This window comes from Onychomys torridus, chromosome X, assembly GCF_903995425.1.
Source record: "Onychomys torridus chromosome X, mOncTor1.1, whole genome shotgun sequence".
Lineage (NCBI taxonomy): Eukaryota > Metazoa > Chordata > Mammalia > Rodentia > Cricetidae > Onychomys > Onychomys torridus.
This window is the reverse complement of record NC_050466.1, coordinates 87,786,150-87,930,328: the sequence shown is the minus strand read 5'-3', so window position 1 is coordinate 87,930,328 and position 144,179 is coordinate 87,786,150. Positions and strand designations below refer to the sequence as shown.

Below are 144,179 nucleotides of genomic sequence, written 5' to 3'. Positions count from 1 at the left end.
CTCAAATATATAAAAAAATTAATTCTAATATAATCCAAAATCCCTCTCATAGAAATTTTTAAGAGTAATCATTTGGGCTTGACCGTATTGTTATTTCCTTTTCTCTTTGGTCAGTGAACTTCAGGACTTTATTATAACACTGAGGGAGGGGCTCATGCCACCTACTCCTAAAATGTTAAGTCATTACTACTCTGAGATTCCCAGCAACCCCTCATGATTTCCACGTGGACTTTTGACAGTATAATCAGGAGAACTCTTAAGTTTTCTTTCCTTGGGTGCACAAACCATTATTCACAGAACTTACTTAAATGTTGTAAGTTGCACTAGAATTTATCACTGACTCAACTTCATTTTTGTCCGTCTTAAACCTCCTCCCTAAATGTCCCCACTGTCTAGTTGATCTCTTGCTCATCATTTCTTGATGAATACAATATCTACGTCTTTCTTTGGATTCTCTGTACCATTCTTGTCAAGGAACACCATGAAGACCAACCTTTCAGGAGATGCAGCTGAGAATGACAAGCTCCAGATGATGGAGACAATCTCCAGATGATGGAGACAAGCTCCAGATGATGGAGACAAGAAGACTACTTCTAGGGGCGAAGTCAGTGGGAAAATAACATGCTTGAGTTCTGGAGGACTGAGTGAGATCTCCTAGCTCATGTGGCAGAGGAGAAAACAAGAGAGAAAGGTATGGAGACATTCCAACAAAGGGTCAGGAAAAGAAAGCATTCCCTGAGAACTCAGATGTTAGGTGTTTGAGATCTAGAAATACTGGAGCACAGCCTAGGGGAAGTACTGTGGCTTTTTAAGACAAGGTATTTCTATGGAGCCAGGTTGTCCTTTAGCTCTTGAACCTCCAGCTCAGTCTCTTGAGTGCTTGGATTATGGATACCATACCCATTTCCCAGAATAATGTTGGATCAAGCATCTGCATACTACAGGGCCTATTTGAGTTAGTATGTAAAATTAACCACTAAAAGACCATCTCTTATTAACTTGGCACCAATACGCATCTCCTTAAACCAGGTTTAACCTTCAAAGACAGTTTAAAGAGTCATAATGCCACCCAGAATGACACAACTATCCTATGTATAACCAAAAAGGCACTAACCACTTCCCCAGAAAAGAAGGTAAGACCTTGGAATGATACTATGTTCTCCAGATATCTTGTAACTTAAATGTATTATAAAGGTAACAACACTCAGATACTGTGATGATAAAATCAAATAGCTTCCCACCTCTCTCTCATAGGGACACTTGTCATTGGATTATTTACTAAGATAACCCAGACAGATCTCTTCATCCCAAGATCCTTAACTTAATCACATCTACCAAAAATGCTTTTTCAAATGAGATAAAAACACAGGTCCAGGATTTAGGGCATATCTTTTGGTATCCATCACTTACTCTCTGGGGTAGATAATGAGATAAAGAGGATGAGGTGAAGAGACAGGGACAATGACAGTGCTGTCATGATGTGTTTGTCTCGGGTACTGCCACCAGCTCATAGACACTCACTGAGTGCTTACTATGTGCCAAGCTCCCTGCTAATCTCTTTATGTACATTACACCATGGAAGTGTCTGGATGCTCTGAATTCTCACTTTTATTACTGCCATTTGTCACCAAAAAAGCAATACTATGGAAAGGTTAAGTAACTTGTCCACATTCCCATAGTTAGGAAGTGGTGATGTCTGGTTACTAGCTGTCTGACTTCCAATGCAAACTCCTGACTACAGTCCTCAACTTCTCCTGAAGTCAAGCAGAGGGACTGGGCATCGGGGAGGGGCAGGGATCTCATTGGCCTCTTAATGTAGCTGTTGAGAGCTTGAACTCTGAGGTCAAATTGATTTGTGTTTCAATTCCACTTCTGACCCTAATGAACTGCTATGTGATCACCTTGAGTGCAGACTAAAGCTAATGTACACAGCTCTCTAGCATGTACTACAGTCTCTAAAAAAAAGACACACAGGAGGTGTGTGTGTGTGTGTGTGTGTGTGTGTGTGTGTGTGTGTGTGTGTGTAATATGTGTGATATGTTAGAAAGTTGGAGAAGACAGCCTGAGTCAAGTATGGGAAAGCACAGCCAGGGATACCTTGGGTCATTCAAGACTCTAGTACTGCTGGGTGGTGGTAGTGCATGCCTTTAATCCCAGCACTCAGAAGGCAGAGCCAGGCAGATCTCTGTGAGTTTGAGGCCAGCGTGGTCTATAGAGTGAGATCCAGGACAGGTACCAAAACTACACAGAGAAACCCTGTCTCAAAAAACAAACAAAACAAAAACAAAAAAACAAAAACAAAAACAAAAAAGACCCTAGTACTTAAGTTAAGGTCATGAAAAGTAAAGACACAAAACCTCATGTGTCTCTAGAGTCATTGTACAAATGACTCTGTCGTGAGCTTTCAGCCAACTGGAGAGGTGATGTGGGCAGTTGAGGGTACTTGTGTCAAAGTCAGAGGCTCAGTTTCAGTCTAACTTGTGTGACTTCTAGGACTTCCCAGGTCTTGAGCAAGGCTGTCATTTGAGGAAGGGTAGTGACTGAGGGGAGGAGGGGAGTGAGGCCAGCACCATTGTCATGCTGTCAAGCTTGTTTCTCAGCCCCTCAGCACAGCAGTGAACACACCAGAGATGCCCTAGTGATTAGATACTCTAGATGGTCCTTACAGTCCAGGGAGAGGAGAAAAAAGAAATGAGGTGGGGACCAAGACACTTACAGCGAGTCATTAACAGTCTAATGAGGGTGAGACAGGGGTGTGGAACAGAGAAGGCTGGAACTGGTGGGTGGGCTCCCTTCAGAGGCAAGCATAGAGGTATCCTTGGGGAGTTCTTGTGTGAGGTGAGAACAGAGCAATCAAAGGAGTCCTGCACCATCAATACTGTTTGCCGACACCTCAGGGATACCTATGAACTCTCACTGTAGCCCAGGATGGCCTTAAACTCACAGCAATCCTTCTGTCAGTCTCCCTAGTGCTGGAATTACAGGCATGTACCACCATTCTTGACCTTGACTGGTGACCTTACTGAGTGCTCCCTCTCTCTGTCCCACCTGGTCTTTTTTGCCCTTCTGCCATGTTATGATGAGGGAAGAAGGCCCTTAGATATAGGATTTCAAATATTTTTTCATTTCTTTTGTCTGTTTGCATGTTTAGTTTCTTTTCAACACAACACAACTAGGTCATCTGGAGAGAATCTAAATTGAGGAAACAATGTCATCACATTGGTATTTTCCTTGATTAATGATAGATAAAGGACATCCAAACCCACTCCATAGGTGGGTTTTTCCTGAGTTATATAAAAAGCAGACTGTGGAGAGCAAGCCAGGAAGCAGCATTCCTTCATAGTCTCTGCTTCAGTTCCTGCTTCCAAGCTCCTGCCTTGAGTTCTTGCCCTGAATTCCTCCAGTATTAGTTACTTTTCTGTTGCTATGATGAAACACTCTGGCCACAGCAACCTATTGAAGGAAGCATTTCCTTGGACTTACAATTACAGTGGGCTGGAATCCAGAATGGCAGCAGTAGGCATAGCAGCTGAAGCAGCAAGCTGACAGCTCGCATACTGAACTGCAAGAATGAGGCAGAGAGAGAAAGGGAGCCCTGGAAATGATGGGAGGTTTTGAAACCTGAAGGTCCAATGCCAGTGATATACTTCCTCCAGCAAGGCCACACCTCCTAGACTCCCCCAAACAGTGCCACCAACTGAGGGCCATGTTAAAATGCACAGGCCTATGGGGGACATTCTCACTGAAACCATCACAGTGATGGACTGTGATGTGGAAGTATAAAGCAAATAACTCTTTAAACTCTTTTCTCCCCAAATTGCTTTTGATTATTGTGCTGATTAGACTTTTTGTTTTGTCAACTTGATACAAGCTAGGGGTATTTTGGGAGAGGAAACCTCAATTGAGAAAAATACCACATCTGATTGGCCAATAGACAGACCTGTGGTACATTTTCTTGATTAATGATTGATGCAGGAACACTGAGCCTCCTAGGGCCTGGGCTGCCCCTGAGCAAGTGCTCCCAGTTTATATAAGAAGGCAGGCTGAGAAAGCCATGGTTAGCAAGCCAGTAAGCATCACGCCTCCATGGTTTCTGCATCAGCTCCTGCCCTCAGGTTCCTGCCCTGCTTGAGTGCCTGACCTGACTCCTTTCAACAAAGGATGTGACTCAAGAGCTATAAGCTAGATAAACCCTTTTACCACCAAGTTGACTTTGGTCATGATCTTTATCACAGCAACCAAACCAGGATAGTTGTGTTGCTCAGAGCAATAGAGAAACCTGACTACGACAGGTTTTTTTTTGTTGTTGTTGTTTTGTTTTGTCTCCAATTCACTGTATAGCAGAGGTTGACCAACTCCTGATCCTTCTACCTCCATCTCCAAAGTCTAGAATGACAGGCATATAAGCCTTCAACCCTGACCTTGTCAGCCTCCATAATTGTGAGAAAAATAAGCTTTGATTGTTAATGATTTGTTCTAGGATGGGGTATCCTGTCACCGCAGCAGAGAGCAAATCAAGAGAACCTCCTAGTGTGTGGTGGGTACCAAGAATATGCAATTGCCTTCTTCCCTGTCCTTAATGATTTAAAAAATACTAACAATCCATTTGTTTGTTTGGGATGCTATACATCCATCATAGAGTATATGGGATACTTTGTGAAGTTGAATAACAGTCACTCTCATTAACTCCTGCAGGGACAAATAGACCATGTCTCCACCCTTTTGTGTATTTCCTGCCAGGCTTTCTGTTTTTCTTTTTCATTTTTTCCCTGAAAAAAAAACTTATTTAGTCAAACTTTAAATATCATAAAGTTCATCTTTTAAAGTGTGTGATGTGGTGTTTGATTACTACATTCACAAAGATGTATGATCATCATTACTATCTAGTTTTACAATGTTTTATTATCCCAAAAGGAAATCTTCTATCCATTAGCAGCCACATCTACTTGCCTCTGTTCTAGCCTCAGCCCTACATAACAATGCATCATTTGCTTTCTGCCTCTATCAATCTGTCTGTTCTATATATCGGATATAAATGGAGTCATACGGTTTGGGGTCTTTTGTGCCTGGCTTCACTTAGAATGAATTCAAGGTAATCTGTGTTGTGGCATATAGCAGCACTTCATTTTTCCTCATGGTGAAATATAACATCCTGTTGTATGGATATACTATATCCCACTAACTAATTTTTCAGTAGACAGTCATTTGGATTGTTTTCTTCTGGTTGTTATGAATACTCCTGTTGTGAACATTTGTGTTTAAGGACCATATTTTCAATGTCATAAGGTAAATGTGTTTAATATTTTGAACGACAGGCAGACAGCCTATTTCTTTTTCTTTCTTTCTTTCTTTCTTCCTTCCTTCCTTCCTTCCTTCCTTCCTTCCTTCCTTCCTTCCTTTCTTTTTTTGAGACAGGGTTTCTCTGTATATCCCTGGCTGTCCTGGAACACACTCTGTAGACCAGACTGGCCTTGAACTCAGAGATCCACCTGCCTCTGCCTCCCAAGTGCTGGGATTAAAGGTGTACACCATCACCGCCCAGCTAAACATCTATTTCTTTCTTCATGGTTCTAGTGATGCTGTAATACAGTGCACTGCACTAGCTTCCTGAAACTTTCTTGTTTTCCCCTCGTTTCTTGGTGAGAACTGTTTTTTAAATATCCTCTCAAAAATCATATTCAGCTCAATATTGCATGTTCTAAGCCTTGGGCGTAGAAACCAGAATAAAAATGTGTCATATAATACAGAGGGAAACTAGACACAGATGGTTAAATTCCGTGTGACCTGAGCTCTCACAGAGAGGGAGGCCAAATGCTGAGAAAGTGCAAAGGAAAGGAAGAGCCAAATTTCCTGTGGCATACACAGGAGAGCTTCTGAAGGAAGGTTAACACAAGCCGAGCCTGGCAAGATGACTGTGGGCCTGTGGAAGAGATGGAGGATGAGAGATGTGCATCAGGTAGAGGCCAGAAGATGTGCAAGCTGCATGTGGCAGCATATGCCTTTAATCCAGCATTTGGGAGGCAGAGGCAGGTGGATCTCTGTGAGTTCCAGGGCAGTCTGGTTTACATATTGACTTCCGGGTCAGCCAAGGCTACACAAAGAGCCCATATCAAAACAGTAACGACAGTAATAAAGACTTGCAAAAGCCTGGAGGACTGAAGAGAATGATTTCCAAGATGCTGCATGGCTAGAGTCCTAAGTCCTTTCAGAAAGGGCTGGTTGTGACACCGGCAATGTAAGTTGCAATGAAGTTATCAAGGGATCCAAGGGATCCATGAAGAATTCACAATGTAACTTACTTAGCTATAGAAAGAATGTATATGGTCAGGAGTGATATGGTTGGCTTTGCAGAATTTATGACAGCTTTTTTTTTTTTTTTTTAAAGAAAAGTAATGTGTGTATGGTTAAAAATCAAAGAGCACATTGTGTGTTTATGATGACAGTCAATAGTCTCATTTACCCTATCATCTCTCATGACAAACCTTCCCTTCTCTCAGCTGCTTCTCTTGGTAACAAGTTCCCTTGTTTATTCCTATGAATATGCTTAAGCTGTCACCTCTTAATATGCCAGCTGAAGATAGAATCTCCGCTGCTGCCATCTTCTCCATGCACACCGTATCCTTCGCTCCTTCATTGCTTCTCTGTGTCCCTTGAGATAGTATACTTAGGCTATATTTCTTGTTCTGTCAACCCTAGACAGTATCTCTTGACTGCCCCATCCGATGAGATAAGGATGCTCGGCAGCCTGGCTGCCTCATCAGCTCTGCTCATCTTTTCTGTATCTTATCTTCAGTTACGCGCACTTCTAATTTCACATTGTTGACACTGTATTTCTGCAAGCACGGTTAAATCACCCATGGCTTCTCTGTAGGCTGAGTCTAGAGGCTGGAAAGAAGGAGATCCATATATGGCTCAGAGGTTAAGTTCACTTGCTGCTCTTGCAGGGGACCAGAGGACCGGAGTTCGCTTCCCAACACCCACATTGTGGCTCCTGCAACTCCAGTTCCAGGGGATTTGACATTGTCTTCTGACTTCTGTGGGCACCAGGCTCACACATGGTGCACATACATACATTCAGGCAAAACACTGGTACACATAAAGTAAAATAAATAAATCTTTAAAACTTGAAAAGAAACAGTAGCTGCATGTTTGAGGCTATATATTGTGGTCCTTTCATAGCCCAGCTATATATTATGTATGCAACATTTCCATTTCTTACAGTGTTATATTTTCCTAGAATTTTCTTTCTTTTCATTTAAAAATGTACCATGTTAACAGCTTTTTTTGTTGTTTGTTTATTTTGTTTTGCTTTGAGATGACCCCTAGAATTTTTCAGTGTGGCTCAGGTGGGCCTCTAGTTAAGACCTTCCTACCTCAGCTTTTAAATGCTGCTTTAAAGAGTGCATGCACCACCACTGGTCATGGCTGGAGAGTATTATTTTATATGGAGATGAAATATTTTGTTTATCCACTCATCCATAATGGACATATCGACCATTTCTATTCTTCTGCTGGTATGAATAATGATGTTATAAACATTTGTATACAAATGTTTGAACAAGGGCCTTGTTTCCTTGGGGTACATAAGAAGTAGGATTTCTAGGTCAAATAGTAATTCTAGGTTTAACTTAGTATGTAGCTGCCAGTTACTTCCACACTGGCTGCCTCTTTACAATGCAGCGACTACATAGCTCCCAATATTTCCACATCTTCATCAACCTGTGTAAATGGAACATGACAACTTCTAGGGTCATTCCTCTATAAAGCCATCCACTTTGTTTATTTAGTTTTGGAGACAGTCTTTCACTGGCCTGGAATTCAGGTAGGTTTGGCTAGGTAGCCAATAAGCTCCAAGAATCTGCTTATCCTCACCTCCCTTGCACTGGGATTACAAGGGCACACCATCACACTTGGCATTATTCACATGTGTTCTAGGGACCAAACTCGAGGCAATTACTTTTGCTGACTGAGCATCTTCCCAGTCCACCTTTTGTTGCTTTTGATTTTTAAAATTATGACCAATCTAGAGGAGGTGAAATGATAGCTCATTATCTGTTGTTTGAATCCTCCCAAGGACTAATGATATTGAACATCTTTTCATGGACTTGTTGGCAATTTTTTTATTGTTTGTCTTCTCTGGAAAAACACAAACAAGTGTGTGCTCTCTTTATGCTTGTCCATTTCATTGGACTGTGTGCTCACTGAGAAAAAGGCTTTGAAATCTATCTCTGTAACCTCCGCTCTTCACACAAGGCAAGCACGGAGCAGGCATTTGGAACACATTTGGAGGTAGCAAGGAAATGAATAGGTTTTTTAAGAAGGTGGAGGGAGCTGGGCTGCCTAATCCCTTGGAGATCCAGGAAAGGCACCAAAGCTACACAGAGGAACCCTGTCTCGAAAAACAAAACAAAACAAAATATCCCCGCTGCTGTGCGGTGGTAGCTCATGCCTTTAATTCCTGGAGGCAGAGGCAGGCGGATCTCTGTGAGTTCGAGGCCAGCCTGGTCTACAGAGCGAGATCCAGGACAGGCACCAAAACTACAACGGAGAAACCCTGTCTCGAAAAATAAAACAAAACATAACAAACAAAAAGGAATCCCCACTGCATTCCCACATCATGGTGAGCTGTTCAATGACTGGGAAAGTTGGGGTGCAGCATGGAGAAACTTTAAACTTTGTGCTTTCCTCAGCAGAACCTCACACTGAACTGCTTCAAGTGGAGCATCAAGCAGCTGAGCATTGGTGTCCTAGAAGGAGATTAAGAAGGAGCAGGTCCTGTAGAGTACCTAAGTCTGGGGACTTTTGGCCACACTCCTTTCATTTCTTTAGACACTCAAATATCTTCCCACCCTGAGGCTCTAGTAGGAAACATCCTTTCATCTTTAATTTGGGTGAGTCCCTCTGTATGCTGGAAGTTTTATTTCAGGGCCATTTCTTCATAGAAATTGTCCTCAGCACGCCCAAGTCCCAAGTCTCACAGTCTGACTGTGATTCCTCCATCAAAACCTGTCCCTGCTCTCGAGTGTGTGTGTGCGTGCGTGCGTGTGTGTGTGCGTGTGTGTGCGTGTGTGTGTGCGTGTGTGTGTGTGTGTGCGTGTGTGTGTGTGCGTGTGTGTGTGTGCGTGCGTGCGTGTGTGTGTGTGTGTGTGCGCGTGCGTGCGTGTGTGCGTGCGTGTGTGTGTGTGCGTGCGTGTGTGTGTGCGCGTGCGCGTGTGCGTGCGTGTGTGTGTGCGCGCGCGCGCGCGCGCGTGTGCGTGCGTGTGTGTGTGTGCGCGCGCGCGTGCGCGTGTGCGTGCGTGTGTGTGCGCGCGCGCGCGTGTGTGTGTGCGTGTGTGAGTGTGTGTGTGCGTGTGTGCGTGTGTATGTGTGCGTGTGTGCGTGCGTGCGTGCGTGCGTGTGTGTGTGCGTGCGTGCGTGCGTGTGTGTGTGTGTGTGTGTGTGTGTGTTTTCAGAGCATTCATCACAGTTTGTCTTTAGGGATCATTCTGAAGGCTTAATTGTCTAATGTCTGTCTCTCCTAGCAGGCCAAAGCTCCATAAGGCAGAATACTAAATGCCCAGTCTTTAACACGGTGCTTGGCACATAGCAGGCTTGATAAATGTTCATTAAATACAAGGAAAAAATAATGATTAAGAGAACAAAGGCCTGACTCTTTGTCTTTTCACTAGCCCATTCTGCCTTCATGCTGATTATTGTATCTGGCAACCAGGTAGTACTCAGTAAAAGTTAGTTCTTTCTCTCCCTCTCACTTGAATGCCCTTCATCCTTTCCCCCCTCCATTATCACTTCTTCCTTCCTTCCTTCCTTCCTTCCTTCCTTCCTTCCTTCCTTCCTTCCTTCCTTCCTTCCCTATTTCTGTTGCTAACCAATTTTCCTGAAAGCTTCTGCCTGAAAGTATTGGCAGCTTCTGAACCACACTAGGTCTGTCTTAAGTATCCAAGACCCTTGCAATCAGGGCCAGGGTAGAGACCTCAAGTTCATGAGGCAAATATGGAAAACAGCAGGGATATCAAGAATTTTCTTTGATATTACTCATTAGCCACAAATGAAACCTAGATATAGTTGCTGGAGAACTGAGCCCCACCATGCATCCCTAGGAAAACCACACAAAGGCGTCTCTGGAAAACAACTAGATAGAATCTCCAAGTTCCAGTTCTAAATCAGGAAAGAGCACCAAAATGTGTCTACTCTTCTGTGTCACCAGCTTCTGATGCTCAACTCACTCTATAACATCCCTGGCAACACTTCTCAGCTTCTGCTTCCATAGCCCCAAACACAGGGGACTCACTACTCCTAAAGAAGGTTATAGGTAAGTCCTCTCTTATGTCTGTCTATATCTAATACATAAATGAAATACACTAAAATGCTAACAATGTTTACACTGGGTATAGTAGGGTTATTTGTGATTTTTTTCTTCTCTGTAATGATCAACATTTGCTAACTTTTGTACATTAAATCCATGAGATGAGAAAGCAGTGGCCTGGGCTATACTATGACTGAACCTTAGTAGCACTATACTTAATGGAGGAAACCTAGTCACAGAAAGCCATCTATTATAAGACATCATTTATAGGAAGTTTCCAGAGTGGGCTCTATAGTTGAAAAATAGATCAGAATTTTCTAAAGCTAGAAGGAGGCTGAAGGAACTGCCTAAAGCTGTGACATTTCCCTGAGAGGAAATGAAAACATTCTTAACTATTGCACTGGTTGGTTTTTGTCAACTTAACACAAACCTAGACATATCTAGGAAGAGGGAACCTTAACTAAGAAAATGCCTGTGGGGGTTTGAATGAGAATGGACCCCATATGCTCATATGTTTGAACACTTGGTCCTCAGTGAGTGGAACTGTTTTGGGGGGATTAGGTGCTATGGCATTCTTGGAAGAGGTGTATAACTAGGAGTGCATTTTGAGGTTTCAAAAACCCACACCATTCCCAGTTAGCTCTCTCTTTCTCTCTGCCTTATGATTGTGAATCAGATGTAAGCTCTCAGCTACTATACCAGTGCCATCCCTGCCCACCTGCTGCCATGCTCCCTACTGTAGTAAGTAGGAAAAACCCATAGGGTCAAGGAAATTGACTCAAACCAGTTGCCAAGGCATGCACATAATGTACTTCCTTATGAGCCAACCTGGAGTCTGCCTGAGGGTGTAGCAACAGGCGCTGTCAGAGTTCCTAATCATGCCCAGCCAATGAGGGACAAACCATGCAATGTCACTAGATTGGGACACAGCCTGGGTGCTGGGAAGAGGGTATATAAGGCCTTCCCCATTGTTGAATGAACAAGTTTGTTGTTTGCCTTCAACTGACTCCCAGTGTCTGTGTCACTGATGCAGCACCTTCTCATGCCCTCCCCTGCATTAGGGTCCAGCAACACCCTATCATGATGCTCATGATTCTAACCCTCTACAACCATGAGCCCCAAATAAAACCTTTTCATTCATATAAGCTGCCTTGGTTGTGATGTTTTGTCAAGATAATAGAAAAGTAAGTAACTAAAACAATGTCCCCATAAGATTGGCCTGTTCTCAAGTTTCTGGGCCACTTTTTTATTCATGATTGATGTGGGAGGCATCATCCGTGGAGGCAGTGATATCCCTGTACTGTTTGTCCTGGGTACTATAAGAAAGCAGGCTGAGCAAGCCAGTCAACACCACCTCTCCATGGTTTCTGCCTTTGGATTCCTGGCCTGCTTTTGTTCCTGCCCTGACTTCCCTCAATGGATTATAACTCAGGATGTGTAAGCCAAATAAACCCTTTCCTCTCCATGTTGCTTTTGATTATCTTTATCACAGCAATGGAAACTGAACTCTAATAATTGTGATGTGTACTGAACTCTGCAAATATAATTTTAAAAAACCCATTAAACTGTCCACTTTCAGTTTACAAAGTATATACTGTACAGTATGTGAATTATATCTCAATAAACTTGCTATTTTAAAGAGGATGACTAACTTTAAAATATGTGTTGCTTTTTGAATATAAGAGAATGTACTGAAAATTTTGTCATTTTCACTGTATATAATTTGTTTTTCAAGAAGGAAAGGTAAGCATGGGGAAGAAAGGCAAGAAAGAACCAAACAGGTGTGGGAGGAGCAAGGGCAGAAAGAGGTCCCACCATCCAAGCAACAGCAGGTGCACTTCCTATAGCCAGATTCCACGGGTCAGAAAAGGGGGTCTGCACCCCTCCGCACGACTCTGCAGCTGGACTGCCCTGTTGCTTGCAGGCCCTGAGACAGCTCTACTCTGCCTCACCAGGCCTCACTCCCAAGATGTCTGCATGCCTGTCCAGTGTGTGTTCTACTTCTAGTCCTGTCTTGTGTGACTTCTGAACACGAGTCCATCTCGCTCTGTCTGGCAAGTAAGCATGTTCAGAACAGTTTAGTAGGACTCTGGAGAAGGGAATCGGGTACAAAAACACTCCCAACTGTTTGATTCTCTAGAGGGGGTAGAGATGGAGATTATATACATATATACACAAATACATATATAATCTTTATATACATACTCTAGTGGTTATTATTTAAAGAAACATGATTTATCACTGTGCTTGATTTCAAAGTGCCCAGGCTATATGACACTTTTCAGAAGATAACAGAAACACACTGAAGACTCCACTGTTCTGGAAGAAGAGCTGGTGGGCAGAGAAGGCCAGTGAGAAAATATTCCAGATGTGTAAACAAGCACAAGGCCACACATTGAGCATCTGAAAGAAATCAGATAACAGGGAGGAATCCCCTTTCTTTATTTGCTTCTTTCTTCCCTTTCTGCCTCAGAGTTTCATAGCTGTCGCTGCCGCGGGTTGGGACAAGGCTGCAGTTCTGGGAAAATAGAAATTATATGTAAATTATCATTGAACTATGTAAGTAGAGCCAGAGAGATGAATGTATAGTCAACAAAGTGTCACTAGACCCAGCTAGCTTCCATGCCGTGTGTGTGTGTGTGTGTGTGTGTGTGTGTGTGTGTGAGTGTGTGTGTGTGTACATTATATGTTCATGTTTTTATGTGTGCAGAAACACATATGCATGTGTGTATGGATACCAGAAGACAATGTCTAGTGTCATTTATCCATAAGGTCACTTGCCTATATTCAGAGTCAACCTCAATTATCCAGAGCAGGATGTTCTGTTCCAGGATAAATCACTTTGCAACATCTTTATAGTTTTGTGTATTTTCCTGCATGAGAAACTTCAGTGACATCGTGGGTGGTCTTGCCCAGCAGTGTGAAGTGGTCCAACTCTAGAGGATGCTCCAAAGGCACACAGAGGCTTTGGATAGGACCACCATCACAGTGCCACTAGAGGAAAGATTGTGTCATCTAGCCCCAAACTGGGACAGCTAAGAGGTATCAGGTTCTTTTGTGGAAACAGTGATTTCTACCAAGATGCCTCAAGGCCTTTGTCTAGAATGCAAGGGGCATGCGGTGCTGAGTCTCAGATTGGTCCCATTTTCTACCCTCACTTCTATTGTGAAGATTTAGAATTCTCGGCTACAGTATGGAGATAATGACATTGCCCCACAGGGTAGCTGTCAAGTCAGGACGAACAAGCTATTCTGGCAGACATGGTAAAAAACTGTCTAGTCAAGCATGATAGCTCATGCCTGTGAGCGCAGCACTTGTAGACTCAGGTAGGAGGATTGCCACAACTTGGAGGGGAGTCTGGACTATTGAATGAGTTTCAGCCCAGCTTGGACTACAGTGTGAGACCCCGTCACAAGAACTATAAGGAAGAAGAGGAGAGAGGAGGAAAGAAAAAGAGAATGGGGAAAAAGAAGAAGGAGGAGTGAAGGGAAGAGGGAGGGGAGGAGGAAGGAAGAGGAACAAGAGGAAGCGAGAGAGGAAAGAGAGAAGAAAATCCAGGGCTGCATGTACAGAAGCCCCCAGTACATGGCCGCTTCCCTTCCCTACTTTAGAGGCAGAGCATCCAAGGGCCTTGGCCTTGCCAGGTCACAGCCTAACTGAAGAGGGCAGAGCGGTGGTTGTAAAGGCACACCAGCAAATCCAAGTTAGCTCTTAGTGAGGCTCTTCTGCTCCCAGTGCTGAAGGCTTCCATTTGATTCACTGCCTCACTAAACGTTCCCATGTGCCTTGGAGGAAGATGCTATCTTGAGTCTAATGTCAGCGACAAGAAATTATCAGTAAGGTGAGGTGACTGGCCCCAAGGTTACATGGCCGGCAAGTGGTGGAGACAGACAGCTTGTGCAAGGCTTGGGTCTTGATGTCACATGACTGACGCAGCACTAGAGTTGGGACTCACAGAGTATGGAATACGAATTGGGGCTCAAAGCAGTATGAAAAGAGCTGATCGGGACAGTCTTCAGCAGTAAGCAGGGCTGATTGCTTTTAAAGATGAGGGGATACATTTTCAATTAGGCACGACAATGGAAAGCAAAAACCAAACCAAAACAAAACACAAACAAAAACATGTGTAATGGTCAGCAGTCCCCAAGGGAAGGACTAGTCAGGAATCAATGCTACAGCTCTAAGCCTTACTGCTGATATATCACTGTGGACAGTTTCTCTTACTTCCTTGGGTCTCAGTTTTCCCATTTGCAAAATGGAGGGGGTCACAGAAAGTCCCTTGCACATCTCCTAGGTGAATTTGAGGAGAAAATATAGGTACAGCTCCTGAACTACTATCGATCAGTTCATATTCCTTCACAGAGGTCAGGCAGCCAAGTCAAGGATGGAGGCCACAATCATGGGAGCACTTGGAATGTTTTCCTGAAGAGAATGGAGAGCTTGAGCATTTGCAAACCTGGGAGTGTTTCTAGCCACAGCTGTGTTCTACAAAGATCAGATTAGTGTAGTCATAATAGAGACTGTCCCATGGAGGTCAAAGAATTCTGACATGTCTTTGATGTCTGGATACAGTGGAAACATTTTGTAGTTGTGAACTGGATAGAGGAAAAACAATGGCAACTTAGGACCCCAAACATCTGCTCTGGAATGTGGTGTCATGGGAACCAGACAGCCAGGGGTGGAGTCTTCTGTGTTTCCTGTGACCTAACCCTGGGCACTCATCTTTCAGTGATGAGGTCTCGTTTTATTTTCCTCTGGGTCTGCCTCAATGAGAGAGATGTGCTGAGGATACTAGAGGTTGAGAAATCCAAGAGAGTGAGGCTGAGTGGGAATAACCAATCCCAAAGTGGGAGGAGAGAGGCTGAAGCGGAGCCAGTGAGAGAGAATGGAAAAAGAGTAGGCTAATTTTGAATGCTGCTACTCACTATCACACTACTCCTGAAATTGTGATGCCATTCCATTGATGACGTCTTCGTGCTCATAAGCCGTTCACCCCCCCTCCCCCGGGCCTTCACCTGCCAACCCTGTTGTGCTGGAATCTAGCCTCTGACACCCTACCACAGGGCAGATTCCCTACTATAGTGGTTGAAAATGTCATAGTGGAACTCTAAGCCCCAGTCTCTTGGAGAGTTCAACAGAGAATTGTGGGCCATAGTTCCTCACACACCTGCCTTCCTAAGGGTTCAGGAAGGACTACTTCAGCCTGTACCAACACCAAGCACAGTTAAAACAGATGGAATGCTCATCAAGTCTCCCTTCTGTCATCTCCTTCCACTGTTCTTCTGCTTCTTCTTGTCTCTGACTGCCTTTGGCCTTTCCTGGCCAATACTGTAAGGAACCTTAAAAGGAAGTCAGGCAAGCAAAAAAAAAAATCCAATTAGCCTCTGGCTTTTTGGGGCACAACAGGGTAGCTTTCAACTGGAAGATGGCATAAGCAGAAGTGGGCTTCAAGGACCGGTGCATGGTTGTAGACACGGGCATGATGGGCCTTCTGGACAGGAGTTTCCCTACTTGCCCTGGGGTAGAGCAACTATGGTGATAGGCCAGAGGAAAAAAGTGAGCATCAGCTACCAATGGGTTAATGAGAGAGATGAGGAGGAGAGGGCAGGCTCCTAGAAGGACCAAACAATCTGCCAGCATTCTCTATGTGGCCTCTGATGCCCTGAGCTGGATACCAGGGTAAAGAGAGGCAGGTCCTGATGCACCAGGAGAGCATGGGGTGCTCATAGAGGCTGGGAGCTCAGGCCGCAGTTCCACATCCACACCACACCCTCTGAGGTTTGAGAACTTCTTTGCAGGGAGTCAAGGGCCAAGTAACCCAACAACGTGTGGTATAGCTGTGTAGCCAGCCTGCCTCAAACACGACTGTGTGTTTGTAATCCATCCAGAGACTCTCACATTTCCTAAACACCCACAGCTCCATAGGGCTTGAGACCACATGGAGCACTGAGCCTGAGAACTTGCATTTCTGGCAAATTGTTGATGGTGCCAGGCTGCTGGTTCTCACTTTTGCCTTTGGTGCCCTCTGATCTGAGTCCTGGAGGTTAATGCTAACAACACAAGTCCCCATTCAAGTGAATCCAGAGTAGGTAGCTGAGCTCCGTCTCAGGCTCATGAACAGCCTCTGAGGGCCAAAGATGGGAACTGGGGACCTCAAAATTGTTACTCAGTTGTAGCCATGTGGCTTGCTTACCTAGCTCCCAGAGCCTCAATGCTCTCATCTGTAGATGGAGAAGACACAACAATATTCACAGGTCATAGTAGTCAGCTGCTTGCCCATCACCCACCAGTGTTCTGTCCCTTGCTGCTGATTTGTCTTGCTGATGCTAACTCACACCTTCATTACCCAGCTTAGGTTGTGAACTGCACTGTAGAGAGAAGGACTTTAGAAGAGGAAGAGCAAGTGCCTGCCCTGGGTGCCCTACTGTCACCCCAAACTGTATCATCCCTTCATTCCCCCACCCTTCAGGGACCCTTCTTCAGTGACCTTCCTTGATAGCCACTTTACCAAAGCCATCCATTCCTTGTAGGAAAACTGCACAAGTCTTCAAGTTAAATCGCTATAGGGCTCTGGCAGGTAGCCGGGGAGAGCAAGTGCTGGCAAAGGACCAGGCTGCTGGAGAGTGCATTCCCACCAAGGGGTGCAGAGCTTATGCCCTTCCCAGCTCTCATGCCCACCCAGGTGGGAACATGGGTGCAGAGCCAGACCGCCAGAGCTTTGAGGGTTCTCGGGGAATCTAGACATCCAGTTGTTGACATGAAATCTACCTATTAGTAAATGGTTCAATTCATTAGCTAGGAAATTTCAGTTCAGGATAACAGGCTAGTCAGTCATGCAAGCATGATTTCACAGAGGCATGCAAGCCCACCAGGTTGCATTCTCAGCCACTGGACCACTGTTGCAAAACGGTGTGGTCATCCTCCAGAGCAGTGCTTCTCAACCTTCCCAATGCTGCTACACTTTCATACAGTCTCTTATGTTGTGGTGACCCCCAACCACAAAATTATTTTCATTGCTGCTTCAAAACTGTAATTTTGCTACTGTTATGAATTGTAATGCAAATATCTGATATGTGGCCCCTGTGAAAGGGTCCTTCGACCCCCCAAAGGGGTTGCGAACCACAGGTTGAGGAACACTGCTCTCCAGTCAGGGCTAGGCACCCCACCCCTCTGGGGCCCAGGCCCTACCTGGTGTCAACAGCCACTCAGCATTGCACTACACGTGCTGGCAATGACCCCTGAGCTTGGATGACCACAAAGCAGCTGGGCACACGTACTGTGGGAGTGGCCTAGTGGGAGGCACAGGCACTCCACAGACACTGATGGGAACCCACAGACTCAAAACGGGAGGACATGCTTCCTGGGCTAGCTTGCAGCCGCCCCTCAAGATAGAAGCAGCCTGTGAGAACTGGTCTGCTGGGTGGAGGGGAAGCCACAGCCTGGAGCCAGCTATGCCTTGGTATAGTCCACAAGAGGGCAGTGGTACTCCATGGGGAGTGTGGGCCACAGCAGCCAGGAAGCTGCTGGAAAGAAAGCTCACCCTTAGCTGCTGCCTCCCAGGCTTTTCAGGCTCCTCTGGTTTCTAGGCCTTTCCCTTCCCAAACTGATCCCAACCTTGTTCCTTCCCCTGCCCACTCAGTTCTCCCCAAGCGCTTGAATGAGGAGGCCCCTTTGCATGGGGGCCAGTGACTGGTCCAACAAATATTTACTGAGTGTTTAATATGTGCCAGCCCCTGCTGTTCCCACCAGGCATAGACCTGGGACTGACGTCAGAAAGAAGCCCTGCACTTGCTGAGCAAGCATTCTTCATGAGGAACAAATATAGTAAGTCACCAAAGCAGGGAGTGTGTTTGAAAGTGACCAGTTCTTTGGCAAACAGTAAAGCATGAAAGAGGCAGGCAGCAGAGACTGTATTGTGCTTCCACTGAATGATCCATCCATCCATCCATCCATTGATCCATCCATCCATCCACACACCCATCCACCCACCCATGCACTCAGTCTTCCACCCACCCACCCCTCCATGCATCCAACTATTCAATCATCTGTGTATCTATCCATCCATCCATTCACCTGCGCTGGCTCATTTTATGTCAACTTGACACAGCTAGACTTATCTGAAATGAGGGAACTTCAATTGAGCAAGTTCCTTCATAATATTCTGCTGTAAGGCGTTTTCTTAATTAGATAGTTAATGGGGAGGACCCAGCACATTCTGGGTTGTGGCTCCCTGGGTTGTAGACCTGAGGTGTATAAGAAAGCAGGCCGAGGAAGCCATGATGAAGAAGCCAGGAAGCAGTACCCTTCTATGGCCTCTGCATCAGCTTCTGCCTCTTGGTTCCTGACCAGTTTGAGTTCCTGTCCTGACTTCCTTCTATGATGAGCAGTGATAGAGAAGTGTAAGCCAAATAAATCCTTTCATCCCTGAGTTGCTTTCTGGTCATGGTGTTTTATCAGAGCAATAGAAACCTAACTAAGACACCATTCAAATTCAATCATCATCATCCATCCATCCATCCATCCATCCATCCATCCATCCATCCATCCATCTATCCATCCATCCATCCATTCATCCATCCATCCACACACCCATCCACCCACCCACCCATTAAGTTGTTCATTTACCCACCCATGCATCTACCCAACCACTCAATCATCCACCTACCCATTCACTTGTCTGTCCATCTATTTAATCCACACATCCACACATCCATCTACCCATCTATCCATGCAGCCTTCTATCTACCAATCCATCCACCAATCCATTCATTCACGTATCCATCCTTTCACTGACACTCCCACTCCAAGGGCTATGGAGGTGATTACCCAGGGTGAGGTCGTCATGGATGGATGTCAACTCTAGTAGGGTGGTCAGCAAGAAAGTCTCTGAGAAGGTTAAGTACTACAGTAGGACCTGCAGGAAGGAAGAAGTCATCTATGCAGAGATGCAGGTGGAAGAGCTCTGGGCAGAGGAAATGGTGAACAATTGTAATGGTCCTGATGGGAACGGCTGAGCATTTTCAAGGACCAGCAGTCAGCAAGGCTGCTGTCCAGAGATCAAGGGGAGAGAGAAGAGCAGGTTGGAGAGGTCAGTAGGACCCTGATGAGATGGGCCCTCATGAGGTACTGGCCCAGTCCTGCTTGCTCTTCTTCCATAGCTTCTCTGGTCCCCAGCCTCTGTTCTTGGTGTCTGAGACTCCTTTGCTTGTCCTGTTTTCTTTCCTTCTCGATTTGGGAGCCATTCTGTCTTCTGCTTTCTCTTCTGCTCATTTCCACCTGTACTGCTCCCACTTCGGTTTGTGAGATGTTTAGAGTTGTCTCAGGCATTTCTGCCCCGCTCCACTTTCTGCCAACTTACCGCTAAACTGCCATTTGGGACCCCACAATGTAGCCCTCCCTGCCTGCCACATCCCTCCCTTTCCGTTTCTTCTCTCACTTGCCATGTATTAGGCAGTGTCAGCCACAGTTGGAGGTAGGACCTGTCTTAAAGTCAGAGGATCCAGTGCTCAAGGCCCAGTGTTGTCATTTTTTTGCCTATGGGAGTCTGGGAAAATTATTTAACTTTCAGAGACTCAGTTTCCCTACATACTAAGGAAGGCTTACAAGTAAGCTAAACTATGTGTCATGTTTTTGCATAATGCTTTCGGCCTATCCACAGCTAACTATACCTTTAAATACATTTTGTATAGTAATTTGTACCTTTTTAGTTTATTTTTTGAAACAAGATTCCTACATACATTAGGCCTGCCCTCTACTGTGTATAAGATGACCTTTAGTATCTGCTTCTTTTGCTTTCATCTTCCTGATACTATGATTGATTACAAACATATAGAATTATATGCCTGACTTTATGGTGCCAGGAGTCAAACCCAGACTCTAGTGCACACTAGGCAATCACCCCACTAACTAAACCATTAATGGAAATCCAGAGGTTTCTGGATCTTAAGACCCTCTCAAACCTCACCCATCTGGTGACGCTCAGCTCAAACATGTCAACACCTTGAAGTCATCCTTTAAGCTTCAGGAAATGAGATTCCTCATTTCTCTGAATAACCATAGTAATCTTCATCTTTATCCAGGTCTCCAGCTTCCTTGTGTCCTTACTCCCTCTTTGGATTATTGAGGTATCAGTTACTTGATCACATGTACCTAATCATCTTAACATGTAACAATCACTGGTATTCAACACATTCACATTGCAACTAATGTTTTAAAACCTTTTCTTTCCTTTTTGTGTGAAAAGACAAAAAAAAATGAACAAACAAGTCCATTAAGCAATCACCATACAGAACCTTTTCCATGGCAATCATTTAAGCACTCTATCTCTAGGATTTGCCTGTTCTAGATATTGCATAAAAATGAATTAAGCAATATGTGTAGTTGGTTATTTTTACTCTTTGCTCTTTGGGGGCCTGCCACCCAGCTTCCAAATAAATATTCTGAGACTTATTCTTACTTATGATTGCCTGGCCTTAGCTTTGCTTGTTTCTAGCCAGCTTTTCTCAAATTATCCAGTCTACCTTTTGCCTCTAAGCTTTTACCTTCCTCTATTCTATATGTCTTTCTTCTCTTCGTATTCCATGACTGGCTGTGTGGCTATGTGGCTATGTAGCTGTGTGGCTGTGTTGCTGTGTGGCTGGCCCCTGGCAAACTCTTCTCCTCCTTTTTTCATGCCTTCCTCTTCTCCTTTTCTCCTTCTATTTATTCTCTCTGCCTGCCAGCCCTGCCTATTCTCCTGTCTTGCTATTGGCCATTCAGTTCTTTATTAGGCCAATCAAGGTGTTTTAGACAGGCAAAGTAACACAGGTTCACAGAGTTAAATAAATGCAACCTAAAAGAATGCAACACATCTTCATGTCATTAAACAAATGTTACACAGCATAAACAAATGTAATATGTCTTTAACTAGTATTCCACAACAAATATGAGATTATGTTAGGCCTCTTTCACTGAGCTTAATGTTTTTGTGTTCCACCTAAGTGATAGCATGTATTTATTTACATATTGATTTATTCCTACCTTTTGTCTCTTTTTTGTGTGAATAATGCCACTACAAACATTTGTGACTTGCTAGTTGAATGTGTACTTTAAGTTTTTAACCTAGAAGTAAAATTCTGGGTTAAAACACAAATAATCTGCATTTAACAGTTTAAGGAACCACCAAGCGTTTGCTGCAGTGGCTGCACCATTTGGCATCCTCATCATGAGCACGTAAAATCTATTTCTCCACATCCTCCATTTTTATAGTCATCAGAGCGGCTATGAAGTCGTACCTCCTTATGCCCTTGAGTGTCTGCTTATGAATCATTATATTGCATCTGTTTTCGTGTATTTGTTAGCTTCTTGTGTATTTTCTTTTAAGAAATGTCTATTCACATCATTTGTCCAGTTTTGAATTGGGTTGTTTGTTGAATTGTAAAATTTCTTCCTTTGTTCTGACCACTGTCTTTATTAGATATATAAAGCATAAATATGTTTCAAATTTGTAGGTTGTTAACTTATGTGATACTGTCCTTTAAAGCACAAAAATTTAAAATTATAATGAACTCCAATTTATATTTTCCCTTTGGTTGTTCATTCTTTCTAGTTTGAAATGTAGTAGTTTTTCAAATCAGGGCAGGTGTGGTGGTACATACCTATAATCCCAGCAGTCAGGAGATAGATTTCTTTAAGACAACCTGGGCTATGAAAAAGTCATCTTTTAAGCTAGTCATTCTTCTTTTCTTCCATCTCGGAAGAAAAGATAAAATTATTTATCAAATATGAAATCATGAAGATTTACAGTTGTTTGCTAGTAATGGTTTTAGCTCTGATGTTCAGATTATCAAGTTCATTTTTGTCAGGTCCAAAGGCAACTCCAATTCCCTAACTTCAAAAGGCAATCCAAATATCCAGAAATGGGTTCAACCTGGACTATAGAGGATTTCTAGTGGAACTTGTGAAGTCAATTCTCCTGTACCAAGAGAAGTCATTTCCCTCATCACAATGACAAAAGGCTTCCCTTGGTGCCTATTAGCATACTAAAAAAAAAAAAAAAAGCCGAGGCTGGCCTCCAGGCTCCAGCTGTAGCTCAAGTACCTGTTACACATTTCAAAGTTCATCTTAGCCCTTCTCACCTCCTTTCCTGCCCTAAACTTCCTCCAGCTCACAAGCTTCCCTCCCCTCAACTACTCATTCTTCTTATAACCCTGCTATTCTCTCTCTCCCCTCCCCTTCTTCCTATGTCCTTGCTTCTCTTCCTATGCTTTCTCTGTTCTCTATCCCCTACAGTTCTCTCCTCTCTCACAGATAACTCTGTCCACGTCCAATCTGCTGGCTATGTTCAGTCTACTGCTTTCTCTCTCTGCTCTGGCTGTTCTCTCTCTCATAGCTACAGTAAAAATCTTCCCACAGGGTGGTCTATACAACAGAGTGGTCATGCCATCTGTTTACATAATTTTAAGTTCATTTTAAAAAAATCTGGAGTGAAGTAGTGATTTTCTTTCTCTGCTTGTGGTCATTGTTTTCCGAAACATTTGTTGAAAACATACCTGTGATTTATTAACTCATCGGGCCTGGTTGGGTTTTACAAGTGCTGTTCCTGTCCTAGCTGTGTGGCCTCAGATAAAGCTTGCCACCTGTTCGGGCCTCAGTTGCCTCATCTTGAGAGTGGAGTTGCCAACAGTGTATCTGCCAGGGTTGATGTGAGGATTCTGCGGGGTTAGAAAAGCCCAGAAAGAGCTCCTCCATCTTTTTCTTTAACTGTAAGCATATCATTTCATTTCTTGTTTCTTGCAAAACTCAGAAACAAACTCAAGGGATCGCTAGCATGATTATTTCCTGTATGCATTCTGACTCCCTCCCTCCCAGAGTTAAGGGACCAGATTAGATGTACAGGCTACATGCTGTCCCCTCTCTAAGGGTTAGAGGGATTGTTAGCAGTGAAAAATATTTGTATCCTCACAGAAACAAGCCTTTCAGGTTGATCTGATGCTTTGTTTAGACTTTCATGGGGGATTGTGCCAAACTGTAGCCTAGGTTCTTTTCGGAGGAAATGCTGGAACTCTGCAGGGCTAAGAGTGCAATTATCATCTTCCCAGTTCATGCACCAATGAACCTTTTACAACTTGCAGGTTTTACAGTGAGATGCTCAGCAGATAAAGACACTTTCCACACAAACCTGCAAACTTGAGTTGGATCCCCTGGATTCAGGAAAAGTGGAAGGAGAGAGTTGACTCCACAAAGTTGGCCTCTGGTCTCTATATGCGAACACACAAACACACAAAATAAGAATTAAAATGTAGTTTTGAAAAATTAGATTTGCTGGCTCAGATTGTTGGATATATACATATATGTATATATGAGGTATGAATGAATAAATCAAAGAAGGAATGAATCTAAGCCACCTGCCAGAGTTAGTTACCCCAATATATAATTGGTTATCTGTGTTTATTGTGAGTTATTCACAGTATCCAAGATATTGAACTAGCCAAGATATATTTGTCAGGGGGGAGGAGAGAGAGTTTTAGTCAGCTCTAAAGAACAGAATTATGTCACTTTACAGGTAAAATGGATGGGATTAGAGATCATAATATAAACAAAATACTCCAGACTTGAAAAAACAAATATCTCATGTTTTCTTTATATGCAGAATCTAGGTCATAAAAAGAGAAGTGAAAATACAAGCCCTCTTTTTGAGAGGGGGAAGGGAGGAAGAAGGTCAGTGGGAAGGGGGTGGGGACACTATTGAGGGGGTGATGTGATCAGAGTGCCTGTATGAAAATGTCACAGTGAATCCCACAAGTTTGTACAATTAATATAGACTTAAAAAAAGACCTGGTGGTTCTAGAAAAGGGAGGTGATGTAGGCAAGCTCATGGTACTAACAAGTGGGAAATAAGACTGGAGATCAGTTGACTCTAAGACTCATACAGCCTTCCCTTCAACACTGCCTTCTACAAGAGGGCTTTCCATTTCAGCTGCTGGTGCTCTCCTCCTCATCATCAGCATCAGCATCAGCAGCAATATCTATGTCTTGGAATTTAGAGAAGTGACTCTTATCCCTGCCTGAATGTTGGAATCACTTGGAACTTTTCTTCTCTCCCTCCATCCTTCCCTCTCTCCCTTCCTTCTTTTCTTCCCTCCCTCCCTCCCTCCATCCCTTCCTTTCTTCCTTCCTCTCTTCATTATGTTTCTAAGACAAGTCTTCAATATGCAGCTCAAACTGGTCTTGAATGCAAGATCCTCCTGTTTCAACTTCTCCAATGATGGATGAATCCCTTTTAATATAGATGTCTGGGTGTCACCTCCAAAAACTAAGGTCATTGGACACATGGAGGTTTAACAGCTCCCAGGGTGATTCTGATATGGTGCCAGGCTTGAGGACCACTGATCCAGGGTTTCCTCGACATTACTGATGGTTGCAATTACCTGTGCTCTGCCTCATGCTCACCAGCTCACTAGCTTGGACAGCTGCATTGCTAAGCATCCGGAGGGATGTTGAGATCAAAGGCTTTTCTCATATGCATCTTCTGTCAGCTTCACCATAACCTGGGAGGAAACAGGTCAGAGCTTAGCAGTTCCATTTGTCAACTGAAGCTCTGGAAGTATAGCAATTTATCCACAGATGTCCAGTGAGTGGAAGAGCTGGGGCCAGAATCCGAAGCTTGACTCTGACACACCACACGTGTCCCGAACTAGTCTTCACGGTGCCAGTCTTGGAATTGAAGGACAGAGTTTGATTATTTTTAATCCCTCAGTCTTGCAAGCTGCATCTCAGAGAAATGTCCTTAAAGGACATCCTGGTTCTTTCATACTCCCTGATCCTCAGAGCCTCAAATTCCTCACCTTTTAGGTCACACAGATGACCTGTTGGCAGATGGGCATGGAGTTCTTCCTTTCTTTCCCCTTTATTCTTCCTTCTCCTTTCCTTCTTCCTCCTCCTCTTCCTTTTTCTTCATTTTTTCCCCTTTTCATCCCCACACCACTTAAGTAGACTTAACACAGGAAAGCCGAGGTTTGAAATGAGAAAGGCCTGATCTGGTGAAGATGCTTTTCAGACAGCTTTGGGGAGCTTGAATGATAACATATTCAACTTCATTTAAAAGTAGACACTATAAGGCTGTTTCTACTGCTTCAAATATCAACATAATCAAGATATTACCTTCTACCCCTATATACAACAAAGCACATGAATATGAAAAACACAGTGAAAATAAAAGGTCATAATATCACTGTCAGCATATATTCTGCTTGGCAAAGCATTTCTAACAACTTAATATACTGTTTGTTTGTTTATTGTCTATCTCCCTGCACAAGACCACAAGACATTGAGGCAGGGACTTTATCTTACACTTGGTAGGAATTCACTCCTTTGTTGGAGTGCCCTTAGCAGGCTGTATCAGGTGCCAGGTGTTTGATTTGGGAAAGTACTGAAGCAATCACACTCTGGAACCACAGCATCTGCTTGTATTGCTCTGTAGCTGAAGGGTCTTATTCAGCGCTCTGTGTCCTAATCTCTCCATCTCTAAAATGGACATAACCCTAGATCCTAACATGCTGCAATCCAGAGCAAGGAACTGACCATTACTACCTCTCTTAGATAGGACCTGGGATTTATATAGCCTGGGACTTGTATCTACAGGTTATCTGCCACTCCCTCCTACCTGCCACAGAGAAAGACACTAAAGGCTATGAAAGGGACATGGAACAGGCTCTCCTCAGGACCTCAGGAGGGCTTGGGTCCCTATCAACACTTTATTATTATTTTTTTTCCTTTATGACCGCCAGGAAATCTCTGTTGAGTTCAGTGACCCAAATGGAAGTTACTTGTTGCAGCAGCCTTGAGAAACAAGTATAATAGCTCTCCTACCTTCTCACAATCTTTGCTTCCCTTGAACACATCTTAGAACCAGTCAGGGGCTCCCAACATCCCTGTTCCATGGACCAGTTCCCCTCACCAAACTGCAAAGTTCAGACGGACCATGCCATCTGGAACTGATGAGAACTGTGGTGAATCTTACCTACCTATTCCTTATCATTGACTAATGCAGCCACTCTAGAAGCTTCGGGTGGCCACTCTGCTCCATGCATACCAGCATCTTGAGCTCCTGGCTTTAAAACCACAGCCCCTCATTTGCTTCCGAGAAACTTGGCCCTCGGACTGAAAAAAATCTATTCCTATTCTCTCTCCCAAGGTAGGCTCCCCCATTCTCACTCCAGAAGCTCTCTGCAGTGACACATCTGAGCTGTGATGTGTCAAGTGTTATTCTAGTGTATGTGGTTTGGGATGAGATTAATACGCTTTAGTAAGCTGAGTAACAGAGACTACCCTCATCCAATCAGGAGCAAGCCTGAACAACCACCAGGCTCCTGGGACAAAGAGAATGCTTCCAGCTGGATTGTGGAGCTGGCCCGTTAGTCTTCTCCAGCCTTTGAACGTGAACAGAAATACAAGTTTTTCTTAGGTCTGGAGTTTGCTGGCTTTTAGCCTGGAGCTCACACTGCTGGCTCCCCTAGGTCTCAGTCCTTCGTACTAGGATCAGAACCTACCTAGCCTATACAGAACTTGAGTCATCTCAGCCTCTGTAATCACACAAACCAACTCCTTCTAACAAATCCCTGTCTTCCTATCTGTTTGTCTGATTTGTTCTGTTATTCTGAAGCTCCTGGTGCTTACACCATGCCACCCATTTCCTCCCAGACCTAAGACCTTTGCTGCTTTGACAGTTTCAGGATTTAGAATCAGGGGATCAGATTCTGGTTCTGTCACTACCTTGCTCTGCTACCTCTGCCTTCAGGAGACAAGTCTATAAAGATAAGATCAACGACACCCGACCTCTTATCTTGCTGGACTTCTGCAGCCAGCCATGTGACAAGGGTGCACTCGTAGAAAATAGAAATTTCCACCTCTCTACCTCCACCTTTTCATCAAGAGGCAAAAATCCCCCAATTTCTCCTTTTTTTCTTTTTATTTCCTGGCAGAGCAAAAAAGCCTTGAAGCTAGAGGTCTGGAATGCTGACATCCGGGCTCTCCTCCTGTCTTAGTAAGTGGCTCTGGGCTGGGCCTTTTTGTCCTCAGGGTCTCAGTTTCCTGTGATTACAGTAAGGAGAGGAGGCCCAGCAGAACTGGAACACAGGATCACAAGATAATCATCTCCCAGGCACTTGGGCCCAGATGTGTTCAAGCTCCAGCTCCCAGGAGTGGTTCAACATTGACTTTGGCAGGTGGTTCTGACCCTATCATTCAAGTCAAATCTCCCTAACCCCCTTCCCCCTTCCGAGAACAGTTTCCTCAGCTCTGAATGTACGTGGCAGTTCAGCTGTTTGACCCACAACCCTGTGCATGGAAAATATTTCTAGATAGCTTACTTACCTTTTGAAGGATTGCCATTATTTTCTAATTGCCAAGATTTCTTTCATGGGTGTTTCTTACTAATGAGAGAGAATTTGTTTAACACACAGCAAGGTTTGTGGGTCTCCCTCATCTTTTTTCCCTTTTGGCCTGAGTTGTTTCTTCTGCTCTTTATAAGATTCCAGAGTATGATGTCTTCAACAGTAGGATCCTATCAGCTGGTTCTATTGGGCAACTAAGAGGAATGACACTAGTTTGTATTGTTTTATTTATTAAAAAATTTTTTTTTTTTCAAGACAGGATTTCTCTGTGTAGCTTTGCACCTTTCTTGGAACTCACTCTGTAGACCAGGCTGGCCTCGAACTCACAGACATCCATCCACCTGCCTCTGCCTCCCGAGTGCTGGGATTACAGGTGTGCGCCACCACCACCTGGCACTAGTTTCTATTGTTTGGGAGGCGCCTCTGGAACCTCCATGACCAACAAGGCTAGAGGATGTATCATAGTCTAAGTCATGTAAGATCCCCCTTACCTAAAAGCTACGCTCGTCATCTAGGGGTCTCCACAGAGATCTCATTTTCCATTCTGGGTTTGCTTTAACCCTACCATCTCTCCTCAAGGCCCCACAAGAGGAGCCTGACTTAATTTGTATTGGCGATGAGGATGGCAGTGAGGAATACTTCCCAGATGTGTAATTGATCACATGGACACTCTGGTTAAGACATCAGGATGAATTTCCTGACAGCGAGAGTTGTAAAAGGCAAATAGAGAGGGCCAATCTGCCTGAGGATGGGGTGTCTTCAGATATGGCCTACTAGAGATTACAGTCGGGGCAGGGAGGAGGCCTGGGAACCACCCTTTGACTTCTGCGTCTGTACTGTCCTGTAGCCTCACAGAACTATGCTTCTCCCACTCGGGATGCAGCACTGGGGACATACCCATGACCTTTCCATCTAGTGCCTCACAACTGTCCCTCAGCTTTCTGACAATAAGGCAGTTGTGTGAGTATCTGGGCCCTGCATGGTTCAAGGGCAGTGGCAGTCGTCTGGAGAGAAGGAGCTAGCAGCACCTCTGAAGAGTGAAACTAAGAAGACCAATGTTCAACCACAAGTTGAAAAGTGCCATCAGCAAGCAGTTGGGGGCAGTGTTACACGCCTCCGAGAATGAGAGAAGGTTCCAGCGGGGCCAGTACAATGCCTCTGTGTGTATCAAGATGCAGAGAAGAAGGGAGAGACAGTATACCGTACTAGACTCATTTCCCCAGCTGCAGGGGGCTTGGTCTGTGGGTGCTGGGTACCTGTGAAGGAGAGGGGCTGTGGGAGGGCCGTGAGCTCAGGCAGGAACAAGTACCCTCCCCACATATCTCGTCAGCCTATTCTTAATGAGAAGAGAATGCCCACCCAAGCCTCAGGCAGGCCCTGTACTCCTATTTAGAAGGCAGGTTTGGATCATTACCTCATTGCTGTCTGGGGACTGTTGTCCTGTCTCCTGCTCTTGCTCCAGCAGCCAACATGCTACAGAGTTGCACTCAGAATCAAGCTTCCCACCTCAACAGGCTATGTCTTTCCCTTATAGGACAAGTATCCAAGGAAAGATAGTCGCAGGGCCCTGCAATGGGTATGCTGAGCAGGGCCACGGGGCCTATTACCTTGCCACACATATGCCCTTTTGCTCCTGTTCGTGACGCTGACGACACTTATGATTCAGCTGTGGGCTAAATTCAGTAGCTGTGCTCCCAAGTTGCAGCACTAGCTCTCCTGGCTGCCACAGTTGGGTTCCGAGCCCAACCAGCCTCAGCACCATTGGGGCATCAGTTCTTCCTGCCACATGCGATAGTGCAGGAGCTGTGCCTCTGTCCTTCCCCTCCTGACTCCTCTTAGCTGGACTCCAGCAGAGGCTTGAGTCTTCACAGTTCCCACAAGCCAAGGGCACTCCACCAGTCAACCAGATGCTGAAGGGCTGGGGGCCTGTGTGTCTGTGTGGGCACATGCTTGTCTCAAGGCCTGGGATTTCTCTGTGCTGCTGTGTGGACACATGGTGTGGTCTGTATATCCATCTGTAGTACACTGTCACACCAAGAACACTCTGGGGACCATTCTGCCAACAACATTGAGCACTCACCAGATGGTCTGATTTTTATTGTCAGGTGATGTTCTCTTCCGGCAGCCCCAAACAGGCCTACTGATTCTTAAATTCCTCTATCAAGCCCTATCAGGACTAAGGTCATCCACAGAGTGAGGTTAAGTGGCAAGATGGAAATGTCCTTTTCCAATAGTGCTGGATAATAATGCTCATTTTGAAGCTGAAACTTTAATGGTTTAATTTTAGGCCTTATTTAAAAAAAATCTCTTTTTATGAAAGCCAGCTCATCAAAGCCGTCAGAACAAAATGTTCCTTGTGTCTAAATGGATGCATCAAAGCAGTCAGGTCAAAATGGCCATGCTCACTTGCTCTCTCTCTCTCTCTCTCTCTCTCTCTCTCTCTCTCTCTCTCTCTCTCTCTGTGTGTGTGTGTGTGTGTGTGTGTATGTGTGTGTGTGTGTGTGTTTTACTGCATATTCCTGCTTCCAAGCATGTGAGGGAACCATGGACTCCCTTTTATGAACATTTGGAACAGCCCAGATCTCTGCTGTATGCTTGCTGGATTTTGTTCAGTTTACACCATGTATGTGTGTGGAGAGAGGTATCTGCCAATAGAAATAGTCTGGCAGAGGGGTGCTGCCCTATATCTTGACTCTACACTTCATTGTGGCAAGGAAATGAGGCTAATGCACTGGAACTGGAGTCCCTATCTGCCCTTCATTCTAGTTAGACACCTTTTCCCACCTCATCATTTCAGCCCTGTCATGCATCCAGGCAGTCTTTCCAGCAAATTCCCTCTAATGGGAAGTCATCAAATGCTTCATAAAAGAGAAGGCTTGAAGCCCCCATTAGGAAGAAATTAATTGTCGACTGTGGGTTTCATGGGACTCCATCCTTTTAAGGTTTCAGGTTGGAAAAAGGCCAGAAACGCAGCCCCCTCCCCCAGTGCCATCACACAGTTGTCTTAAGCAGCATGGAAAGGATCGAGTGGGAAGACTGGAATGGGACTGGCTGGTGCAGAGACCAAGTCCAGGATGGGACTTGGTGGAATTAGGAGACTCAGTACTAGGGTGTTGGCATGATGGATGGTATATTGACTGGACTGTTTCACTCCACTGCCATCTCTCATGCACTGTTGCTGTGGGTGAGGCTTTTGTTTCTCTTGCCTGTACACTTGACAGTCATCTCTCCTGATTCTCCTGTGGCTCTTCTTTCTCTTCTTTGTCTCTATCCCATATTGGCCCAGAGAGAGCCTTCTGAAACACTAGCCCACGGTTATCACCCCCTATCTAAAATCCTTTGCTCGGTGTCTGGGGCAAAATTTCCTATGGGATCTAAGATGTTCACTATGATCTAAAGACAATGTGACAAATATATTAGGAAGATTCTTGACCTCCTCTGGCCCCCCATAAAGTAAATAAAACATTTTGATTGTGTAACACATCAACATAGCTATGTTAAGGTGTCCTGAGGCTCACCAAGAAGAGGGGTCTAAGGCAAGCCTGTTGTCCCACTTTTTGACACTAGTCTCCTTTGCAATGCATCTTTCCGTTAGAACACGGCATCCAGGGAATTCAGTGTGAGAGCTAGCATCTGCAAGACTCTCCAGGCCATCATGTTCATTCATACTGCCCACAACCAGAATCCCTTCCTAGCCTCTTCCTACTGCCTCAGTAAAGATTGGCAGGACTCTAATGCTGGACTTCTTCCAAGAAACCCACACACTGTCCATCCTTTACTTTCCACGTAGGACTTCAGTATGCTATGCCTTATGCCCTGCACTTACCTTTGACTTGTAAGTCACTTCTGTGATATAAACTCTTTCCATATTTGCCTGATGGACTTGACATAAAGTGATTGCCTATTTCGTGATACTCAAGGTCCCCATACCACATCAAGGAAGCACAACAGGCCAGAACAGTAATTTAGGAGTGCTCATTAAACAACTCAGGAGGCTCCACTCCCAGGAAGGGAACCTGGATTTGGGCCTTAAGTAGCGTGTGGAGTAATCAGGCCCTATCTCTGAGTTATTGTCAGTGCCTCTTTGGGGACAAACTGGAAAAGAAAGGTCTTGGGCCTCACTCATTTCCACATGAGTCAGGGGTATGTCCTGGCCCTTGGGGATGAACCTCTCATCTCTGGGTATGTTTCTTTCTCTGTAGCAATGTTTTCTTGCCAGACTATCTTTGGATTGCCAGCCCCCAAATAGAGACACAGAGACTTCTTATTAATTATGAAAGTGTGGCCTTAGCTTAGGCTTGTCCCACTAGCTCTTATAACTCAAATTAATTTGCTTTTATTAATCTACATCCTGCCACGTGGTTAGGTTACCTATACTTTGGACCATATGTCCCACCTCTTTAGTGTCTCCCTGGCATCTCACTGGCATAATCCACATGTCTAGATTCCTCTTCCTGTAGAATATTATTTTAAGGTATATTAGATTTGTTTATGCTGTGAAGCATTTCTTTAATGATGCAAAGATGTGTTACATTCTTTTATGTTGCATTTATTTAACTCTGTGAAGCTGTTACTTTGCCTGTCTAAAACACCTGATTGGTCTAAGAAAGAGCTGAACAGCCAATAGTGAGGCAGGAGAAAGGATAGGTGGGGCTGGCAGGCAGAGGGAATAAAAAGGAGGAGAAATTTGGGAAGAAAAGATCTAGGAGCAAGATCAAGGAGGACTCTAGGGGCCAGCCACCCAGCCACCCAGCCAATCATGGAGTAAGAAATAAAGAGAGGTATAAAGAAATAGAGAAAGGTAAAAGCCCAGAGGTAAAATGTAGACAGGATAATTTAAGAAAAGCTGGCTAGAAATTATCTGGGCATTTACAAGTAAGGAAAAGCCTCTGTGTATTTCTTTGACAGCTAGGTGATGGGCTCCCTAAAAGATCCAAAGAGTAAAAACAACAACTACATCCTCCTCTCTTCCCCTCTCCCCAGAAATCCTGCCTATCACTTATCCTTTCTTGCCTAGCTACTGGCTATTCAGCTCTTTATTACATCTCCACAATATATACAAATATCCCACAACATTTCCCCCTTTTTTGTCTAAATAAAAAGGAAAGGTTTTAACACTAATACAGTAAAACTATATACAATACAAAAAAATTATCAAGTAAGGATTACATTCACAATGTCCACTCTATTTGTATTTAGCAAATTTGGAGAAATTACTCCATTATCTGTCCTATCTTGGCCAAGTCTAAAGTTTTATATTTAAACCACTTTCTATCATAACTTGTATTACCATCCTAAAAATATCTTTTTAGACCTTAAAACATTTTCTTAGATAAACTTAACTTTATAAAGTTTACATCTCTTTTGTAAGTATTTTTTTAATTTGGTAACAAAGAAAATAACATAACTATCTAGTCTTCAACCCCCATCAGAGTATTGAAAAGGATATTACCTGAGTAAACAGGAAGTGCAAACAACTACAGAAATAACAGAAATAGTTGGCTGCCTGGAAAGTCACACAACGTTCCTCTTCAACTTTGAGATCCATCTTTGGCCTATAGGCTTAGAATATCTGACAGATGTTTCTGTGAAGAAGGAATTTTGAAGGACTCTCCTATCTTGACTTGGCAAAATTTTGCAGTTGCTTTCTTTTGTGTCCTTTTTATCCAGTTTGGACAGCACACTGTCAGTAGTTAAAGCAAGGGCAGTTTCTTTCCCGGTAGCTAACTTTGCCACAAATAAAAGCAAACTCCATATGGAGATTCTTCAATGCTCATGATCTTTTTTGGAAGTAAATTGGTGCTGCCAGAAGCAGATGTGTCTCACTGTCAAAAAAACCCTAGGTTATTAAAACATCTTAAATGCCATATTCTGTAGGTCTCTGAAGTATTTGAAGACTACCTGTATATCTAAAACATATATCTCTGTTTGACTTTGAAAACACACCTAACATGATTACAAGTGTGATTGTAATAGGTGACTAACTACTGACCTGTATTTCTTCATTATCCCAAACAGTTTTTGATAATAACTTTCAAGGACTAGAAACTTACATCACATTGTTAGATGAGCTGTATAAGTACAATACCTTGAACAAGAGTAGAAATGTATGTACAGTATGTTCTAACAAAAATAACCTGAAATTTATATCATATACAAAAATCTAAACCAATGTAAACTAATACTAGTAGTCACTTTTTAGTTTAAAAGTAGATTCAATAATCTACTCTTTTCCCTATCATTTCTATTTATTCTATATCCCCCCTTTTTCCCTTCAGAAAGAAATCCCTGAATTTAATCTCTTTTGCTCAACTTTCTCCATGACCATGATCAACAACTTATAACCAACCCCTGAAATGATGATAAACATTTAAAACGCACCAAATGACCAAAATCCACCAACCCCACCTCTTGGGAATGTGGGCATTGTGTTCTCTAGACTGCTTTCTTTTGTTTGAGGGTGACAGTATCTTTAGGGGACCCTGAGAAAATGTGAATAATGGTCAAATCCTGGGAGAGCTAGTTGTATTATTTGCTGTTCAGTCTTTGTGTGATGGGAAAGTGTAGAACTTATCTGAAGTCCTGTGAGGCTAGACCATTTCAGCTAGCAGCTTTGAAGTTGTTCTGGATGCAGAATTTTGAGTAAACTGCAACAGAGACATTCTGTGAGACTGGATCACCTGGGCTACTTGTCTTCATTGGTGTCTGGTTCCCTTTTTTCCTGAAAACACACAAATTTTTAAAGGTAACACACATATTTGCATCAACACAAGTATGGACTGTACAGTACGCACAAATCAGCTGAAGATGATTCTCTGTCCTATGTTTGAGCAGGTAAAAGACATTTATCAACTTTAAAAATCAGTTTGGTTTAAAAACCAAACTGTCATGAGGACTCTGTAGCCAACAAGATTTTTCATGTCTCATCCAGTCTCAGAGCTGTTCCCATGTTGAGGGATCAGCTTATACATCACCTGTCCTGCAGTCTTTCTTGGCTTTTCCCCTCATGACTGTAGCCAAGATCCTCAGGAGGTCTTCTCTGACCAAATCTGATCTCAATTAACTTTGAAGAAACCCACAGCTTTTCATTTCCTGTTGAAACAAAAGCACAACCTCTCCCCTAACAGAACACATTGTCTGACTTTCATTCTGAAGCCAAAACATCCCTAAAGTATATAGGGAAGTTTAATTCAGCAGTCCCTTCCACAAATCCAGTGTCTTTCACCAGTTGCCATTTGCTCATCAGCATTTAAAAAATTCCAAGTTAATAAAGCACCAGACAGAATCCCGACACCGTGTATTTCCCATCTTTATGTGGCTTATTCCCTTTACACTGCTTTACTTTTTCCTGAAAGACTATTTTGTTATTTTTAAACTACTTATTTATTATTATGACTATACTCATTTTCTTTTCTTTAGCATCTAAGCACATTTTTAAGCATACTGTATCTGTTCGGAGGATTTTCTCAGTCTGGACCTGACTTTCTGTGCATCTGTCACCACATCTTAAACTGCTAGACTATGGCTGCATGGCTCGGATTAGCACATGGTGCTGGTGGCTGGCTCCTTCCCCCGCAGTTCCGTTAGAGCCTAGCCTCATGCTGGCAGATACCATCCCCGGAGCAGCATTTACCCACCCCAGTTCTGGGAATTTCTTGTTTCCTCTTGTGACAGGCATTTGTACTCAGTACTGGCTACTCAAGTGCTCAGCTACACAGCAGAGCCTCTTAAAAGAGCCATGCTTCTGTAGCCAAGCCTACCCAAGAGACTGGTGTCACCAGGGAGCTGCTTGTTCAGAACTTTTTTTAAAGCTTTTTTAGGCTGAATGTGAATACATGGCCAGACCTTTAGTGGGATGTGAAGTAGTACTTTCTCATGAGGACCACCAGCCTGAAAATAATTAATTATGAAAGCTTGGCTTTAGATTAGGCTTGTTCTTAACTAGTCTTTTGTTTTGGTTTTGTTTGGTTTGGTTTTGGTTTTCCAAGACAAGGTTTCTCTATATAACTGTCTTGGAACTTGCTCTGTAGACCAGGCCAGCCTCAAACTCACAGAGATCCACCTGCCTCTGCCTCCCAAGTGCTGGGATTAAAGGTGTGCACCACCACTGCCCAGCCCTAACTAGTTCTTAGAACTTAAATTAACCCATATTTTTTATCTACAGTCTTCCACGTGGCTTGTTACCTCATCTCTGTTCTACTCATCCTGCTCCCTATGTGTCTGGCTCTTCTTCCTAGAGTTCTCTCTCTGCCCAGAAGCCCTGCCTATCCTCTCCTGTGTAGCCATTGGCCAATCACAGCCATACCATCACATAGTGTCCAAATATCCCACAACACTTCTCTTTGGCTCTGATACTCCAAGTTCTAGAGTAGAGAAAGAACAGAAGCTACTCAAATTAATATGAGGATTTGCTTGGGTTTTCTGGGGGGAAGAAGCCAGGCATTCTGCACAGAACCTAGCGTGCAGCGAGTACTCAATAAGGAAGCATTGAGCAAATGAACTTGAACTAAAGGGTATGAGCATGGAGGCTTGAGCATGACTCCAAAGACTTCGGTTGTTCTAAAGCAATGGCCCCTTGAGCCTGCCACAGGCTCTGGATTTCCACTAGCGCAGGCTCACTTTTGAAGTACAAACATTTACAAGTGGGAAAACAGCATGGTCCCCTCATGTGTTCTGACCAACTTGCTACCATGTTTGGTCATTGAACAAACACTGATACTCCCGATGTCCCAGGCACTGTGTCCACAGGGCACAGTCCTTTTCTGTTAGACTTCCAGTCCCTTGTTGCAGATCTGCCCAGGTGGTGGAGTTTCTTGGCGAGATAGACAGAAGAATTCATTCAGTATTTAATCATTAAGTATGTGTCAGCCACTGTGCTTTAGATGCTGAAGAAACAGCAAAGACCAAAGCTGTCAGAACCCCCTGTCCTCCTGGGACTTTGTAGTTGGGGAGAGAGATAATAAACATAAATATGTAAATTAAGCAGTATGTCAGAGGGTGGTAAAGTCTGGAAATAACACAGTGACACAATTGTTTGGTCAGGAAAGGGGATGCACACTGCATTTGCTCAAGGCAGCCTACACTTGAGTATAAGTAAGAATCTCTAATTGGGGGAGGATGCAAGGCTTGCAGATAATGGGAGCTGAGGAGGGTAACAACACCAATGCGGGAATGCTGTTGGCATGCTCAAGAAACAGAGAAGAGGCAAGTGTTGCCAAGTCAAACTGCATGAGAGGAAGGGAGTGATGGTAGCTGTCATCAGAGACAGGGCAAACGGTGAAGCAGGCAGTTCCTTGTAAACAGTGATGGATACTTCAGTGAAACCAGAAGCCAATGGAGTTTTTTTTTTGTTTGTTTGATTTTGTTTTTCGAGACAGGGTTTCTCTGTGTAGCTTTGCACCTTTCCTGGAACTCGCTTTTGGAGACCAGGCTGGCCTTGAACTCACAGAGATCCACCTGCGTCTGCCTCCCGAGTGCTGGGATTAAAGTCGTGCGTCACCACCTCCCGGCACCAAAGGAGTTTTGAGCAGAGATCCAATCGAGATGTTTCTAGAGTCTATGTTCAGGATGGAATAGAGTGGAAGAGCAAAGCCAGCCAATAGACTTCTGGAGTCATCCAGGTGAGGAATATTAGGATGAGGAAGGGTGAGGCTCTCAGTGTGCTTTGAGTATAGACGGCTTGAACTGGATGACTCTAGGGTTTTCCCTGAGCAACTGGAAGAGAGGAGTTTTCATTCACTGCTAGTCACAATAGGCAATCACACCCAAGCTTCAGGACAGAGTGAAGGGTGATCAAGTTCCTGAACAGCTCATTAACTCCCTCCCTGCTCAGTGCAGGCCTGTTGCCAGGGCAGGTCCTAGCTGACTTAGAGAAGTATACATGTGAGCCACATTCTAGACAGGCCCTGGTAGAAACCAGAGAAAGCTGATGGTGCCAGGTAGCACTTTGGGGACCTTGGTTTTCTATGGATACCTTTGTCTGACTGCTCACAGCTTCCTTTAGACAGCACAGTCTTCCCACAGCTTCCAGAAGCCTGTCAGACCTGAGAGAGCTCCCAGATGCAGTCCAGGGCTGGTGGTTTGGAGAGAGGGATGGGGAATGCTGGGATTCCCCAGCATTTTAGATAGTAAGGAATTCATATGAGGACTGTTTATCAGAGAACCAACAGCCATTGAAAGAAGAAACACTGATCTCAGAGAGTCAGCTTACATTTGAAGGGGCCATGATGCTTCCTCAGGATAATCCCCAACCCTGCTGGTTACTGGCTATCACGGCTTTATAGAGGATATAAGCTCCCACTTAAAATGATACAGGGTGCAAGAAGCTATGATACTCAGGGATCACTGGTCAGATGCAGAGGGACATCTATCGAATCCCTTGTCCTGGATCTTACCAACACCTTCGTTAACAAAGATGACTAAGGCTTCAGTCCCAACTCTTGGTTTAAAGAACAGAACTGAGCTATGTTTCTAGCAAACAAATGTGCTACACAGAATACTCTCATACCTGCTGTACTGGCAACTCTGGCCACTGGTGAGCTGGCTGCTTCCTTTCAGAGGTGTTATTGTAAGGAAGCAATGGGAATGTTTACAGTAATTGGAACCTTTAAGAAATACTCACATTCTGTGGTTCAACTCACCAGAGGAACAGGTCTGTGCCTTTGATCACAACTAAGAATTTTCTTAGTATTTCTCCTCTTTTAATTAAATGTAAATGTGCATTTGTGTGCAGTGTATGTGTGTTTGTGCCTTTGTGAACATGGGTGTATACATATGCATATGTGTGCATGTGGAGGGAGGCCAGAGGTTGGCATCTGGTGTCTTCCTTCACAGCTCCCCACCTTAGTTTTTGAGACAGAGTCTTTCACTGAATCTGGAAATCACATATTGGCTACACTGGTTGGCCAGTGAGTTCTGGGGATCTGCCTGTATTCATACCCAAGCACTGGGTGTCACAGACACTCTCCAACACACCTGGCTTTTCCATGGGTGCTGACTGAGCCATCCTCCAAGTCTTTTTCCAACCATTCTTAAGTCAAGCTAAGTCTTCAGTGGTTGCTTTTCTACTCTATCCAGTCCCCCTGAGCTCTTCAAAGTGTTCATGACCCAGGAAGTTGATTCTGCTTGGATCTTCTTGCCCCACAGTTCTCTCAGGATTGTTCACATATGGACTGGCTTCACCTGGCTTCCTTCCTTCAAAGACTGAGGGAAATGAAGCAACGCTAAGAAAAGGGACTCAGTATTCTAGCACCTTTGGTACAGGATGCAACTCTGAATGCTACCAAAAGAGAAAGGTAAACACCAACCCAACCACAAACCCTCTGATCTACAATCCTGCCTGAAAGATATGCTAGGGCAATGGTGGTACAAAGCTTGTGGGAGTAACCAACCAATATCTGATTTGACTTAAGGCCCATTCCATGAGATGGAACCCATACCTGACACTGCTTGGGTGACCAGGAATCTGAGATTAGATAGCCCAGGGACCTAGGAGAAAACCAAATACTGCTGTTCTTAAAAAGCAAAGCAAAACAAAAACAAAAACAAAACCAAAACCAAAACCCTCATAACAATAAAATGACTCCTAATGACATTCTGTTATACTCATAGATCAGGGCCTTGCTCAGCCATCATCAGAAAAGCTTTCTCCTGCAGCAGATGGGCACAAATACAGAGATCCATAGCCAGACATTGTGCAGAAAGTGAGAGACCTTGGAACACTTAGCCTTAAATGGGATGATGTCTCATTCAAATCCCTCCCCTCAGAGCTCAGGGAACTCCACAGAAGAAGAAACAAAAAGAATCTAAGAGCCACAGGGGATGGATGGCACCAAAAACAAAAACACAAAACGGGCCCCCTAAACCAAATGATCAAAGCTCATATGCACTCACTGGGGCAGCACACACAGGACCTGTACAGATCTGCACCAGGTCCTTTGCATATACAATGCTTCCAGTTTAGTGTTTATGGGATTCCTGAGTGTATGAATGAGTGGGTCTCTACTTCTTGTGCCGTCTCTTGGGCTCTTTTCCTTCTGTTTGTTTTTTCCAATTCTGATGTGTTGATTTTGTTTTGTCTTATTTAATTTTTATTATTATCCCTCAGGAGCCTGTTTATTTTCTAATGAGAAGCAGAAAGGGAGTGCATCCAGATGGGAGGAGAGGTGGAGAGGAACTGGGAGGCACATACGGAGGGGAAAACATAACCAGGATATATTATGTGAGGAAAAAAATCTATTTTCAATAAAAGGAAAAAATAAAAAACTCCCAACGTATTATTCAAATCATAGATTATAAAGTTTCTCATTAAATCAAATAACAATAATATAAATAATAAAATTATTTTTTCAAAAAGGAAGTGACTTATTAAGTATCTGTGCTAATGTAACAAAATACCACAGAGTGAATAATTCACAAATGATAGAAATTTATTTCTCACAGTTCTGAAGGTTTGGAAGATCAAGGGCAAGATGTCACCAAGGTCAGTGGCTGGTGAGAATTGATCTCTGTTTCCTAGAAAGCACCTGGTTGCTTCATCCTCCAGACCTGTATCTTCAAGTAACGGAAAGGATGGAGAAGCAAACAAGCAAGCCTTCTACATTTGGACCTCACCCTTTTTATAAAGATGCCAGTTCTGTTCATGAGGATATAGTCCTTAAACTCAAGGCATTTTTGCACTGAGGATGAAGTTTCAGCCTGAATTCTGGAAGGAACACTGCCTGTTCATTGTACAGCAGAGAGTGATGGGATTATAGGTATTTGTGCTGGATGCTGGATTGTTACTTGGGTGTTGGGATCTGGACTCTGGCCCTCATGATTGCACAGCAAGTGCTTTTAACTGCCCAGCCATCTCTCCAGGTCCTGAAGATTGCTTTGGTTAGTATGAATAATTTAACAACATTAAGTCTTTCAATCCTTGGGTAAGGAGTATCTTTCCATTTGTGTCTTCTCTAATTTCCTGCACCAGTTTAGTGCAGCTTTCAGTTTGGGGGAAGTATTTTGGCTCCTTGTTTATTTCCAAATGCTTTGTTATATTTGACGGTACTTTAAATGAGATTTTTCTTATTTACCTTTTGATAGTTCATTGTTAGTCTACAGAAATAGAACTGACTCCTGTTTGTTGACATTTTCTTCTGGAAATTAATTTGTTTATAGTATTAGTATTTTTGGTTTGAACGAGTTTTTGAGGTGTTCTATATATAAGATCGTGTCATGCGTGAGCAGAGGTAATTTTATTTCTTTCTTTCCAATTTGAATGTCATTTCTTTTGTTTGCTTATCTAATTGTTCTGGCTATACCTGCCAGTAGTATGTTGACTAGAAGTCATGAGTGTACATACCTTTGCCCTGTTCCATAAATTAGAGTAACTTTTCAGTTTTCACTGAATGTGATGACAGCTGTGGGCTTGTTGTATGTGACCTTTACTTTAATGAAGTACATTTTATTCCTAACCTTTTGAAAATTTTTAACAGTTAAAGAAATTGAATTTTGTCACTAAAATTTGTTTCTTTATTTTTTGAAATTAAAATATGATTGCATCATTTCTTACCCTCCCTTTCCTCTCTCTAATACCTTCCAAGTCCCCTCACTCCCTCTCCAATTCATGGTCTCTTTTTCTGTGTGATATATGTGTGTATGTCCATACACATATAAGCACAACTTCCTCAATCTGTATAATGTTTTTTCAGGACTGACCAATTTCTATTGAGTAACCAACTGAGAAAGGCTTATCCCTGAGATAACTATTTCTTCAACTCTCAGCAGACCTTAGAAACCTGTAGTTCTTTGTGTAGAATTGAGGAGACCCCCTTGGAAGCCCCCCTTCCATGTCAGTGTGTCTACTGATGTTATACTTTTTCAGTTTCATTGATCTTTTCTACTATTGGTTTCCTAACAATCTTGAGTGTGTGCACGTGTGCATGCGTGCAAGCAGAGGTGTGTGTGTGTGTGTGTGTGTGTGTGTGTGTGTGTGTGTGTGTGTTGCTGGGGATGAAACTGGGGTTTAACGCACAATACACAAACAATCTACCACAGTGTCTACCACAGGGTTATATCCCTAGATCAATACTGAGTCAGTTATTGAGGCACAAGCATGTAACCCCAGCTACTTGGGAGGTTACTACAGAGGGACCACAAGGTCAGAATCCTGCTTCCGCCTACAGGGTGACTTCAACGTAGTGAAACCATGTCTCAATTTTTGTTGTTGTTAAATTCATTTTTGTTGTTGTTAATTCATTTGTAGCTTGCTTACCTAGTGTATGAGAAGTCCTGAGTTCAACCCCAAGCATCACCTAAACAGAGATGGGGGGTGGGAGGAAGGCAGAGACAGAGGGAGAGATTATTATTTTACTACTGCAGTATTGCTTTTATTGTGTCCTGTAGGTTTGGCACATTTTGGTTTCATATTTTCCTAATTTCTCCTTTATTTTTTTTTCATTGGCCTGTTGGTTATTGAAGAGTATGAGGTTAGGGCAGCCAGATGGCTCAGCAGTAGAGGCACTTGCTGCCTGATCATGCAAGCCTTAGTGATTTGAGCTTGAACTCCCTAACACACATAAAGGTAGGAGAGAACTCATTCCAGAAAGTTGTCCTCTGACCTCCACATGCACACTGTCAGCACGTGTGCCACAGTCTCCCATGGTGATGGCACATGCACACAAATAATAATTAACGTTACAAAGATTAGTGGGTTAATTAGCACAGAATTGGATTTTCTGGCTTTCCTTCTGCTGTTGATATGTAGTTTCAGTCTATTGTGGAAGAGGAGGAGGAGGAGGAGGAGGAGGAGGAGGAAGAAGAAGAAGAAGAAGGGAAGGAAGGAAGAAAGAGAGAGAGAGAAAGAAAGAAAGAAAGAAAGAAAGAAAGAAAGAAAGAAAGAGAGAGAGAGAGAGAGAAGAGGAAGAAGCAGAAGTATTTAGTATCACTAGTCTTCTTGAACTTGTGAACAGTTACCTTGTGACCTAACATGTAATCTATCATCTAGTGAATGGTCCATGTTTACTGAGGGGAATGTGTATTCTGTTGCTGAGTGATGTGCTCTGAGTGTGTCTGTTAAGTCCTTTTATTTTCTAGTATTGTAAAACAGAGTTCTCTTACTGGTCTTTTGTTGTTGCCGAAAGTGGCTGTTGAAATGTACTTTTATGTGCTGCTATTTCTTCCCTAAGTCTCTCAAGGTTTGCTTCCTATATTCCAGTACTTGGAGAACTAACTCCTTTATCATCATATCACGCTCTTTGTCTCTTGTGGCCATTTGTTACTTAAAGCTTAGTTTATCCAATATAAGCATACCCACCCCTGCTTTATTGCTTACTGTGTTCATGAAATAGCTTATTCCATAATTTACTGTCAGACTATATGCATCCTTAAACATAAAATGAGTTCCTTATAAGTAGCATATAGCCAGGTATTATTTTATTTAATCCAGTAACTTAGTCCAAGTGTGTTGATTAGGGAGTTTGATGCATTTACATTTAAGATAGTGACTGACAGTAAAAGACTTAGTATTGCCTGTTATTGTTTGCTGTCATATAGTTCTTCTTCCCTACTCTTTTCCTCTTCTACTGTATTCTTACATTATTGATGTCAGAATTTATATCCTTTGCATTGAGTACTCATTAATACAAGATTATAGTTACGTTTGTTAAAAAAACTCTATCTACACAAAAAAGATAACTTGATATTAATGTATCTAAATGTAGTTTTTCTAATATTTCACGAATCTGGTTGCCTACTTTCCTATCTAAATTTGGCAAGTTTTGAGTATTATTTCTTTGTATAATCTTTCTGCCCATTTTTTCCTCTTCCTTTTATTTCCTGAATTTCTATGATGTGTACATTGGTTCACTTTATGGTATCCCATAAAGTCCTATAGAATCCCCTCCATTCTGTATAATTTCAAATGAGCTGTTTCCACAGTCTCTATTTTCTCTCCTGATTGATCAAGTTTGATATGTAAGCTCTGTATAATATCTTTTAGATCAGTTATTCTTTAGCTCAAGAATTTTTTTCATAATTTCAATCTCATTGTTAATATTCCATTCAAGTATCATTTCCTGTTTTAATTTAGTTGGCTATCTGTGGAGCCTTGTAACCCATGACACTTCTTTCATATGATAATTTTGAATTTATTTTCGTGAGACAATTCATAGATTTCCATTAATTTCTTTTTTCTAACGTGGCATCTCTCTCATCTCCACAAGACTGACTCCGTCCTTTTCATTTTCACTCACTCTTCTAGCTCTCTGTTCCTGTTCCCTTGAAGTAATGCCTCTTCTATACCAGTTCTTTCTGGTGAATTCCTGTTTTCCTCTAAACACACCTGCTCTCCGGTGTATCTACATGCTTGGGTTATTATGATAATTTTATGACTGTGTTCTATTTTCTGCTGGATTTTCCTACTGTTTCAAATGCTCACCATCCTGCACAGTCCTAACCTTCCTTTGGGCTTTGGACTTCACCAGGCCAGTCATCAAATCTAGGCTTCCTCATTTGCTACCAGTTACTGACCTAAGGAGGGCTTCTTCACCTCTCCGGGTTTCAGTTTTTCTCACCTACAAAATAGGGTCACTAGTAACAGAATTGCTATAAAAAGTAGATGAGCCAATGCAGATTAGGGTCTCAGCACAGTGCCTAGCATCACAAGAGAAAGTCTGTAAATGTGTAGCCAATGCTTGGCATATTACAGGCATTAAATGTTAGTTGCTCTGATGATAACCACCTTTCGGAAACAAGTCGGGTGTATTTTTACAGGTGGTACAGAGATGGATCTGACTCCCAAGATGGACAAAGAAGACAAGAGAAAAGGCATTTCTGGCTCACTCGCCCTCAGTCCTGTTGCTGCATCGTTGACTAATTTCCCGCCTACCCAGTACGTCGAAGTCACCCAGACATTATTTGTCAAATACAGCTTCACTACTAAGAAAATACAACTCAGTATAAATGGCAAGCTTTGCTTTCCCACTATCTCTTGAGCCCGATTCTAAGGTGAGGGTTAAAAGGGATTGCAGTAGTCTAATGAGAAAAATAGGTGGGTAAGTTGTCTTAACCACACTGGAGAGTGTTGTTTGATTTTCCTTTTCAATTTCTGAGATGCCGCCATCTTTTCCTGAGCCCTGCAACTTGTGTCCTTTTTCAGCACCTCACTCCGCTGACTTCTCTCACACTCTTTGCCGTCACACTGCTTTCCCTTCTCATAAAGCTGTCACAGGCCAGGACACAGCCGTTTCCTGTACTTGTTTATGTTTCTGTTTTTCAACAACCTAGACAATGTGTCCCAGTCCGTGGACAGCCTAAAACCACCACTGATTCAGACGTCCCCTGGCCCTGAAGGTGACTGGAAGGAGGCCAGCCTCAAGTTGGGTGCAGCTCTTTCCCTACCCCTCAGAAGGGAGAAAGCTGGGAGCCATAGAGTTCTCCCTCAAGCTTCCTCATGCTTTGCTTCATCCCTTCCCATCCAGGTGCCATAAATTGCTCTCAGCTGACAGCGAGAAGCTTGCCCAAGATCACTGGAGACCTCGGAAGGCCCTGACAGGAATCTGCTTGCACAGACTCAGGACTACAGCTGAGAAGTGAGAAGACTGCTCTGAGCATGGCTGCTCTTGCCTGATCTTGGAACCCAAACAGAGGGGGTCTGGTTAAGTCTTAAAGGGGAGAAATAAGAGGCGTGTCTATACTCTAGTAAGGGACGCAAGGGATGCTGAAAGAGCCGGTGTGCTTCCTGTCCCCAGAGTGTGGAGACAGACATGTAGCTGTCTCGGTCCCTGTCTTCGAAGCAGCAATGTCTTCCTCATTCACAGCCTCTGGGTTGACTTTGCCAGGCGAAGTTACCACTGAACACAGTCCAGCACAAAAACGTTTTAGTGTTAATTTATATGAACATCAGAAAAAATAATGTAGTAATAATCAATATAGCATGACTAACACCTTTGTATCAATGCAGTTATAAAGTGCAATGTTAATATTATTGATGAATGAAGTGGGGCATGAAAGTAAAATAACCTAAGGCCTATGAAAGTTCATCTGTGACCACTGGACTGTGTGGCAATTGCAGGTCCATTACTCTCTTCTGGTTTTTTGAGGTGTTGCAGCAGCCCCAGGCCACCTTAGGGCCCTTCTTGGGGATAACTAGACTCCAAGGGACATACAGGTAGAGAAGACTGTCTTCAAAAAACATTTGGGGTGGTCTGAGAAGGACAGCAGCAGCCTTTACGGAGCAGAGCAATGTGCATGCAGCAGCCCTGTCCCAATTCTATGCCGTCTCTATTTCCTCCAGCCAGCCAGCTTCTGGCCCCCTTGTTGAAATACAGATCCTCACTGTTCAACAGCTCTCATGGACCCCTTTTCATTCACTTGCCCCTGCACCCCAGTTCTAGAATCTTCAGCAGGAGGTCAGAGGCTTCTCCTCACCTTTTGCACTAGGCTGCCTTGGAAAGAACATAGGCATGAGGGGTGGGCCCCAGCTTTCTGCTGCCCGTGCTCTTAGCTCTCCATCTGCAAGAGAATGCTAACACATCACAAGGGAATTTAGGGGAAAGAGCAGGGCATGGTGCCGGGTGTGAAGCCGTGCTTGGTGTCCATGTATTCTCTCACATGCAACGGAAGTGTGGATGCCATCCTTACCCACCACTGCCCGGGCCGGTTGCAGCCTTACTTTCTGCTCCCAGGTGACAGCCCCTAGCTCCTGCTCTGCCACCACTCCCTGCCTCGCCTAAGTCAAAGTGCATGCAACCTGCCACAAGCTCCCTGAGCTGACAGCACAGGTGTCTCTATACCAGACCTGGTGCTGGTCACTCCCATATGAGACAGGACTCCCCTGTGCCAGTCCTTGATGCTCATAGCCCCAACCAGGACATGACATAGAGTGATAAGAGATCAGGGATGAGTTGACCGAGGAAGGTTGTCTAAGGCTTGAAGTGTGTGGACCCTGCAGAGGGTGAAGGAGGCTGTGTCAGTTATGGCTGAGACTTTGTTGAGCAAGAACTTAGAGTGTATGAGGCAGCACAGTCAACAGGGATTAAATGCATGCTCTCCACCGGGATCATATTGGGCAACCTGTTAGATGCCAGTGAGTTGTATGGAGCCTTGCCAACACCCTAAGATTCATGTACTCCTCTGCCCATTTATAGATGAGAGAGACTGGGATGCTGAGAACAATGTGGTCTGGACAAGTTCTGACTGGTAACAAGTGGCAGAAACAGAATGCAAAAACATCTCAAAGCGGCTCCACATGCAATTGGATGGACTCCCTGCCTCACTGCACTAGACGGGGTAGAAGACTCAGGGCGAATACTAAAGGCGCCAGATTCCAGATGTTCCCAGGCTATAAGAAGGGTGGTCATGTGTTGTGTGGGGTTTACCCCAGCACTGAGAATTCATACCCAGAGGGAGAATTTTCTTCCTCCTTAAGTCTCATGAAGTAAATGAAACTTACAAGGCTCAGGAAGTAAACAAACTTCACAAGTCTCAGGAAGTTCTAGAAGGTTTCAGAATTCACCAGGCCCCTCCAAAGTTTATCTGAGCAAAAATAATTGCTGGAGTAGAGGAGATGCTCTGACTAGCAAAGCTGCCTGTTAAGTAATGGAATAAGCCCCAGGGACGCAGATTTTGGAGAACTGTTGATTTCTTGGATGAGATTTCTGGCAATGCCTTTGAGTCATCCATGCTCCTTTGAGTTAAGTACAAGTCACCCTTATTCCTGTAAGTAACCGCAATAAACTAACCACTAACTAGGCTACACAAGGAATTGTTGGTTTGGTCTGTTGTTGGTGCTCTATGTGTGCTGAGTAGAATTTTGTTCTTGTCTTCCCTGGAAAAGCACACATTATAAGATAGCTATCTCTAGAACCTTAATTTGAGTATGTGTCAGGGGTTGGGGGATTGGGCATAAGCAAGATGGAGCCCTGATGAAGTATGAAATAATTATAGCCATTCAGACAAACCAGGGTTCATACCTTTCTGGAAGCCTCAATGATGACTTCAAGGTGGAGAAATGTGTAAGCTCAGTATCATCAGATAGGTGCAGCTTCAGGAGGCCTTAAAATATAGTAACCTCTGGACAGATTGATAGCATTGTGCAATAAACAGGACACATTGCTAAGTACTAGGTGCACACTACAAGCCTTTATAATTCCTGGTGAAATTGAGTTTCTGAACAGTTAGTTTGTTCAGAGAACCAGAGATGAAAAAAAATGACAAACACAGGGCCTTCCGACTTCAAGACAAATCCTACCTCTACCTGGACCACACTGCCTAATACATGGCAAGTGAGAGAAGAAACGGAAAGGGAGGGATGTGGCAGGCAGGGAGGGCTACATTGTGGGGTCCCAAATGGCAGTTTAGCGGTAAGTTGGCAGAAAGTGGAGCGGGGCAGAAATGCCTGAGACAACTCTAAACATCTCACAAACCGAAGTGGGAGCAGTACAGGTGGAAATGAGCAGAAGAGAAAGCAGAAGACAGAATGGCTCCCAAATCGAGAAGGAAAGAAAACAGGACAAGCAAAGGAGTCTCAGACACCAAGAACAGAGGCTGGGGACCAGAGAAGCTATGGAAGAAGAGCAAGCAGGACTGGGCCAGTACCTCATGAGGGCCCATCTCATCAGGGTCCTACTGACCTCTCCAACCTGCTCTTCTCTCTCCCCTTGATCTCTGGACAGCAGCCTTGCTGACTGCTGGTCCTTGAAAATGCTCAGCCGTTCCCATCAGGACCATTACAATTGTTCACCATTTCCTCTGCCCAGAGCTCTTCCACCTGCATCTCTGCATAGATGACTTCTTCCTTCCTGCAGGTCCTACTGTAGTACTTAACCTCCTCAGAGACTTTCTTGCTGACCACCCTACTAGAGTTGACATCCATCCATGACGACCTCACCCTGGGTAATCACCTCCATAGCCCTTGGCATAGCTGAATACAGCTTGTGCATCTACTGGTTTATTATCTACCTTCCTCCACTCAACCTCCCTTGAGAAGGTTTATGAAAAGAAAGTAAGAAATTCAGATGGGAGTGTCGGGGAAAGGACAGATACGTGAATGAATAGATTGGTGGATGGATTGGTAGATAGAAGGCTGCATGGATAGATGGGTAGATGGATGTGTGGATGGGTGGATTAAGTAGATGGACAGACAAGTGAATGGGTAGATGGATGATTGAGGGCATGGGTGGATGTGTAGGTGGGTAAATGAACAACTTAATGGATGGGTGGGTGGATGGGTATGTGGATGGATGGATAAATGGATGGATGATGATTGAATTTGAATGAGTGGTGTTAGGTTTCTATTGCTCTGATAAAACACCATGACCAGAAAGCAAGTCAGGGATGAAAGGATTTATTTGGCTTACACTTCTCTATCACTGCTCATCATAGAAGGAAGTCAGGACAGGAACTCAAACTGGTCAGGAACCAAGAGGCAGAAGCTGATGCAGAGGCCATAGAAGGGTACTGCTTCCTGGCTTCTTCATCATGGCTTCCTCGGCCTGCTTTCTTATACACCTCAGGTCTACAACCCAGGGAGCCACAACCCAGAATGTGCTGGGTCCTCCCCATTAACTATCTAATTAAGAAAACGCCTTACAGCTGGATATTATGAAGGAACTTGCTCAATTGAAGTTCTCTCATTTCAGATAAGTCTAGCTGTGTCAAGTTGACATAAAATGAGCCAGCGCAGGTGAATGGATGGATGGATAGATACACAGATGATTGAATAGTTGGATGCATGGAGGGGTGGGTGGGTGGAAGACTGAGTGCATGGGTGGGTGGATGGGTGTGTGGATGGATGGATGGATCAATGGATGGATGGATGGATGGATCATTCAGTGGAAGCACAATACAGTCTCTGCTGCCTGCCTCTTTCATGCTTTACTGTTTGCCAAAGAACTGGTCACTTTCAAACACACTCCCTGCTTTGGTGACTTACTATATTTGTTCCTCATGAAGAATGCTTGCTCAGCAAGTGCAGGGCTTCTTTCTGACGTCAGTCCCAGGTCTATGCCTGGTGGGAACAGCAGGGGCTGGCACATATTAAACACTCAGTAAATATTTGTTGGACCAGTCACTGGCCCCCATGCAAAGGGGACTCCTCATTCAAGCGCTTGGGGAGAACTGAGTGGGCAGGGGAAGGAACAAGGTTGGGATCAGTTTGGGAAGGGAAAGGCCTAGAAACCAGAGGAGCCTGAAAAGCCTGGGAGGCAGCAGCTAAGGGTGAGCTTTCTTTCCAGCAGCTTCCTGGCTGCTGTGGCCCACACTCCCCATGGAGTACCACTGCCCTCTTGTGGACTATACCAAGGCATAGCTGGCTCTAGGCTGTAGCTTCCCCTCCACCCAGCAGACCAATTCTCACAGGCTGCTTCTATCTTGAGGAAGCATGTCCTCCCGTTTTGAGTCTGTGGGTTCCCATCAGTGTCTGTGGAGTGCCTGTGCCTCCCACTAGGCCACTCCCACAGTACGTGTGCCCAGCTGCTTTGTGGTCATCCAAGCTCAGGGGTCATTGCCAGCATGTGTAGTGCAATGCTGAGTGGCTGTTGACACCAGGTAGGGCCTGGGCCCCAGAGGGGTGGGGTGCCTAGCCCTGACTGGAGAGCAGTGTTCCTCAACCTGTGGTTCGCAACCCCTTTGGGGGGTCGAATGACCCTTTCACAGGGACCACATATCAGATATTAGCATTACAATTCATAACAGTAGCAAAATTACAGTTTTGAAGCAGCAATGAAAATAATTTTGTGGTTGGGGGTCACCACAACATGAGAGACTGTATGAAAGTGTAGTAGCATTGGGAAGGTTGAGAAGCACTGCTCTGGAGGATGACCACACCGTTTTGCAACAGTGGTCCAGTGGCTGAGAATGCAACCTTGTGGGCTTGCATGCCTCTGTGAAATCATGCTTGCATGACTGACTAGCCTGTTATCCTGAACTGAAATTTCCTAGCTAATGAATTGAACCATTTACTAATAGGTAGATTTCATGTCAACAACTGGATGTCTAGATTCCCCGAGAACCCTCAAAGCTCTGGCGGTCTGGCTCTGCACCCATGTTCCCACCTGGGTGGGCATGAGAGCTGGGAAGGGCATAAGCTCTGCACCCCTTGGTGGGAATGCACTCTCCAGCAGCCTGGTCCTTTGCCAGCACTTGCTCTCCCCAGCTACCTGCCAGAGCCCTATAGCGATTTAACTTGAAGACTTGTGCAGTTTAAGGTCACTGAAGAAGGGTCCCTGAAGGGTGGGGGAATGAAGGGATGATACAGTTTGGGGTGACAGTAGGGCACCCAGGGCAGGCACTTGCTCTTCCTCTTCTAAAGTCCTTCTCTCTACAGTGCAGTTCACAACCTAAGCTGGGTAATGAAGGTGTGAGTTAGCATCAGCAAGACAAATCAGCAGCAAGGGACAGAACACTGGTGGGTGATGGGCAAGCAGCTGACTACTATGACCTGTGAATATTGTTGTGTCTTCTCCATCTACAGATGAGAGCATTGAGGCTCTGGGAGCTAGCTAGGTAAGCAAGCCACATGGCTACAACTTGGTATGAGGCAGGCTGGCTACACAGCTGTACCACACCTTGCTGGGTTACTTGGCCCATGACTCCCTGTAAAGAAGGTCTCAAGCCTCAGACAGATTGGTGTGGATGTGGAACTGCAGGCCGAGCTCCCAGCCTCTCTCACCACTCTATGCTCTCCTGGTGCATCAGGGCCTGCCCGGGGCTCTCTCTACCCTGGCAGCCAGCTCGGGGCATCAGAGGCCACATAGAGGATGCTGGCAAATTGTTTGGACCTTCTAGGAGTCTCCCTTATCCTCCTCATCTGTCTCATTGACAGATAAGACACAGTGTTCTGGAAGCCCATTCCTGCTTATGCTACTAACTTCCAGCCCAAAGCTACCTTCTTGGGACCCCAAAAGCCAGGCACTGATTTTCTCCCTCCCTGCCTCCCTTCCAAGGTCCCATGCAGCACTGATGAGGAAAAGTCAAAAGACATGCATTGACAAATAGAGGTAGAAGGACAATGAAGGAGGTGATAGAGGTGACTTGATGGGGACCCCAGTCTGTTTTGGCTGTTGTTGGTTGTGATGCAGGTCCAAGGACTCCCACCTGAACAGTCTGGAAGCCAGTGTTAGCCAGGACAAAACATGATTCAGAGGTCCCTATTGGAGCTCCGATGAACACAAGCTCCTACAGGCAGCTGGACTTTTGTATTCCAGCTAATAGTAGTCCTGGGTGAATGTGTATGCTACAGGATTCCAAAGCCTCCACACTGGTGTGCCATTTAACAAGCGTCTATCTCAGGAATAGGCTACATACTAATTGACCATCTCATCAGATTCTGTCCTTGAATGATTTCGTGGCTCTCATTGACTTCCCTAAGCACATTATGATGCTTGCACAATTCCCATACCTACATTGCTCAGAAATCTAAGTTGTGTGACTACTTTCTTTAGAGCTGAACTTGGAACTTAGAAGACCTATTTTATTTGTTTTCTAGATTGACATTTCTTTTAATATACACAATATATAGTAGTACTTCATATAATTTATAAATGTCATTTTCAGTGACATCAGTATTGACCTTTGTCTAAAGGATTAAAAACTGGGTTTTCTCATGTACCAAATATAAAACGTGTTAAGAAGTTAACATAGACAATAGCTGTATAAGATCAACTCCAGGGATGACTCAGTTTACCATAGTTGCTTCACACCACTTTTCATCAAACCTTGGATGCCACAGGGTGTTGTCTTGCTTCTGCGATGGCAACTGTGACCCTGACTTTCTCCTTTCTGCTCCCCCACTTTAGTTTGTTTTATTGCTGCTGCTGCTGCTGCTGCTGCTGCTGCTGCTGCTGCTAGATTTGCCAGTTTTTTGAAAGTCTTGTCTTGAGCTCAGAATCAGGCAATTCATGTTGGCATTGAACATATACATTCAATACTCTATCTCCTGGCTCATGTCAGGATCACTTGTGTTGACCACTTTAGGCAGAAGCACAAATATCAATAATGGAAGAACCATCATCATAACTATTGGGTTCATCAGAGAGTCTGTCCAGCCCTATGATCCAGCCCTAATAAAGGAAGAAGGTGGACTGGGTGTGTTGAGGCACACCTTTAATCCCAGCACTCAGGAGGCTGAGGCAGGCAGATCTCTGCGAGTTCAAGGCCAGCCTGGTCTACAGAGTGAGTTCCAGGACAGCCAGGGTTGTTACACAGAGAAACCTTGTCTCAAAACAAAAAAATGAAAATAAAATCAAATGAAGAAGGTGGACCTGAAGATTTCATTTGGAGAGGATAGGGTAATCTGACCACTTCTGATGTTTTGAGTGTAATTCACATATCTTGCTCTCATTTTTCCTTTTGAAGTGATATCGACTCGGACAGGATCAAACTTGTAAGCTGGAGAAATAACTTCTACCACATAAGAGCCAGAGGGAATATCATGAACCACAAAACTCCTACCTGTCTTAAGGAAACCAACATGCTCTTCTCTGTCTACCAGCATGCAGGCCACAGAGATCCAGTCCTGAGGCTTCACTCCTGAAACAACTGCATGCCCCTAAATCTTGAAACAATCTCTTAGACCAATCCCATTGTCTCCTGGACCCTCAGCAGCAGCCCTGGGCACCTCCGATTTTGGGGCATCCCTTGATAGTAGCAGCAGTAGGAAGGAAAAGAGCCCCCCAGGGTGCCCCAAATGACAGCAGCTCTGAGGAATCAGGCCCACAGCAAAATGGCCAATTAAAGGTCTCTCCTTTGGGGAGGTCAAATAGAACCTGGCTTAGACATCCTGATGCTTTGCTACCTCAAGGCTCCCAGCCCTCTTTTAGGGTGTTGTGTATGTGGCCCAGGAGCCCCCAACCTCTGAGGACTGCATCCCTACTGATTTTGCTTTACCTTGGCTGCAAGGGAGTAGAAAGAAAGAAACCTGAGCCAGGAACACCCCTCCTTAGGGCTGCTATGAATTCCTGAAGTCATAGTGCAGGCTGCTGCTCAAATCCAGGACCCTGGCCTAGGCATAGGATGGAATTTGAAGTTTTTGTCTGGGTCTGGGCTTCTCCAAATTCTCCCTGCCTTCCCAATCACCTCCCCAAGATAAGAGATCTTCCATTTTTCCCATGGTGTTACCCCAAGTCCTCACACCCTTTGTTGGGACTCAGTAGAAGGCAAGAAAAACGCTCACAACCTGTGACCTATGGGTTTGAGTTGCAATCCCAGGCCCCAGCCCATTGTCTCAGCAAAAAGACATCTAGAGAGCCAGTGTGCATCTCCAGTCATGCTTTATTGTTCTGCAGAGGGAACTGCTGTGGCCTGCCCTTCACCTCTCCTCTCTCATTAGAACAGAAGTGTCTTAGCCCAGGTCCTCCAGACACTGCTCCCACCCAGAGATTATAATGTACTCAAGAGGGAGTAGTAGTATGTGCATGCAGATATGTGTGTATATGTATTAGTATATACATATGTATATATATACATATACACATATATATTCTGGCTGTACAGTATTTATAGGTACAGAGAAAACGAGATTAACATTACAATGATAGCTGCACCCACCACAATCCAGTTTACTTTGACAAAGAAAGCACCACTTGGCCTCTGAATGGCTGCTAGATTCCGATCTGAACAAACATAGACACTGGATGGGATAGATTAGGCTGGAATCAGGACCTGGATGGCAAAGGGAAGTCCTTCCCTTTATTTTGTTCAGGGTATCTACTTTGGGAAATACCTTCTTCTGTATCTCTTCTAGACCACCCACCATGGGCAAAAGGCATGAGTATACATCTGTATATCTTGCTGCCACTGTCAGCTTTGGCCTGGCCTGTGTCATGGGAATGACCTAATTTACCTGTAGCTATGGCCATGAGTGGTCAAAGGCTGCCCACAACTCTAGGGAGTAACGGAGAAAGTGTGGACCAAAGCAGGGTAGGATGATTCATTCGTGTCTTGGGGATTGAGAAGGAAAGGTTCTCCACCCTTATATACCAAGCTATCCCAATTCATCATGTTACCTACTAAAGGCCCATAGGGCCATTCTTAATCTGCCTCATAAAAGTCAGCATCATGTTTACAGAAATAAAATGGATTGTGATCGTTGGTACTTTCCTGTGCTGTACCCAATCTGTTGCTCTAGACCTGTATTCAGGGTCAATGTTGGCCTCAAAGGCAGGATCAGAACCTCCTCTCCAAACTCAAAAGAACCCTAGCACCAAGCAAGATGGCCTGGCTTCTTGGTATGGCAGAGAGCCCGGGTTGCACAATGCTCTCCACCTTCCTCCCCTTGTCGGTAGGCAGCTGCTGGAGATCAAGATACAATAGGATCTTCTTGGTTAGGTGGGCAGCAGCAGTCTTCTTGTCACTAAGAAGATGCTCTTCTCTTATGAGAACATAACGTTGAATGGGGGATGAAGGTGGGTGGAGATAGGACACTTACACCCTCTCCTCTTATGTATGTGCAGAGAAGTGTTAGGATGTAAGTGGACAGGCAGCTGGGCCACCTAGGCCTGGCTCGGCCCCTAGGGGTGTCTCAGTTCTTATTCCCACTCATTTCTTTGGTAGTGGAGGCCTGGGCAACATCAGCCTAAGGCTCACAGCTTTGTTTCAGGGCCAGCTGCCTGGAGTGTGGGGAAAGAGTCTCGGATCTTTGCCACTTCCATGGCACACAAGTGTCCAAACACTTTGTTGTACCAGTCAGGAGAACGGCCCCTGGGGAGGAAGAGGTAGACAGACATGAGAAATTGAGTTTCCCCTGGAACCTTTGCCAGGGAGAAGGAAGAAAGGAATTCTATTCCACATTGGGGATCACTGACATAGGGTAGAGGCCAGGGATGAGTTCAGGGCCAAGGGGGTGAGGCAGGCAACCCAAGCGTGGTACCTGAGGTCAGCACGGCAGATATGAGTGAGGCGAGAGCGGCCCAGGCCACAAGGCTCCATGAGGTACTGGGAAGTAAGCATGAGGGCCCTCACTCCAGACTCTGGCACAGGTTGCTCAGGATCCAGGGACTGGGAGACAAGGAGACACCCACCACGAGGCAGGTCTGAGCGCCACATCCTAGAACACAGAGAGCAAGAACCCACGTTTAGATCCTTTCTGCTGGCTCTTGCCCCAAATTTCTGGTCCCTTAAAGCACAGCAGGGTGGTAGCAGGAGCCCCTCACCTGAGTACCACAAAGTCACGGCAAGGATGGGGTGCCATGCTGTCAGTGACATAGTGGTAGAGCTCCACCCCTGGCATCAGGGCTTCCAGAACCTGGGCCCTCAGTAGGTCCTCATCCCACAGGGCCCGCTCCCGTAGGACACGATGCAGCACCACAGCTGGAGGGGCAGCCACTTCTGTGGACGCCTTCCACATCCGCAGGGGGTGCCCATCTGGTGCCTATGAGCCGAAGGGGTGGAGACAGGAACACTATCAAGGTGAGAGCACTCTGAATTCATGCCAGGCCTGGTCTCAGGCTACAGAGTGTAGAGCTCCCTCCTCTAGCTACTGGGCTCCTCTGCTGAGCAGACCCAGACTCAGACAAACCGGCAGACACCCCTGTTTCTCTGTCCTTCTTACATGCCTGCTCTAGAGCAAAAAGTAACGATGGATCCCACACATTCAGACGCTTCCTGGGCCTATGACATGTGATATTTCTGGATGTGGGAAAAGATGGGGGTGATTATCTTTAATGACTTCACCATCAAAGCATTTTGCATGTTGTCAGGCTCCTTGCCAGTTCCCTACCTTAACCCCATAGGGAAGGTTTAGTCATGGCCATTCCATACACAGGAAATGTCTGGTTCACAATAGCACTTAAGAGCGACATCCCAGCAACAGCAAGACTACTAACACAGGCACACTGTTAGGAGCCACCTCCAGCCCTGGCCCTGACTGAAGGAAGGTATTGGATCGAGGAAGCTATAATGTGGCAACTAAACGTGGCCTGGAAGAGATCTGAATTGGGGGCAGGTCAGTCCAGGTAGCAGGACAGCACAAACAGAAACACAGAGCAGGGGTACTGCAAGGGGCTTTGCCTGCCCAGGGCCAAAGGAAACCCAGGCATTTCAAGGAACTCTCATGGTGGCAGTGAGTGTGAAATAGAGCTGGGGAAGAGAACTCCTGAAAGCGGCCCCAGAGAGATGCACTGGCCTCATATCATTCTTGACTCCTTCAGACACTTGTTCAGCTGGCTGCCACCTCCCAAGTACCAGGTCCAAGCCTAGTAAAGGTTGACAGAGCAACTCGATGGGGCAGACCCAGTGCTCTCTCCCAGCCTGCAACAAAATGGAGAGTGGGAGGCTCACCTTCCTACAAGCCAGCTCTGTGTGCTGGGGCCCTGGCACACTGGTCCAGCCCTTGAAGCGTTCTGCAGCATCCCGAAGCAGATCCTGCACACTCTCCTCCATGTAGAGGCTCAGACTCACCCCAGCAGCCTGTGCCTGCCTCAGCTCAGCCAGAGCTGGTCCAGGAGGGCTGAGTTCAGCTGCACTGTACGAACCACACAGTTGCACCACCATATCCTGGGGCACCTGGGAGGGTATACACATCATGTACATACACAGTGAGTGGATGCTATGGAAAGCAGGGTATCCCACAAATATCAATGTTAAGAGTAAAGTAGAGGGGCATGGCTACTGCACTACAGTGAGGTAGAGAAGAAGCTGAGGGAGGGGTATGTGTCAAGTTGGGCTTCTTGCCTGACTTGGGGTCTGTGACGGCTGATCTTGCTTGTCAGCTTGACTAAAACTGGAATCAACTAAAAACCAAGCAGCTGGGCACATTTGTGGAGGATTTTCTTTACTAGATCCTTTGAGGTGGGAAGACCCACCCTAAGTCAGGGTCATTTGAGGCCAGAATACCCACCCTAAATCCGGGCCACACCTACTGGTGGCAGCCCACATGAAAAGACATGCTGGAAAAAAGCTTTTTGCTTTTATCCTGCTTGCCCTCACTCTTGCTGGCAAGTTGATCTCTCTTGCTGCTGAGGCGTTCCTTCACTGGTATTAGAACCTATTTTAAGATTCCAACACAGACCAAAGACCAGCCTCATGGACTGAACAACTACCACTCTTGGCTTTTCTGTTGGGAGACACTCATTGTTGGACTAGTCAGACCACAGCCTGTAAAGACATTCTAATAAGACACACACACACACACACACTCAATTCAATAAATTCTGTTCCTCTAGGGCAGCAGTTCTTACCCTTCCTAATGCCTTGACCCTTTAATATAGTTCTTCATGGTGTAGTGACCCCCAACCACAAAATTATTTTGTTGCTACTTCATAACTGTAAGTTTGCTGCTGTTATGAATCATAATGTACATATTTATAGAAACAGAGGTTTGCCAGAGGGGTTGCAACTCACAGGTTGAGAACCACTGCTCTCAAGAAGCCTGAAACACGGCCCAAAGGTCAGGCCTGATAATTCTCATAATCAAGTACCATGGCCTTGCCAGACTCACCTGGAAAAGTTTCTTGCAGTCACTGATCATGTGTGATAGGCCTTGGGTGGCAGCCATGTTCTCACTCAGGTCCCTCGGGCCTGGCCGACCAACCAGGCTGCGTTTGCTTTTGATCCTGGAGGGAGATGGGGATAGGGCAAGATGGCACCAAGGCACAAGACAAGATGAGTGACAGCTGCCTCTTAGTTCTCAGGAAGCCAGCTTGCCAGTGTTGACCATAAAGTCACCTGATGTCTCTTAGGAAAGGCATGCTCCACAGTAGCTCAAAAACCCTTGGTATGAGGGTAGGGGTAGCACTAGTGGTTCCCCAGGGCTGAAAGTCCCATGGAGCCAAATTCTCCTGGACTGGCCTCGGCATGCGCTACCCGGTTCACCTGGGAGAAGGGCTGTCCTTCTTGGAGACATTGAGGTGGAAGATGGAGGGTGCCAGGCACACTGCCAGGTTGCCAGCTGTCATCTGGTTTTCCTCAGCAGAGGCAATGTCACTTAGGAAGTAGAGCAGGGTCTGTAGCACTTCTCGGTTCTCATCAGGCAGCAGCAAGGTGGCAGCCTGTGCTGCTGCCAACCACTGTTCTTTGGGGAGGACTGTGGGACAGGAAGGGCAGAAGGGCCTCCTTTATTTCTCCAGAAGCACCAGTGTCAAGCTTCTTGTTTTCCAGAATGTCTGGCAGTCTCCAAAGAAAAGGGCCAGGTGGACTCTGGTACTAGTACCAAGTACTGCTCTAATACTCAGGGCAGCCTTTAGGAAAGCCTTTTGCTCAGGGCCTCAGTCTACCCTACCAAAAATGGGTTTGAGGGAGAAGTAGTGTGGCCCCTCTCCAAGAGTCTTTTCAAATCCAGAGAGTAAATGTTCCCATGAGCTCATGTGGCCAGCTGCCAGGTTCATTTCCCACAAGCCCTCAGGATCAGGCCAGCTGAGTATGGGGCAGGTTAATAAGGAGGGGTACAGGTCGGACTTACGCTGGTAGATTTGCAGGAAAGTCGTGGTGAGCTTGCTGGTGAAAATGGGCTCAGGCAGATCCCGGAAATACTGTTTCAGTAGGTCAGCCACGTCATAGGCTGACTGGCCCTCATAGCAGACGTTGTCAGGGGAGGTCTCATTCATTTGGCGCAGGCTCTGGATCCTGGACTTGACCCCAGACTTGCGGAAGATGCCCACCTGACCCATTGAGAGGAAGGAATAACATTGATATGCAGAGGGAAAGGGAGATTGTGAGGGCAGCCCAGGACTGGGATGTCAGGACCATAGGCCATCTTGGAGACTGGGAAGCCTGGCAGGCTTCCTGATGGGCTCAGCAAGTCCAGAGAGAAAGTTGTTTACAGCCTGGTGCCAAAGAGAAAGACAGCTGTCATGGGGATAAGGGTGAACAGGTGGCCTTAGGCTGAGACAGGCTCTGAGACAAGGGGTACTCCAAAGCCTGGGATGGAAAGAAGCTGTCCCCAAAGTGGGCAGAAGGCTCCAGCCATAAAGAAAGGAAGGGAGCTTTGGCATCATCCCTGATGAGCCTTGCAAGGAGAGGAAAGGTTTCTGGTGAGTAGCCCAACCCAAGACAAAGGGCGGAGCAGTCAGCCTTGGGCCCTCCCCACCTCCCAGCACCACTTCTCTGCAGACTGACCCCCCGAGGGGCACTCACCTGGTCTAGACACTGGCTCCGGAGGTAGCGCATGGCTTGCTGAATGCTCTGGGGCAGAGGCTGGCCTGTACGCTGCACATGAATGAGGGGTGGCACTCCAAATACGTGATGCCCCCGGTAGTCTGGGGTTTTATTCCTTCTCATAAACTTGGGCATTGACCTGTTTGGAGGTTAACAAGCCATCAAGAAGCGAGAAGTCGGTTCGAAGGCTATCTATCGTCTAGAAGTGAGAGGAGTAGAGAACACATGTCCTCAGAAACCACATTCAGTGAGCGGCTGCTTGAGCCTCAGCCTACAGGAGCCACAGGGGCCTAGGGGCCCTCTTCGATAAATAATGTGGCCAGCATCAGGTCTTGATCTTAGAGGAAGAGCCGTTGGGAAGGAAGAGTACACCTACTAGGTCGGAGAGGCCTACATAACTCAGCCAACTTCCGCAGGACAGAGTGGTGTTGTACCACAGGAGGAAGGAGGCAAAGGCGCTCCAGGTGGAGAGGACAGCATGAACAAAGGGCAGCTAGTCCCACAGACCATCAGGTGACACTGCTTGAGAATGGCCAGAAGGATGGGGCTAGCCCAGAGCATGAGAGGACCATGACAGAAAGGAATCGACAATGGGAAGCCACGAGGCCGTTTATTTACTCAATACACAACAACCAAAGTGTACTCTAGGACAATCTCACTGATGGCAACATGGAGCCTGGGATAGAGAAAGGACAGCTGGAGGACCTGGGGATTTCCAGACCACGTCTATCCTCACACGACCCCTCGAGCCTCCTGGAACAGTACCACTCTACTGGCCTAGGGGCTCAGCCTGCCTGCCTGTCCTGCCTCTGGGCTGTGCTCCCAGGGCACAGAGCCTGGGAAAGTCCATAGCTTCTGTCTTGCATGGCCCAAGAGACACTCACCATACCCATGCCTGTTTGTGGGGCACGGTGTACTTCTCCATGAAACCAGTGAGTCGCAGCAGGGAGCCCTTGTGAAGGAGATTGATCTGGCCAGCAAACTGCCGGTTGATCTCCAGTGACTCTGAGTTGAGGCTAGGTCTGTGGGAGTTCTGGAAGCTGTGCCAACGGAGTTTCCTGAGGTGAGAGGGGCAGAGAGCACCAGAGACACAGGTTTGCTAACCCTTAGAAAAGGCCATGTCCTTCTGGTCCCTTTTTATCTCCCCCAAAAAAGGAAGTATAGGGAGGTAGGAACACATTGAGTGCTACTATGGGGCCTTGGGATGGCAAAAGCCTGGTTTCAGCTTTTAGGTCACTCAAGGTTCAAGAAGCTCCCATGGAGGGTGGCACCGAGCTCAGGCCCATTTAGTCCCAAAAGGCAGTGCCTATCTCCACCTGTTCTAAGGCTACTGTGGCAAGAAGCACTCATCAAAACTGAAGAGGCCATCCCTAACACCCCTGTGCTAAGACAAGGAAACCAAGGTCAGAAAAGGCAGCATTTCCTCAAAGCCACATCACTGTTAGATCCCATACAGAACATTCAGAACTCGACATTCTTAAGCTTTGTCTCCTTTTCTCTTGGGACTGGATGCCTGGAAGTGATCTCCTGCCCCCCGCCCCCTCCCCAAACTTTCCCCTGGGCCTTATGACTTGGAAAGCAGGGCAGAGAGAAGGCAGAAATTGAGAAGGGGCCCCACCCCCATCCCTACCCCAAACTCCCACCTGCAAGGTCTGGTAAGTGAGGCCCCAACACCTGAATCACGTCGTTCACGGGGCACTGAGGCCTGCAGTCCTGCAGGGGCTTCTGCTGCTTCAGCCTCATTCACGGAGTTACCGCTGCTGTCAAGTTCACTGGAGGAAATGGCAGTGTCAGAAACAGAGTGCCCCTCTTCCACAGACAGGCTGGAGGCAGAAGTAGGTTCTGCAGTGGAGTTTGCTTCTTGCTCGTGCTCCTGGGCCTGAGCTGGAGCCTTAGCCTCAGCCTGTACCGATGGTTCGGCCACAGTTGGGGCCTGAGCCAGGATTATCAGTGGGACTTCCTCCTTGGCTTGGGTTGGCAACTCTCTGTGGGCTTGAGGCTCTGCCTGGGCTAGATCTTCATCCCGGCCTTCCACTTCAGCTGTGGCTATTTCAACTGATGAAGTAGCTTCCTCCTCATCCTCCTCTTCCTCTTCCTTGTCTCCAGGCCTCAGCTCTGGGTACATGGTCTGAGACCAGAGCTCTACCCGTTGCTGCAGCCCCCACACATGCTCCAGGATGTCATCGAGATGGGCATAGCTGCCTTCACCCTCCTCAGCTTCAGCCTCAGCCTCTGCCTGTATTGGCTCAGCTGGGTACAGCTCAGGCAAGTTGTCGTAAGTGCTGGCGTGGCTGCCTGTGGAACCACAGGAGCCCCGGCGCCCTTCATAGCCCCAGCACCTACCCGGCTGCCAATCTGCCAGGTGATGTCCATCATCTGGACAAAGACTTTCAATGGACAGAGAACGAGGGAATGTGCCTGGTTTATGGTCCCTGGGCACATGCACCAGGCAGTCACGCCGACGAACAGGCTGAGGATGCCGGAATGTGGCTCTAGGCCAAACCTCCCAGGCCTTCTGAGACTCGTTATCTCTGCCCCTGGCTGAAGTGGTGGCCCTGTTCTTGGCCCTGTAAAACCCAGCTGAGAGAAAGCCACGGCAACTGCGGAAAGATGAAGCTTTGGTGGCCTTTTCTGAGGTGGCCGGGCGTTGCTCGGGCTCTGTTTGCCGACTGTCTCCCTTCTCCTTCCTCCTCAGAGACTCGAGGTGCTTGAGGAAGCTTCGGGAATAATGCTTCTTTACTTTGTCTTGAGAACCCTCCTGGCCCTGGGTGGGACTAAGGAAGGACCGGTTGCTCGGGCTAGGGACACGCTCTATCAAGGCCAGGTCTGTTGACTCTGGTGAAAGGCTCACAGAGATGGCTGGCAGGGAGACAGCACTGAGCTCAGTGAGGACACTTTCACAGCTTGAGGTCCCCAGGAGGCTAGGGCTTGGTGGGGCCAGCAAGGCAGAAGAGCCCATGGGAGAGCCACACTTGCTTTCCTGCTCAAAGGCCCAGGGGCTGCTGATGGTGCACTGTCCTTCCTCCTCTGAGTCTTCATCCTGGGGAAACATCACAGGGAGGGGTCACAGAAGCCCAACAGACAAGTACCAGCTTGTGCCTTACTCTGCTTCCAAAGGCTTTAGGGTGGGGCAGGTGAAGAACTTTGCTTCCTGGTAGAGGCCATGGCCTAGGCCTGGAGACTGGCTCTGGAAGTGCTGTAGGAAACCAGGAATCACAGACAGAGCCTAGATGTATGGTGACCCACTATCCCCATTCCATAGATAGGAAAAGTAACACAAATCAGAAGCTATTTGCCTGGCGTCATTTACCACCATGGTTATGTCAATGACAGAGCTACTTATGAAAATCATGCTAGCTAAGAACTGCAGGGGATTTTAGATTTTCTAGTTCATTTGCTCCTTGGCCAGATGAGGACCCTAAGACCCAGACAGGGGTTGAAGCTTGCCAAAGGGTACTTAGTAGTCAGTGGCAGAAGCGTGCCTCGGCCAGTGCTCTGTCTGTTTGGCTACCCTAGCTGATTGCAGGCCTCTGGTGGGGAAAACTCCAGGGGAAATCAACAAAACTTCTCCCCAGGAAACAATGAGGCCATAAGACTTACTTCCAAGCCCCTATACAGACAAAAAGGCCTTATGGCTTCTGTAAGGAATGAACAAGTTGGAAAGGCCTTAGACAGCTATCAATCCAGTCTCCTGACTCATTGTAGTGATAGGGAAAACAGGGCTAGGGACCAAGGAAGTAAGGTGTTATGAGGTAAGGCTGTGGTGATCCTGACTTCTTTTTCTCTCCTTTTTGGAAAATTTATTTATTCTTATTTTATGTGCATTGGTGTTTTGCCTGCATGCACGTCTGTATGAGAGTGTCAGATCTTGGAGTTACAGACAGTTGTTAGCTGCCATGTGGGTGCTGGGGATTGAACTGGGAAGAGCAGTCAGTGCTCTTAACCACTGAGCCATCTCTCTAGCCGAGATCCTTACTTCTAAGACCATAGAGGCCATGATCTTTCTGCCACATTGCCCTGTCCTTCTCCTATTCAAGGAATTTTAGCCATGACAATCCAAGTAGTAAGTAGTTTTCTCTTAAGCGGATTTCTCTAAAGAAAGCCATCCCTAGATCAAGTGCTGATAAACACAAAAAGGAGTGGTGGTTGGAAGAGGGTATAGGGCCAGGCATGAGTCAGGCTGCTCCCTCTCATGTGCTCCTATAAGTGAGGCTCATCAAAACCCTAAGTGATCTCACAGGGCCCGCAGCACAGGAGGACCCTGCATGTCCACTCCCATGCTGGAGACCCTGGATTCCTTGGATAAGGGAGCTTGTTCACAAGGGCATGTTCCAGGATTTTCCCAGGTATGGAGAGACCATAGACCTTGCCCCTTGCTGGCATTCACCTGTTTGCATTGAAAATGAACCTCAAGCTTCATCGAAGCACAATTGTTCAAGGTCATCAGCCTCCTGCAATACAAAGTACATGTTCACCCAAGGTCCCCAAATCCCCAGAGCCTGACATAGCCTACCAAGACACTTTCAAGATGCCAACCACCATTTCCCAAGGCCAAGTGGGCAAAACTCTTCCAAGCGTAGTGTGCATGATCTCTTAATGATGATGCTGGGAAGAGTAGAGCCTCTGTCCTCCAGGTACTGATAGACATAGAAATGACCCACTACAAAGGGGACAGGTTCAGGAAAAGAGCATGCAGAAGGCACAGCAGACCCACTGGGGATGAGACCAGGAACTTTCAGGAAGAGTTGGGGTACAGTCAAAGAAGGCTTCCTTGGAAGCAGGGACAGCTATTCCAGACTTCTACAGGAGACTTTGACAAGGTATGGAGGGGAACAGTCAGTCAACAAAGAAACTAGTGGGAGAGGGTGTGATTGAAGCTAGGGGAGGGAAAAAAGCAGGATGGCAAATGTGGCATGTTGAAAAGGTTTTGTATTTTTGCATACAGGCAGTGGTTGATTTTAAACAGAGGAACGTACTTATTTTAAAAAACTGATTCTGCTGGCTGTAGAGAGGATGGCTTTGTAGGGGAGGAGGAGCAGAATACAGAGGCTAACCAGCAAGGTGACTTTAATAGATACATGGAGAAATCACGGTTTAGCCTTAGGAAAACATCAGAGCTGGTTTAAGTGGAAAGAAACTTAGTCCAAGACATGCTTTGAGGAATATGAATCAAGACCAGATCTGGATCTTCTAGCTACAGTGATGGGGGGGGGGGGGGTAGAGGAAGGCGTTATAGACACAGTAACCACAATGAGCAGTGTGATTGCAAAAAAAATGAGCCTCATTCATAAACTATGTTCCTCTCTAATAGAAGGTGCAAGAGGGTTGTCATTTCTAAGAAGAAGCACAAAACTGGGCCTAAGGCTTCCTAGACCTGGCCCTCAGCCCCCTACCTGCACAGGGCCCCCAGAGAGTCCTGGTCCAGAAAACTGTAGTCCTTCTTCACAGAGCCAATATCCAGGGGGAACACACCTTCTGTGTGGTGGAAAGAAGCAAAGATGAGTCTGGCTGCAGGGGATCAGAAATGGCCCTGGCACCCCTTGAACTGTGCGGGGTAGGGGCAAGAAAGAAAGGAAGCAAGAAGGTAAGGGTCACAGCAGAAGGCAAGGCTAGGAATAAAATAGAGGTGGTAGCATCTGGCCCTTAAGGTCTTTAATCCTTAGACCTTAGACCCACAGGGGTCACATATTAGATATTGACATTTCATGACATTAGCAAAATGACGTAGCAACGAAATAATTTTATGGTTGGGGTAATCACAACATGAGGAACTGTATTAAAGGGTCGCAGCATTATAAACATTGAGAACCACATAGAACTTGAGAATCTATGAGTCTAAGGCATGGGTAGAAGGCTTAAGTCTCCAGCTACAGGTGCTCAGAATGTGGTGTAGCCTTTAGGAGGTAGGGCTTGGTAAAAGGAGTTGAGTCATTCATTGAATGGTTATCAGAACTTCACTCATAACCCACACTATCCCTCCTAACCCTTCCTTCTTAGCCCACTATGAGGAGGCAAGCTTTCCTCCACTCTGCCTTTCCACCATGATGTTCTACCTGACTATAGGCCCAAAGCAACAGGACCAAGCAACCATGGATGGAAACCACAAGGCCAAATAAATTGTCCCTCCTTTTAAGTTGTTTATCTCAGTGTCTTAGTTAGGATTTCTATTGCTGTGAAGAGACACTATAACCATGTCAACTCCTGTAAAGGAAAACATTTAATTGGCTGGCTTACAGTTTCAGAGGTTTAGTCCATTATCATCATGATGGGACATAGAGATGTGCAGGCAAACATGGTACTGGAGAAGTAACTGAGAGCTCTACATCTTGCAGGCAACAGGAAGTGAACTGAGATCCTTGGCATGGCTTGAGCATATATGAGATCTCAAAGCCTGCCTCCACAGTGACACACTTCCTCCAACAAGGCCATACCTACTCCAAGAAAGCCATACCTCCTCGTAGTGCCACTCCCTATGAGATTATGGAGCCAATTACATTCAAACTACCACACTCAGGTACTGTGTTACAGGGAAAGAAAGCTAATGAGCCTGAGGGAACCTGGGGAAGTCGGAGTTGGTAACTGAGGGAAAAGCCAGAGAATGTCTAGGAGGTCTGAGCTGAAATAAAGAACCAAGTAAAGAAGGTCCAGGTCCAGACAACAGGCCTGAGACTTTCCATGGCTGCCAAGAGCCAACCTAAGTTCTTCTCTTTCATTTGAATTCTCGGCTTTCTGACAGAAGACCTCCTACAGGCTCACGCAAATTATGGGGTGTAGGGAGGGAGCCAGGGCAGGGAGAAGAGCGTGTAGCCATAGAATGACTACCCAAAGCAGTGGAAGCCAGGACTTAGGGGAAGTAGTGGAAAAGGGAAGATATGGAGAAAGGGGAGAAAGATAAACCCATTCATACATTTACTCATTGAACTGATGCTGATAAGCAATTCATGCCAGGTACTGTGCAGGGTGGTAGTGAACAACACAAAACTGGAGTCCCCACCTTCAGGGAGTTTATACTCACACAGGTAACAGGCCGTAAATGAGACACAACAATGAGATAACATAGATGCCATGAAAAACCCGATCACTGGTGACAGGACAAACAGCCGCTGGTGCACGTGTGGCTGTTTGATGAGATGTAGTCAGCCCAGGCCTTTCTGGGGAGATTTCTGAGAGAGAAGGCCTGAGGCCTGAGAACAAGCTGGATAAGCAGGGAAACTAGAAGGAGTCTGAGCCACAAGTAACACAAATCCCAAGGTTCTGCTGAGGGAGAGACCTGGGTAGGAGCAGGGAGTAGAAAGGATCCAAGGAAGTACTGAATAAAGGAGGAGAGTGGTTAGTCAGGGTGCACACAAGGCATGTGCTCACATGCTGTGGTGGACAGGTCTGGGGTAGTGAAATAGAAGTATGGAGGTCAAGAAGGATCCTGGTGCATTAGTCCCGATGAGCAGTGGTGGATCACAGCAGGCTGGCAATGGAGGTGTTAAGAAATGTGTTCATTCTGGAAGAAGAGATGTTGAGCCATGGGGAACAAGGAAATTCAGGATAACTCCTGACTATACGGAACCCAAGCAATAGAGTGCATGGCTGTGCCTTTAGGAGTTGTTTTAGGCTTGGCAAATCTCAGAGTAAAGACATTGAGTTGGTGGCTGATTGTAACGTGAATTTCTAAAAGGTCTTATTAATAAAAACAAATCCAGAGCCAGGTATTGGAGTGAAAGCTGGAAGATCAGAAAAACAGAACCAGCCACAGCAAACCTCACCTTGCCAGTTCCTCAGCTGATCTTGTTTCCTCGGACTGAAAGCCTCTGAGTCCTCATCTGAATGGATCTCAGCTGTACTGCTGCTGAAAGCCTAAAAGCTTAAAAAGACTCTAGTTCCTGGTCCTCACGCCTTATATACCTTTCTGCTCCCTGCCATCACTTCCTGGGATTAAAGGCATATATCACCATGCCTGGCTGTTTCCAGTGTGGCTTTGAACTCACAGAGATCCAGATGGATCTCTACCCCCAGAATGCTAGGATTTTTTTTTTTTTTTTTTTTTTTTTTTTTTTTTTTTTTTTTTTTTTTTTTTTTTTTTTTTTTTTTTTTTTTCCCGGAGCTGAGGACCAAACCCAGGGCCTTGCACTTGCTAGGCAAACACTCTACCACTGAGCTAAATCCCCCACTCTCTGGAATGCTAGGATTAAAGGTATGTGTGCCACCATTTTCTGGCCTCTATCTCTACCTAGTGACTGTTCTGTTCTTTGACCCCAGATAAGTTTATTAGGCTATTGTCATTGTTTACGATGTTTGGTTACAAATTGCTAATTGTTAATGGTCAAAAACCAAAAGCTAAACAAAGGAGATTAGATTCAGGGTTCTTGTTTAAAAAAAGAGAAAAAGAAAAAGAGAATATAGATAAGAGATAGATTATTGAATCTACTCTGAAAAGAGAGGATATAGATACAATATAGATAAAAAGGTAGATATTTTCTCTGAGTTTGTCAAATGCAAATGGACTAGACATTGTTGATATCTTTATTGCTTGTATATACTGTATATAGTTATTATACTTATTGTATATAGTTTTTCTTATATTAGTTATAACTTTTTATTATTTTTTATTTTTATTAGAAAAAAGAGGAAATGTGGTGATATTTTATTTGTGCTGAAATGTGGTGATATTTTATTTGTATGTTAATAAAGTTTGCCTGGAGATCAGAGGAAATAGCAAGCTATTTTAAGTAAACATAAAAGTCAGGCAGTGGTAGCACATGCCCTTAATCTGATCATGTGGCAGGCAGGGTCTCCGTGTGTTCAAGGCCACACCAGGGAACAGAGCCAAGCGTGGTTGACACACGCCTTTAATCCCAGTACCAACCATAGAGACCTGGAGGTCTGTACAGACAGGCAGTGACAAAGGAGTGAGGTAGCTGGGCTAAGACAGCCAATGAGAGGGTAGAACAGCAAGGTAATAAAGGTGTGGGTAGACAGGAAGTAGCACACTTTGGAAGCTGCAACGTGGTGAGATAAGGTTAGCTGGTGGCTATGCCTATTTCCCTCATCTCTAAGGCATTCGCCCCTATATTTGGCTCCGTGTTTTTTATTTAATAAGACCACTTAGAAATTCATCTACAGTTGATTAGATGAACCAGAAGCTCTGAACTGAGGTCTGAACAGACCCATTCAGGAGCTGTCATAGGAAAGATGAATGAGCATCTCATAGCAAAGAAATATGGAGAGAACAAAGGATCTGGAATGAGCCCTGGGACACCCTAATATTTAGATGCCAGTTAGAGGAAGCAGAGTCAGCAAATAGACAGAGGGCAGCAGCCAGAGATGAAGAGGCAGATGGAGGGATTTCAGAAATCCAAAGGGAGTGGCTACCAGTACTGAGTACTACTGAGAGATAAGAGTAAGATGAGGGCTGGGAAGTGGCAATGGAGGTCATGAGTGAGTCTGACAGGGTTGAAGTGAGGGTGCAGCAGGGGTGTGTGAAAAACAGGGGAAGAGGAAACAATCATCAAGGACTCTAAGAACAAAACCCAGAAAAATGAAGAGAAATGAAGGAAAGCAGAAATGAGGTTATCACATGGGCAAAGTGGGGTCCACACTGAGCCACAAGGATGCACAATTTCCCCTTCACATTATCATCAGGAGGCACACAGTGAACAAGCTGGGAGCCTTTAAATCATGGCTGGCACCAGAGTTGGAAGCTGATGACAGCAGTCTCAGAAGAGTTCTGAGCTCCAGGAGTAAAGTCCACGCACAAAGCTGAGGAGGATCGGGATACAACAGTCAGTTTTTGTGTGCATGTGGCTGCAGTGAGGATGTATTTTACACATTTTGCAGATGAAAAGCTGCAGGAGAAAGCAAGTTCGGGAATAGGATGGGGAGAGCAACTAAGTGGCTTTACCTTCAAAAAGCTGAGCATACTGAGGAAATCCTGTTGCCCGAAGCCATTCACATGCTTTTTTGGCCTCCGCTTCTAAAACAGAACAGAGGAAAAGAACCGGGCAGAGTTAATCCCAGCACTTGAGAGGCAGAGGCAGGCAGTAGTCAGATCTCTGTGAATTCGAGGCCAGCCTTGTCTACAAAGGAAGTTCCAGGACAGCCAGAGCTGTTACACAGAGAAACCCTGTCTGGAAAAGAAGAAAAGAATAGCAGGGTACTGGGTGAATACTGCCTCACATACAGTAGGCAAGCATACCTGGTTCTGATGGTTCAGGAACAGCAAGGAAGGCACAAGGCGGCTAGCCAATGTGGCACCCTTTGCTCTCTTAGCTCTACTTCCTGTGTCTACCATAGCTTTCCTGAACCTCATTTCCCGCCTGCCCCAAATCCCTCCCACTCTCCCACCCCACGACCTAGACCAAAACACACCACCACCATCAGCTTCTAGAACTGTCAGTCTTCCAGGCCCGAGGTGGAGTATCCTAGTTCTGCTAGGAGATATGAGCTGCCCAACAATACTTCCTACTTCCATTGTCACTATCCTGCCCATCATCCTCCAGCCCACTGAAAGGCCAATCTCCTTCAAGACACAATCACTTGAAAAGAAGGTTCTACTCTCATTCTACCAGCCATAGAAACAAACTTTGAAAGGAAATGACTCAAGCCAGGCATAAGACATGCCTACAATCCCAGAATTTAGGAGGTAGAGGTAGGAGGATTGTGAGTTCAAGACCAGCCTTGGCTTGAGAGAAGGGAGGAAGGGAGGAAGGTGGATAGGATGGGAAAGGAGACTTGCCTACAGTCTCATAGCTGACAAAATGGTCGTGCCGAAACTGGAGTCTGAGGTAAGTCTGGCTCTTCTCTGGGCTTCCAGCCCTTGTGACAGCAGCTTTCCTGGTTCTTTCCCTCCCCACCTACTCATTAATGTCCAGTCCTCCTTCCCCAGGACAGTCCTGCCTCTCCTTATGGGCTCAGCCTATTTGTGGAACACTCCAGTGCCCAACATTAGGCCGCCATAATACTGGCCTGTGGGGGTCTTGGAGGGTAATAGCTAGGTTGGCCTTTCTATTCTGCTCTAGGAATACCTGACACAGGGCTGGCTACAATGGAAAGCCAGACAGGAGCCACAGAGGAGGCCCTCCTGGTCACCAGAGAGACTAAACACTAGCAGCAGACTCCTGGGACTATGTAGCAGTAGCTACTTGTTCCCCATGTAGGCACTGCCAAGGTACTGCCTGGGGCGGGGGTATCCTGCAACCATGCACTGTGGCATTGTGGGCTTGGCAGGGGAAAGCTGCTGGTCTCAGAAGAACTGCTCTGACCATGGAGTCTTGCCCGCAACATTCCCTCCATTTATTTAGAGTGTGTGGTGGCCTTGCTGACCCAGGAATGCTAAGGAAAGTGCTGGTTTTTTCCTAAGACAGGTTTTTTCTATCTTCTTAGTGCTCCCTCACAAGGACATCTAGGAGGAAACCCTGGCAGCCAGGATTGATGAGAAAAAGGACTCGTAAAACACTCATTCTGAAATGCAAGTAGACAAGGAAGAGAAGAGTGGGAGAGGGGTGGGTATCAAAAATAGTAATAAACTCCTCTAAGAATCACACACTGAAGAGAATTGGGAGGAAAAGAGAATGTCTGGCAAGCTTTGGTGTACTGGCAGGCTTTGGGGCAAATGGGTAGGGCAGGGGTGTCTGTGAATTTCTCCAAGTACATGCATCAACTCAGCATCCACACTGGCATCTGTCTTTACATACAGCTGCAACCAAATCTTCTCATGGTTACGAGCCATGAGGATCAGTACAGGATAGTGCGCCTATATTATGCATGCAGATTTCTTGGTCCATGTGAGCACCCACAGCTCTGTGTGTGCCCTTGTAGTGCAACTTCCTAAGAGGCATCTCGGGGTCAGAGCCCTGCTAGCAGTACCTCAGCTTGTCTGACAGGGGGCGATGCAGGCCTGGTAAAAGATTCACCTCCGCAGGCCAATGGTTCAGGGCCAAAGGAAGGGGAAAGGGAACTACACACACCAAATAAGAGAGCATCTGAAGCCTAGGGTTTGACTACCACAACCATTTCCTTGTCCTGTTTCCACCATAGTCCCAACAGAAGGCACTTCTAGGATCTGAGCACCCTGCATGGCAACCAGCTTTGCTTTCTTGTCGTTAGGACAAAAAGAAAAGTCTGAAGAAAGGACTGGGGCAGACTTTCCGGAGAGGTGTGAGCAAGAGACGGTGACCTCAAAAGGGTAACAAGTCTGGTATGGTCACTAATCCTCTGCATGACAGGAACACTTCTATCTACTATCTATCTATCTATCTATCTATCTATCTATCTATCTATCTATGTGTGTGTGCACTTCTCGCCAGCCCTGTATTAATATTATTTCAAGCTATAGTGTGCAAACGCACCCAAAATAAAAACGGTAAGTATCCAGTGTAACCCAGAATTAAATATCATAACTGAAGCTACAACCCTGATCATTTAATTTCGTGTTTGGTGTTCTTTCCTATGGCATTACATTACCAGCCCCCAGAGTCCAGGCAAGCAAGGTTCTAAAGTTCTAAAAAACTCTTTTCTGCTCCCTTTTGTTTAGTGAAATCACAGGCCTCAGTTCAAATCCTGATATTGCCAGTCACCATCTCTGACAATGGGCAAGTTATAAATCTCTCTGTTGCCTCCACTAAAAGGGCCATTAAGTGCAACACTAAGGGAGAGAGAACCACTGGCGCACTATGCCAAGCACTCAATAACTGTGTTCCCTCCAAGATCTGGTTTTGAAAGTTCTAAATAAAAGGGAGAACTGGAGAAAGTAGCCTGGACAACACAAGCTTCTGTGTCTGATGAATGTGTCCCATCAATCTCAGAATTGGAGCCAACTGGCCCAGGGAGCTAAGGTTAAGCAGCAAAGACTTCAGAGAAAGGAGTTTGGGGTAGGTCTCAGGACTGAATTCCTCAGCAGCCCTCCATAGCAGGAATCCAGAGAATGTAATGCGTTATTATTGAGCAGGATGTCAGGGACACTGACTTCTGACAATAGACCATCTCAGGAAGGCCTGGAGGCCCTGAGGCTCCCTCTCAGATGGAACAGTCAGCGACATATGTCTTGGTGATTAAGGGGTGAACTAAAGTACTTTGCTTCATCCATCTAACATGTCCCAGCCTGTCAGGCTAGGCCAGAAGTGACCCCCCCCCCCCCCACCTACATTAAAGGCAAATCACCTGAGGCTGGAACCAGCCCAGCCCAGACTGAGAACTGGCTTATGTGCCCAACAGGAAGAGTGACACTGGGCAGGCTGAGGCGAGTGAGGCAAGAATGTCTGTAGCCCCTGGCCCTAACCTCTGTGTCCAGATGTGCAGATTCCAAAGCATGACTGCCAGCAGTTTCAACTGATGGATTCTGCAGCTGGTGCACTGGCCAAAGCCAGGGCAGGTCAGTCAGCATTCAGCTGGCACAGACTGGATTCCATCTATATTAAAGCTCAGACTCTCTCCCTGGGGAGATTCCCAACTAATACACACTTAAGAGTCAGGGCATAGAGTGATAGGAAGCTCCAGACAGGAGTCGGGCCTCACAGCTCTACTCTACCCACAAGGATCCTGTAGGGAGTGTCAGGAAAAGGAGGGCACTAAGAGCAGTATAGCAGAAGACTTAGAAGCCAATGACAATTCATGCATCTACATGTATCCAAGTCACATACCACAGATCTTAGCACACAGCATTTTTTATGCAGAGGAGGGACCAAGGTGCAAAGCAGGGGTCCTGTTGCTGACATCCTATGAACACGGGAAATTTTCACACATTCAGGAAAAATAGCACCAATATCTGTCTACTAGGATAATGCCTAATAGTAACAACTGAATTAAGGGGGAAATTCTAATCAAGCCAGTTTCCCTGCTTACTGCTTAAATCATCTTGGACACCTTGCTTCCTTCTCTAAACTATGGTTGCCACATTCATACAATGGGATTAAAGACTCCTGCTAGAACACCGCCCTTTGAATCAGCTAAGCAAGGCACATGAGCTCACGGAGACTGAATTAGCAAGCACAGGGCCTACACAGGTCTGCTCTAGGTCCTCTGCATATATATTATAGCGGTTAGCTTAGCATTTCATGGGACCCCCAACTGTGAAAATAAGAGGGTCTCTGCCTCTTTTCCTCCAGCCAGGTTGCCGTGTCCAACTTCAATGATAGTCTTTGCTTCATCTTATTATATGTTATTTTGTCATGTTTGCTTGTTATCTCTTAGAAGCCTGTTCTTTTCTAATGACAGAAAGGGAGTGGATCCAGAGGGGAGGGGATGTGGGGAGGAACTGGGAGGAGTAGAGGGAGGGGAAACTATAATCAGGATATAGTGTGTGAGAAAAGATTCTATTTTCAATAAAAGGAAAAAAAAGTCTCCTGCCAACTTCCTTGGTTACCACATGAGTGTGATCAGACCTTTGGTGGTCCTCTTCCTCCTCCTCTCCTTCCTCCCCTCCTCTTCCTGTTTGTTTCTGTGCTGGACATAGAATCCAGGACCTCATTTGTCCAGGCTAGCCCTCTGCAGCTGAGCCATACACCCACAGTCTTCCTTTGCTGGTTTTAAATGTGACAAATAAGTTAGCATTACAGAGGGAGAGTTTGCTTAAGGCTACTTGAACTCTGTAAGCCCTGAAGAGTTTAAGGGCCGTGAGATGCTGTATTAGTTACAGCGAGATGAGAAGAGAGTTAGGAGGACTAGATAAGGCACCAGGAAACTGTTGCAGGAGACAAGTAAGGCCTCACTCTGCCAACGGCATGAACCTTAGTCTAGGGATGGGTACCCCTCTTCACACGTTTATCTGCTTAAATTAAGGTGCTTTTGTCTAGATACTCAGTGGTCTGCAAAAGAGCTGCCCAGGCTCCAGGCTCATCCTTCTCTTTCTCAACCGAAAAAGTCCATCTCAGACCTGGTCACCAGGTAAGGCAATGGGCCTGAGGCAGGGAACGCACACATGTCACAAGGCCTGACATGAAACTGTTTCTTAGGAGGTACTGCCCTTGGGTATGCCATCTCATTTCTCCATCACCTTCTACTCTAGTGCCCACTAGCTCCTGGGCAGAGTTGAAATATGCCAGTGACTTGACTGATTACATTAGAATCTCTTGGGATGAAGTTGGATTTCACTTGTTTCTTTGCTTCTGTGAGTTCTACAGATGCTTCTGAAGTACAGGAGAGATAAAGAACTCCTGCCCTACCAGCCTTGACTAGCCAAATAGCCACACACACATATAGAGCCCTGGAAAGATGCTCTCCAGAGGCCAGAATCAAGCCTCTTTGAGCCACTAGCAGAGGTTAGCTCCAGGCCTTGAGGGAACAGGCAAGGGAGTTTGACTAACACTAATCTGAGCGCCTATGGTGGGGAGAGGAGAAGAAGTCTGTGGGTGTTTGTGAAGGTCATTTAATCAAACCGTTAGCTGACTAAACCTGTCTTTCAGCAGACATGGCAGTCTCCTTTACCTTACTTACTAGCTTCCTGTTTGGAAAGGCATCTCCCCCATGACCCTTGTCATAGGTCGGATGCCTCACAAAGCAGGGTCTGGTATCAATGCTGGTCTCTTCCACTTTTAGTGGGAACAGGAGGAAAAGCTGGTATCCCAAGTGTACTGGGATACCACTATCTATGGGACAATGTAAGTTCCCAGGGTAGGCTCTGTGAAGCCCTGGGTTGAGCCAGGAGAGAGAGGCAGGCAGTGGGGCTACATACCACTACAGAGCCTGTACTGCAGCTAGGAGATGCTAAGCCCTGCCTAAAAATTTCTCAGTTCATTTCTCTTGGCTGATTCAAGGTCCATTTCCTGTTTTCACTCCCCACCCCTGGAGAGGAGACTTTTCAAGACAGAATGGCCTTGATAGGGGACTTTGCAGCTCAGAAGCTACCATCCTTGGCACTGGCCCTAATTGCCCCTTCTGTGTCCTCCTTATGGACACATTTACCCACCTAGCCTTTGAGCCCCGTATGGAAATGTTACTCTTAGAGGTATAGCCAAGAGAGGTGACAGGTGACTAGCTGGCTTTCCTACCTCTTTGGGATAGAGAGAAAGGGGTCTTCACTGAACTGCCAGGTATTCTGGGCCCACTGCCACATCCCTTCTTGCCCAGGAGGTGGAAGAGGGTAAGTAATTTTCTGCCTACTGGAAGACCCACCACTTGCTGCTCCTGCTGTTCTTAGCTGGAATTGCCACTTCAACTCAGGGCTGGCAGGGAAGGAGGAGCAGGGAGGAAGGGAGACAAGACGAAAATAGCTCCCATCCCACATTCCAATCCTCTCTGGAGGGGCACCATGGCAAGGGCCACTGGGTTTCAGCCGCCCTACTTTGGCAGTACTAGACACTGGCTGGCCTTCTGCTCGCTAGGTCGTTGGGCAGAACTGGGGGCCCTGCTGCACCTGTTCAGATAGCAGCCTGAGTCTCTGCCGGAACTGCAGCTGGATGCCAAGCTCCTCGGCCCATGTGAGCAATCCTTTTGGAGTCTTCCCCTCACGAATGAAGGGCCTACAAAGCACAGAGCTTGGGAGGCTTGTATGGGAGAGGGTGGTAGCAAGCTCTCAAGCTACTGAAGTTTTGGGCTAGCTAGGTGCGCATGTGCAGACCCTCTCATGTGCCTCTCCTCTGATACTTCATGTCTGTACCTGCTCACAGGGTAAAACTTGGAGTCCCTACTGGAAGGATTCCCACCCAGGGACAGATTCCCTTCTCGTTGGACAGTGTCTGGAGACATTTTTTGATCATTCCAACTAGAGGAGAGGGAGAGGGATGTCTAAAGTGTCGGTTTCAGTCTTACCCAGATACCCTCGGGCAGCATAGACACCACTGCCAGTGGAGATCCTTTGACTTTAGGGCTCAGCCAGAGAGGGGGCAGCTCTGGTATGGAGTTCTACATATATGAAAAGTACACAAGGCTCCCCAAAGTAGTGGTCTGAGTCCTGTAAGGAGTTGTAAACAAAAAGACTCACAGGAGCGGTGAGGTTAAGTAAATCCTGGCTCACCGGAGCTGTTTGAGTATCTGGGTCCAGAGGCAACCGGGCCTGTGGTCTCCTAGGCTAGCAATTGGCAGAGTGGGGCCAAAGTAGACAGCTGACATTCCAACCCGACCCAGGGTTTCCCTGTGACAGTGAAGGTCAAAGCTACCACCTGCTCTGCTGCATTTGCTCTATTAGCTTTCTTACCCCCAGGGGCTCCTGTCCCCAACTTAGTCCCAGGTGCTCTGACAAGGTCACCACCGACAAGGACAGACATTTGGTTTAATAAGCTATGCGCTATTCCACCCATTCCAGTCTCCAGCCTAGAGGCAAGAGATGCCAACCAAACTAGTCCAAGGCAGAGGCTAGAGCAGCAGTAACTGCTCCCCGCTGCAGGATGGGCCCAACCCTTCGGGCTGAAGGCCAGGCAAACCACCTCAGAGTTTTAACTCCCCCATCCCTGCCAATTTGTGTACAGTCTCAGGGAAGCCACTACCTCTCTCTGAACCCAGTTTCTCATCTTCTGGTTGCTCTTCCCCAACCTCTCGAGTCAGAGCTGTAAATGGCAATGGGCGGTTCAGCAGACGAGCTGTCCTGGATTGTGGAGGAAGATGCATTTGGTGTCAGGTACTCCAAAAGGGAATGGGAGGGAAGAGCTCTGCTGCCGTTCTTGCTCCAAAAGCCATCCAACACCGTGTCCTCCTGTTTCCTCCTACATCTTGATTGAGTCATCAGCGCCTAACAACTTCTCCCACTAAATGGTCAGGTTTCCCATACACAACTATGTTCCGGAATTGCATGCCTAGAGCAATTCAGCCCTCTGTGTTTCTAGTTTCCAGTCATTCCTGTCCACAGGTTAGCCTACTAGCTTCTCCTCCCAAAGACTCCAGCCCTAACCCAGTCACTCTCCTATTCGGCAGCCTAATCGGCTCCTCATTGTCCAAAACCTGGGGCAGAAATTGGCCTACTCTAAACAGACACCCAAGGTTCAGGCTAGAGCGAGCGTTCCAGCCCATGAAGCCTCCCCGACTCTCAACATTCATGAGCATGTGAAGCTGTTTTCCCCATTGGACTGGTAGTTCCATTTCACTGGGTTCTATTTGTCTGGGTGCTCCCAATGCAGTGTGATAAGGGATACTGAATGTTCTGGCAACGCCCAGACAGGAAGCTCTGCTTCCCGACTTACCAGTGTCCTCACTTCGGGCTCTTGCTTCCGTTATCCCCACAGTGTGTGATACAGAACTGAGCATCTACGTACTTTAGGCAGCTCTGCTTGGCAGAACGACATGACCCAGGGCAGAAAGCAAAGAATCAGGAACATCCAGGAAGAACAGAAAATGAACGCTGCCTAAGGGTGGAGGCATTCTCCCCCCCATGGGGGAGCTATTAGCTCTTCCACTCAGCTTGAGTGTGGACCATGACATTCACCTGAGTCGTCTTGAGCGCTCACTACCTCCTACTTCCCTCTCTCAGCGGCAAAGCCTTGGTGTTCGCTTATTTTGAGCCGGTGCCACCACCTCTTCATCCGACTCCCCGTGCCTATTTCCCTTTCCTTTTTCTGAAGCCAAATATAAACTCCTGGGCAGGAAATGCCTTAAAGTAGCCTGGCCCCACCCTGGGATCCAGAAAAAAAAATTGTCTCTGACAGAAAGGAAATGGGCCTGAGAGAAGTGGTCTCTTCAAGAAGCAAGCAGACACAACTCCTCCCTTCAGCCCTGCAGCCAGTCAGAGAGAGGAGGGCTGTGGTGTGCACACGGCTAGAACCACAGGCAAGAGGACTCCAAATGGCGCCCTACCCATTGTGTAAGACCTACAGGACCAGCATCATGGGGGAAGGTGCGAAGAGTGAGGCTAACAACCTGAAGACACAGCTTTCGTCCTGCTTTTGCTCCTTGTTAATAACGGACTGTGCTCATCAATGGCAATCTGTATGATACAAATTTAACTATTAACAACAGTGAATAACAGACAGTAATAGTTACTGTGTTTCCGGTCAAGGACCGTGCAGACGGTATTCCTCAGGTTTCGTGATTTCCCTCTACCTCAGTGTCCTTATCTCTAAAATAGGGATGTAACCACAGAACCCACTTGTTTTGGCAAAGATCAAATGAGATAACAGCCCATTTTTCCTGTGTGTGGTGGAGGTTATGTGCCTGGCTATTTTGGGGTGCTCAAAACAGGGCTAACCACTGGTCTTCCACTGATCTCACCGGCCCCTACTTGTGCACCCCCACCCCACATGTGGCCAGTATGAACACTTAGCCTGAAGTAGTTCCCATCCCTGGGAAAAAGCACTAGATCACCTCACATTCCATTTGGTGGTCCCAGTAACCCTGTCCAAAGCAAGGAATGACTCCTGAAAAGCATAAAGCTAAGACTGTGAAAGGTCGGGGGTCTTCTACTCTACTCCAGCTGCTTCTTCTTCTTCTTCCACTGTTTCTCCAGCTGATGGGTTCCATTTCAGCCCCTCTTGGAATCCCCCTCCAAAGACCATTCCCTATGAAGAGTGGATTATTCAAGTAATGGGCCACAAGCACTTAGTATCAGGCCATATGCCAGGCACCAACGTCTGAAAATGCAACAAAAGATGAGCTCTCCCAGTGTATTTGGCCAGAGATGTTGTCCGGCCCATCCTACTCAGGAAAGCAGAGACTAAGACAAACTGTCCTTTGAGGCACCCCTGAAGCTTGTTTTGGAGACAAGATAACAAGGGACAAACTCCAAAGCAGGGGATCTGGCAGCTAGTACAGCCTAAGGAAGGAAGCTTGCAGCCCCCAAAGAGTCTGAGATGGGTAAACTTGGTGGGGGTGGGGAAGCTAGATGTTCTGGACAACTCCCCCACCTACATAATCCCAGTACAAGCATAGGCTATATGAGCTGGAGGGATCTCACAAGTGTTAATCCACCCAGTCTTCTGCCTGCCCCTACCCACCCACACCTTCTAAATAATGCAACCGGTTGTCAAGACAGCACACTAAAATGTCTCTTCTTCTCCAATGACACCCAGCACCCTGCTCCCCACCCTCAGTGCAAGAAGGTGCTAATAAAGCAGACCTAGTGCTGTTGCCAGAACCACCCCCAAATCCCTCCTGCAGGCCCTTCCCAACTCCAACGAGGCTCTATTTTAGAGTATCCTAAGACTTCGTGTTTTCCCTCCTGCCTTAGAGACAGGGGTGGGGAGCAGGGCCAGTAGGCAAGCGGTCTGGGGACTGACTGCCCAAAAAGATGAGCACTTGGATATGATGGGCACTTGGAGGGAGAAGAGAGGCCCAAACCGATGCCCTTGCCTCCAGGTCAAGCATCTAGAAAGAGTCTGTCATTAAGGTTACAGGAGGTATGGTCAGAATACCTGGGTCCTCATTTTATCACTCCTTGGTTGTCTGACCTTGGACATGTCTTTTCTTTAATTGCTTCTTTTACTCATCTAACTGCCTTACAAAATTATCACGGGAGCTATGTATGGTAAAAATGTGTCAAGGATTTAGAAGAGGTCACTATTGCTGCTATTATCATCATTACCACAATCTGTTTCAGTGTCACAAATGCCACCAAAGATGGTCAGAAGAAGGAGCCCTATAGGAACTACAAGAGAGATTTCCTAGATGTGATAGAATCTGATGTCACAGGAAGTCCAGACCCAATGTACAGAGGTGGTATGCTGGAGCCATGCATAATCCCAGGTCAGTAAAACACAGCACAGTAACAAGGCAGCACCAAGTATTACTTAGAGACAAAGATGTTATTTGGACTAAATACTCAACAACCTTGGGAGGTAGGTACATGTTTCCTCATCATTGGTACATGCAGGCTCAGGGACGTGAAACCACCCAAGGTTTTGAGCAAGACTATCAGAACAACAAGACTATCAAAACAGAGCTCATGTTCTTCCCAACACCCTCTTGCTCTGGACACCTTATATACAGAGCTCTGCTGTACTCTGGGCCTTTTCCCACATCCCACTCTTTTGTTTCCTTTCTTTGTTTCTGACAGGGTCCTATATATCCCAAGCTGACATCAGATTTGCTATATACCATCAACCTCTGATCCTCCTGCCTACATCCCAAGTGCTAGGATCAGGTATGCATCACCACATCCGGTTTATGTAGTGCAGGGAGTTGTACACAGGACCTCGTGCATGCTAGTCAAGTATATTCTCAACTGAGCCACATCCTCAGCCTCTCTGGTTTTTTGTCCATTGAGAAAGTCCTGCTGGGGTACACAGGCTGTATGTGCCAGTTGTTTAGAGCCAAGCCCTTCCTACAACATCCCCGACCCTGCCCAGCCTGATTTGAACTCAGCCTGCAGCAAAATGGTGGTTTGCAAGTACATACTTCAGACAGGCCAGTCTTTGGCCGGTCCAGATAAAGGACAGGAAATCCCAGGCCACCTCCCCTGGAGGTTGCTTCTTCTGCCACAAGAACAGAGTTGCAGCCTAGGCAGAGGTTCCTCTGTGGTGAGGAAGCTGCCGAGTCAGCCTCAGCTGCCTTGAGTGCCGGGTGTGGTTTGAGGAAAACACCAAGAGCTGAGCGTGGAGACCTGGGTTCCAAATCTTGCCTCATTAGAAACTGTTCTTTTCCCCTCCTGAGCCTCAGAAGGGTTCCCAAAGATCACATCGAAGGCATCAGGGCAGTTATTTTGCTGGGCTGTTCTGAGAACACAGAGGGACCATGGAAGTGAGAGGGTCAGGGAAACTGAAGAAATGGGACTGGTTGCTGTCATCATCGCTTGCTACAGGAAGGGATGACTGAGTTGGTATTTCTCTCTGCCTGATTCACTCTTATAGTCCCCACTGTAGGCATGGCTCACACCCATTTATGGCTTCAATACTCCCTAAAATAGCCCCCTTTCCTCCCCCTCCCTGCAGAGGGCAAAAAGCAGAAAAGCACAGTGTTCAAAGCCCCCTACCCAGGCTACATTATAATCAGCACATTTAGCTAAATATCTACTCTCGACAACCTTGTCACCTGTCAAGGAAGAGGGTAGACACCAAGAGAAAGGCCTTGCTTTCCAAGGGGTCCACAGTTTTGCAGACTGGACCTGAATAACAAACCACCTGGAAAGGATTGTACAAGGTGTCTCAGCTCCAGATTCTGGGACCTTAGTAACTGCCTGGTGGGCTCATTGGAGAGGGATTATTAAAATGGTCATTCTGAAAGGTTCAGAGTAAAAATAAACAGGAGAATCGGGTATACCCCACTGCTATAAGGGCCACAAATAGCAGCATACAGAGGGGACAATGAGGAGACTGAGGAGGCGGCTGACCCAGGCCCAAAAAGAATATTTGCAGGAGCTGAGATGTTTAGGCTGGAGAAAACAGAGATCTGTGTTCAGTCTTAAGATTTCGGAAGGCAGCGAGAAAAGGAGGCTCTAGGTAGTTCCAAGGGGCAGAACTGGGCCTCAGAGTTAAAAGCCTCAAAGAGATATCATTTAGTTCAACAGAAGACAAAACTTGCAGTCATCCTACTGATGGGAAGAAACAGCTTGCAACTTACATTGCTCCAGGGTGTTGAAGCCAGGTGAATAGTAACTAGACAAGCACAAGGGGGAGAGAGTAGCTTCAGAAGGTGCGGGCCTTGTGCCCTCTAAATGCCCTTCTTCCTTGGCCTTTGTTTGCATACCTACCTCTAGGGGAGATTGTGAGGAAGAAAAATAAAGGCGAGGAGAACAGGCCAAGCCCTCCCCAATTCCCACAGTCCTGAGATCGCAGGAACACCTTGGGCTCATATTCCCCAGAGGGAAAAGTCACTCATTAACTTGTGACTGAATGGGTCAGAGGGAGACCTCCTAGGACAGATGCAAACATGGGGAGGAGCTAGGGAGCAGACTCCAGCTGTGGCAGTGGTGGAGTCAGACATCCCAGCCTTACCCAGGCCATGGAGATTTAGTGGCTGGGCCTGGGAGAATTTGTAGCCAGACCTATATCACCCTGTGGATAAGCAAAAGGTGTTAAGCGGAAACACAGGCTTGCACAGCTGGAAGGGAGCTGGGAAACCCTGAGGCCATGTACCTGTCCCACCTAATTTACAGATGTAGAAATTGAGGCCCAGGGGTAACTGCATGTGTTTTCCTGAAGTCACTCAAAGACAGAAACAGAAGCCAAGTTCCTGACTCTATTAGACATACAGGGTTCATTAAATGTTGGTTCCTCTGTTCCGTCTGAAACTATAGAAATGTGCTTGTGTCCCAAAACTTTCTAAATTGTGTCTGGGTTCTGGCCTGGCTCTTCCCACCTCCCACTGCCTGTCAAGATACAGACTCTTGGTGAAATATTTTTCACCAGAAGCCCTCAGCCTCTCAGCTGACTGGCCCCAGACCCCTTTCCCCAATCCTCATCTCAGCAGCATTTGGGATTAGACGTTGGGCCTCACACATGCTAGGTAGGTATGAGAGCTGGGGTCCCTCCCTTTCACTCTTATTTTGAAGCAAGGTCTTGCTTGGTTGTCCGGATGGCTTTTGAACTTACTCTGTAGTCCAGATAGGCCTTCAACGTATTATCCTTCTGCCACAACTTCCTGAGTACCTAGGATTACAAGCTTGTGCTACCAGGTTAATTTCTTGTTCTTTTAGGCTCCTGGAAATACTTCAATCCCTTCCCGACTCTAACACCTACACAAAATGCAAGGACATCTAATACAAGTATATGTACTTCAAATAATACGAATAACTACTCTGTTTTTGTCCAAACATAGGACAGAGGGGCAGAATCTTAATTGACTCCACAAGTTTTTATGACTGAATACTTGTCAGTATCCCTCTGGGAGGAGACGGAGTTTAGGATGGGGTCCCTTTAAGGCTTGGAATGGACAAGGAGTTAGTTAATGGCCATCCTGTAGAGGTGACTTTCCAAGGTGGTTATTATGTGGCTCAATCATTAACCAAACAGTGGCAGGACCCTAGGCTTGTTGGAAAGGGGCCACTCCTCTCCCAAGGACAGACCAAGAACAAGAGGCTGTAGCCAGGCAGGACATTCCTGGGGTCTTTCTCACCCTGACAAGACAGTCTGCAGTGGGGTAGATGAGGGCAGAGGCCTCACTCTGCCTACATGGGGCTGGAGGAGGGCTGGCCCGGAAATGGAGGAAGTCAGCACACCCTTAATGGGGAAGGAGGGAAAAGAGAGACAGAGAAGGGTTTTTATCATAAATGAAAGAGGAAGCTCCAAGCTGGGCCTCGGTGATTAGATGACAAGCTGGGAAAGACGCTCATCCTGAATGCATCCTGTTTTGCTTCAAATTGGCCTCAGGGTCCCAGAGCTGGGGAGGAGCCTGGATTGAGGGCAGCCTCCTAGGAATTCTCCCAGGCCTGCTGACCTCAAACTCTTGGGTGGCCCCTGAGCACAGGAGGCAAGTGGGAATGAAATCTCTCTTTTACTATTAGAGGAATAAAGGCACAGAGTTTCTGGAGTTTCTCCAAGAAGCTTCTACAGGTCAGCCTTGGGATCAGGAGCCCCAGAGGCAGTTAGCATCTGCTACTGGCAATGTGGCATCTGTAAAAACGAAGAGCTCCTCTAGCCTCTCTTCTGTAGTTCAGATCAAATGGTACCCACCTGTCAATCACCCTCTCCTCAGTCAAAAGCAGGTCCCCTCTGGCGGGGACTCTAGGACAAAACAATTGGAAATGTGAATGCTAGCCAAACTGTTGGTGACGTTAAAGGTTTGGTGTGATAATGATACTGTAGTTATTTCGTTGCAAGTCCTTATCTTGTAGAAAGATATATTGAAATATTTTAGATGAACTGATAACATGTCTAAGATTTGTTTCAAAGGAACAAGAAATGGAGTGAAGTAACTAGGAGAATGGTCAGTTGAGATCTAATTACACCACTGTTTCTCTTTTTAAAATATGTTTAACAGCCTTCATAATGTCTTTAACCCCCGCCCCCAATGAAAAGCACCTCAGGCCACTAAACCCCTAAACTGGATGGCAGATTTTGCAAAGGTAGGTGCTATAACCATGGGTCGTCCATGAGAACTAGTGCCAAGCCTGAGTTAAATGACTAATTGTCTCTAAAGCAGCTTGTAGTTAGGTTACCCAGCACTGAGCAATGAATCCCCTCTTTTAATCAGGTGAACTGGAAAACAGACAGAAACTGAGGGTTGGTGGCACTGGGAAAGCAAGAGACTAGATTTCAACCTCCGTGTGTCTAGCCCTCCGATCCTTTGTTTTGCATTCTGTGGCACCACGGACTGCTAAGGAACTTAACATTGGGTCCTCAAATCCCTGCATGTGGCTGCAGTAAACAGGAACAGCAACTGCTCAGCATGCAAGTCCTCAACATGGAGGGCCACACCAGAGGAAATTCAACACACAAACTCAGCACTTCAGACTTGGGACTGTGGCCCACACTGGGGCCTCTAATCCACTGACTCACTTCTACAAGGACCCATGGACATAAGCAAGCCAAGCCCCCAAGTCACAAATTAATAAAGCATCAATAAAACCTTGACACCAACAACTGCATGACTAGCACAGTGCTCAAAAATCTCATCTGGGGTCATGGTGTGGGAGGGAAAACCAAAGTCACCAATGAATGGCTAGGACATATCTCAGTACTGAAGTGATTGCCTAGAATGCACCAGACCCATGGTTCCAACCCCACACCCCAGCACCAAAAGAAAACAAACCCCTACCTCTAGATCCTCACAGACTTTAAGACAACGGGGAGCCCATGCCTCCTGTTCCAAACTCTGAAATCATTGACACCCTCACCCTGGGCAGCTAAGTGGCTCAAGGACATAAGACTGATCCTACCCAAATTGGGATCTCAAAGAAAAAGAATTCTCCTTTTTACTTAAAAATAAAGCAACTCCTTCTTTCACCCAAAGACCCCTTTTTCATCCTCCCCCGAGAACTTGCCTTTCGAGGGGCCCACATTATCCATGGCTAGAACAAGGAGCTCCAGAAGTTAGCTAACAAAAGGCAAAAAAGCATCTGGACCTGACATTCCTCCTCCTTCCCTTGTGACTGTCCTGCTGTCATGTCCCCGCTGCTATCCTTATACCTGGCTCCAGAGGTCCCATACTTCCATTCCAATCTACATTCCCCAAATAGATTTTTTAAATTTCAATATAGATGGACGGCCAGAGATGGTAGAGGTGGTGAATATGAACAAAGTACAATAGTGGCATGCAAGTATAGAAATATTATAATGATACTCATTATTTTGTAGATTAAAATTAAAAAAGATAAAAAAGACAGAAGGTCAAAGTTTGGGCTTCTTGGTACCCCCTTTCTTTTTCTCCTGTGCTCCAGCTTTGGAAGTACTGAGGTATCATTTTTCCAAGACTCATTGCCTCCTCCTCTGCATCCCCACAAGGTACATGGCTACTTTGCCATCTTTACATCTGCAGATATCATCTCCGGGCAGTCTCTTGGGAAGGCAGGAGGGACCCGCAAATGCTCCTTGGTATTCTTCAAAGAGCTGTTTGCAATGCAGAATGAGAGCAAGCTGTTTGCAATGCAGAATGAGAGCAAGCGAGCGGAGAGCAGTCTCTTTTCAGTATGGTGTTTCCCAGCCCTAACTAGAGAAGCAGAAATTCCGAGGCCAGAGCCTGGATGAAAGATCAACGCTCTAAAGTACGGACCAACACCAGATACCCAGTGAAATGGTAGCTACAACTTTTAAGGTAAAAATTTTACCCCCACCCCTCCCAGACAAGCATCATTATCCCCGCTCCTCTCTTCCCATTGCACCACTCACCTAGACACCACCTGAACTGAAGTCTTCTCTATGCTTTGGGCTTCCCACCTCCAGTCCCCAGAAAACAAACGTCCCCCTTTCATTCCAGGAAGGAGAAAGCAAGAGAAAAGTCAGACAGCAAGGGTACCGATGGCACAGGCAGGGACTGCACCCCTTACAGTGGGTGTGGGCGCTGGTAGTGCAGCCCGAGTCAGGGTTTGAAAATAGCCCTGGGTGATTCATTACTCTCTCCTCCCAGGATTACTGGGTGCTCTGAGTGAGACCCAAGCAAACTAGGACACCAGTACTTTGGCTGAATGTCATGTCTAAGTACAATTCCTGGGGTCCCCAGAGTGAGAAACAATTTTATAGCTGTCTCCACCACATTAGTTTTTTCTAGCTAGTCTAGCTGCATAATCATCATAAGACTCACCAGCTGCCCAGCTCAGTCTCCCCAAGTGTCTCGGAGACCATCTTTCTTTACTTACCAATTAGGAGACTGGGCCCAGGAATTAAGTTAGTCAATGTCAGAGCAGAAGAGACCAGGCCCTTCTGATACTGAAATCTAGCTGCCAATTGAGGTACCGTTGAAAACACTTGACACTCACGAAAGCATGACTCGCTAAGGTCACATGAACTGGCGGAACCCCGGTTTCCTGAGTGGTAATTCAGTGCTGAACTTGAGCAAATATTGGAAGAGACACGGAGAGAATCCTAGACTACCCAAGTTAGAGCTCCCCCAAACTTCCATGTAATAGCTTTTCTAATCTAAACTTATGTGGGACTTCATAGCAAACTAAGTCCCAGAAAGATGAGCCTTCTCCAGTAATATTTATTAACTTACTCAACGCCGCTACCTCGAACACAGCACACTTCCAGGCGTTGTCCAGGTGGGAAAGGCAATGAGGCAGGGGCCGATGGGAAAGTCCAAGTAGCTGAAGCCTTCCTGGAAATGCCCCCCGAAGTAGGAGGGCAAAGTGGGCGAACCCCCCACTGGGTCCCCAGGAAGGCCTCGGCGCCAGTCAGGCCCAGGGGTCCTCAGGCCGCCAGACAGGCCCATTTGCGGGGTTCCGGTGGGAGAGTGCAGCCGGCGCGCTCAAGAGTCCCCAGTTTCTATAACTCTGAACCCCAGCCCCTGAGCAACCGCAGCGCGCCTACTTTCCTTCCTGCCTCCCGTGTCCTCAGCCCAGCCGAACTGCCAGAAGACCGGCCGAGCCAGAGAGCCAAGGAGGCTAGGCGGGCCACCGGAGCCCATGGCCCCCGTCCGTCTGAGTGTCCCCCTGACTTCGCCCCAACTCTTACTTGGCAGCCGCGTCCACACAGAAGCAAAGGGACGGGAGGCGAGAGCGGGCAGGACTGCTCGTGAGGACACGCGTGAAGCCAGGGGTAACGGTGCCGGCCAGAACAGCAGCTGCGGCAGCTGCTTAGCCGTTGTCAACCGGTCTGGTCTCCGCTCGCTGCGCAGGTGGGGAGGGAGGGAGCGTCTGAGAGTAGACTGCAAAGGGACTCCGCCCACCTACACTCCCTAGACCAATGAGGGCTCAGTCCTCCCCCCCCCCCAGTCTCCCCAGAAAGCAGCCCAAATAGGGTGGGCGGGGCTCTGCCAGCCAGCTCCTCTGACGCCCTGAGCCCCTGCCTCTCCCTCAGGTCACACTGCTGGAGCCTGGAGGCATAAGCCCAGGGTCCAATCCAGAGCTTGAAGGGACAGAGCTTGAAGGAGAGAGTTGGCCAGGCACACAGACTTACATTTATTGAGTTCTGAATGTGTCTGGAACTTGCATAAAGGTTTCAAACATAAATGCCGTGTGCACGAAAGGGTTTAAGTGACTTGGCCAGGATAATTTATAGTAAGTCCAGAAGACTGCTCCAGTGAGATACACAAGTAGAGACAAGGAAGTGAGAAGGGAAGAAACCCCAATATGACCGGGAAGGGGTCATTCCTACCTTATGCAGGCACCAGGATTCTGCAACCTCCCCAATATCATCCTCGACCCCCTGCAAGTCCAAACTTTACTTCCATATAGAAACACATGTGGAACTTAGGGCACCAAAGTTAATTATGGCAGGAGAGAGCTTCCAGGAGTGCCGAAACCAAATACCCCCAGAAAGCTTGTTCAAATTCAGTAAGAAACCGAGTTTAAGAATTGGTTTCTTCCTTGCCTTGCCCGTGACATTTCCGACATAAGTTGACAACCTTAATTCCACAGTGAAATTAAGGATTCCTATTTAGCCAGGGCTAGGAGTACCCAAGCTCTCAGGGAACTGCAACTATGTTTACAATGACAGAAATTAAAGAGAGGTGACTTATTCTGGGCGACTCAGCAAATCCATGGCAAGCCAATACTTGCACACTGGTATTTTCTCCATACCTGATAGATGAGCGGAATGGAGCTAAGGTCATTAGACTACAGGAAATGCATCCATCTCACTGGATTGCTGGCATATCCAACAGAGCAGTTTGCTCAAGGTCATTTTAGGCAATGACTGCAGCAGGCATCCTGCCTTCAGTCTACTAGGCCAAACAAATTTCCCCATCTTCCTTCTGGCTAGCCTTCATGAGAACCTAAGGAGTCACAAGGAAGCAAGGCAACCCCTACTGTGTGCTCTCCACTAGTGTGTGCTCTCCCCTAGTGTGTGCTCTCCCCTAGTGTGTGCTCTCCCCCTAGTGTGTACTTTCTGCTCTTCTCAACAGAAGGGCTGCAACTGGTATCTTGTGACAATTGTTTCCAAGTGAGCCATGTCCCCACAGATCTTAAATGTGGTTGCAGCCTATCCACCTGAACTCACTCCCCAACCAAAATTGCATTAGGAGGCTAGAATCCTTCTGATAGCAGGGCTGTATATAATATTGTAAGCATGCTTTAGGGTCTGAATTGAAGCCAAATGTGTATTGCTTGTACATGATGCTAGAAAGGAGTTAAAAGTGGGAGACCGATCATGGTTCAATCCCTAAGGACAGGAAACCATGTCAGAGCTGAGTTCATCTGCCTCGTGGAGCTGAGTACAATGGTTTCCCAGTAATGTTCACTAGTAGGTAAAAAAAAATGTTAAAAGACACTTAGGGATAACCATAAAGAAATTATAAGCATACAAATAATGAGAGCCCTAATTTAGCACTTAGTAGATACTACATTTTAGACAGTCTCTATCTGTAGCCTGGGTTGCCCTCAAAGTCATATTGTTCTTGCTTCAGCCTTCTAAATACTAGGATTATAGGTTTGTGCCACCACCTGTAATTTAGTAGATTGTTCTAACTGGATTAAGATAGTTTGAGTTCTGAAATAGCAGTGTGTGTGTGTGTGTGTGTGTGTGTGTGTGTGTGTGTGTGTGTATCTGTAGGTGTGTGTGAGTGGGTATATACAAGTGTGCACGTGTGTGGAGATTGAAAACAACCTTCAGTGTCGTTCTGCAGGTGCTGCCTACTGCTTTTATTTTCAGACAAGGTCATTCAGTGGCCTGGGTCTGGCTGGCTAGACTAAACCTGCTACCTAGCAAGCCCCAGGAATCCACCTGTCTCCACTTCCCCGGTGCTGGAATTGTAAACCCACTACCATACACAGCAGTTTTTATATGGGTTCTGAAATAGAACTCTGGTCCTCGTGCTTGTTACCCACTAAGTCATTGCTCCAGCCCCTCTTTTTTTTGTTTGTTTGTTTTTAAGCAATAAAACCAGAAACTGCAAAGGATCAAAGTACAAAATACACCAAAAAAGTAAAACAGCGTGAAAAACCACAAAACTTAGAAAATGCTATAAATAAGAGAATGCCAGTTCCACAGTGCCTGACATGCTTGATGAAAACATTTTTTGGTTGCAACACACTGTGTCTTGAGAAGTCCACACCCACGTCTTCGGCATGTCCTGTCCTTTTTCTTTAAGTGCCTCTCTCTTCCTTAATGCCTGCACGTCAAAACATTTTTCTTAATAAACAGTAACTTTGATTTGAAAACAAACAATTTTGATGAATGAGTGAACACAATAATTTAAGATAACTTTAGTCCTACCATTTATAAATGCATAGTCATGTTACTTTGAAATAGCTCAAGGGTCATTTCTTTGTGTCTTAAAAACCAAAACCAAAACAAAAAACAAAAAACAAAAACCCTCCCTCTTTTATCTTGAGAACTTCAGAAAGACAAGCATGTCCAGCCTCTTCATAGGGGACAAGCTAGTTCAACAGCACCTTCAACAGTACCAGCCTCTTTCTTCTCCCTGCCTCAACCCACCCTGCACTAGATGGATAGTCTGTAATGGTGCCTGGAAATGATGGGGGCAATCGTGCCTTTTCATAGGAATCTTTCTGGAATGCAATAGGATCAGCTCTGGAAACAAGCAGAACGTGCAGGTCCTGGCTCCCCCTTTTTCCACAAAACCCACTCTTACCTGGGTGTTCTGTCGTCGCTCATTACTACTCTGGATGCCAGCTCAGTCGTCAGGCAGGGTGATGAATGAAGCAAGCTGGTGGCTAGCAAAACTCAAAATTCAACACCCCAACCACGTGCATGCATGCATGTCTCTCTCTCTCTCTCTCTCTCTCTCTCTCTCTCTCTCTCTCTCTCTCTCTCTCTCTCTGTGTGTGTGTGTGTGTGTGTGTGTGTGTGTGTGTGTGTGTGTGTGTTTAGGTCTAAAGCCTGAGGCTTTCTTTATTCTGCCACTACCACGATGAGCTTTTTCATAGAAGAGGGAGTGCAATGAACTCTGAAGACAGGTGTTCAGTGTACAAAGCCCAAATCCAACCGTGACTGCCTGCATCGTTTTCCTCACCTATGAAATGCACATGAGACCCACGGTGCTGTGAACTTACATGGCTGCTGAGCAGATGCACTGGAATCATAAACACTTAAATAAATCCTAGGTGTGGACAAAGCCACTGAGCCGTGGTGGAGAGTATCCTGGCTCAGGAAGGAGGAGAGGTGCTACTTGTACCAATTTCTGGCAATACCACCCAGAACAAGTCACCGTGACACTGCAGTTACCAGTATTTTCACCTATAAAACAGAAGCAGGGTGTGCTAGCCAGTGGGCAAAGCAGAGGCAACGGATGTTGAGAGTATCCTGTAAAGGCAGGCCTCAGGCAGCAGAACGGCACTCAAGGAGCCAAATTCTCCTGACCCACAGTGGTAGTGGCTTTTTTTTCTTCTTCTTCTTCTTCTCTAGGCTGTGGAGAGAGTACCTCTAGATCTAATTACCCAGAGTCTTCCTCTAAGACCCCTGGATCGTAATAAGGGCTAAGATGAGAACACCCACCACCCACACGCACACAAAGACACACACACACACACACACACACACACACACACACACACACACACACTGCCTGAAATGGGAGCTCATCTGGCTGTTGCAGGCAGACTCATGGCCCCACTCTCCACCAGATGCAATGAGCTGGACCCGAGGAAGGCACCAGACAGAGCCTTACACTATTCTTTTTCATAGAGGCTCTGAACACTCTCTGGCAAAAGGTTGCAGTGGGAAATGGATCCTTGAGGGGGAAATGGGTTATACGCTAACCTGCTACACCCAGCACATGACTCTCACACAAGGGCTTCTACACATTCCTGCAAGCCCTATTTACACCCACAAGAAAAACCTGGTTCTTGTTGGGCTTGAGGACCCCCACCAAGCCTCAAGAAAGGGGCCTATTGCTCATGCTTGCACAATATGAAACAGTCATGCTTCATATAGAAAAATATCACAGAGGCTTGAGTCATGGGTTGTGAACTAGGTGGAACTGTCCTAGCATGGCAGACTAGAGGTGGCAGGGAAAGAAAGCTATGTGAGAGATGGGAAAGGTGTGTGGCACACCTGTACTTCACTTTTTTGTGCTACCAACTGGGATATAGAACAGAAAACTGAATCCTGGGAGGACAAAGACCCCTGTAGGCTCATGGCCCAAGGCACCAGTATGATGTACCACCCTAGATCACCCTGGCAGTAGGAGCTCCATGCTAACCAAGAACTCATTTACTCAACTGCCAGTGCCAAGCAGCTTGTGGCCACCTCCTGGCTCCTGAGCTAGGCACAGGAGGCAGAGAGCCAGCCTTTCTTCATGTACCCATGAGATCTTATCCCCACAACAAATACCAGGCCTGCCAGACTGCCAGCACCCCTGATGCCACCCAGTGAACCCCCATACCACAGCAGTGGGACAGGCCCCATTCTACACCAAGATTCACCCTGGCCTGGCCTCGCTGGCCCATCTCAAGGGAGCCAGAGGATTGCTGCTGTGGGTAGATTGAGCATACACATACTTCCACTTCCTAAGGGACTGCCACCTTCCCCACACCAACAGGTAGGTTGTCCTGGACAGAGTTCTTGGTGCTTGGTGAACCTGGCACAGGTACACAGAACAGGATGTCCACCCACACACCACACCCACTCCTGCCCTGCCCCTGCTAAGAGGGTTATAATGTGCAGAAGGGAGATAAACCAAGACAGGTCTATGTCTAACACTTCCCCCTCACACACACCGTCAAAGTCCTGATCTGGCCCTCAGACAGGGCTGAGGCTGTCCATAACCTTGCCTCACACAGAGAATGCCTAATCCAAACAGGTGGGTAGCCTGAGGCCAGGTCCCAGAAGACATGGAAGGAGGGATAGTAAGACTCAAAGGTGGCTTTATATCTCCAGATCAACAGATCACCCCCGGAAATTGGTCTCTCTCTCTCTCTCTCTCTCTCTCTCTCTCTCTCTCTCTCTCTCTCACACACACACACACACACACACACACACACACACACACACACACACATCCATCCATCCACTCACCAAGACATCTGGACCAGAGGCCAGGGTACTGTAACTGTGACCTTATCCTGCTTCTTTTGTGAGACCTGACAGACTTCCCTGCTGGCTCTGGACATTAATGTCCTCATATATTCTGTCCAAGTCTGTCTGAGGTCACTTTAAATTCCATGATAAATCTAGAGCAAGAAATCCAACCTGGTTGCCCATTTCCTCCCTATAATTTGGATGGGAACAAGAGGAACATCTAGGGAAAAATAGAAAGCTGTGACTGGAAATTTCAAATGCTCACAGAGAGATTTTTCAACTTCAAAAGCTTTGAAATGCCAGACACCTTAGCATACTCCTTCAGGTTCCAAAGAAAGCTTTGATGGAGTTTTCAGGCAACAAATGCCAGGTAAAAAGGTGCTGTCAGGATGGCGGGAGCCATGGTATGCATCTGAGACACTGGATGAGAAGGTGAGAGACTAACCATTTCAAATTACAGTGGATGCAGGGAACTACTATCTAGATGCTAAGATTCAGAGATAGGGAGTCCAAAAAGAGAAAGGAAGGATAAAAAGACAGACCAACAAGGGTCTGGTAAGGGAAAAACACCATCAAGGGTTAGTCATGAAGAGGGACAGGAAAGCAGGTAAGAGAGTGGACAGCTTGACACCAGAGACAGTCTCGGAGGAAGAGATGGAAAAGGACATACTCTTTACAAATGCCAACCATGTGTCTGTAGCCAGATCGTTGAGTGGAGGCTGTCAGCAGAGTCCTTAGGGACCAAGATTGATGTACAGTCCAGAGGAGAGGATGGGCCCTCTGTGGGACTAAGCAAGAACTGGTTAGGAATTGGAAGAGACAGACATGAAGAGAGGAAGGTCTGAAAAGGGAACTCTCAGCAAGGGCTAGAGCTCTAGATCAAAGGGACCCAAGGCTAGAAAATGAAAGTGCAACCACAACTCAGCCGAATTGCCAGAGCCTGTGGGGAAGAAATCTGGCCCCGACTCTCAATCTAGGTCTGCTGGCCTCTGCCCACTAGGTTTCCAGCACGGTGAGTCCCACCAGGTACCCTCCAGACCCTAGAGCATCCATATTTTAGGCTTCGGGAGCCAAAGACAGGCCCCCAGCTCTGTGCCTTGGTCATGTGTTGGTGGGCACCTCGGCTGCACCTGGTGGCTCCCGAGCCCTGCCAGAGTGCAGGAGGAGCTCTGGAGCCCTGGTGCGTGCCCCAGTGGAAACCTTTGAGGGTGGCAAGTGGAGAGGGAAGGGCTGCCAAGACAACATGGCTGTGGCCCACTGGTGAAGACTGGAAAGATCCATACTCCCACTTTGCTCAGGACTTCCCCCTTCTCTAGCTACTGGGCTTTCTTTGGATGACTCTACCACTCAGACACCCCATCGCCATTGGACCAACTCTTCTGATGGATCTTTTGTATCTGATCTCCTGTTTAAGAAGTGTTTCACTACCACTGCCCGCCCCCCACCCCCACCCCCCCCTCCCCCACCCCGCTCCGCTCCTCCCTGCTGTCTTATGCCTATGTGAGGCAGTGGGGGGGGGTCTCATTAGTCACGAATCAGCCCTTCCACTTCTCAAATGTGTCTCAAATTTCACCAGCCCAGTGACTGGCATGAAGAGACTTGGTGCAGCAGCCAGATGAAGAGAGGAATGGTGGTGATTCCCGCCATCTTGGTTAAACTCTCCGACTCAGCTTCCTCCACCCACTCACACCCCACTTTAACACGGGTTGCTCAGTGTGCTGTGAAGCCATTAATATCAACAAAGACATCTTGGAATCCTATGACCAAGAATCTCCTGGAGTGGAGGCAATCCTTATAGACTCCTTTATGCTACTAATGGGAAACTAAGGACTAATAATACAAAGGATTTGGCCCGTCCTTTAGCAGAGACAGTTATCTCTATGTTGCAGGACTATCTGAGGTCTGAAAAGCTTTGAACATGGCATCTGGGACAGAGTCCAGGCTCCATAATGAAAGATCAGCTTTTCCAGGCCTCACTCTAAGGCAAACGACTGTCATTTGCTGCGCTACAAGCAAACTTTTTTTCTTGTACAGAGATGGTGGCAGGCTCATCTTGGCTGTTTTCAAGTAAAGATGGACGATTGCCAGCACTCAGACTTGGTCACTTCCACTCCAGTTCTCTTGATAGCTAGTCAACAGGCCAAGATTCTCATTCTGGCTCTGTGAGAATCATGACATAACCTGGGCCCTGATACGAGCCTCAACTTCCTTGTTTGTAAAATAAGGATAGTAACCTCATGACACAATGGGGATAATCAACACAGCTTGTAAACAGAGCGTTGTTTGTGCCTCTTATCATTGCCAAAGCATGTTCCAGATTCCCATTGTAGCATAGGTCACACACACACACACATACCCCAGATCCACACCTTGCCCTTTAAGTTAGGGGAGTCAACTCTATTTGTGAGTGTAGGCTAGCCAGAGAGTTTACAGTGGATGTTTGCTGAGATCTGTGCTATCCCTTTAGGCACTGGAAGGGAAGGAGGGGGTGACATTTTGATTTCTTCTCCCTGGGGTAATGGAGGCATGCAATAGTCCTTGACAAAATATTTAAATGATCAAATGAGTGTGTTTTACATGGGTGTGTGTGTGTGTGTGTGTGTGTGTGTGTGTGTGTGAGGATTTGCTCAAAGTCACACAGTGAGTCAGTATACTTCAGAACTAAGAAATTGACTCTGTGCCCCCTTCCACCCAGCCATTCTACATCACAGAATTCCTTCTGTCCCTCTTCCAAATGATCATACGTCACTGAGGAGCCCATTCTCCTCTCTTCCTACTTTCTGGCCTGTCCTCAAACATATTCTGAACTAGGACAGTTGGCCCCAGTCAACTTCCTTCAAGCCCAGGAGTCTCCCTTCTGCTCTCTGCTTGGGCGAGTGTGGAACACAGCAACTGAGGAGGAAGGGCAGCAGCAGCTATTTCCTAGCCTGCGACAGCGCCTCCCTCCCTGTCTGTCCCTCCCCTACTTCCCTTCTGCTGCTGCCACAGGCCAGAACAGTGAAAGGAAAGGACTCCAAAGACTGCTTTGAAACCCAGAACTTGGAGCTAGAAAGACCACAGAGGCCACTTACTCCCACAGCCACTGAAGGACTGCTAGAGAGCTGTCTTACCTAGACCCTCATAGTGTCAAAGGACCATGTCCCTGTACAGAATGGACACCTAGCCAACAATGTTGCTGGGCAAAAAATAAATAAATGAATAAATAAATAAATAAACAAACAAACAAACAGATAAAAAAGATTTGTGTTGTTATTTTAAGACAGGATCTTTATATGAATCCTAGGCTGGTCTTGAACTCACAGCAATTCTCCTGCCTCAGTCTTCTGAGTGCTAGCATTACAGGTGGGTACTACCACTCCTGGCAAGGAAAGAGTTAATAAAAGCCAAAGACTATCCAGCACTAGCTCTGTGCTAGTCGTTGTTTGAGTGCATTTAAAGTACTATTTAACGTTTACAAAGACACTCTAAAGCAGATATTTTTATTATTTATCATCCTCGCCATTGCCCCCTCTTTACCCATGAAGAAACACGCAGAAGGTTGCCACAGATGTGAACGTGCCGAGCACGCACGCATGCAAGACCTGTAAATAGCAGCGCAGAGGTTGAAGTTGGTTTGCTCTTTTCACCTACATTGATGGTGAGGCTCACACTTGGAGTCGGGCTCATTTACCCCCTAGGGGCTGAGGGAAAGAATGCTGAAGCTTCGGTTCAAGCAGGGAATGTCTTTGAAGTCCCTGCTCTTATCTGAAACATCCTTGTGAATGTTCCAGGTGACTCCAGTATGTGTCCCCATTAGTGTTTTCTTCTCTAAGCCTTTAAGTTGGTTTGGCATCAGAGGAAGGTGGCTAACTGTGGTCTCACGGATTCCTACACTCCCATACCACTGCTTTGTATCCCAGGAATTCCAGACACCGGGGGTAGGATAGGCCCTCACTCAGTCAGAATAGCTAACATTTGTGGCGTGCTTATGGTAGGAGCCAAAATTCTGAGCACCTTTGTCATGTAATTTTTGTAATTCACACAATACCTGCTTGTTTGTTTACTTGCTTGTTTTTGAGATAGCATCTCTCACATTTCAGCTGGAGCTGGGCTGGAACTCACTGTGTAACCCAGACCTAACCTCAAACACATGACAACTGTCCTGCCTCGATCTTTGAAGTTCTGGGTTTACAGAGGTGAGCCTCCATCCCTGGGTCTACTGGTGATTTTAGCATCAACTCTGAAGAAGCCAAAGTATTCCCGCTGCCTCCATTTTCAAAGGCGAAAACTGCAGCACCGTGAACTGGCCTAATTTGCCCAATGTCACAATTTGGACTGTCACTGCACTATACATACTGGCTTTCAGGGCACATGAGAGCTTTCCTTTACCCTCTTCCTTCTACCACTTCTCCCATAGACAATTGTGTGATAATTGACAAGCATTAAACATTCCATTCGGGTGGGCAGATCCTTGAAAATAGGGATGCAGCTTCTTTTCCCTGCCCCGACTTTCTTCAGATCAGTGCTAAGACCAGGGCTAGGTGACCCACACGACTGGTCTTCATTCATGCTTGGCAACTAGTTCAGGCTGCTCATCTGTTGCCTAGGTTATAGCACTAGCTTTTTACACACAGGTCCTCTGCCACCCTTCATGCAAAACCTTGGCGTCAAGAAATGCTGCTCACCACCTACAGGATCGAGCCCATGTTCCTAAGGCTGGCATTCAAAGTGCTGCCTAAGCTCACACCACCAACTCAGTTGACCTTCCCAGGTCACACTATGCTGCTCTAACTCTCCCAATGTGTTTTGTGTGCCCTTATCTCTCCCATGAATGTTCGTCTGATTTCCTTCCTATACCAGAAACATTTACATGGTAATTCCAAGGTGTCTGAAGCCCTGCAGGTGTTATTATCATCCCATTTTACAGGGGAAGAAACTGAGGCACAATGATGCTGAAGTATTTGCCCTGTCTTCACATATCTCTCTTAAGTATCCCCTGTAGAGAGTGTAAAATCATTCCCTCTCTTTTTAAAAACTCCTCTCTCTCTCTCTCTCTCTCTCTCTCTCTCTCTCTCTCTCTCTCTGTGTGTGTGTGTGTGTGTGTGTGTGTGTGTGTGTGAGAGAGAGAGAGAGAGAGAGAGAGAGAGAGAGAGAGAGAGAGAGAGAGAGCGAGAGAGAGAGAGCGCCTGCATGGGTATATGTGCACCACATATGTGCAGGAGCCCACACAGGCCAGAAGAGACTGTCTGTCCCTCTGAAACTGTAGTTACAGGTTGTGAGCTGCCATGTGGGTGCCAGGAACTGAACCTTTGCCTTCTGCAAAAGTGGTAAGCTATCGTAACCACTGAGCCATCTCTCTAGCCCCACCATTCCCTTTCTTGATGACTCCTCAGCTCAGCTACATTAAAGGTGATTGTAAATTGAAGTCTTTCTGTCCAATAAGAGTGCATTTACTTAGAGCTGGAGAGATGGCCGAGCAGTTAAGAGCACTGGCTGTTCTTCCAGAGGACCTGGGTTCAATTCCCAGAAACCACATGGCAGCATATGACAGTCTGTAACTCCAGTTCCAAGGGACTTGGCACCCTCACACAGACCTACATGCAAGCAAAATACCAATGCACATAAAATAATAGATAGATAGATAGATAGATAGATAGATAGATAGATAGATAGATAAAAGAGAATAGAAAACCTGCTCATCTTTTAAGAAGGAGTGACTTTTCTGGGGGCAGAGACTGCATTTTATTACTTCTAAAATATTCTTTGCTCGGGCAGGGCTTTGGCACAGAGCTGGTCCTTAGAGAACATTCGTGAAAGGCTTGAATGAGCAGTGATTGAAGGACTGCCTGGGCAGGTAAGTACCACGCCTGCAAGCAGCCCTTACCAAACCAAATGATGGCTGACAGCCCTGAGATGTTCTTTCCCCAATGTTTGGAACAAAGGGGCATAAAAATGCCACAATAATCAAGCAGGAGTTGCAATCTCAGGGCCAGAAGAGAAAACAACAAGTCTGTGATTGCACCAAAGTAGTCTTGATGTCCCTCCAGCCGAGGAGGCACCTAGCTAGTCTCAAAAGCCAGCAGTTCTGGGCCTGCTCTGGAAACAGCCAGCTTCTCTGCCTTCCTCCCACAGGCCCCATGGTTGCTTCCACATAGTCCGGTTCATATGGAAAAGTTGAAAGGCTGCCGAGTCACCCCGGGAGTTGCAGTTTGTTGTTTTTGGTCCAAAACACTATGCTTCAGCGGTGAACTCACTCTGTCCTCTCCTGGCTGGCCAAATGCACTTTGTGGAAAAGTAAAGGGGGGGTTTGGGTACAGCTCTGGGCTTGAGTCCTGGCTATACCACACAGTAGTTATCTAACCTTTGGCAAGTTACTAAACCTAGGTTTCTTCACCCAGAAAGCAGATTCCCTTCCCCCTCCCCACCCCCGGTGGTATAGGCCTTGGGAGAATGGGTAGGCAGAGCACTTGTGAACGGAAAATAACCTGACCCAGAAGGACCTGCAGGATTAGTGTCCCTTCCAGTGGTGTGCCACACCTTTCCAATGGTGAGTCTCAGGCCTTCTTCAGCCTTGCCTGGAATGTCTATGTCCCAATTGTAGACACTCAGTAGCTTGCCCTGTCTTAAGCAAAACAAAAGGAGAATACCTCAGCTTTTGCAGTTAAACCTTAGATCAGACGTTCTCAACCTGTGAGTCACGACCCCTCTGGGGTGGGGGGTGGTCACGTAACAGATATCCTGCTTATCAGATATCTACATTACGATTCATAACAGTAGCAAAATTACAGTTATGAGGTAGCAATGAAAATAATTTTATGGTGGGGTAACCACATCATGAGGAACTGTATTAAAGGATGGCAGCATTAGGAAGGTTGAGAATTTCTGCCTTAGATGGTTATTGAATAGGCAGCCAAAGGGCATACGAGTATAGTGTTTTTTTTCCAGTGCTGGAGAAAGTGGCCTCTAAGGACTGCAACTCTCAAGAAGCCTTGGATGCAGACACTAGCTTCAATGGATGTGTCATATCACTATTCTAGGCCTTGTTAAGTACGGGAAGTCAAGCTGGGGTTGGCACTTAATAGTCAGTGGCAGAGTGTACCTCAACTAGCAGGTAGATCAAACACAAGAGCATCAGTCAGATGTGTACGTCAACAGGAAGTGCATCCCTATCCCCACCTCATTACTTCTTGCTCCTGCACTGAGCAGGGTGCTCAGTTCCAATGCCCACTAAATCTTCCTGTGTTTGTCTAGGAAGTAGTGCCAGCATGTTCTCACGGGTGACCCTGATTCCGATCCACACTCCCTGGCCTTGACCTCAATCACAACTTGGAGAAGCCCCTTGTCTTCTGTTTACCACGTGACAGGGATAGCACCGAGACACAAGTAGCACATACCCTGAAATCTGGCTCAGGTTTCTAGATCCTGTCTGTCTAAGCAAGTAGCCTGGCCATGGACAAGATCTTTGGTTTTGCAGCCTGAAACTAAAACAATCTACCTCCCACCTTTAACTGTGAAGCCTACTTGGCAGCCCATCCCTTCATATGCTCTTCTGGGATTCAAAGCCAATGTATAAGTGGACACTGGGGGTACAGAGCCTACAGAGCAGGCCAGCCTGGAGCTGGCATCTTTGGTGAGCAGCAGATCCATATCTCCTGGTCCAGAGGAAGGCTCTGAGGCCCACTCCAAGAGAAGCAAACCATTCCCAGTCTTGTACCCAGTCTGTGCCTTTGCCTGGCCCCGGGCCCCAGATTCAGTGTTCTAGGTTTCTCACTACACCTCAGTGGCTCCAGAGATCTGCTAGGAAGAACTGATTCCACAGAAACCCCAAACTATATTAGGAGAATTTATCCCATAATTTCTCCCTGGGTCATGTCTCCAGCTAACTCATGTTGAAGTCCTGGAATTAAAAGCCAGCAACTCATAGGTTCTCAGATGACTAGCAGGTGATGGAACATCCTGGCCACCTGGCCAGTTAGAGGCACAGACATACATCAGTGGTGGAAAAGATGGAATGCCAGGCTTCCCCCCAAGGCCTGTGCTTCCTTTAAAATATAACGTGGAAGTCAGGCTTTCAAACTTCTGGAGCCCTGGAGGCAGAGCCTTGTGAAAATGTCAATTTGGGCCAAGAGCCCAATTAAAAAGACTAAGGGTGGGATCTAGGCTCAGCTTGACTGCATCCCTCAGAACTACATCCCTTGTCCCAACATGAGAGGAACAAGGAGAGGTCCTTGGCTTGCTGTCTTGAAGTTTGAGGTGGCCCAGTAAGATAAACCTATCCAATGAGGCTCATGACACTCAGACACCTCCCTTCTGTCCTGCTCACCCTTTTCCTATCTTTTCTCTACCAAATCCTTGGGGTGTCTGTTCTGTATTCTATCTTACCCAAGGAAGGTCTTCTCTATGTCCAACTTATTGTCCTCCAAGCCTATTAGCGCCACCTATATCCCACTCTGCCCACTTGCTATTGACTGTGGTTCTGGTTCCATTACTTGCCCTCTCTGGGCTGTGATATCTTCATTACAGCATCAGGATTACCATGGGGGAACTGGGTCAGGGAAGAACTAGGAAAAGCTGAACCCTATGCCTATCTCACCTTGTCTCCATCAAGAGCATATTATTTGGATCTGTGTTATATAGTGGGTTCATTTAGGACTCAGTTTGATGGGTTTGGGGAGAGTCTCCATCAAAGAAAAAATTTAAAGTCAATAGACACAGTGGTACATGCCTTTAATTCTACTACTATGAAGAAAGAGGATCTCTGTGACTTGAAGGTCAGCCTGGTCTACATAGTGAGTTCCAGACCAGGCAGGGAAACATGGTGAAACCCTGTCTCAAAACAACAAAAACAAGAGGCTAGGGAGAGGGCTCAGTGGTTAAGAGTTCTCTCTCTCTCTCTCTCTCTCTCTCTCTCTCTCTCTCTCTCTGAGTATGTGTGTGTGTGTTGAGTTGGATTCACCTTTTTTTGCAAGTCAGACTTATTAGTTATGTCATTCCATTAAACAGATTTTGAGAAAAAAAATACTGGGATCCTTAAAAGATGAAGACGATATTGATTAAAGTGTTCAAGTGTTTATATAGGGTGACAAGAAACACCACTGCCCCATCAGACCCAGAGATTTGTACATTTCATAGAAAAAGAATTAAAGTAGCTTATTGACATTTACCTAGCATTATTCTTTGTAGTAAGAAGAGTTTGGGTTCGTTTTTGAAACAGGGTCTCACTGTGTAGCTAAGACTAGCCTCAGACTCTAAATCCCCCTGCCTCAGCCTCTGGCCTGCATCACTATGCCCAACTTTAGCTGTCAGCTCCTGCACTTGAGCATCAGTTGTCTCCTGACTTACCATTGAACCCAGCATGTAGCAGTGATTCCCACCATTTCTAAAATCGCATTTATTTATTTGTTTGTTTGTTTGTTTGTTTGTTTGTTTCTGGAGAGGTGCAGCTGTGTGGCAATCAGAGGACAACTTGGAATTGGGTCTCCCCTTCTACCGTGTCATTCTGGGGACTGAACTCAGGTTGTCAGGCTTGGCAGCAAGTGCCTTTACCTCCTGAGCTATGTCCCTGGCCCACTTGCCATTTTTGAGCACTAATGATGTTCCAGGTACTGTTCACACACTAACCTTGGACCCACTTCTTTGGTGGTCCTTTAGCACCTCTGAAGTCTATTACCCTTGTTTGAGAAATACAGTCACCCGGGCACTGAGAACTTTGGCGATTTGGCCAAGGTCACTTAGTGAAGGAGGGATGCAGCTGGTACTCAAACCCAAGAGATTGGGGGTAACGTAGGGCTTGTTCTGGCAACCAAGCAAGGCTACATGATATACTACTCCCTCTCGTTGGTGTGCCAGATTTGCTGAGGCAAAGCCTAAGCCTTAGGTCATTTCTCCAAATAGCCTATAGTGGGGATGTGCTGAGTGGTTAGGATGATGAGGACCAGTTGACGTTTTTTCAGAGCCTAGAAGAAACAAGCAGCAGTTGCGGTGGGATCTTCGCCGGGGGCTAGATGTACCCACAGTGCAGGACTCTACACATTTTCTCCATTTCAGCTTGTGCTGATCTGTTACTCCAGATCGCCCCCCGTTCTCCCAGCTTAGCTTACCCCCTTCCCTTTCCACTCCTTTTTCTGGCCCCTCTCCCTTTATCTTCCTCTCTCCTCCCTCTCTTGCTTAGCAAGATTCATAATAACTCACTACACCACAGCCCTCCTCTATTCCCACCTCTTCCAGGGGAAATTTTGCAGCAGGTCCGGCTGCCTCCCCTGATTGATTCTTCCTCCTCACTAGCCACATTCATCTCTATTCCAGTCCCACCTACCTCCCCCAGGCTAGGTCCCTCAATTTTAACCTCTCACCCTACAAGTACATTGCAGAGACGTGCCCCTTCCCACCTCACCCTGCCATCCAAGCTGCTCTCTGTCTGGACAAGTCCCTTATCTTTCCAGGTCTCTCGGTTTCCCCATCTGTTTGTTAACTGTTAAAAGGGACTGATAGAGGTAGGTTGGAATGCTTGACATCTGAGGCACTTTCTACCACTCCTTGCCAGAAGTTTTATATCTGCGTTGTTAGGATACTGCATATTCTTCCCCATATCTTTCTCCTTCTTTTATACGACTAGCATTTCTTTTTTTTGGGGGGGGGGGCAGGCAACTTTGAAAGAATCCATTGAAGCCAGAAGCCGAGGAACAGAAGGGAGACAGAAAGTGGAAACAAGGCTTGCAGAAATTTCCAAGCGATGAAAGTGTTCGGGGACAAGGCCAGGCCAGTGCCCACCTGGTGGAGCAGCAATATTTGACAAGCCAAGCAATTTTAGAAAAATGGTCCCCTCTGCTAGGTTTAGCTTCAAAAAAAGGTCAAGGCGCTATGAGTCTGGAACTAGACAGTGGCAGAGCAACAGCAGCCCTAGGTGTGTAGCACATAACCCGGAGGTGCTGTCCTGCATTCCCCAGGATCACCAGCTGCCTGCTCTGCACAAGACTCGGGGCTGGGGGGCGGGCAGCACTGGGGACAGAGCTCCCGATGGGCTGAGGTTTCTATTTCAAAGGGCAGAGACAACACGGAGATTAATAGAGAGCCCCTTGCAGTTCCCAAGATGCTTTCATCTGGTTTGCTTTTACAGCAACCCTGTGAGATAGTGAGATAGGAACGGTTATCCCATTTACAGATCAAAGAGGAGACAATATTCACTCAAGTTGATTTGACAGCAAGGGTAGCCAGACCTTAACCCCAGAGTGTTTTGACTCCAGAGCCAGGGTTCCATTCAAAACCTCCTGCTCTTGTTTTTTTTTTTTTTTAGGTACTGGAGACAGAACCCAAAATATCATACATGCTAAGCAAGCACTGTACAGCTGAGCTATCTACTCAGTTAGCCTTTCTTTCTCTCTTTCTTCCTTCACTTCTTTCTTTCTTTCTTTCTTTCTTTCTTCCTTCCTTCCTTTCTTTTCTTTTCTCTTTTTCTTTGTGTATTTTCTTTTTTACTTTGAGTCAGGATCTTATTAAATTGCCTAGGCTAGCTTTAAACTTGCAATCCTCCTGCCTCAGCCTCCAGCTATCTGGGATTATAGGTTTGGGCCCCAGGCTCAACAAACTTTTGTATTGTCTTTTAAAAGATACATCTTTTTACTTTTGCATTTATTCAGTGTGTGCATGTGTGTACGCATGAGCACACACTTAACGTGCTTGCATGCATGAACAAGTACCATAGTGGGTGTGTGGGGGTCAGAGGATGACTTGCCACAGAGAGAGAGAGAGAGAGAGAGAGAGAGAGAGAGAGAGAGAGAGAGAGGCAGGAGGGAGAGATTGAGAGAGAGAGACTCTGTAACAGTGGCTAACTTCAGAAAGTGGGAGAGTAAGGGGTTTTGGAACTTGGGCTATCTATTGGATAGCCAGATAGATACTCAGTTTGAGTTTTGAACTAGAGCACGTATTTTACTCAATCTATATATGAAAGAAGATAGCTCAAACACAAAACAGAATACGACCCATGTGATACAGCAGATAAATAGTATGCTGGGAATTTGGAAGAGGGAGAAGACAATGTTTGAGATAGGCTTCCAAGAACGGCAAAGGTCTAAACAGACTGACATGGGGGAAGGGACATCCAGAATCCTGGACTCTGCAAAGCTCACCATTCTCACTCAGCAGTGGTGGCTAACTTCTGGGACAACAGGCCTGCAAAGGAATTCTTCCTGAACAATTAGGCCCACAGAGTGCGTAGGATTTCCTGTTTCCTTTCCTTCCTTCATGTTAGATTGTGGTACCTGTGTCAGAGCCCCAGGCTTGGGAAACACCTGCTTTGATCCTTATGTCCTTCAGTTTTCCCTGGGTAGCTCAAGCTGGACCAGTTCAACTAGGACACAAATAGAAGGGATTATCGGGACTAGTCAAGGCCCCTCCTCCAACTGCTTTTTGCCATTTTCTACTAGCATCCAGGATTTTATATCATAGTATCTGACGATCAGATTGAACACAGTTTTGATAAGTCAAGGCCAAATCCCTTTTCACCAAAGGATCCTAGAAACAAAGTAGCCACAAAAAGAACCTTAAAAACCACAGATTCCAATCGTCGCATTTGAATTATTCGGAAATTGGGGCCCAGAGAGAACAGGGATCTGCCGAAGGTCACAGGGGTTGTTAGGAGTGAAGTCAACACATCCTGCCTGGTTGTACTTTAGACCAGCCTGCTCACTGGGTGTTTTCAAAGGTGCTTACTGGCAGATATGAGAAGGAAAGCACATCTGGTCTGCAGAGACCTGAAATCACAAGGCATTTCTTATCCTTCCCCATCACTCTACCAGCAGTTTCTCTCTGGCCTGCATGCTATGACCTCCCTGGAGTGAGGTTGGGGCTCTGGAATCCTGATTGAACAGATGCAGTCTCTGTCCCAGAGGCCTGGGCATTCATTCCTTGAACTTCAGCTGATGCTTTTGCAATTTCAAGTCAGATTTCTGGATGGAAGACTAACTCTCTCCTTACAGCCACTCTGCTGCCTGAGCTAGTGAGGGTGGTAGTTTAAGCATCATTACATAAGTATCACTATGTCTTGTCTGCAAGCTTATAAGGCACTCTAATTCCCATGCTCACACTTAGGTCCTACAATCTAAAAGCAGAGCAATGGGTCCTCCATTGGAAAATGTCAAGAAATACCAGGGTGGTGGTGCATGCCTTAATCCAAGTGCTCAGAAGGCTAAGACACAAAGATTCAAGGGCAGCCTGGACTACAAAATGAGTTCCAGATGAGTCTTGGCCACAAACAAAAAAGTAAGAGAACTAAGGCTCAGAGAGGTGTCACCGGGCTGACAGCCAACATTCAGACCCAGCACTGTCTAAATTCTCTTGCCATTCTAGAGTTACTCTTTTTTTTTTCTTGTTTTGTAGCAAGGATGCAAAGACGCATAGCTAATTGTAAGGAAGGATAGAAAAACAGGAAAACTGTGCCAATCCAGGGATAAAAAGGCATCTCTCACTCTGGAGTCTGGTTGATATTGGTCAGGGGAGAATCAGAAATTCCAGCACAAGTAACATTTGCTGTGAACATTGCCCACATAGAGACAATGTTTCTTTTATATAGAATTATATGGCTTTCAAATGAAAATGCTAACATAGTAATTAACTATGCTTAAGGCCTACGAATGTATACCCTTGAGTCCAGATGGCCTTACTCCTCTGGGTATTTCCTGGGAATCTCACAAGCAGGAACATTCATTTTTGCTTACAGTGAAGATCTCCTCACTTCCTGCACTATGCTGTCCGAAATTATTTTCCGCAGCAAAATCAAGGATCCAACTTTACCTAAGTGGAGGTAAAGTGAGCCTAAAGGATAAGGGAACTCCTTAGACTGTTGCTGTGTCTCTGCCTCCCATCCTCTTCCACCTCTGACAAATAGATGAATGGGTGCAGGATGATGAAATAGTTCCCAAGTGTTCTCCCTGTGTCTGCTGGCTCTACATCAGACGTGAGGTTACAGAGAGATCTGAGACAAAGTTGCTATTCCTAGGGAGCTCAGCACTTCACTCAGCTTTTGTACTAAAGCTCCTGTCTCCCCCAAAGACCAAGCAAAGTGAAATGATGTTTTGCCCCAGATCCTCTAGGAGAAACAAGCCACCATAAGTGCATGGATGGACTTGGAAGCATCCTCCATAAAGTTTCTGTCTCCTTTGGCCTCAGGGGAGATGATAGTATATTTTTATGTGATAATGGTCCTGTCCTACTGCAAAATCTAAGATTTTGGTAAAGAGGTTCTGTGTGCATATGCAGTGATACCCTAGTGACATGCATGCCTAGACAAACTCCAGAGGTGGGCGGGGCTGGTTTTCTTTCAGGGCTGGTTTTCTATTTCTCTGAGACTCAAAGGCAACTACATTTCTACCCTGAAAGCTACCTAAGGATTATTCCCGTTTTTCAGCCCAGAAACCAGAAGTACAAAAGACCTAGAGGTCCAGGAATGTTGGACTTTTTTTTTTTCTGTTTTTCTAATTCACCCTTATGCATTGGCTCTATTAGTAACTGGTAGGGAAACATGCTGGTACTCACTTCTCAGTGGTAGAGTCGCGATGGCAAAGCCAGGCAAATGCACAGCAGCTCTTCAGGAGGGGCCAAGTGATTATCTTAGGAGACAGTTAGGGGATGGCAAGGTACTTCCCTGCATTGGCTTTCTAAAAGCAAGAAGCTTGTACTTCGAAATGCCTAGACACTGTTGCTTTTGTGTGTACTTACTGTCTATTCCCTCTTAGGTCTTAAGGGAAGGTTCTAAGTGAATGAATACTTTGGCTATCCTCAGACAAGAGAGAAGTCCAACTCTTTCTTTAGCCATAGCTTAAAGAGAGTAGGGCATTGCTGAGGGTCAAATGTGTCAATAACATTGATAGATAAGAATGATAGTTGCAAATGAGGATGGGGTGTGCACAAGGGCTGGAGAGTCTCAACCAATGGCCCTTCCTTTTGGCTGGCCTTTTACTCTTTCCAAACCCTAAAGGGCTCCCTGTTGGGTTTTTAATATGGGAGGCCATTCCCTTTCTCTGTGGAATGTATGCCCTAAGCTATCCTGCTCCAGGGACAGATGGACACAGGGTTGGAAGCTTGTGTTCCCAGGAACACCACTTCCTATGTTTTCATTTTTCTCTTCAAAAACGCAAACCAAATCAACTTTTCCTGTTTCTGGATTTGGGATGTGGAAGGCCACACAGCAGGAACCTCCAGCAAACAGACAGATAGGGACTCGGAGAGCTGGCCCTGAGCTGTCCTGTGCAAGGGGGGAGGGCCGTTTGAGTAGATTCAGACCCAGGAGAAGACGCGTAATAAGAAACAGAACTCAGGTTGTGGCAAGGGTCAAATCTGCTTCTGACACCAGTTTGCCCTGCTTTTCTACAGCAGACCAAGCCAGGGCATCCATCATAGAGCAATCAACAGCCCGGCGCTTGATCTCCCTGTCCATCAGGAGGCTAGCTGGGGAGGGTCAGAGGGACTGTGGCAAGTTATCTTACAATCAAGGCTATTGCCTCTGGGAGAAGACAGTCTGAGAACATTGTAGAAGAGTGGGCATGCGCCTAGTTCACCGCTCACCTAGCTAGCTGTATGTTCTTCTGCAGTCACTTATGTTGGGTTTTAAGTTGCCAACTTTAATGAGCACATTGGTCTACACAGCAATAAGGCCCCCCTCGACCCCAAACACCAGAAAAGTGAAAATGCCACACTCATAGAGAAGAAGGAATATACCATTCTCACGAAACTCCAAGGGGTAAAAATAGGATTAATAAGTAGAAGTTGGTTTACACCCAATTCAGACTCAATAACATTCACTGGGCATAATAGCAGGTGTCTGAAATCTTAACACTCAAGAAGCAAAGGCATATGAATTCCTGCAAGCCTGAGCCATCTTGAACTACATATTTAGACTCTATCTCAAAATAGCATAGGAGAAGGAGGAGGAAGAGAAGGGGGAGGCCTTTGAACTGAGTATGGAATTTTAAAGGTTTCACCATACCTAAAGGGTTTGGTCAGAACCAAAGTGGGCAGACAGCAGGAATGGTATAAAAAAGGAGCCAGCTAGCACCTGAACACTAGGTTTATCTATACTCCCTAACATTTGCTTTTGTGTGGAAAACTCAATACTCCAAATGATATCTTCAGAGACCTCCAGTTTTTTTAATGGCTCTTCCTATCTCAAGATGTAGTGCAAGCTCCAAGTTCTAATCGTTTAGTGGAATCATGTGTCACATGGATCTGCACCACTGATTGAGGCTTTTGCACCCTCAAAGCCATGCCTTAGGATATTTTGCCATCTGAATCCAGTGGGGGCTTTCTGTTGATTTGTAATAGCTAGTTCAGAGCTGAAATTATAGGAAAGAAAGTGTAAAAATTCACCAATCCTATTGCCAGAAGATCTTTGGCTATACTATCAAAAATAAATAAATAAAGACAGTCCCTGGAAGATTCACTGTTTATGTGAAGTCCAGGGCTTAGGTCTGGGAATACAGAGGTCGGGCATGTAGATAGTATACAAGAGCTCATGGTGTATTGGAAAGATGAGAGAAGAAGATAATATCAGATAAGGTAATATGTTGTAATGGAAACACAGGCAACATGGGAATGTCATCTAGATGGTAGCTTGACAAACTGGCAAAGCTAAGAATAGAGTTCAGTGGCAGAGAACTTGCCTAACAGATGTGGCCATGGGTTTGATTCTCAGTACTATAAATAAAAGAAGAAGAAAAAGAAGAAGAAGAAGAAGAAGAAGAAGAAGAAGAAGAAGAAGAAGAAGAAGAAGAAGAAAAAGAAGAAGAAGAAGAGGAGGAGGAGGAGAAGGGAGAGGAGGAGGAGGAGGGAGAGGAGGAGGAACAAGGGAAAAGTTGTATTGGTACAAAAAGCTTGGTGGAAAAGAGAGCATTTATGAAACCCATCCATGCCTGAGCTCCTGTTGGTCTAGATGGAGGGCTGTGATGACATGGGTGGCAAAGAAGGGGCAGATTTAGGAAGCATTACAGAGGGATCTCTTGTGCATGACTTAGTGGCTTAATGGCAGCAAGTAAGAAGGACGAGGGAGTCCAGGTGATGCCCATGAGTCTTGCTTGAGTGGTTGAGTGGCTACTGCTGCATTAACCAAGAAAGGGAGTCCTGGGTGAGAAGGTTTCCTGAGGAATGATGACAAACTGCCATCTCTGATGGTGAGTTTGAAGGAACCACAGGCCCTTCTGTGACAGTGCTGACAGCACCTTCCAGATATTTCTTAGATCTGGCACTCTACCTACAGTTCCGATTCCCCTCTATCCTCTAACCTTCTGGATTGGCTTGGGCTATGAAAATGGGTAAGTACATACTGTGCCTCTTTCTGTGCATTCATCTGACTTGCATCTCCAAGCCTGAGATGAACTCTGTTTTGCACTCTTGACAACACTAACTGAGAGGTTAGGTGTCACAGCACCTTTGGCCTCAAAGAGAGTACTTGTGATTCTTCACAGCCCTTGAAACAACCCTTACCACACTCCCCCTAAAACAACATTGAACTTCCCTTTCCACCAATCTTACTCCCATTTCAGCCTGTCTCCTGACATGGTGCAGGATGGTATGGGAGTGGGACATAGGAGACAACTCAGAGTCAAAATGCAGGAGACCACGATCACTTTTTTGGTTCAAGGTTTTCATTGACCAGGTAATGAAACCAAAGTCCAGTCAAAGCAACTGACTCTCTGTCATAGAAGGAGTTAATGGCAGAGATGGGACTAGACACTGGGTGTCTTAGCTCAAAGCCAGTGTTTCCACCTTGGCGGAGAGCCAGTGTTTCTGCCTTTAGATTATGGCTGAAAAACTTCCTGTCCCAAATGATAATCCGTTCCAGCTACCACTGCAACTAAGTAGATGTTTATGATCGTCCAAGCTGCTGAAGAAGATATCTGTTGAACGATAAGGAAGGCATGCTCTGCGAATGTTTTTAACAAAATAGCAAACAAGGAGTGCCTGAATCTATCAGGAATCAGTGACAAGAATGATTTAGTCCTTTTCAAACGAAGGAAGTGGTCTGAGTTGTGTTGTTGTTGTTGATGATGATGATGATGATGATGATGATGATGATTTTCATATGCTTGGCATTTTACTCTCCTGCCCTTCTGAATTTGAGAGGTGACACCCTATAGCATCTTGAATTTATGTATTTAAATGGACAAATCTGTTTCTATTTTCTACCTTTTACATAGGCTATCGTACCCCTCAGAATTGGAGGGAGGGTACTGGACAGCTGATAGGCAGAGTCCAGTATAGAAGACAAGCCTGCAGCCAGACTGGAGCCAGTCGGGTTGGGAGTAGGAGCTCTGGTTACAGGCAAAGTATTACCCCCCAGGTTGCTGCAGCCACTTCAGCAGGAGCCTGGAGAGAGGCTCTGAATGGCTGTGGGCAACAAAGGAGCTTTGTGCAGTATGAGCAAGGGGCCTTACAGAGGATTTGGCCCCTCTCATCCCTGCAGGCTACTGGATAGGGGAGCTAATGGCTTCTATAGAAGTGTGGAGTCTGCAATTGCAGGCACTGATTTTCATATACCTTAGTGGTGCTTTAGTGAAGACTAATTGATTTTATAGCTAGGGACACTTAGACCCAGAGAGGAGAAGGAAGAAGCCTAAACTTACAGGGCTGGCAAAGGACAAAGCCAAAACCAAAAACAAAATAGAGATCTTCTGCCAGCACACACACACCCCATCAAGTATTGGAGGCTGGTTTGAATTATGGTTTTATTTGAAGGAAGTGGGTTCCTGTTAGGTTCCAGAAATATATCCATCACAGAAACAATCCATGCTCAAAAAACATGGCGGAAGGCCTTAGAGGAAACGGACAGACACTGAAAGCTTAAATACAGCCAAGGCCCCAAGGACTCCACTCGTGACCCACTAGTTCCTATTCCCATATTCTATATTTTCCACTGTTAACTGTATTTTGGCCAGAGATGATTTCCTGCAGTATGTTGGCTCTTTGAATTTAAATAGCCATTGGTTTCATTTACCATATATCAGGAAAAACATAACTAGTACCATGAAATCTAATGTTAAATCTAAATGTTAACTATTTAGAGTGGCCTTGTTATTGAAAACAAGGTTGATTTAGAGAAAGAGATTGAATACCCATGACACAGGATGAAGTGGTGGGGAAAAATTCAAAGGTTGCTTCACAAAACTGTGAAGTTTGGGGAGCATTGTGCTAGGGGACCTGCAGAAGGATCACAATAACAGGGGTCCTGGGCAGTCCCCCTGAGTGAAGCAAGCTGGACACTCCTCTTGCCCTTTGTTAAGGTAAGACCAAAACAAGAGCTCCCATGAACTCTCTCATACCAAGTTTTCCTCTGCCCATGGAACAGAGGAAAGCAATACCGTCTCTGAGAATTCTTTGGTTGACTCACCCTAATAAGCAGATTATTTGTGTAAATCGTAGACAACTGTCAGATTTGAGGCACTATTTTGGCTTTTTTTGCTTCTAAAAAGTCTCTGGCTGGTCCTGTCCTCTACTCAGGAGCACGTGGCATTACTGAGATTCCTAGACCGGAAGGCTTTTCCTAAGAGTAGTTCCAGCATAGGGGGTGGGGTGAAGACTGACACCCAAACAAATGCTGATTCTAGCACCCCATGTTTTCTGCCCCCCCATTTCCTCTTCTGGCACCCCTTCCACACGCCCGTCTCCCCCCCCCCACCCTATCAAGCAGCTCGCTTTCTTCAGACCATCAAAATTCATTGAGGAGCCAAGAAGCTGGTAACAGTGGTCATCTCCAAGATGATTGTTTGGTAATTGAGAGGCAAGCGCCAGAAGACATTTTGGTTTTGTAAAACTCTTGAATTTTCAAATAGGAAGGTACTGCCTATTCAACCAAAAAAAATAATAAGTAAATCAAGGTTTCTGCTCATTCTATCAGTGAAATATCAAAACAAACAAACAAACAAGCAAACAAAAAACCACCTCACTTTGTTCAGTACTTTGACACTTTTTTTTTGGATACAGGCTCTCACTGTATGACTAGGCCAGCCTGGAAGCCATCATCTGTGGACCTCTGTCCCTGCTTCCTGAATGCTGGGATTGAGGTGTGAGCCACATGCGCAGGCTCAACATTTTGCTATTCCTGTGCCAAGACCATGCTCAGTTTCTCTGGCTTGTTCCGGTTTTAGTGTGTGTGCTACTGATAATCACAACTTCGATGTCTGTAATGCACTGTTTCTTGTGATCCATATGAGTCTATGGAAGAAGTCCCATTTTACTGATGTGGACAGCACTCTAGGGACAAAGCAATTGGCCATAACTCACACAATGGGATCTGTAAGGAACTCCGGGCCAGTGCCTTGATGCTGCAATTACCACATCCATATATACTCATAATTTCTGATGGCTTGTCCTTCATCTGGCCTGAGAACATGGGCTCTTCAATAAACATTTTCAAACTTGAAGCCAAATCAATAGAAGGGAGAGCAGTCCCATCTCAGCTTCATAGATAGCAACCTCTCCTGTCACCCACTAAAAGATATTCCTCTCTCCCCTTATCCTCCCAGGACTCAGCACTAGTATGTTAACGTTGTACAGATATTCTTTATTTAACTCAGTATGTAGACATGGATGACGAACTCTGACCTCCTCCCCCCCAACCCCGCCTTCTGAATACTGGATTAACCATCTGCCCCACCACACCCCATTTTTGCTGTGCTCCGTACTGGACCCAGAGCTTCATGCATGTTAGGCAAGCACTCTACCAACTGAGCTGTATCTCTGGCTTCCCTGTCACAGATATTCTAAGGAGACAACTTTGCAGCTGTAAGTGCATTTGTCTGGGATAGGGGTCACTATTTCAGGGCCTGAGGGGTTTCTTTTAGCCTGTGCAGCTGGTGTCTGGGAAATGGAGAAGTTTGTCATTCCCTTAGTATGGGCAGCACCCAGAACTTGTGCTCCTAGAGGTCCCTGGTGCAGAGAAGGAACTGTACTCAGCAAGAAGCCCTGGAATGATGGTGGGGGGTTGAGAAGCAGATGTATACTGTGTGCTTGTTCAAGCAATGTTTCTTCTCCAAAATAGGTCTCTCTCATCTGCTGTCATAGCAATGCAAATAAACACCTCACCCTTCTAGTTCTCCTTTTCAGCAGCCACCTCCCAAGAACTCCAGTTCCTCTATTGGAAAAGTCCTTGGGAAGTCACCCCTGCAACGACTTCAGATAAGACTGCCTAAAGTAATTCCAGCATCCTTGTAAGGTCATTGAGTGCAAGGTCCCTATTGTCCCTTCTGACACCTTCACAAGATGCCTCACCTTGACCTTTAGCATGACACTTCATTAATGCCTTTCTGTTTCAGTGACAGCGCCACCCCCAGCCCTAACTGCTACCTAGAAATGATGCCCATTCAAGTCATGAGCTCCTCCTGATGAAACAAAATGAGTGAATGGGCCAGGCCTTGATGACCTCAGCAAAGCCTGGCCTAGGCCATGAGTTCTGGCAGAGACTGCAAACCCTTTCCTGGCTAGCGGTCTATGATCTCTTGTTTGCCAAAGTAGTCATCCCTCCCTAGACAGCTGCATTCTCTTCAGCACAATGAAGATGCTTGCAGACCGCTACTGGCTTGCTCACATCCAAGATGACACCAGGGGACAGAAGGCAGATAGCTGGTCAGACTGTAAGAAACTTGCCAGAGAGCAGAGGGAATTGTTGAACTACACATGCCTCCTTAATCGAACTAGTCCTGAGGCCTACCTCCTCTCAGAATCCTTCCAGACACAGCAAGTGTTGGCATGTCAAGGGCATGAACCTCAAATATCAAGGCTACTTCCTTCTACCTCCTCTTACCTATGTTCCTTTCCTGACACATTGCCCATCCGTAGTACACTTGCCAGTGGGAAGAAGGCATCTGAGCACAAGGGAAGCACATGGGTGGCTGCTGCTTGCTGATAGCTCTGGAGGGAAATCCTCCCCTGGCTCACAGACAAGAACCAGACCTTCATCTGAGAAAATAAAGAGGCGCTGCCCATAAGCCAGAGCCAAAAAGCAGAGCGGAAAGAGGCCAGGGTGTGCCTAGGGGAGGGAGACAGAGCGAATGTCTCTCAGCCACTGCCTCCATTCCTTAAGGTGAGCAGCTAGCCCACACAGCTCCCTCAGATGCTTCATCCGTTATACATTTGTGAGGTGAAAGGTGCGTCTAGTATACTTACCAACGTTCTTCCTCACTGGTAGCAATGGAAAGCACTGCAAAGGAAACAGAGAAGAAAATCTCAGAATTGAAAGTGGGCCAGTGAGAGGGCTAAGCTGGGAAAAGGGCTTGCTGCTAAGCCTGACAACCTGAGTGTGATTCCCAGAACCCTCATGGTAGAAGGAGAGAACCAATTCCGGCAAGTTGTCCTCTGATTTTCATATCTGTGCCGTGGCATATATGTATGCACGTGCACACACTATATACACACAAGTAATAAGCATATATTAAAACACTGAAAGGGATCTTTAAACTAAGCAAGTTCAATCTACCCATTTTATGGAAGGACATATTGAGACCCACAGATGAGAAAGCTGAAGTAAAAAGAAAAGTGGAGCCTAGAATCCCAGACTGCTCTACCTACTACATACTACTTCCCCCTACTCCACTGGCTAATTCTTCTGATACACTTTTGTCTTACAGAAGGTGAAGTGCCCCAAGTTGTTTCAATGCCTAACAACACAGATTGTCAAAGAATCAGTAAGCATCTATTTGTCACAGATGTTTAACACTGGGAAGGCTAGAAGTAAGGTTATTTGGTGGAAGTAGAATTATTTAGAACTGGAAAGCCCAAACTGAGGGCAGTCTTCCTTTCTTTAGTGATCAGATGTGACACTCAGTAACACTCATAATCTCTCGAGTCTCAGTTTCTGCATAGTTAGGAGCAGGGGAGTGAAAATCCTGCTCTCACAGGTTTTGTGAAAACAATGGATATCAAAACATTTTTCAATATATAAAAATACTTTGTGAATTCACTCAGCAAATATTTGCAGAACACCATGCTAGATGTTAAGAGTATAACTGCCCTCTAGACAAATGAGGTCCTATGGCAGGCACTTCTTAGTGGGAAGTGACAATAAATAGAGAAACAAGGACATCCCAAGCATCCCAAGATCCAAGGAGAAACTTAAAAAAAAAAAAAAAAAAGAAAAGAAAGAAAAAGAAAAACATGAGCGTGGTAGGGAAGATGGACATGGGGAACCTCTCCCACCCAGGAGCTGAATGAACTTTGAACAGGACTGGACAATAAGGAGTGATCCATGTGAGGATCTGATGGAGAACATTCCAGGAAAAATCTGAAGAGACAGAGAGAGAGAGGTAACAGCCGAAAATCCGAAGACCTTTGAAAGCCAGCGAGAGGATCGTGCCTTTGTTGGGAACCACAAGTAGGCGGCCATTGGGGAGCAAGGAGTGGAATGAGAAGATCTGACTGCTACTTTAAAAGGCTGCACAAGGAGTGGGTTGAAGCGCTGTAATGGAAGCAGGGAGATCTATCAGAAGGCTTTTGCCTGTTTTCAGGCAAACAATGTCAGAAGCCTGGACTAAAATGATAGTAATCAAGCTGTTAAGGAAAGCAAAAAAGGAAGGAAGGAAGGGAGGAAGGAAGGAAGGCCTATTTCTCAGAGATAGCATCTTCTTGTTTGTTGTGTCCTTCATGCAACCTGAAATCCACCAGAAGGTTATCAGCAAAGGGGCTGTTGGAGTAGGTGCTGCTGAGTCTCTTACCCTCAGGACAATGATGACCACGTCTGATACAGACCCTTAGTCCCAGTGACTCCTAATCCTAGGAAGACTTGCCTCCCTCGTAGGTCACCCTAGAATGCCTATGGGTCAGGTCTGTCCTTGAAGAGCACGTTTGTCCACAAGTAAAAGAAGGGGGTCGGAAGCACTGGTAAGTCTGTGGAGGATGTTAGTGAGATAGAAGGTTCTAGAATCAGAGAAACATGCTCAGAGAGGTACAGACATGAAATTCCCCTGAAGGGGTGGAAGAAAAGGCCAAAGCAGAGTCCTGGCAGGTCCTAAAGGTGGCAGTTCCGGGAGAGTAGGAAGAGCACTAACAGTCGGGAAAGCCAGCTCCACTCCACTCGTATTAAATCCCTTCTCTCCTACCCTGCTCCCAGTCCAATTCATTGCTGCTGTAATAAAATGCCTGTTTGTTCAAAAGACAGAGGAGGGCCTGGTGGTGTGGGCCGATCAAACTAGATATTCAGGAGGCCCAGACAGGACCACAAGTTCAGTGCCTGCCTGTGCTACAGAGTGAATTCAAGGCTAGCCTGAGCTATGTAGTGAGACCCTGTCCCAAAATAAAAAGCTGACAAAAGAGGGCTTGGGATACAGCGCTCTCCGCCCCTCTCCCGACCAATCCCCCAGACATGGTCTCATGTAGTCCAGGCTGGTTTCACATTCACGATTCTTCTACCCTCAGTAGTGAATGGCTTGGCTTACAGATCACCACAGCTATCCCCACTTTAATTTTGCCCTTGATCCTGATGTTTTTCTGGTAGCTGAAAGCTTTGTAGAGGAAGGTGGGGCATGAACGTGTCTGCGTGCTGGTGTTAGGCCACAGTGGAACTGCTTCTTGTCTCCTGGTTGCTGAACACACCCACTCTTGTCAGATCTGGGAGTCCTGAACCCAAGAGGCATCAGTGCGACATTGACAAAAGACAGACACCCTGAACTGGAAGAAGTGGTGGTGGACACCTAGAATTCCAGCAATTTGGAGACTGATGAGAATTGCAAGCTTGAGGCCCGCCAGGTACACAGGAAGACCCCTAAAGCAGGAAACAAGTGAAAGGGGCCAAGATTAGCAACAACAGCTTCTTATTCAGGGAGCCATGGAGTCACTGTGTTTCTTCATTTCTTCCTTCATCCCCTAGGTGTCCCCTCAGGACTAGACCCTGTGCTAGGTACTCAGGGACTGAGACAAATCAGACAGCTTCCCTCCTCACCTGAGCATTCAAACTACATGTGGAAGCTGTCACATGTTCAGATCATAACCAACCCCACCACTACTGTAAAGCACAATGCTTTCTGAACTGAGCAGAGGGAGTAATTTTCTGTGGTTGGGAGTGGGCTGATGCTTTCTCATTAGGCCCTTTTCAAAGCACTTGGACCAGGTCTTGAAGGCAGACAAGGGGGTGGGCATGACAACCAAAAGGAAGAGCATTTTAAAAGGTCAAAGATGGATCCAAACAGGTTGTCTGAGAAATTGCTTGTAGTCTGGCTGGGGAGTAGCGTATCAGATGCAACCAGATCAGCAGATAAGGCCCAGATTACAAAGGTATGTCGGTCTGGGAAGCCATTGAAAATAGAGGAGTGCAGCTACATTCACGCTGTAATTGGCTGTTGTTCTTTGGTTGGTTTGGTCTGCTTTGTTTTGTTTTGTTTTGATTTTGGTACTTGGCATATTTTATTAACATCAATAGCCTTCAGAGAAATGCAAATAATATCACATCAAGATTTTTGTCTCACCACATCGGTCAAGAGAACAAACACTAGCACGGTTGGGGAAAAGTCTCCCTTAGACATTGATTGTGGGGATATAAGCTATTCCAACCACATGAAATTCCATGTAGAGTAAAATAGATTATCATATGACCCAGCTATCCCATTCCTGAGAATTTCCCCAAAGGACTCTTCTGTAGATCTCTGAAAGGTTTGAAGATGACCTGTCTATCTAAAATATATCCACTCGACCTTGAAAACACACCTAATATGACTACCAGTTCGATTATGTCTAACTACCAACTTTCATTTCCTTATATCTTAATAGTTAGTAATAACATTAAAGGATTAGCAAATTGCATACATTGTTAAATGAACTGTATAAGTACAATATCTTGAACAAGATTAGAAATACACGTACAGCATTTTCTAACAGTCTCAATCTCAATATATATAATTTGAATACAATACATAAAAATCTAATCCAATGTAAAGTATTTAAAACTAGTAATTGTCTTTTAAAAGTAGATTCAATGATCTATCTTTTTATCTATATCATATCTATATCTTCTCTTTGCTTTTCAGAGTAAATTCAATAATCTACCCTCTATTCTATCATTTCTATATATCTTTTTTTCAAACAAATTAAATCTAATCTCCTTTGCTTAGTCTTTTCCCTAATCATTAATAACAACAACTTGTAACCAACCCTCCTAAACAATGAAAATTATCTCAAACCCAAACCGACTGAAAGACCAAAAACCATCTGCCCCACACCACCCCTTTGGGAAGGTGGCACTGATGATATCTTTGGCTTTAACTCTGTATTTGGCTCTGTATTTCTTATTTAATAAGACTGTTTAGAAATTCATCTATATGACTCTTTTTTTAAAACTTTGTTTTGATTTATTCTTTGTGTCTTTCACATCATACCTTCCAATCCCACCCATCTCCCTCCCCTCACCCCCATAATAAAACAAAATAAAATTTAAGAGAGAAAAGGGGGGAAAGGGAGAAAGAGAAAATCTTGCCATGGAAGCTGCAGTGTGACACAGTGAGTCACGCAGTAAACCCTTTTATCCATTATCCATAAGTTTTTACATGCAGGTTTCTATCACAGAGTCATCATTGGTCTGGTTCAAGGCCCCTGGTCTCTGCTACACCATCAATGCTGGACCCTCAGTGGAACTCTCCCTGGATATCCTGTTGCTGCCCTGTGTCACGGAGATCCTGTACCCTGGGTCCACAGGACCAACCCCACTCCCACCCCCCCCTAAGTGCTTGAACAGATCATAGATGGGGTGGGGCCAACACTTCACCCTGCTTCTAGGCCTGGATTCAACTGCAGGATTGGTCAGCCTGCTAGCTCTCCAGTCTTCACCACCAGGGTGAGCTCTCCTGCATTGTCCTGGCTAGTTCACCCCTTGCAGCGATGAACAGGGAGTTGGGCCCGTTCTCCCTCTTTCACATCCTCAGAGTCGGTTCTCCCACACCTACACTTCCAGGGCCAGCTCAACTGTCCTGTCTAGGTAAGGTGTAGGGCCTGCTTTCCTGAGTGTTGCAGCTGGCCAAGGGATCAGCTCCCTTGACAGCTGGAGGTAGTAGGGGCCAGGGGAAGGGTATCTTTCTCTCATCCCCACCACCACACTCAAAGGAGGCGGTACTAGCTATGCCCCTCTCACGCCCTTAGGGCTGGCTCATCTGCACCCCGGTCTACAGGAACAACTCTACTGTGCTGCCCAGGAGAGACTGGAGGGCCTGTTCTCCTGAGCACTGCACCTGGTGAAGGGTTGGTCTCCCACCTGCTGCAGGTGTTAAGGGGTGAGGGGAAGAGGGCATCTTTCCCTCACCCATGCTACCACATGACAGACCAGAGGGATGCGACCTATTCTCCTCTTCTCAGATCCTCAGGGCCAGCTCACCTATGCCCCTGGGAACAAGGTCAGCTCTATTATACTGTGGAGGTGAGGTGTAGAGCCCTCTCTCCTGAGTGTTTCAGCCAGCGAAGGGCCCGGCCAACTCTGCACAGCCCTATCCTCTCAGCTTTCATCAGGGTCATGGACCAAGTCCTGGCCCTTGGCAGTAGCCTAGACCTATACATCTAACCCTGGATGGCAGTAGGGCATCTGTGTCGGCCCATTCCTCACCTCCCTCACCTATAATCTGCCTCCCTCCCATGCCCATGACTCATTCTGACTCTCTCCCATAATCGCCATCCTGTACTCACTCACTCCTACTTGAGTCCTGCCCCTACTGGCCCCATACATGGCCAACTGCTGTTGCAGTTGCTGTGTGGCGGCCTGCAGCTAGAGTCCCCAGGCAGCTCCTGGTTGAGTCCTGCATGGCATGGTAGAGAGCTATTATCGTGTCTTTGCCTTTTTTTTTTTTTTTTTTTTTTTTTTTTTTTTTTTTTTTTTTTTTAAGACAGGCTGTTACTTCATGGCCCTGGCTGTCCTAGATAGAACTCACCATATGGTCCAACTTAGCCTCAAACTTAAGCCAATGACTTAAATGCTGAGATTACAAGCATGAGCAGCTATGTGTTCATGGATTTGAGTTTTCTTGTGTCGGTTTGGGTGCTGAGGACTGAACCTAGGGCCTCATTCATGCTTGGCAAGTGATTTACTAGTGAACTATGCCTCAGCCCATAGATTCACATTTCAGAATATTACCCCAGATCAGTGGTTCTCAACCTGTGAGTTGCGACCCCCATATGGGGTCACATATCAGATATGTACATTATGATCCATAACAGTAGCTAAATTTCAGTTATAAAGTAGCAATGAAATAATGTTATGGTCAGGGATCACCACAACATGAGGATCTGTACCAAAGGGTCGCAGCATTAGGAGGGTTTGTCTTAGACCTTTCTACTCTCCACCCAGCAACCCTCTTCTTGCTTATTCTCTCTCTCTCTCTCTCTCTCTCTCTCTCTCTCTCTCTCTCTCTCTCTCTCTCTTTCTCCATTCATTCATTCATTTGGTGCTCTCTCTCTCTCACTACTGTAGCTCATGCTGAGCCTGGAACTCATCGTCCTCATACCTCAGACCTCCAAATACTGGAATGTAAGTGTGTGCCCCTACACCTGGACTCTTTTTTTCTTTCCAAAATTCATCTCTCTTTATTTTTCTATCTGGTTACTTTCTTTCTTACAAGACCACAAGCTCTTCGATGGCAGGAACTGCATCTTCCTTTGTTCATCTTTCCTTCTGTAAGTGTACCCCAGTAATTATTCAATCTCTCTGGAGACATCTGCCAATCTCCTAGAATTGATCAGATTCAAGACAAGATTCACAGTGATGGGCAGATTCCCTCCATACACTCTAGAAATGCCTTTTCCTCTCTTTCTGACTTTAGTGCCAGCATCCACCCAGCTGCCGGGCCAGATATCTAGATGTCCTTCAGGAACCCATTTTTATTTTCTCATCCTCTGTTCTTTTTCTGGCTTCTACCATGTGGCGAGCCCATTTGTTTATTGGTTCCCCAGTCCTATCCCAAAAGTCTCTCTGCCCTACTGCTCTGATCTCTCTGTCTGGTTTTGCCTAATGCCCTGCCCATCTGAGGATGCTGTCCCTGTGGTCTTGAGCTACAATATGAGAGTCCTCCCAGCAAAGAAACAAAAGAAGAAGAAGAGAAGAAATAGATAGACATAAAAAAGAGAAAGCCAAAGTGAAAAGCAGGAAGGTAGTTGCTGGGTGGAGAGTAGAAAGGTCTGAGACAGGTAGTTTGGACAGAAACTGCAAAAGCTATCAGCAGGCTTGAGCTAGACCCAAAGAATTCTCAGTGATATGGGCGGACCCAAACTCACTGCCCCAGCAGCCTTTCTGGCCAGCCTAAGGCCCTTCACAGCCCCTGCCCTGCTGTTTGAGGGGAGACCTGGAAAGTTGTTTTGTCCTTACACTGCCTGGCTTCTCTCTCCACCTTTGTTGCCCCCACCATCCCATCACCCCTGATCAACCCTGTGCTACAGACCCAGGCCTCAGGCCACAGTCATGAGAGCACGTTCCTCACATTCCAGCCTCCCCCAGTCCTCTCAACTTGGCCACACAGAGCCCTATTCATGGCCTGGCCCTCCTCCCTTCACACTGGGACCTCACCACCCCCAGGCCGAACCCAGCTTTTGCCAACACAGACTGTGATTACTGTGGAAAGCAAGCTCCCCTGGCCCCTCTAGAGCTCTATGTTCATGCTTCTAAAGTCTTTCAACTGGTAGGTGGGGACATGAATTTGACAACGTGTGTGTGTGTGTGTGTGTGTGTGTGTGTGTGTGTGTGTGTGTGTTGTTTACTATACTCAGTAAACTTGTTAAGGCTGGAATGGGTGCTGGATTGGGCCAGGCTCTCACTGGACATAAGCAGCTGAGACACAGGCTGGGGCCTTTGAGAAGCTCCCAGTTTAGTGTGGCAACACCTGGATACATGAAAGATGGCATGTTGGTTGGGGCTGGACTGACTCATTACTAAGTCCTACATTGGAACTCTTCTGTCATGGTTCCACTTTTAAACCACATGCCAGTGTCCTGGGAACATGCACTAGTGTTCAGTATATAATGTCTGCTGATGGTGGAAGATATAAATCTGGAGCCTAAAAGCGGTAGTAGAGAGCAGGTTTTAAGGACTACTTCACACAGGCACTCTAGACTTCAACCTGTACCTCTGAGTAGCCAAACCTCTGCTGGGCCTCAGTCATGTTGCCTCCTGTAATGATAGGTCCTTAGCAATTCTTCCCCTTCCATGTAATAAAAGGGGAAGGATAGTTCTAATTGGCTGAGAGCAATGGAAGATATACTCCTAAAAGGCTTTTGTAGAGCTCCTTCTGAGACCCCCCCTTTTTTTGAGACAGGGTTTCACATAGCTCAGACTGACTTGAAACTCACTGTGTAGCCAAGGATGACCTTGGAATCCAGACCCTCCTGCCTCTACCTCCTGAATGCTGGAATTACAGGTGTGTGTCACCATATTTGGCTTGATGCCGCCCGCACTCTAGATGGAATCCAGAGCTTCACACATGCTAGGCAAGCACTTGGAATCAACAGAAAGCCTCCTGGTGTCGTCTCACTGAGGCCATAGCTGTCCCATACCAGCTTGGAGATTATGGCCTCTCAGGAGACCTGGGCATCCATTCTTACCCTTCGGACTACTGTCATCTCCTGTTCAGTTGCCCACTACCCAAAAGACTCTCTGACCTGTAGCCTCAGGATCACCCATCGTTCTATAAATCACCTTCAAAAACGCTCCCAGAAATCCCTGCTGATTTGGACACACCCCCTTCCAGTTCTGTTAGGGCTTCCTTCTTCCTCCACCCTAACTCCTCAGCAGCCCTCAGGGCTGGTTCAAGCCTGGGTCCCTGCAGTTACCTCCCTTTTCCCTCAAGTCTTCAGTCCCCCCCCCCCTTCTACTGCCTTAGCAGGCTAACAGCCACGCCAGGGAAGAGAGGAAGGGAGAAGCTGCAAGCCCCAGGGGTTCCCGAGATAATCTCAGGAATGTCCTGTCCCAAAGATTTGACTTTCCCACCAGTCAACACAGATGCTCCTTCCTGCCAAAACCTTGGGAATCTTTTGAGGAAGAGCAGAGAGGCCTCGGTGTTTTCTATCATTCTTTGGCTTTCACAAGATGCCTTCAGCAATAGGCTTCCCAAAGGCAGGGGAAGAAGGAGCTGGCAGCGCTACGTTTCCCTTGTTTCCTAAATGAAACAAATGGCCCGAGCCATGGGCTCAAGATCACGAAGAGTACCAAGTCTTCTATCTTCGTATTAATTCATATTTACTTGTGGCAGACTCTTTCACATGCCATTCCTGCAATCAGTTATGAACTAGGTCTCGTCATCTTCTCTGTGCTGTAGATAAGGAAACTGAGGCACAGGGAAAGATGAAGAGGCAGAACCTGGATGTGTTGCCTCCCGTTACTTCACTGTATCATCACAACCACTCCCTTCCCCTCCCCCCCCCCGCCCCCCACCCCGGCAGTTCTCAGTAGGTGATCCAACTGAGCGCGAAGAAAAGGCCAGAGAAGGCTTGCCTGTGACAGTTTCCAGGGCCTTGACACCATTCTCCAAGTACCCGTCTTCTTCCTGTGCTTTAGAAGCCTCAGCCTCAGAACCACCCTCTGGCCCGACTATATGATCTCTGGCATCAGAGGCACAGGTGGCCACTGAACGGCTGGACAGAGAGATAGGGGTGAGGAATGCCCTTCCCCTAAGCCCCTGGGAAACCTCTGACTCCAAATCCCAGCACAGGCCATCTGGGCTGCTGCTCCTTGTTATTGTTACCAGTGATTTGGAAACATAAACCAAACCCTGGCTTCCACAGCTCCCTGGGTCTCCAGCTGTTCTCAGGCCCTAGGGGTTACTGGGAGGAAAAGTCACCAATGTAGGCTCTGTTCCCTGAGCCTGGGCTCTCTTCCTTCCTCCCTAGGGAATAAGAGTGGAAATCACTGACATTCTAAAAGCAGTAATTTATATTTTACTTGGCCTTGACAGTGTGTGTGTGTGTGTGTGTGTGTGTGTGTGTGTGTAAAACTCAGATAATTAAAATATCAGAGCAGGAAGGACTTGATAACTAATCCAACCTTCAAATTTTTAGGTGGAGAAACAGGCTGTATTACATATGGCCACAATTGACTTTAGAACTAGATTACCTGGATTGAAATGTCCAGGTTCACCATGGTAAAATGAAGGCGATAGAGATGACAGTCCTGTCTTACAGTGTCATTGGTATGATACACTGAGTTAATACACAGGAAGGACTTGGAATAGTGTGGACCAGTCTGTACTTTATAAGGACAGCCAGTAGTAGTCCGAACCTTCTTTATTTTTTAGTCTATAGCTTTCTCCATATCTTCCGTCAACAGTCCTAGTGACAGGTGCACACTCCATCCCACTTGTACCCATTTTGTCACCAAAGAAGCTGAAGGCAATGTTGTGGATAGAATAGACAAAAGGATTGATGAGATATCTTTTCACTCTTAATGCTTGGGCTTTTTGACTGCATCATGAACATCCAAGCAGAACTTCCATGGGAAAGTTTCAAGGTCTTAGGCTAAGGGTATAGATCAGTGGCTAAAGGTATAGATCAGTGGCTAAGGGTATAGATCGGTAGCAGAGCACTTGACTAGTCTGTGAAAGGCCCTGGGTTCCATTTCCAACACTAACAAAACTTTATCAACATCTCTTATTCTCATTTATCAACATCTTCTCCACCCATCACCATTAACTCCCAACCCTTATATCCAGGGTGGGGAAATGCCTGTATCTCTGCCTCCTTCTTCTCTTTGCACCCTTATTTTCCCTGGAATTTCCTTGTTATTTTCCTCAGTAGACCAGTCCTGATTTGGATCCATGCACCAAGTTGTTATCTATCAGTTCCTTGTCAATTCCATTAAGGAAGTATCTGGCCCAAGAAGACTGCTTGGCTTAGATATGGCAGTTGTCCAGTGCTTTCTTCCCAGTTGTCTCCCATCTATACTAAAAATCTTCTCCCAGAAAGCTTCAGAGGACCCATTGCTCCTTTTGAACTCCATCTGGACCAATGAACTTCCCACTACCTATTTCTTGCTTCAGTCCACAGGCCCAAGTCAGCATCTAGTCAACTCACAATTAACCACGCAGAGACAATGCACAGTATGGGTTGTTCACGCAAGTTGAGGGCCAACACCCACTCCTCAGTTGATATAATAATGGACTTGGCTGAAGAATTCTGCTCAGAGAGCCCAGGAAGTGAATCCTCCATCTTTGAGACCCAGGGCTTTGGCCTGCTCCTTTAAAGCAGTTTTTCTCATGACCTGAGAGTCTATGTCATAATTTTTTTGGTTCCAATAGTTGAGAGGTGGCTCACTATACATAGCTTGTATGTACACATTTATGTATATATACACACACTCACCAGAGACTGGTTTATTAACCTGTGGAATGTAGAGATGGGATCCAGAAGTCCTTTCCTGAGAATTTGTATACATTTGTGTATACTCGAATTCTCCACATTCTCCTCGCCCCTCTCAGAAGCAATACACAGTGTGTGAGTGATTGGTATCTGTTTGTAGAGATAAGGGCAAAGGAATGGAAAAAAACAAGAGATGTCCTGGAAGCTAGGAGTGGAAATACTAAATCACTGTCACATTTACACCCCATATCCTTCCAGGCCGATTCCCAGCAGAAGGCATAACGTATGAGCAAGCACATATGCGAATGTATGTTCACCTCATGTGAATGTATATATGTCCATGAATGTGAGACTGTGTGGTGAGTTGGAAAGCATACTGTCATAGGAACAGGTGCTTGAATGACCACATGGAGCTGGTTGATGAGTACATATCTATCCCAGGACCAAAAGGCTTAGGCAGGCAGATTGCCATGAATTCAAGGCCATTCTGGGGATATGTAGCAAATCCAAGGGCAGCCTGGGCTACATACATAGTGAGACCTAGTCTTAAAGGAACAAAAATAAACAGAAAACAAAAGAGAAGCCATGTAGAAGTCCCATGTGTACTCAGGAGAGAGCATTTACAAGAGAGGGAGCTTGAGACTATGTACCTGAATGAATTTGGAAGAGCCCTATACACATAATGCACTCAGTACATGAATACAGCATATGACTTCAGAACACGAATATGGAGCAAGGCTTGCTGACCTGTGTTGGACTACACCTGGCTGGTTAACTACTGAGGGCCTTCCCAGTGTATAAGAGACCTCTCTATCCATGATTTCTTCAACTATTGCAGACTCTTCTTGGGTAAATGAGAGTTGTTATCACATGTAAACATATGTGCACTGTGTATGTGTGGGTAGAACATGTATAGATATATCCACCTAGCATCACTGTAGGATTTTATATTCAGATATAAACTGTAGCTGAATTTTGTAAGACAACAAGTAGGGAGAGTACAGTATATAAGAGACACTACATTTGATCAGTCTGTGTCCTAATTCCTCCTATGACCCTGGGCACCTCCCTCCTCTCCAGACCCCAATTTCCTCATGAGTATCTTGGAAGGGGAAAATAGATGACTTCTAAGGGCCTTTTTATGTCTGATACTATGTAATTATATATTTATGTTTTAAGAGGAAGGAGATGGGGGACAATAGGGAAATGTAATCCTCTCAAAGTCACCCAATGGTGATGACAGAGGTGGGACTCTACCTCTCAGACTAGTATCCTCTAGGTACTGGTGTGCTCAATTTAACAGACAGAGGACTCATGCTCATGCTTATTAAGTGCACAGCACCAAGCTAGGTGCTGGGAGGGAGCAAAAGGTCACATCAAAGAAATGGTTAGCCCATCAGTATGGAGGCAGGGTCTTACACATGTGTGACTGTACAGAGAGAGGTGTCCATATCTACCATCCTGGCCCTGCTGGCTTCAGGAACTGTACATTGGGCTCATTTCACCCCCAAATGCCTTTGCCGAGGCTGCTCCTAACCTAGAGAAACTAAAAACAATTCTAAGGCTTGGTCTGGTCTCTTGCACCTCCATAGTATTCTTTGCTTCTCAGTTGTCAGCCTGCAGTTCCTAAATGAGTCACTTCTATCACTACCCTAAAGCAGGGTCAAAGTAGAGAGCTGAGGGTTAGCAGTGACAATGGATTGGACAAGATTTGAGGCCCTAATCCTTGCTCTCTAAACATAGAATAAACCCTGCCCTTTGCTTTGGTCGCTCCCAGTGTACTACTTGGAAATCTGCTTTTAGCAGGACAATCTCACTGAGGTCTCTTAGTTTCTTTGAGCTGCCAACACTGGCAATATACTTCTTCAGAACTGTAGGCTGTGGCTCAGAAAGGGCATGCTCAAAGGTGCACAGCTAAAATGCATGCATGAAGATTTGTGGTGGAACTTAAACCCAGTTTATCTGCTTTCCTTCTCCTCATCTCTTCAGCTGATGGAAAGAAAGCCTCATGGGGTATGGAGTTCTGGGGGGTTGGTTTCCCTATCAAGGCCACAAGAAGGCAGGACTAGATGATCTGAAGGGTCTGTCAGCTGCAGCAGGCTCTGCAGAGCCATGGACAGACCACCTTCAGGCAGCTCTTTCACAGCTGTGTGACGGTTCATGGGGAGACCCTGAAAGGGTGGGTTTCTCAGCACCTTCCTTTGCACAGGCTAACAGATCCAGAGCACCCTGCCTTTGACTGAGGCCTTAAAGCAACAGCATTGGAAAAGGCGATGTGAGGCTCAAGATGAAGTGTGGATCTGGTAAGCTGCCTCTTAGCTCTGAGGTTTAGTCATGTGTCGCTTTATGTAAGTAAAGATCACATATGACAACAGTGCTTCTGTGTTTCTCTGTGTGTGTGCATGCACACATGTGTGTTTGTGCATGTGCACATTTATACATACACATGACCTTGTACTCTACTTAATTTTAGGGGTGTGCCTGGATCTATATATCTTCATACATGTGCATGGAGGGGTATGTAGTTCTATGTGTGTGTATCTACTCAGTGGTTTTCAACCGTCCTAATGCTGAGACCCTTTAATACATTTCCTCATGTTGTGGAGACCCCGACCATAAAATTGTTCTCATTGCTACTTCATAACTGTAATTTTGCTACTGTTATGAATTGTAATGTAAATATCTGTTTTCTGATGATCTGAGGCAACTCTTATGGGTCATCTGACCCCTGAAGGGGTTGTGACCGATAGGATGAAAACTGCTGATCTACATACTTGTGTTGCCTAGTGTGTCTGGCTGAATGTGCACAAATGCACATATATGTTTTATGTTCATGGGCATATGCATGCATGGACTCATATATGCTTCTTGGACCTGGCATGGAGATCTCTGAGCTTCTCTTTTCATTTCTTTAGTCTAGTGGTTTCAAAGAGACCATCACAAATCAGGGGTATTTGCTGAGTACCTTGGGCTAATGAGAACAAAGGGATCTACATTCAGGTCAAGCACCCAGCATGGTTCATTAGCGTGATAGCAGATGGGTCCTCTTGGGCATCAAACCCCCAAATCCCTTTAAATTCACCTTTCCTTTTTCTTCCTCGTTCTACCCAACTCTTCAGCAACTCCTCCCTACCCGTGCCCAGCCTCATGGCCATTACTGAAATCTCCTTCCTGACCCCTCTCTCTCTGCGAGGACCCTCCCACGTCACCCTCGCCTGTTGTTGCTGCTGGGCACTTCTACTAAAACTACCCATTTAATTATAAGCCTTCCTTATAAAATCAGCCCCCCAAGCCCTAAAAATTCAAGACTTCAAGATTTCATAGGTAAGAGTAATGATTTTTAAATATATAGGAAAACAGCGACACAATCTTTAATTTTGCTGAAAACAGACAATAAAACATTTCTCAATCTTATTTTGTAAAAAAAAAAATAATAATAATTTGAACCCTAACCCCATAGGAAAGACTTGATAATTTCCAAAGAAAGACTAGTTCATTGAGTTGAATTAATATATATTTACAAAAACTGCACTTTAGCTAGCACAAGGCCCTGGGTTCAATCCTCAGCTCAAAAAAAAAAAAAAAAAAACCAAAAAACAAAAAAAACAAAAAGACAAAAAAACTGCACTTGTCTTTTCTTTTCTCCAATTCTACCACAGATAGGCAATTTTTTTCACTGGAACCCCCCCACCCCCAAGTAAAAGAAGACCATGAACCCCCAGATTAATTCATAAGCCTTTGAAGGGTACCCCATTTGCTACTCTCTGTGCCTCTCTCTCTTCCAACTCTTCAGTAGTGCCCTACTCTCAGCTCACCACCACCATCTCCACCACCATCTCCACCACCATCTCCACCACCACCACCACCACCACCACCACTACCACCACCATCTCCACCACCACCACCACCACCACCACCACCACCATCTCCACCACCACCACCACCATCTCCACCACCATCTCCTCCACCACCACCACCACCACCACCACCACCACCACCACCACCACCACCAGGATGTACCAACCTCCAGACCCACTACCCTCTGCCAGTTATTGTGTATGTAGTTCCCTGTCAGGATATCTGGAATTCCATGCCCCTCTGTAGACTGACAAATTTTTCTCCCCACTGCCCCCAGGCTCAACTCAGATGTGACCTCGTATGAAATTTTTCCAAGGCCTTCTGGGTGGAATGGAGCTTCCTTTCCTAAGAGCTCCCGCAAGTCTTCCATCCTATCTTAGAGTAGGGCTAGTTGCTCAAAAGTCTTCCCAGCAGACTGTACTTTGAGGAGCCATATTATATCAAGAAAAGCACAGACTTTAGAGCTCAGATGCCAACTGTGCCAATCACAGCTGAGTGATGTTGTGAGTATCACTTAGCCATTTACAGTGTCTCATCCAAAACTATCAAAGAAGGAAATTACTGGATGGTGGGAAAGATCGCCCAGGTCTGGCACATGCAGATTCTTAATACATGTTAGTGCCTTGGTACTTGAGAACAGAAATCTTGCATTCTGCATTTCCTGGATTCTGCTGTGTTCCTGCATTTCCCATGGCCAGGCTAGAGTAGCCCTTCAACAGACATTTAGTACTTGCCTGCCTGACTCTGTAGTATAGTACATGTAATGATGGCTTGATCTGTCATGGTTCTCATTTCTTTTTTAAGGATACAAGCCACACCCTTTCTGTCTTGTGTAGCTCCCTGGTACCTGGTGCACAGTAGATGCGTGCTACATGTTGATGGATTTCAACATTAACAATTAATACACACCATTACTTGTGTGGATGCCATGTGCCAGGCATCATGCTAGAAACTTCACACCTTAGCTCTTTGTGTTTGCAAACATTTACCATGTGAACAGTACAAGCAGCCTCCTTACCCTCTGAGGCTGGTTTAGCTATCTTCATTTTAAAGCTGGAAAACTGTAGCTCAAAGAGAACATATATCTTATCTCAGTGGCAGGCTTGGGAAGAGACAAGTTAGAGAAGAATTTCAGGAAAAAAAAGTGCCAGATCGCTTACTTGCTTCCGTAGGAAAAGTAGAAGTGCAGAGAGAGTCAGTTAAGTGACAAGGGGCGGGGTTTGACTCTAACCCTCTCCGGCTCCCAGCCTTACCCTGTCTTAGAAACTAGCCAGACCTTCCCAGTCATGCAATGGGCGCAGCTGCCTGCTTCTCCCATGAACAGGGAGGGGGCCTTAGCTGGGCTGTAGCCGAGCAGACACTTACCTTCACTTTTCTGAAGCAAGCCCAGAACACGTCCAGCAGAGGCATGGTGGGGTGAAAGGGGCTGAAGGGGCTCAGCAGGACTCTGCTGGGCCTGACCCTCTATCTAGAAGAAAAATGAGAAGAGCCCCAGGGCTGTGTGAGAGCCAGCCCTACCCCTGTGCTCCATCAGCGGCACTGGGAGGGGAGCGGCAGACAGCCGCAGCCTGCTCAGCTCAACAGCTCAACGGCAGGCCCCTCCTGGAGAGTGAAGGGAGGAAAAGACTGGAAAAAGGGAAGGAGGGAGGGAGAGAGGCTGGCTAAGGAGGAGGGACCAGGAGGCGGGTCACTGATTCAAACTCCGCACAGTTAGCCAGTTGGCTGGGATGAACGGAGACACTGATTGAAATTCCCTAAATATCGCAGTTCCCCAGCCTGGGTGTCCAGACTGTCTACTGGCTTACAGGCTCATCCTGCCACCTGTACATTGGTACACTGGCCAGCTTAGCCTCCTGACCTACCAAGTAACATACAATCTATCCGTGGAGGCTCCAGGCATAACCAAGACCACAAGGGAGTTGTGGAGACTGTCAGGAAAGGATGGAGGAGCAGCTCCTGTACAGGAAGGGAAAGTCCATGGCCTTGGACAACCTTCAGACAGGAGCTCTGGCCCTGCATCAGGGTGGGTTCTTCTCTAGCCCTGTTCTAAAACCAGTAATCTTGCCTCAGTCTGGCACCTTGCAGAGGCCATTGCCTTCTGGGTCTCAGTGTTCTCAACTGTCCGGTGAAAAACAGGGTTAGGGGTTTTATTTTATTATATGACTCCTGTTACAGAGTTAGGCACAAGGCAAGTCTAGAAAAACCCTATTGTGGACAACTAGGTCTCTCAAAATTCCTGAACTGCCCCTGAGAGTCCACAGAAAGTCACACCTCACCCCCTAAACAGGAAAAGCCATTTCATCCACCCCCTGCCTCAGGGCAGAGCAACTCTCTCCCAGCTCACATAGGTTGACTGTATATGTTTTAATGAACAGCTTCTATCTGCAGCCATGCCAAGAGCCCTTCAAGTCCTAAAATCTAAACTCAAACCCCCTGGATGCTATGAAGTCAGTTCTAACAGCAGTAATGGAGCAGTGGGCAGTTCTGGAGGCTTTCTGGGCAGGAAGCCATTTAGAAACAGTGATCCTTCCACACAGCACCCACCCTTCCCCAGACCTCAGAAGGCAGGGTGCCATGGCTGCTGTCCAGAGTCCCCTGGGGACCCTGTGGCACAGAGCCAGGCTTGTGTCTCTGGGGGAGGACATGTCATCATGGGGCCCAGAATAACTTACTCCCAGTGACCTCACTTCCCCTTGAGAGGCCAAATTGGCCCGGCAAAGGGCCAAATCCTGGGACCCTGAAAGGTCCCCCAGCCTAAGTCTCTGTCTGCCTTTGAGAACTTCCTTCATTGGTGGTTTGGGCCTGAAATTTATTCAGAGAGTCTGCTCTTAGATCTGCTTACAACTTACCCTGTGACCCCTCAGTTTCCTTGTTTTTATACTGAGGAGATCAGGGAACTCTTCTCCTACCCTTTCCTGAGCTCTGAGAAGTATCTTAGATAGGGTTCTCTTGGGCCAGGTCAGAAAGATAGCAACAGCTGAGAAAAGTGGTTCCTTCCCAGCCACCTCGCTCCACTACACAGCGGTGGCCAGTCAAGGCAGAAAGCAAGCATCCCTCTGACTATGTACCTTCTTTCCCTTCAACTAGAAGCCTGAGCATCAACAGCTATGTGGCAACTGCTACAGGATAGGAAATATGGCTGCTCTTGATGACTGCATAGTCCCTGGTTCCCTGGAGTTTATCCTTGCCTTTAGATTTAGCCTCCAGGAGGAAGTACAACCTCTGTGGCTTTGGTATTCACCCAGCAAGTAGTAGTGCACAGCATTCCACCCTGGCCTTAGAAAGCCACAGTCTTCCGTTTCAACCCTGACCTTCGACCTGAGTGTAGCCTTGAAGTGGTCAAGCCCATGAGCTCCCGAAGTAAACTGCCCAGATTCCAACCCAGTTCTGTTACTTTACTCTCTAACTGAGTGGCCCTAGGCCTGCTACTGCCTTGGTTTTTCCCATCTGTACAACAAAAGATAAGAGCACCTATTTTGTCAGGGAGTTAAACTGAATGAGTTACGGGATTTAGAACACAATTGAAATTCTCAACAAATGTTATCTGCTTTTAGCAAAGAAACAGATGCTTTGGAGCCTGGCAGACTTAAATCTTGAGTCTATCTTCTAGCATTGTGTCTTTATCAGAAGCCCATCCCTTCTCTAAGCCTGGCTGTGGCTTCACACTTGTGCTGTTAGGAGCTAATGAGATAACGTGCTTGGTTTCCACTGAACATTCTTTAAATGTTAGGCCCTTCCTCCCTTTCCTGTCCTAGATGCTCCTGATTCCTTGGCCCTGAAAGAGCAGGGGCAGCCTTAATTTAGCATCATCCTTATGTGAGTTCAAGTCTAACCCCAGCTACTTTGGGTTGTGTGATCACCTTAGGAGGGACCCTTGGGTTTCCTGGCTAAACCGGGAGCATGGAAATCTCTAACCATCTCCCCAGGGGTGTCGTCATTATGAATGAGGTAACAAGCAGGCCTGATGCGGGGGGGGGGGGGGGGAGGGGGGGGGCGGGGGGCGGCTTCACATCCCAATTCTCCTATCCCTCTCTAAACACACGAGGGCTCTATTTCCAGGTGGGTCTCCCTTACCTGACATAAAGGCCTGCTAGGATTGGGAATGCGCAGTAAGCCTTCTTTCTTAGGGTGAGGGATTTGGAGTTTGTAACAATTAGGGGAGGTAGAAGGGGAGTGGCCGGACAGCTGTGCACAGACAGCCTTCCTGGCTGCTCATCAACACTCATCTTTCCAGCCATCTTATTTTCTCATCCAACAGCTGGCCCTGTGGATTGGGCCTCCCGTCTAAAGCCCAAGTGACGATTTTATGCCAAGAAACCTAAGTGAAGGAGAAGGAAGGCCCAGTATTGCCAATGGTGGAGGAGAAAGAAGGGTGGTCTTATTTCCAAGGTAATGGTGTGCAGGCTAGTGGTCAGGTCAGAGCTGTGGTAATAGGGAGTGGCATGGATAGAATACATCAGGATGTCAAAGAAATACTAAAACAAAGCTGCTTCGTACTACTAAAAATGAAGGGCTCCAAGGAACTTTTATTTATTTGGCTTATGTCTAGCAGTATTTATCATACAATGAATCAAGATGGAAACACTTAAAGAATATTGACTGACTTTTAAAACATACTCAAAAATTTAAATATTAACATAAATAAATTTGAGAGTATATTTTGAATAATCTATAAATAATCTCACACCAGGTTCTCATAGCAGCTTCTGCATTCAGCCCATTGGAGATGCAGTTTGAGTTAAAATATATGAAGAACTCTTGCCTTCTGGAAAATGCAGTTTTACAATGGGAGACCCCAGTGATCCATAAAAGGTCCCCAGGTCCTCTGCCCCTTGTTCCACAATGTTCGCTGAGCCTCGGGTGTGCGAGTGTTTTGTAAATGTATACATTGGGACTGGGCTCCACAATTCTGCATATTGAGTTTGCTGTGATAGCAAGTCTCCTACTGACGTCAGAAACTGCACCGGGGTATGGTAAAGACTCACCCAGGACTGCCCCAACAAGAGCTGAACGAGGAACAAACCAACGAACATACCAAACTGCACAGAGAAGCCTGTGCGGCCTCAACACCACACAAAGAACCATGGGCAACTGAGAAGAGCTGGGAGCAGAAGAGGCGGCCCTCCCCAGGGAAGAGTACACCAATTGGTTGCCGGGTGCCAAATAGTCAGCCCTGAAAACATACACACAAGTAGCTTTATATGGACTCAACAGGTTATATTTGGGAATATATCCATATGTAAATACATATATGTGTGAAATAACAATTGATAAAAAGGAGAGCAGGGAAGGGTATATGGGAAGGTTTGGAGGGAGGAAAGGGAAGGGAGAAATGTCAAAATTAAAATATAATCTCAAAAAAATTTTTAAAAGGTTATTTTTTTAAAGAAAATGGTCCCAGGGATGCTTGAACCATACTTAGAGACACACCGAATTAGAAGATCTAAATTAAACCACATCAGAACATCCTGGAACATCTGAGCTAGAATTCTTTTAGAGCACCCAGTTTGAAAGCCCTCATTGTGCAAAATGGGAACACGAGGCTTGAATAAGGATAGGGGTTACCCAGTTGCACACAGCAGGCCAGTGGCAGAGCTCATATTTGGCTGGATCTAGGTCTCCTGCTTCCTTAGAAAGTTGTTTTCCTACTGCTTTTGAATGAAATGAATATTTGAATTCTAAGGGTAACCACTGTGGTACTGTGGAGAGACTTGCATTCTGCTGACAGGGAGGCTTGGGTACCAACAACTGTAAGTGATGAAGCAGTTACAGCTTTCTAAATCATCCAAAAATCAAAGCACAGGCTTCAGCTATAAGATAGTTCCTAGTCACTAGACGTGTACATGAATTCATTGTTCCAACTAACCTCTCAGGTTTCCATCAGCATCCAGAGCCTAGAAGATGGGTCCTTAAAAGATACGTATACACAGTTCTAGCAGGGATCTCAAGGCCGAGCAGAACCAGTTACTTCTCCAGCTTGAGCCAGGAGCATGGTAGGAAAAAAGAAAGGAAAACTGGAGCTCTGAGAAGGCTCAGCAGGCAGAGGCACTTGTTGCCAAGGGTGACAACCTGCCTTCTATCCCTAGGACTCACATGCTGGAAGGAGAGAACCAATGCCTGCAAGCTACCTTCTGACCTGAGCCAGTGATGTGGCACTGAGCTTCCCCCCACCACACACAACTACACTTGCAAATAAATAACTGTGATGAAATTTTTGAAAGAAAGGAAATCTACATTTCATTAAAAACATTTATATATTTATCTATTTCCTCCCTATCTTTTATTGTCTAGGAAGTCACTCCATAAATATTTATTCGACATCTACTATGTACTAGGCAAGGGACATATGAAAGAAGAACTTTTGGAAGGGTTGGATTTCCTCTTCTGACCATTGCTGGAAGAACAGAAATACACAGGTGCTCCTAGGAGACACACGTTTGTGCTGCGATCTCCAAATAGCAGTTTGCCTCCCTGGGGAGCAGTTATACTAGCTGTGCTATTATAGACAGGTGTGCGAAGGAGACATTTCTCCTGAGAGAAGAGCTTTCCCATGGAACAGCTTCAATGAAAAGCTACTCAGACTGGCATCCAGCACATTCTACCACCAGATCACATGATCTTATAGCCAGACCTTTGGCTTTTTGTCATGTGTTCCCTTATTAATTCATCTGGTAGAACTTAATGTTCAGTAATGTCTTCCCCTCGAAGACACAGAGATGATGATGATGGTGGTGGTGGTGGTTTGTGCTGCATGAATTTTTCCTGGAAAGATGTACACCAGTAATAGTCCAGAGTTACCATTCCATCCATATCTAACTGGGGGAAACCAATGAATTTACTGGGCTTACTTATGGGACCGTGGATGAAGGCTTAGTAACAAGACTGGGGGTGTGCCCAAAATAGCCATATCACTAAATTATCCCTCCCAGCATAGATGGTGACTTCTTCATAGCTGCATAGAGGGAGTCCTACTTCAGTTAATGTTTCACTCCTTACGTCCATTAGCACCCCCCTGAGACCACATGCAGAGCATGTTTTAGTTACTTTTCTATCACCTTGACAAAACACAGTGACCAAGACAACTTATAAAAGAAGGTGCCTAATTGCCCTTACAGTCTCAGTGGCTTAGAGTCCATGATAGCAGGGCAAAGGTATGTTGGGAGGGTGAGCTGAGTGAGCTGTTGATCTACAAGCAGAAAGCAGAGAAATACAGTGGGAATGGCTCAAGTCTTTTGAAACCCAAAGGACCATTACTAGTGACATACCTCCTCCAACAAGGCTACACTTCCCAATCCTCTCCCAAAGAGTTCTACTAAGTGGGGACTAAGTATTCAAGCCCATGAGCCTATGGGGAACAGTCTCATAAAACCACCACATTGCAGTCTCTGGCATCCACAAGCAGGAAGCTGTATCATAGTACAAAATACAGTTACTCTGACTTTGAAAGTCCCCATAGTATTTCAGTCTCAACACAGTTTAAAAAGTCCAAAGGCGCTTCTGAGATTCAAAACAATCTCTTCATTGCAATTGCCTGTCAAATCAAAAAGAAAATTACATACTTCCAACATACAAATGTCACAGGACCTACATTATCATTCCAAAAGCAATTTAGTCCATTTCTTTTTAATTTAGTCTCAGGAAAACTCTTAAGACAAAGGTAGAAGGCAGCCACATTCTTTACCAAATGATCACAGGAATGGCCTCTAGCTCCGTCATTGTTAAATTCCTTGCTTCCCTCTGAAGTCACTTGAGCTAGGCCTCCACAGTCCACAGAACTCTCAGCACTATTGTCTTTCAGCGTCCTACTAGGATGGCTCATTAAGCTCTGTTTATAGTACTCAACAGCTTCTCTAGTCCTGAGTCCCAAAATCTTCCGTATTTATTAAAAAGCCAACCAGCCAACCAGCCAACCAGCCAACCAACCAACCAACCCAACCAACCAACCAACCAAACAAACAAAAAACACACATGGTCACGTTTTCACAGCAATAGACTAGTTCTTGGTACATATGGGTGCCATTTCCATTCAAGCAGCCACAGAGTAGAATTTCATAGACTTCAGAAAGAGTCACAGGAGGAGTGGTTAGAATCTCCCTACTTCTTCAACCCGTTTCTGGGGGGATCGTCACCAGGTCTGGCTCTGTTAATGACCTCTTTTGTGTAATCACAGCTACTATTACAGAAAACCACAGCTGATCAAACTGCAGAGATCAATTGACCATGGGCTGTCCACCCCCAACTGACACCCCCACAATACACACACACAGTCCCGACACCTAAGGCTCAGGGAATGTTGTGGGAGAGGGGCCAGAAAGATTATAAAAAAGTAAGATGACCTAGATGCTTGCTGTAATATGTGTCCTTCTTATACGACAGGGAGGCTGCACCCGTGAAATGTCAACAGTATGGCCACCTAAACAAAACCTGACCAGCAGCAACACCAATTGACATGCCAATGTGAATGGGAGAAATCTTACAAGGCCCAACCCCTAGATGAAGAGCCACAGGCAATTAATGATTTCTGAGAGAAGGTGAATCAGTCTTCCTCAGGGATGAGCCCCCTAATTAGATATCCAATACCAAGTGGTCAGTCCTAAAACCATATACAAACATTAAATGTGCTTATATAAGTACAAATTGCTAAATCCATAAATAATAACTGAATAAATTTTTGTAATTATAGAAATGTATATGCATATGTGCATACACTAGTGTGTAATTGCAGACATGCATAAAGGAAGAAAGAAAAACTGTACAGGAAAGTTTGTTTCTAAAAATATGGATGTAATTGGATATTAACATATTAAATCAAGGAAATCAGATTTAGAAAAACAAACAAAAAGAGTACATAATGGCTTTAAGCCCAGAGGACAGTGTTTCACAACAATTTGTAACAATATTCAACATTTATTGAGCACTTTATAAATATAGCACAATTTATTCATTCACTTGCTGGTGGACATTTGAGTTTTTCCCAACTTTTGCTACTGAAATGGGTATTATACACATTCTTATAAGAGCCTGTTATGGACATGATTTTATTACTCATGAATAAGTACCTAAAAGAATTATTGGATCATAGATGAAATAAAAATATGTTTACCATTAAAAACTGGAGGTGGCAATTCTTATCGAAAAGTTACAGACAAATTGCAGGACGAAGTACACATAAAAGCCACCTGAACCCAGAGCCCATGCTTTTACACTTTACCCTCTGCTCAGATATGACCCCTGCCCTACAGGGCCGGCTCATGTTCCCCAGGAGAATTAAGCCAACTAGACAAAGAGCTTTGATCTGAAATAGAACCCAAGAAGATGAAAGTAGAGGTGGAAAGTGTTATCAGAGCCTAGATGAAGGTCTTTTCAGGGGATTTAAAAGACTTAAAGGAAGAGGTGATATTTGGGTTGAAAGATGGGTAGAACTGGGGAAAATAATGAGATAAGTATTCCAGACACAAGGAATCGCATTTTTAACTATCTAAAAGGAGGAATTCAGTAATTACATATGAGAAACTTTACTTGGCTGGTCTGTGGTATATGGTGCATAGAGCAGCTGTATTGAACAAATAAAACTACAGGATTCCCAGTTAAATTTGAATTCTAGAAAGGCAACATATCCTTTCTTAGTGTGGCTGAAACTCAGTTTAACTATTTTCCTATATTTCCTATGCCAACCCCAAGGGTACATAAATGGCATGATAAAATGAGAAAGATTAGTTTAGAAGCAGATAGTAGGCCTCCAATACCGGGTGAAGCAGTAGCCAACTTGACCTTGAAAGCATGCCTCCCTAAGCCTCAGTTTTTCCTCATCTGTAAATGTAAGAACACTAATTATATCAGTGCTTCCTAAATGTGGTGCATATTTCTTTAAAATACACATGTTGTGATGATTAGTACTATCAACTTGATAGACTACAGAATCACAAGAGACAAGCCCTTGAACATCCCCGTTAGGGATTATATAGATTCGGTTAACTGAGATAGGAAGATCCATTCTAAATGCAGGAGGCACCATGCCATGGTCTGGGGTCCCAGACTGCATAAAAGTGAACACAAGCATTCGTCCATTCACTGCTTTCTTTCTCACTGTGGACAAGCATGGCGATCTGCCTCCAGCTGCTGTACCTTCTCTAAAGTGTACTCATAAAACCTGCGAGCGCAAGCAAATCCTTCTTTACTTAAGTTGATTTTCATATTCTGGCTTCTCTTCAGATCATGTAAATATTTTGCCTTTTAAAAGTTGTTTTTGCCAGAGATTTTGTTGCAACAATGAGAAAAATAACAAATACAGAGAAAACGAACGTAAAGAATGGGGCCGTTGCTGTCATAATCCTGAACGGGTGGTTCTTGGGCTTCTGGAAATGTTTTGTGAGAGGACTGTGGAAGAGTTTAGAACTTTGGGCTAGAAAAATCCTTGAGGCTATAAGTAAAGGCTAATGGTGGTAATTCAGAAGACCTGTCTATGAGGAGAAATTCACACAATGGAGGCCCAGCTCATGATGCTTCAGAAGGGAATGAGCCAAGTTCAAAAGAAGCTGTAATTATTTTTAAATTTAATTTTATTTATGATTACAGTGCATGTTATTTGTGTGTGGTATACATGCATGTGTGACACAGAATGTGTGTGGAGGTTACTTTGGAGTTGGTTCTCCCCCTCTACTATGAAGTACAGGGATTGAACTCAGGTTGTCAACCTTGCATGACAAACACTTTTTTTGTATTTTAAGTAAGTTTGTTTATTATTTATTTTACATCCTGGTAGAACTTTCCTCTCCCTCCTCTGTTCCCAGCCCCTTCCCTAAGCCCCCCTCTGTTTTTAACCCCCAATCCACTTCTCCTCTCTTTCTGTTGATACTCTCCCATGAGTATCAACAAAACACGGCATATCAAGCTGCAGTAAGACCTTCCCACTTATTCAGACTGGGCAAGGCAATTCAGTGTGAGGAGTACAGTCCCAAAAGCCAATGAAGAGTCAGACACAGCCCCTATTTCCATTGTTAGAAGTCCGACAAGAGGACCAAGCTACACAACTGTAACATACATGCAGAGACCCTAGGTCAGTCCCATGCAGGCTGGAATCTTCCTTGTAGATTCCTGGGAGATTCCCTTGAACCAGGTTTTTACCAGACCCCCAGATACCTCCCCCCATTTCCAGTAGCTTCTTTCAGTACACAACCCCCCCAATCTGATTGTCCATGTTCCCATCCCCACCCATCCTCAGCTCACTCAGGAAATCTCTTCTATTTCCCCTTCCCAGGGAGAACTGTGTGCTTCCCCCTCCCCACGAACCTTCCTTGTTACCTAGTCTCTCTGGGTCTGTGAATCATAGCATATTTATCTTTTATTTTACAGATAATATCCACTTATAAGTGATATGTTTGTCTTTCTCTGTCTGGGTGACCTCACCCAGGATGATTTTTTTTCTAGTTCCATCCATCCATTTGCCTGCAAATTTCCTGGTGTCCTTGTTTTTAATAGCTGAATGATACTCCATTGTGCATACCACATTTGCTTTATCCATTCCTCAGATGAGGAACATCTAGGTTGTTTCCAGGTTCTCAATATTCTGAATAAAGATGCTATGAACATAGTTGAGCTAGTGTCCTTGTGGTATGATTGCGGATCCTTTGGGTATATGCCCAGGAGTAGTATAGTTAGGTCTTGTAGATTGACTCCCAGTTTCCTGAGAAACCACCACACTGACTTCCAAAGTGGCTATACAAGTTTTCACTCCCACCAGCAATGGAGGAAGGTTCTCCTTGCTCCAGATCTTCTCCAACATGAGCTGTCGCTTGTGTTTTTGATCTTAGCCATTCTGACAGGTATAAAATGGTATCTCAGAGTCATTTGATTTGCATTTCTCATGGCTAAGGATGATGAACATCTCTTTAAGTGTTTCTCAGCCATTTGAGAGTCTTCTGTTGAGACTGTTTAGATATGTATTCAATTTTTAATTGGATTATTTTGGTTTTTTATAACTAGTTTCTTGAGTCTTTATGTATTTTGGAAATCAGCCCTCTGTCTGATGTGGGGTCAGTGAAGATCTTTTTCTATTCTGTAGGCTGCTGTTTTGTCCTATTGATGGTGTCATTTACTTTACAGAAAGCTTTCAATTTCACAAGGTCCCATTTATTAATTGTCAATCTTAGTGTCTACACTACTGGTGTTCTGTTCAGGAAGTTGTCTCCTGTGCCAAAGCATTTGAGATTATTTCCTACTTTCTCTTTTAGGTTCAGTGTATCTGGTTTCATATTGAAATCTTTGATTCACTTGGACTTGAGTATTGTCCAGGGTGATAGATATGGATCAACTTGCATTCTTCTACATACCAACATCCAGATAGACCAGCACTATTTATTGAAGATGCTTTCTATTTTCCATTGTATAATTTTGGCTTCTTTGTAAAAAATCAGGTGTCCATACGTGTGTGGATTTATGTCTGGTTCTTCAGTTGGATTCCACTGATCCATCTGTCTGTTTTTATGCCAATATCATGTGGGTTTTATTACTATAGCTCTGTAGTAGAGGTGCTGAAATCAGGGATGGTGATATCAGTGTACGTTCTTTTGTTGTATGAGATTGTTTTAGCTATCCTGGGTTTTTTGTTTTTCCATATGAAGTTGAGTACTGTTCTTTCAAGGTCTGTAAAGTTGTGTTGGGATTTTAATGGGGATTGAAATGAATATGTAGATTACCTTTGGTAAGGTGGCCATTTTTACTATGTTGATCATACCGATCAATGATCACTGGAGATCTTTCCTTCTTCTGATATCTTCTTCAAATACTTGAAGTTCTTGTCATACAGTTCTTTCACATGTTTAGTTAGAATTACACCAAGATATTTTATATTATTTGAGTCTGTTGTAAAGGGTATTGATTCTCTGATTTCTTTCTCAGCTCATTTACCATTTGTATATAGGAGGGCTACTGATTTTTTTGAGTTAATCTTATATCCAGCACTTGACTAACAGGGTTTATCAGCTGTAGGAGTTCCCTGGTGGTGTTTTTGGGGTCGCTTATACTATCATGGTCATCTGCGAGTAATGATACTTTGACTTCTTCCTTTCCAATTTGTATTCCCTTGATCTCCTTTTGTTGTCTTAGCACTTTAGCTAGAACTTTGAGCACTATATTGAATAGATATGGAGAGAGTGGACAGCCTTGTCTTGTTCCTGATTTTAATGGAATTGCTTTGAGTTTCTCTCCATTTAATTTGATGTTGGCAATCATCTTGCTGTATATTGCTTTTATTATGTTTAGATATGTTCTTTGTATCCCTGATTTCACCAAGACTTTTATCATGAAGGAGTGTTGGATTTATGACAAGCACTTTTATATACTGATCCTTCTTACTGGCCCCAAAGTAGCTGTAACTGTTAAAGAGATTAATACTATTAAAGAGAAGCCTTAAAACAGCTGCTCAGCAGGTAAAGGCATATGTAAGCAAACCTAGAGAGTTGAGCTCCATTTCTAGAACTTATACAAAGGTAGGTGGAGAGAGCCAATTTCACAACATTGTCTTTTGGCCTCCATATGTACACTGTGACACACACACACACACACACACACACACACACACACACACACACGTGCACACACTAATAAAAAATCTGGGACAATAGGAAAGTTGCTCTGGTGGTGGTGGGGGATTCATGGGACCTTTATCATATGAAAATACAAATTCATTTGAAAAAAGAGTCTAAACTGAATATTCCACTACAATGGTTCCCTGCTTAAAATAAAAATTACAAACTGGCCAGGCAGTGGTGGCACTCGCCTTTAATCACAGCAATTGGGTGGCAAAGCCAGGCAGATCTCTGTGAGTTCGAGGCCAGCCTGGGCTACAGAGCAAGATCCAGGGCAGGTACCAAAACTACACGGAGAAACCCTGTGTTGAAACAACCAAAGCAAACAAATAAACAAACAATACAAGCTGAACATAGTGGCACATACCTT

General features: G+C 45.8%; 2 protein-coding genes across 7 annotated transcripts; both read right to left on the bottom strand.

Moving 5' to 3' along the window:
* Positions 1-52,884: 52,884 nt before the first annotated feature.
* Positions 52,885-54,406, bottom strand: Emc7 (ER membrane protein complex subunit 7; the record flags this gene model as incomplete). The annotated part of the gene is given in 4 exon segments (XM_036175635.1): positions 52,885-52,968; positions 52,970-53,417; positions 53,539-53,543; positions 54,374-54,406. Coding segments are annotated over 4 exon segments (570 nt in total), but the record flags the coding sequence as incomplete, so codon positions are not given.
* On the bottom strand, positions 53,887-131,825 carry Stard8 (StAR related lipid transfer domain containing 8). 6 transcript variants are annotated; one of them, XM_036175091.1, is made up of 15 exons: positions 131,589-131,825; positions 115,227-115,260; positions 69,635-69,706; positions 65,136-65,217; positions 64,130-64,193; positions 61,386-62,782; positions 60,627-60,800; positions 59,722-59,881; positions 59,048-59,246; positions 58,462-58,672; positions 58,088-58,202; positions 56,929-57,153; positions 55,803-56,020; positions 55,520-55,696; positions 53,887-55,350 (listed from the first exon to the last, which is right to left on the bottom strand). In XM_036175091.1, the coding sequence occupies exons 1-15, from the start codon at positions 131,631-131,633 to the stop codon at positions 55,233-55,235; spliced, it is 3,291 nt and encodes a 1,096-aa protein (XP_036030984.1). In that variant the 5' UTR covers positions 131,634-131,825; the 3' UTR covers positions 53,887-55,232. The 6 variants fall into 6 exon arrangements, with proteins under 6 accessions (XP_036030984.1, XP_036030987.1, XP_036030988.1 ...); XM_036175094.1 differs by lacking the exons at positions 115,227-115,260; positions 131,589-131,825 and adding an exon at positions 87,633-87,779; XM_036175095.1 differs by lacking the exons at positions 115,227-115,260; positions 131,589-131,825 and adding an exon at positions 87,175-87,193.
* Between the last annotated feature and the right edge of the window lie 12,354 nt (positions 131,826-144,179).

Coding starts and splice junctions, on each gene's coding strand:
- Stard8 (XM_036175091.1), bottom strand. CDS start 131,633: ATGCCTCTGCTGGACGTGTTCTGGGCTTGCTTCAGAAAAGTGAAG. Junction 62,783..64,129: donor TTCATTTTCAATGCAAACAG/GTGAATGCCAGC, acceptor ATGTTTCCCCAG/GATGAAGACTCAGAGGAGGA. Junction 58,203..58,461: donor AAGGACAGCCCTTCTCCCAG/GTGAACCGGGTA, acceptor ATCTCCCTCCAG/GATCAAAAGCAAACGCAGCC.